Raw genomic sequence first — 144,179 nt, forward strand, 5'->3', positions numbered from 1 at the left:
TGACACGACCTCACCTGACCCTCCGTTAGGGGGTTCTGCTATTGCCTTTACCAACTTGGCCGTGTCCCTCTGGGTGTCTCGTATGATGACTGCTGGGTGGAGTGTTGACATTGTGTTGGTTTCACCTTCTTGCTGGTAATCCTGAGGGGAGTTTAACATGGGGTGCGACTTGCACGGGTTAACATTTGTAATTTTGACACTTTCATTTTTATAAACATTATTACATTTGTTACTTTCATTCTTAATACAGTTACTAAGTGCATTTTTATCGTACACCATCGTGCCATTCTCTGCAGCCATAATCCTCTCCATTGCCATGTCTCTCTTCCCAAGATGAGAGTCAGATATGTAAGTTAAATTTCTTTGCATTTCACTTTCCTGTTGCCACAATTGTAAATAATCATAATGTTTGTTTTGCCTCTTACCGGTCATAACTTGACCTAACCGTTTCCTAAAATTTTGTAACACCTCTGGACAAAAACTGCTTACCCGGGGGAACTTCTCCCCGTCATACACAGTCATTCTTTTCCATTCACTGGAAACTTCTGTGTGTGAACCTCTGCACATTTTATATACCTTGCTGACCTTATGGGCCGGCTTTCTAAATCAACCTGAACCTGGGTTGATCGCCCCCTACCTGAACAACTGGCCCCCATCTTTGCAGGTGCTGCTTTCACTACCTCTGACGTCAAATCAGGGTCTTCGGCAACCCTTACAAAAACCAAGATGTCCGGGGTAAGGCTGCGGTGGGGGTTTTGCTCCGAGGTCCGCCCACTTAACTCCGCCCACGCTGGCCAATACGGCGACCAAAGTCCCCAAAGGTTCCGTACCCAACCTAGGGCCCCTATGAACGTCTACTTGCTCGGGCGTGTGGGAGTATGCTACCCTCCCCAGCAAGTATCAGTTGTTGGAGTGATCCTGAGTGATCAGCAAACCTCCCTTAAAATAAAAAATTACACAAATCACTTGAGAATGTACAAGTAGCGTTCTATGACTCCTATCTGAGTTGAGGACACACTAATGCACACAATCACATGCGGTACAATCGTATCTGCACACAAGCAACTAATCTTATGTGCGGAACGATCAACGGAATCGAAAATTTTGGCTGCGAATTCCTTCAGCAATGAGCTTTGTTGGCCTATATGGGTCTCGCACCATCCCTCTTTGGTTGTGCTCTCTACTTCTAGTCTACTGTACCTGAACCTCCTGGTCCGTGACCTCCTGGTCTGTTATGTACAGCAGACTCTACTGCTCTTTATATGTCGAGACTAACAAGGGACGCCTCCCAAGCCACCCCGCGCTATCACTTTCGCTGGTGTACCTCTTTCTAATTTCCTATGGTTCCCACGTCCGTAAAAAGAGAGAAATCTTATATATACACACTCTTACATTCGAACACTCTTATTTCTGTACAGAATTCCTTTTATTCAGTAATAGTCTAAGCCCAGAGGAATTGCACTAGAGAAGGTTTTTCTTTTAACTTTAACTTTTGGATTTGAGATAGATTTGCGTTATTATCGCGTTACTTCCTTATCGCCTACTAAAACAATACTATTGTGTGGTTTGTATTATGTGGGCGTATCCGTATGCTCCGTTGCGTAGTATACGCTCCGTGTGTCGACCCTTGCGTCGTGTACGCCCAGCCCTTGTAAGGACACGTGTACACAGACCAAGTACGTCCACAGTAACACAACTACACGTTTATCAATGTAAATGATCTTTAACTGTAATCATTCACTGGACACCACCCAAATCTCCCTTGTATTTCTAGGCGAGACTGTGTGCGTGCCTTTACAACTATTCCCTTAAATATTACTTTTTATCTTTTAACTATTAATAACAACAAATCTCTCAGCACGTTATCAATGGTATGTGGCAATCAGGAGAATGAGATACGGACAAATACTACTAAGCAAGAAATACAGGTGTGTGTGCGTATGCAAAACAGAAACTAAACAGTTTTAAAAGACAATATCGTACTATTCCTACCTTCCGGTTCCGGATTCCCTCAGCACTCCTTACCAAGCGAAGCAGACGCTTATCTGGTCAGCACTTCAGTATCCCCGACCTCCAAACGGTTTAACGAGGGATACTACCTTCCCGCCCTTTGCTGACCGATAATGTCTGCTAAAGTTACTTAGTGCAGATATGTGAAGAGCGGAGGAGCCCCCAATTGATAAAGCCTAATATATATCCTATATTAAACACTATAAAAGGTTAAGAGACACAGTACGCAATTGGCGGACGAGGTACCGTAAGGGTACGCCCTTAGCGTAGCGGACGCTGTATCGGGAGCGAGCCGCTCGAGCGACACAAACGCTTGCGAGAATACGCTGTTGGTATCAAGCACACCATAGGCGGCCGATCACCGTAATGTTACGCTAATAGCGTAACGGACGCTTGTGAACAGGAAACGAACACAAGCGGCACGGACGCTCACAGAATGAAACCTTAATAACGATACCTTAACGAATGTACTTATACTGTAAACCTTTGTGCAGTGATAATGTGTAGATGCAATGCAGTGTAACCTTGTTAGTTTAAAAGCTGTATGAGTGACTGAGACGCTCAGAGAACCCTTAGCCATATAATAAACACGCAAATGCCTGTCTAAGGTTCCAACACCTTTAAGGGAGAGAATGAACGTTCAATTGCAAAAGAATACACGATACAATTTATACACTACCATGCTAACATTAATACCTAAACAGAATAACTACACGTAAATATACAATAGTGGCACAACCGTACAAGATAACATATAAGGGGGAAAGAGTGAAATGGCTTACAAAGATGGAGAAACAAAATGGCTGCAGAGAACTTACACACGAGGGGAAACAGTCGCAAGCGCCTTCCTGGATATCCAGCTCCCGATTGTCAGTGATGAGAACCGTTGAGGAGAGTAGAGTGTTGTCTCCCCAAGCCTATTTTAAACAATATTTATGTACTAGCTCAAGACATACTTCAATAGATACTATGTGTCCTCTTTCCATTGGTTAGTTCAAGGAGTTGGGTGATGACTAAGCCTTGTCACTATTTCAAATTCCTGTCTTGTGGGAAGCTATTGTTTGGGGAATACAAAACAAACCCTGTCTCTGGGTTTTGTTTTCTCACTGTCAACTTTCAGTTGAGACAATGACATCTCAGCAATCATTCTTCTGGAGAGAAACCTAGACCCATTCGTAAACAAAGGTGTCAGCCCTCTTCATAGAATCTCAAAGCTTAGTGTAATTAAAGGCTATTGTATTCCGTCTGCGGGAAAGAAACTGACTGGTCTTAGGTGTAATTTATTCGGAATACAATTAATCTTCAATTACTATTCCTGTGCTTAACTATGCATAAGACCATGTGAAGCCCTCCCAACTACCATAAGCCTAACACCTCTACAATACCTCACAGCTGGACACCAAATACTACCCTGAAATCTTTGTCTAAGCTTTCCCAGCATGCAAAGGGGAATCTCTCAGGTCTAAGAGCCATCTTAGACCCACTGATACCTGCTGAACTCAGGGGAATATTAACTTCTAAAATACATTATTTTGATTAAATATGTAGCGACCGAGTCGCATGCTAGACGCGCACAAACTCTACCGTAAATGCACATACCGTGCGCCTGAGCGTGCACGCGACTGCGAATATGCGCACACACGGGAGGGCCTGTGCATGTGCAGCGGGCACACGCATGGGGATAAAACAAGGCAATGTAGGTTTCTATATTTTTCGACTTTGACACTCAGTTAGAGCCAATTTGTTTATCTCATCTCAGACCCGAGTCAGGGCCCGATATATTTTCTTATTAGATGGGTTCATCTTAAGTTAGGTTTCTAAATCTTTAAGGCGGGTTTCGAGTTCTATCTGTTCCTGGGAGGTTCTACGGATATAGGCAGCCACCTGTATTGCCGCTCCCCTAACCACCGCTTTTACACCGGTGCGTAAATACAGACGTGTCAGCCGGAATATTGGTCTCGATATACAGGGAAAGGGCCTGCGCAATAGATCATTTAGCGTCCACATTTGTGAGGAGATCATCTCCAAGACGCCATAGGGTAGGTGAGGTTTTAGTGCGACGGAGGTTCCAATGGATAGAGAGTGCAGAGTGATCGGACCATGATACTGGCAGGATAGAAGCCTTCGAAATCTGTTGAAGGGTCCACTTATCCGATATTGCTAGGTCGATCCTAGAGAAAGAGCCTTGTACCGGGGAGAAGAACGAGTAATCCCTACAGGCCGGATTTTTAGCCCTCCAGACATCGTAGAGGTCATACTCATGTAATATATTCTGGAAGGAGTGGGAGCTATCCCGCAGCGAGCTTGCACTGGGGGTAGGGCGGGTCAAGGATTTATCTACCGTGGTGTCAGGGACCATGTTAAAGTCCCCCAGCAATAATAAAGCACCTGATAAGTGTACCAGAAGGGTTTTAAAGAATTTCCTAAAAAAGGGAATTTGTTTGGTGTTAGGTGCATACAGCGTGGCTATGGTGACTGCCTTGTCCTCCAGTTTACCTGTCAGGATGAGATATCTACCCTCCTGGTCTGCAATTTGATGGTCTAGAGAGAAATCACATGCACTATAAAATAAAATAGCAACCCCAGCTCTTTTTCTTTGGGCCGTTGGACATATAACAGGTGGGGAATTTGTTATCCTTAAAGGAGGGTGGTGAAGTAGACATGAAATGGGTCTCTTGTAAGGCCACTATATGCGCTTTACATCTTGCAAAATGGCGTAGGGCCAGCCGCCGTTTGTTGGGTGAATTCATCCCCTTCACGTTCAAGGAGAGAACATTAACCATTAGGCATTACAATTGACAATGCAAAAATCAACCTACTCACATAAACTGTACAACGGAACATACGTGAGAACTTGTGTACCAAAACTTTGAAGGGCAGGAAAGACAGGAAGGGGGGGAGAAATAGTAAAGGAGGAAAACATAGTGAGCACCGTCAGGGTGCCAAACATGGTTGCCTAAGTAAGCAACACATAGGGTCATGGTGTGGTGTGGGGAGATACCCTCCCTCACTCCTATAACAATCAGCATATAACAGCAACATCAAGGAGACATAAAATAAGTGCAAGTTCCCGGTCAATGCTAGAGGTTATCGTAGATAGTGTTAGAAGAAGCAAGGATATTAGAAGAAGAATAAAGGTATACATGGGGCAGTAAGGTCACGGAAAAGATAATACAATGTGAACAACCATAGCTAAACAAATACCTCACTTATACATGAAAAAATACCTTGCTCAATGACTATCCGGAGCATTGACCGAAAAAAGAGTAACGGCCTATACTAATGCAAAGATAAATAAGAAAATCAAGTCCAGCTGTGACATACAACCTAGTTGTAGCAAGTGTTCTTCATAGTTAGTTGCCGGCAATTGACCACTCTTGAGCCAACTTGAGGGTTGTAGGTGCCTTCTCGGTGGTATCCTCCTGTTTCCAAGAATCCAACAGTTTCAGTCCAGCCTCTGGCGTGGTTATCGCATGCGTAACGCCGTTCCGTCTAACAAGTAATTTGGTCGGAAACCCCCAACGGTAAAGAATATCAGCTCTCCGTAGTGCTGCCGTCACCAGATAAAATGAGCGTCGCATAGCCAGAGTATACTTTTAGATCTCCCAAAGTTGTGGCCGGCAGGTCTGGTCGCATAGCTGCCCGCAGGATTTGTTCCTTGACATGGAAATAGTGCATCCTCAGCAATGTGTCTCTCGGAGCGTCCATTTTTAGCCTTCGGGAGGCGATAGATACGATCAATGAGGAAATCATCAATGGAATTGGTAGGAAGGAGATTCATGAAGAGGTCTGTCGCAAATTGTTTGAGGTCAGAGTTGGAGACTGTTTCTGGGATGCCGCAAAGTTTTACGTTGTTACGGCGTGACCTGTCCTCGAGGTCACAAGTCTTCCGTCTCAGGTCCGCGACCTCAGCTTGTAGCTCTTCAAGTTGAGTAATCACCTCATTGTGGGACCTCACCACCTCCTCACATTTATTCTCGAGATGATCTGTACGTTGGCCTATGGCATTGAGCGCCGTCTTAACTTCCATCGTAATATCATCCTTGAAAGAAGCCAGGAGTTGCTGCATAGAGCCGAGTGTGAGGGGTGCATCGTCATCCAGTTGAGAGAGTTTTGTTTGGCTTACACGGGGAGTCATAGACCCAATGACGGGGAGTGCTTTGAGAGGGAATCCGATATCGTAAGGCCTTTCAGGCCTTGGGATGCGGGGGAGTGTTTGAAAAAAGCGACCGGGCGGTCCGGGGTCTGGTCTTTCTGACGTTTAGGTGGCATTATACCTGAAAGTATACCTCACCGCAGTAGCCGTTGACAAGAGGAATCGGAAACAGGAGGATAAATAAACTTATGTCAGCTTGATAACTTCTAGGAGCGGTATCACAACATCAGGAGTGAGGGAGAATTCAAGACATCACGTGGATGGTTACATCGTTTTGGCCCGGAAAGAGGAGGGTCTCCCTGTTGCCTCCAGCAATCGAGTGCAGTGAGGGAGAGATAATCAGATGAAGATGAGGGGTGAAGCCAAGCGCCTAGGGTGTCCAAATAGCGCTGCCTAATGTACCCCCTTTAAATCAGCATAACAGTCACCAAGGAGCGGAGGGACAGAGGGGATGCCTCATATGAAGAGGTTAATCAATTGAGGAGCTGGGCAGGGTTGGATAAACTGGCCTGTGGAGCAGCAAGATCGCCTCAGAAAGCAGCAGCCCCTTGTACTGGCGGTTTGCCAGGTAGTAAAATGGCGCTGCCAGGCTCCGGCCCCAGGCCTCAGTTGTAGTGGTGCTGTGTTCTCCCCAGCAACGTTGGTGGTAGTGGTGTTCAGCAGCGGAGAGCGGGAGACCGACGCCGGAGGCAAGAAGCAGCGTCCGCCACAGTCAGGTCGGGAGGCGCAGCCGCACACTCTCTCTCCCGTTTCGCCGGACTTCTCAGCGGGCGCCGCGGCTAGCAGCAGGGGAAGCCGCACCAGTCGGGTAGACACGTAACAGGTGAGGGGGCTGCAGGGGAGGTAAAAGAAGGGCCATCGCTGTCCGCCGTCCCTATCGAGGCCCCGCCGCGTCACTTCCGGTCCGGGCAGTGTCCAGCGCGAGTCCCCGGCTCCCTCCAGGCAGGAAGGCCGCAACCCGCATGTGCACAGGGGGCACCCGCTGGCTCCGCGACCCACCTCACCCAGTACAGGTGGACTCAGTGAGCAAGTGGTGATTTTCAAGAGGCGGGAAAAAGGGCAGAGAGGGCTAGAGGCAGAGGCAGAACTCTGGGAGGCAACGGAGTCATCTGCCGCCGGGCTCCTGCTCTGAAGGGGGGCACCTCTCCTCCCATTCTGTGACACCATTGAATTAAGTTAATTGATAGCTGTCGCTGTCTTTTCAGTGGCCGACTTCCTCACTGGTCCCTGCACCTTACAAATCACACCCTCTTTATTATACTGAATATACACATTTTACAAGTATCACACCCAGGATTAGAAACCACACCCTATTACACTGAAAGCAGACACCTTACTGATGAAGCTGTTTGCTCCTGTATCGGAAATAGGAGAATTTTAACTATATGAAATTACTTCTCTGACAATTACACGTAACTTCATATAGTTAGAATTCTCATGCTTCCTCTACAGGAGCAAATAGCTCCATCAGTAAAGTGTCTGCTGCAGTGTAACAGGTCATGGGTTCTAATCCTGGGTATGACTGCTAAGATATGTGTGATTTAAAATAAAAGACAACTAAATGTATAAATACAGTATATACATTTTTTTCAGAACACTCCATACACACACACGCGCACACACACATATATTTATCTTAATATAGGAAATAGGGGGGCACCAATATTTATCTTGCCTCCGGGCAACTGTGACGAACTTACGCCACAAGCTAGAGGACCGATTTGTTGCAGGAGCCCGGGCCCAACACGACTATCTCCCTCCACAGCTAGGCCAGCCCCCCCTTGATTTGTATACTTTTGAATGGGAAAACATCTGGATGCGATTTGAAGTGCGAGATAAAAACGACAGGTGAAAATGTGCGATTTTCTCTGGGGAAAATGCGAATTATAGTGCAATTTGCATCCTATTACATTTGCGAATTACTCAAAACAGGCGATTTCTGACGTTTTTTGAGTCAAAGTCTCAAAAGTCTAAAAATCTCATCCTATTACATGTCACCCAAAATGTAAAGTAAAGCACTGTAGCGAGAACAGTGATATTCACAAACCAACAGTGATCAGTGAAAAGCACACAGTAAACCAAGATGTACACCCAAAACAGTAGTTATGAGAGGAACACACGTCATGGTACATTGAACATATTATAAAAAGGAGGACTGCCGGACTCAAGTATGGCTAGATTATACCATGATGTTAAAGAAACTGCTGCTCGTAGAGAATTTTTTAGGGGCGGGGACAGGGATACAACATGAGGCAGATAAATATTAAAACATTTGTCAGCATGCTTCTCTTTGTTAAGGGTCATCTCAAGCCAATCCATGAAAATAAATATATACATGTTAATTTAATAAAATCAATTAAATAAAAGAAAAATCTCAACAGTCAATGGGGGATATACAATTGTTTGAAAAGTCAGATCAGTGTCTATTAGATAGGAAAAAAACAAACACCGATCTGCCTTTTTAAACAATTGAATAACCCCCAAATTGTTAATATATGTAAGTTCTTAAAATGTGGGAAAATCCATTCTATTTAATATCAACATGTGCAGTTTCTGTGCGCAAAATTACATAGTAACCGGCTGGCTGTTTATATTGACACTCCACCCCATTTAATTAATTAAACACACGATCATTATGTCAATAACCAAGCCGTAACCAGGCAACAGTACAACTGATGACATCAGCTGCAGCAATCCTGGTGAATAGTTCCAAGAATCTCTCAGCGATGCTCTGGTTTAGCTGCATCACCAATGTTATGCAAAGACAATGAACAGCATGGAGCTGACAATTAGACTCTTGTGATCTCAGCAGTCTGAGGGTGTGTACTCATATTGTTGTGGATCATCAATAACGTCATGTTCCTTTAATCCACTTTCTTGCACTGTTAGGTATTTATAGCATTTCATGTGTTATTATGTTACGTAGTATCCTTAGAAAGTGATTCAGTGTCATGAATCTATTTTTTGCCTATACTTTTTATTGTTGTTTCTTTGTAGCTATGCAACCATTTACTGCACTAGCAAAAGGATAGAAAACAGCAACATACTGTATATGGGAGTGACAGAGGAATGGAAATATAGTGTTCCCTTTATACTCCGCCACCCTAAGGGTGGAGCAAAATGAACATTGTATTTTCCTGATAAAATGTAAAGTAATGTAGAAAAAGAAACAAAGTCACATTGAGCAGTTTCTAAATCCCTCCAATTGCTGCTTGCAGTATTTATGACTCTGAGTGAGGCACATAGTGGCATTCATTTGTGCTGAAGTGCCTAACGTTACCTTTAGGATTACTGTAGACCAGGAGTGGGGGACCTACGGCCCTCCAGCTGTTGTTGAACTACATATCCCAACATGCCCTGCAACAGTTCTAGCATGGACAAATAGCAAAACTGTAGCAGGGCATGCTGGAATTTGTAATTCAACAAGAGCTGGAGTGCCAAAGGTTCCCCATCCCTGCTGTAGACTCAGAACTGAGGAATGCTGCGAGAGTGTAAACTGGCACACCAACACATAAACAGATTGAAACGGGTGGTCTTCAGTATGCCGACTGACGGGATCCCAGTGCACAGTATACCGGCGCCAGGATCCCGACAGCCGGCATACCGACACTATTCTCCCTCGTGGGGGTCCACGACCCCCCTGGAGAGAGAATAAAATAGCGTGGCACGCGTAGCGCGCCAACGTGCCCGTAGCGCGGCGAGTGCAGCGAGCCCGCAAGGGGCTCATTTGCACTCGCCACACTGTTGGTAAGCCGGCGGTCGGCCTCCCAGCGCCGGTATGCTGGTCGCCGGGAGCCCGACCGCCGGCATACCATAGTGAATCCATTGAAACACCTAATTTGTTATATATTTACTGCTAGATCTAGAAAGATTGTTATAACAAGTCACCACAAGGGTTCGATAGCGATGTAGACAGGAAATAAAATATACCCAGTTACATAAGTACAGACTGATAGAAACAAGTTCACAACTTTATATATATATATATATATATATATATATATATATATATGTAGTAGAGAAAATAAGCGCTTCTGAGTGTAACAACGGATTATAAAAGGAATAGCCAGGTGGGTGTAATTATAACCAAGAACACTTATCTGGTTTTAAAAGAACTTCCAACAAGTGTTCATCGTTTTTGGATTAACATGTAAAGAGAAAAACACAACAGAACATAGTGTGTACCGTTCTCACAATCAAATAATGTCATTTGCAATGGAGGGCAATAAATTAGGGAACATCCTTATTCCCAATTGAACATATTTAATAGCCTAGACATTTAAAAAATAATACCAATTTAATATACAAAGACACACAATGGCTAGACAACACACGTACAAGATCAAACGTTTTTAAAAGGCTTATCTGTCCATCTAAAAAGGGACACAGCAGCAGACAGTCCCAATGGATATAAAATAGCCAGAGAACATGCGTACAGGAAATTAAAAGTTCAAACGCTTATCTGTCCATTTGAGGAGTTCAGCAGCAAAACAGTCCCAACGCGTTTCGTCCGTCAGAGTCTGGACTTCTTCAAAGGGATCAAGATTAAATTGGTATTATTTTTTAATTGTCTAGGCTATTAAATATGTTCAATTGGGAATAAGCATGTTCCCTAATTTATTGCCCTCCATTGCAAATGACATTATTTGATTGTGAGAACGGTACACACTATGTTCTGTTGTGTTTTTCTCTTTACATGTTAATCCAAAAACGATGAACACTCGTTGGAAGTTCTTTTAAAACCAGATAAGTGTTCTTGGTTATAATTACACCCACCTGGCTATTCCCTTTATAATCCGTTGTTACACTCAGAAGCGCTTATTTTCTCTACTACCTATTTTTGTCTATGTGTATACCATACACAAATTTTGTATTATGAGCTGCTACTATGAAAGGGGTTAAAGAGTGTTTTTCAATATTATCTTATCACTGCACATCTGTACTAAAGCGCCTAGGTCTCTGCTACTCTCTCTCTCTCTCTCTCTCTCTCTCTCTATATATATATATATATATATATATATATATACATAATTATGTAAAGGAAACAATAGTGAGACCTTGCTCACATGAGCTGACAGTCCAGAGGGGATATACGTGGAACAAGGCCATAGGGAGAGGTGAGGCAGTCACACGGCCCCTACGAGCCTAGAGGGAAAAATGGCATATCCTATAAATACTGTAGAGGTGGAAGTGGCAGGATTGGGACGGTACCTGAATGTAGGGGAAGAAGAAAAGGGCAGACATCAGACTTGAGGAACAGAGGGAAGGGAGATGTTATCAACAGAGACAAGCAAGAGGTACACGGGGGAGAAAGATGATGAATTCAGTTTGAGGTTCAAAAAGCACTATGCCAAACATGAGGAGAGGTCTGACAGACTGGAGGGAACACGAAAAAGAAGAGAAATGGAGCGATTAGTGGAAGAAAAGTAAATTTGGGTACCATCAGCTTAGAGGTGGTATTGGAGGCCAAGGGAAATAGTAAGAAGTGCAGAGAAGAGTAGGGGGCCAATGACAGAACCTAGAGTAACTTTAACTGTTCCACTTCCAGGAGCATTCCCGGAGATAAGCTGGAGGTGGCCAATCTGGTGTGGGGGGGTTTCGGGGGGTGAGATGGACAAATCACATCATCATCCCCTTTTCACCAGAAAGTAGGTGGGATTTGGGAGGAGTTGCCACTTTTCCAGGTGTCCGAGGGACTCAGCGAATATTTGTGAGTTTCCCAGATGGTCTGGAAGTTTATATAAGTATACTATGATGTCACAGTCATGCATCACATCTCACACCTGCTGCGGTGAGAAGCAAGAAGATATGGGTTGCAGAGTCGACAGGTGAGTAGAAGCCCCACTTTTGAAGAACGGGGTTGGGGAGAACCAATGGGCGCTCCCAGGGGCGGATTGGCCATAGGGCTCACCAGGAAGATTCCTGGTAGGCCGACGTGTCTGTGGGGCCTGTTTTAAGCTTTGTCATGTGGCCCCACCCCCCACATAACAGACAGCTCACCATTCCTACAGACAGCCCCCCCATTCCCACATACTATTCCTCCACTGGCCTTCCCAAAGAAAGCACCGTCCCAGGGTACAAGAGATTTTTTAGAGAAGAGACAGACAAGGACATTCAGATAAAAACAGTCATATTTATTTCTCCAAGTAAAGGACACACTAAGAGCTGCAGTGGGCAATGGCAAATTTTCCAATGAGGCACGTGAAGCACCAATAGTAAGCTTCTGTTATTTTATAAACTGTGCTAGATAGATGATAGCAAGGAACTGGTTGCTATGGGATGCACACTAATATACTAAGGGCATGTTTTTGGAATAGTGACTGAGGTAGAGCTGGATGCGGGAATATATACACACCAGGAGTTATGGGTGCAGGATCGCTGGTGCAACCAAACACAATAACGAGGATGATGATCAGCAGCACCAGCTAGTCGGTTCTGATTGGCTGATTATGCTTTGCCTCCTCCCACTTACAGTATTTAAACCATCAGCATGGCTGCTATATCATATAAACGATTGACCATTTATTCACATTACCAAGCCATTTTGGCTGCTGCAGTAAAGGTTTCCATTTGAAGCGTAAAGGAAAAAAATATGTTTTATGTAATTATTATTTGTGTTTGTATTTATGTTTTTGTATAACATGAAACTCACATTTATTAATAAAGTGTCAAGATGCTTTTCTCTACTGTATATATGACACTTCATTACATTATTATATTGTGTACAAATAGGGTACTGCGACCTTCACATTTACTCCTTGTGCCACAAAGCTTTCTGTACGCTATCAAAGAGCGCAAGTACTGTATACTTATTACTCCTGACCGAACCTAGTGCAAATGCTAGTGATGTACTTCTGGACACATCACACCTTATATTCACACCTATTGAGCGGTCACGATAGCAGAAGAATTGGGCAAATATATTTCAGGATAATATAGTGGGATTGGTCAAGTCTTGAAGGGGTTAAACATGTATCTGCGTAAAACTATTATAGGTTTTGCTTTCTGCCATGTCATTTATTTGAGTTGGAAATACCTCTGTACATCTGGCAGGGATTCAAGAACATGAGTCATGAGTTTCTGCAGTGTGAGAAGACCTGGAGCAACATGAGAGATGACATATCATAGTGCTCACACAGCATGCTGTAGCATTACTGTCACAATAACTATGTGTGAGAAATACAGTATGTAAAACCCCCTCTTGGTATTCAGGTAACTGTGCTACTGTTTACGTTAGCTGTATCAGCCTAGAGAGACGTTTCCATCACCTGTGGGTATGGACCACGTCTTACTGACAAATGTACTTACCAGTTCTACAGGGTGGACTGCACACATCATACAGAAGTAATCTTCCGCTTTTGTGTCTACTTTGCAGTCATCCTGCAGATGTTAGATAATAGTAAGAAAGATCAGATATCGCAGGAGGTAGAATTGTCTGTGCTGCAGGGAAGTGAGTTATGTATTATTCCAGTAATGTTCTGTTACACAATTCAGTCACATTCAGTTTCACATTTGCTATATAGCACATTAGGTATACTGTAGATTTGATGTAACAAACCGTTCTTTACTGTTTTTGCTAATTCTAACTGTTCCGTTTTACATTATAAAAACTACCTGAGTGGTCACACGTCTCCAGGCCCCCTCTGCCTCTCTCTGCAGGTTCTTCCCTGTACCTCTGAGTGACAGGACAAGTTCCTTGTAGCATTACTATAACACTTAGGATAGTGGTGGGCTACATGACATCTACCAAAGACCTCACTAGGGTTAGGCACTAGGGGAGTTAGCCCTAGCTGCCACCCCCGAGGGTTAGCGCTAGCTTCCACCCTCGTAGGGGTGAGGTAAAAATACTTACCCCTCCGACGTCGTGATCTTCAATGTCTGGATGCCAGCGTCGGTCATGTGACCGCCGGCATCCCGACGACTGGTATCTATTACCAAACCCACCAAACCTAAGAGAGAGATAACTCATTTATCTAGCATAGTCTATAAAATGACAGGTAGCTGGTTGCTATGGGTAATTTCCACTTTATCTCTCTCTAAGGTTTGATACATCTCCCCAACCGTGAGAACAGCAACTCCAGGAGGTCAGACAAAACCTATTAGTTACCCGTGCTAATGCTGCGTCCACCATGTGGGATTAGAAGGGGATCAAATTAAGCAAATTCCGGATGGCCACATGTGGACAACAGGCTACCGACTGACCACCAGTGACTTAAGATATCTGGAAAGTCACCTGAAATGTGAAATACATTTTAGGTTCCATCGATTTCAGTATTTATCAGGGTGGGTTAGGATACCTTCTGCAGAGCCATCCGAATGTGCAGTAGGTATTACAGTCATTGAAATTTGATGCCGACGCAGAGAGTGAAAAAATACTGATGATATATAGGATAATGTATTCCCAGCTGTAAAGTATAAGGATATAAGAAGTTTCTGGATGCAGAAATACAGCTTTCAGTGCTAGAAATCCTTTATAGTAAGAGGAACAGTGTTATTATATAGAGATGTTTATACACATTTTGGCAATAATATGGGTGGGGGAGGGGGCACTAGGGGGCCTAGGGGGTAATTCAGACTGCAGCGGCAGGGAGCTACTTGTCAGGTACAAAAGCATCGCCACCGTGCAATGCTTTTGCACCAGTGCTGGGGTAGGCAGAGCCAGACATGCGGGGCGGACTAGCCCCGTGCTGGGCGACCCCCCGCATGTCAGAGTAAATGATCGTAGATGTGCTAAATTTAGCACATCTACGATCAGATCTGAATTAGGCCCCTATTACAGGGGCCCAGTAGCTTGTAATAACAGTATCCCAGAGTCATTAATTAGTACATCACAGAGTAATGTAAGTTAGAATTAAAGTTATTTATTTGCAGAGTTCTATATTTTGGTTCTAAGCATGTGATGCTAGCTGCTGTCTCATTAAATGATGAGGGCAATTTGCATGCACGCAAGCGTTGGTGTCAAATCCAGGTGAGTCATAGCAGGTTGGTGAGTAACAGGTGTGTCATCATGTGACTGTCAGGGGAATGGAATCAATGCTGACGCTGATATCATGCTGCAAAGATTTAGGGGTCTATGTACTGAGCTTTGGAGAGAGATAAAGTGGTTAAAGATAAAGTATCAGCCAATCAGCTCCTAACTGTCATGTTACAGGCTGGGTTTGAAAAATGACAGTTAGGAGCTCTCCTGAAACAGCAAAGATCACCTACCGTAATGAAACAAACACCCTTAGCTGTTATACATGCTTCTATTTACTGCAGCACCCTGCTCTAATCTGTGCCTGAAGTGGTTCTGGTATGAATGGTCGACCATGTTAAGGTCGACAGTCATTAGGTCGACCACTATTGGTCGACATTGACATGGTTGACATGGACAAATAGTCAACACATGCAAATGACGGACATGGGACAGGTTGACACATGAAAAGGTCGACACGGATTTTTAAACTGAATTTGGTGTAATTTTTTCTGTAACATGACCAGGTACCTCAATTAGTGTACCGCGTCCCCTTGCATGGCTCGCTTTGCTCGCCATGCTGCAGGTTACTATTCCCGATCATAGTCCACGTGGATGGTAAAGTATGAAAAAGTTAAAAATCTAATTTTTTGTGAAAAAAAAGCCAAGTCGACATTTTCTTGTGTCGACCGGTCATGTGTCGTTCATTTCCATGTGTCGACCATTTAACCATGTCGACCATGTCACTGTCGACCAATAGTGGTCAACCTAGTGACTGTTGACCTAAGTAGGGTCGATCTGCCAAACGGTTATCGCCTGGACTGTGTAGGACAAGCACCTTAGAAGTACTGAATTGCTTTCTAGATGTAGAAACACCCCGTCATGTGTACATGTAGCCAGTGCACAGTGGTAATGCCTGCTAACATTTACAACTGTACATTGGACAAACCTCAAACTAGGGCGGGCCCTCCGGACCGGAGCCCAAGATAATTAACCAGTCCCATAAAAACATCCATATATGGACCAAGTCACTGCACATTGGGAATAGGAGTATTATGTCGTAGATAGAAATGACACAAGGAGAAATTATTGTTTTTTATCTTTATATTTGTTAATTGAATGTACTTTCATTTGTAGGTGTTACTCATTCACTATTACATACTGTACCTACTGCATATATTACAAAGTAATCTTCTAACCCCCAGCTGCTTTAAATACAGACAGGGCCGTCTTAACAGCAGTGTAGGCCCCTGGGCACAGCAATGCACTGGGGACCTAACCCATCCTCCAGCGGTAGGGGTGGGGGGTGCTATCAGTGGCAGCTTTGATGTCCCGTGGGTGGTATGGGGGGTTCTATTTTCCGCTCAGCATGTAGGACCTGGAGCAGTAATTTCTGCTACTGCACAGATGGTGGGAGATGGGGAGGGAGAATACTAAACTCTAAAAGGGGGGGCCACGGTACATGACTTCCAGGGTGGTAGGGGTGTTTAATATGCACGGGAGGGGTGGATAGTGGAGTGGGCTTCATATTCATAATTTTCCAGTGGGAGGGCAACTTGCTTGACTGTAGATATCTCCAATTCCTGGAAATAGATTTCTTAGATTTCAATGGGATAAAAAAACAGAGAGTCCCACCTTTCAGGAGATGCCGGGGACTTGGGGATCAGAGTTCAGGAGCCAGAGCAATCCACCTACGAAAATATAAAATTGCATACCAGGCGTATGGAGCTGGAGCAGGGACCAGCTGCTGGAAGGCTGATATCTCTGGTTCTGGGCATAGTAGAGACAAGCTGCCAGTGTCCCCCGAAAGGAAAAACTGTAAGTCAGACAAAACCCGAGATATCTGGCTGGGAAGAGCAGTTAACAGGTTCAGATGGGAGCCACTGCTTTGAAGTCAGATATCTCCGATTCCCCAGGGCCGAATTTAAAAAATCTGGTATCCTTGGAAAAAGAGGACCCTCAGCTATCAGCCTAGGGCCCTTATACTCCTGGGGCTCTTGGGCAACTGCCCATTGAGCCCATACAAAAAGATGGCCCTGTATTGGGAGGAGTTTGTATTTCTATGATTTTATTCTTTTATTTTACTAAAGTATTTATAAAACTGCCAAAAAACAAACCTTTTTGACATTAAATCTGTATTACAGTACTGCATGTTGTAAATGTGCAATTGAGGGGGCCTTTGCTATGTAATAATTCCATGCATGTCAATTTCCCTCCTGAACCCACCAATGATCTATATACAGTAGGTTCACCAACAGTTTCTTTATAGGAGCACATTTCATGCAGGAGTCGCTGTCTCTAATGAGCATTGTTATAAAGTGTTTATTCTGATACTCATACACCACAATGGGTACCAAAGCCGGATTTAGGCCCCATGGGGCCTTAGCCAAGATAGTCATTTGGGGCCTAATAGATATATATATATATATATATATATATATATATATATATATATATCTATTCTAGTAAAACAGTCCCAGCATATGCAGAGTAACTGCAGCATGCTCCGCCTCTCCCCACATCACTATTATAGCCGGTGCGTCTGCTCTCCTATTGGATGACTGTCCTGCTTCGGTCACCAGTAGAGGGAGCTGCTGTGGAGGGCATCTTTGCTTTATGGTGGTCATTCCGAGTTGTTCGCTCGCAAGCTGCTTTTAGCAGCATTGCACACGCTAAGCCGCCGCCTACTGGGAGTGAATCTTAGCTTAGCAAAATTGCGAACGAAAGATTCTCAAAATTGCGAATTGAAATTTCTTTGCAGTTTCTGAGTAGCTCGGGACTTACTCTGCCACTGCGATCAGTTCAGTCAGTTTCGTTCCTGGTTTGACGTCACAAACACACCCAGCGTTCGCCCAGACACTCCTCCGTTTCTCCAGCCACTCCCGCGTTTTTCCCAGAAACGGTAGCGTTTTTTCACACACTCCCATAAAACGGCCAGTTTCCGCCCAGAAACACCCACTTCCTGTCAATCACATTACGATCACCAGAACGAAGAAAAAACCTTGTAATGCCGTGAGTAAAATACCAAACTTCTTAGCAAATTTACTTGGCGCAGTCGCAGTGCGAACATTGCGCATGCACAATTAGCGGAAAATCGCTGCGATGCGAAGAAAATTACTGAGCGAACAACTCGGAATGACCACCTATGTTCTTTACCTGCCTGATTTGCTTTACTCCTTCTTCTTCACTAACCTCAATACTTTTAATTCCTACCCCCCACCCCACAGCTCATACTTGTTACCCATCTCATTCCCTACACTACTCCCTCTGTAACCATCTGATTTCCTTCACCATTCTCATATAAGTGTCTATATTAATGTAGCAAGGGCCAGTGTACTCGTGCAGTCACTGGCCTTGCTACTAGGTGCCATGTGCCTGATTGCCTGGGATGGGCCGGGATCCGGAATCATCCTGGCGCCGTCCCATGAGGCGAGATCCAGCAATGGCACCAGGCAGCAGTGGGGACCAGGACCAGGCCCCCACTTGCCAAACTGGCTGCAGCATTCGGCAGCGGCCGTAGGGGTGGCAGTGAATCGCCACTGTTGCGCCACGTGTGTAATGTCGGGGGCCCTGCATCTGGCAGGTTTCAGGTCCCACCAATCACAGCACCGCATTTTGAATTTGGCACCAAACATGAGTCAATCACGGCTCACGAGCTGGTGTCCAATCAGGAGTGACAGTGGCGAGCCAATCCCCGGCTCGCCGCGTCATAGCCCTGCCCCCTCGCACTGGCATATATTAGCCAGCGCCGGGCGCAGTAGTTCAGTTAGTCAGCTGCCAAGATTGAGCTCTAAAAAAGAGAAAGAGCTCACTTGCGGGATATAAATGCAGTATAGCAAAAGAGGGTATCAACCCACTATGTTTGAATGTACCTTTGATCCCTATGAGTCGGGGGAGGATGTGTCAAGACAGAGCCCTGACACCCCCCACCCGAGACCATTAATGCACCAAAAATAATAATAATGGACTTACATATAGCCATCCAAGACTTAGCTCTGGGGCGGATCAGTCCCAGATACCAAACGTTAACAAAAAAGTAATCATGTTACAGCTAGTATCAATAGGATAATAACATAATAACAATAGAGCATACAGTAACGTCGCCGAACAGGTCGGCGCCCAGAGACAGGCTCCATGGCGTCAAAAATGGGGTCAAACCATGACACCAGCCACCGGGCCATGTCTCCGAGCTGCCGGCCAGACCGGCGAAACAAAAACGCTGCATTACGCGGAGTATAAAAATCCGCCAACAAAAGCATTGTGTTAGAACAGTAAAAGGGACGTTAATATACTAATACGGTATCTAAAACATGGATTACATGGCATTTGAGCAAAGTTGAGAGCAAAATCAATCATACTAGACGTTGCAAAAACATAGAGTTCAAACATAAACGTAATGAGCGGCAGAACTATGAAGTAGCAACCGGGGACAACTGCAATTTTCGAAGAAGCTTGTCCCCTTCATCAGGAGAGCGGATGGTGTGAACTTTGCCATCAATCTCCACAATGAGGCGAAAAGGAAAACCCCAGCGGTATTTGTACCCATTGTCGCGCAGTGTAGAGGTGACGGCACGTAAATCACGCCGTTTGGCAATGGTCACCGGTGACAAGTCTTGGTAGATCTGAATCCGGGAGTCTTCAAATAAAATTGTGGTTGAATTCCTGCACGCCAGTGTGATACTATTTTTGATCTTAAAGGACAGAAATCGGAGGATGACGTCGCGAGGAGGGTCCGAATCCTTCGGTTTAGGTCTCAGGGCGCGGTGCGCTCTCTCAATCGAGATGGCTGAATCCGTAAGCGACGGGACCAAATGAAGGAACAAGCGTCGGAGGTATGGTTCCAGTTCGGAAGTTGATACAGATTCTGGAATATTTCGGACACGTAAATTGTTCCGTCTTTCGCGATTTTCGCTATCCTCAACCTTATCCTTGAGGATTTCCAGCTCGCTGGATAGGTAGCTCATGTCTTCGCCCACTTGTTTACGGAAGTTCTGTTGGTGGTCTTCCCTTGATTCCAGCACGGTTGTGCGGGAGTCTAGAGCCGCCATATCTGATTTTAATTCCCCGATCGCTGATTGAAGAGCTGTCGTGAAGGAGTTCTTAAGGTCTAAGATCATATTTTGAAGGGATTGAATATCCGCCTTGGTTGAAGGTGCTTCCGTCTGATCCATGATGGGGGTAGGCATTGGTGGGGGTGGAGATGAGGTTTCAGACAGTTTTTCCCGGCGTGAGAAATGTTGCGAGATATCTTGTGAAGCTCCCGTTTTTTTTGCTCTGGTGTTCGCTCTGCTCATAATATCTGATAGGATAAAAACGTCCGTTTAAGGATTGGTGTCGAGAAAGGTTTACTTGGATGTTACGTGTTCAACAATTGGTCCGGGTGAGGGGGGAAGTCAGGCATCCGTAGTGCTACATCATTTACAGGACCTAGGTCCTATTAATCTGTGAAATTAGTGAGAGGGATTCCCAGGAGAGCGTCCCGGTTTAACACACTTCTTTCTCTGGGATTATGGAAAGGTATAGCAGCAGCTGCAGGGTGAAGGATCTGGGATGTTAAATCACTTGAAGTAATTCTGGTAGTACAAGGAGCGTATTTCCATTTAGCTCCAGCGGGGGCAGCACAATTCAAGGAAGAGGGACCAATCCTGCCACCTCCAAGATGGCCACCGTCCGTAGTGTGCAGCGTTTTTCTCCTACCCAGTTACCCAGCTGATTCTCCGTGGGGCCAGACCCTACCTATTCTCTAGGTGTCCTCTGCGGCCTCCGCTAGGTCCCCTCTGTCACCGCCGCGGCCCGCCGGTTAGCTGTTTCAGTGCGGCGCCTGCTTTCCAGCAGACGCCACAACCAAGATGGCCGCCGCCACCGGATCTCCTCAGCGTCGCTCGTCTCCGGCCCTGCAGCTCCCGGGGCTCCCTGGCTCACCTCAGCCCCACTTCCAAGGCTCTCCAGGCAAGGGGCACCCAGCAGGACGGCGGGGTAGGTTCTGTGCAGTATGTTAAGGCGGCCGGAAGTCGATCACTCTCGGGCGGGGGTGGACGAAAATTGAGGTCCCGGCTTCACCTCGTGGGGAGGGCCGCAACCTGCAAGCACAGGGCAGGCCTGTGCTCCGGCTCCGCAGCTCACTCCCAACGTGTCCCTAGATGCAGATGGTAGTGTGGGACAGTATTTAGGGTCTGTAGGCAGCGTGGGGGCAATTTTACAGTAAAATAGAAGCCTGTACCAGCAGGAGCTCTCCAGAGGCACATCCTCTCAGTCAGGCCACAAGCCACGCCCCCCCATCCTCTATAGTTTTACTTCCTCCCTCTTTAGCTACCTAATTCCCTATCTAGTTCCATTTTACCTAACTCTACATCTTCCCCCCTCATTCCCATCACTCTCTACTTTACCTCACTCATTTTCTTCACCTGCCTAGTTCCATTTTTCCCCCTTCTTTAACAGCATCAGTAATTTTAGCATCCCCCATGTACTTGCCTCAATCCCTACTCCCATACGCGCACGCAGGGGGGGTTTCGGAGTACCTGGAGCAGCAGCTCCTCTCAGGGTGGCATTTCCTCTTCCCGTGGGGCTTACAGAGCTGGCCAGGTGACTGTCTCATGAGACTCATGAGTGACTGACTCAGGTGTGTGTCATGTCTGGGGTGGTGGTGGTGGCGGGAAGGGGGTTGCGCAAAGCACAGTGTCTACAAAATATGATGGTGGCTCATATGTACTATCGTGTTTGTCGACTGTATGTGTATATATATATATATATATATATATATAGAGAGAGAGAGAGAGAGAGAGAGATTCAGCGTTGGCTGGCACTCCGTCTGACAAGTCCAGAATCGCCTTGGTGCCTTCCTTACCACTAAAAGTGGAAATTATAACGGAGAAATTGCTGGCGGCACTCTAAGGACTTATACAGCTGGTAGTATAAAGGCACTCGCGCCTATAGTGATCAACGTTTCAGTTTTATTATAAAAACTTTCGTCATGATACAAAACAATGAACTTCACATACCTTTATAGACAATATCACACACAAACCTGACTCGTGGTCCCGGGGCCTCGGCCGGGGTCAATGACGTCACATCCATTGCGACGGGTGCTGAATCCACACCGCGTGCATCTCGGCCGTTGCCTGGACACCTATACACCAAACGTAACAACGATAACTCTGCGTTTTTTCTAGCATTACTCAATCTTACTTTGAAACGTAATTATTTCCTCTTCAATGGTAAATGGTATCGCCAATGGCGGGGCTGCGCTATGGGTTCTTGCGTAGCTCCATCGTTCGCCAACATTTACATGTTCAAAATAGAACAAGAACTGATTTTTTTCAAACAGCTACATATCGGGTGATCTACTTTGGATCACTCGCTATATTGATGACCTGCTGCTGATTTGGACAGGTTCCGAACAGCAGCTGGAGACACAGTTACAGAAGATCAATACCCTTGACTCCACCATCAAATTCACATGGGACATTAGTGATATACAAGTTCATTACTTGGATGTCAATATCTCTTTGGATCAAGGCCACTTACACACATGTCTTTATAAAAAAGCCACTAATAGAAACACTTATCTACATGCACAGAGCCAACACCCTCCTGCATGTATTAGATGCTTGCCCTACTCACAGTTTCTTCGAGTCTGTAGAATTTCAGACACATATGAAAAAACTGTAACTGATATTGACACCATGATTGTACAATTCTTACAACGGGGGTACAATTATACAGATTGCCAAGAAGAAAGCACTAGCCATTCCCAGAGCTCAACTTCTTGCACCAGCAGTCTCCAAGCCAGCACTACACAACAAACAAGTGTTTGTGCAAGAATATCACCCTTTTAGCACTACCATCACCAAAAAAGCCAAAGAACTTTGGCCAGTTGTAGCTCTAAATCCTGACCTTAAATTTGCAAAGAAATCCAAAATTCTTCCTAGTTTTACTAGAAATAGGAACTTAAAGGACTTACTAGTCAAAAATGATAGTTCTGTTTTTTCTCCCACTGGACAGACTCACTTCCTTACCCATAAGCCAGGTTGTTACAAATGTACTGGCTGTACAACCTGCAGCTATATGGAAACTGAAAAGGACTTTTGTCATCCGCATACTGGTGTCCGTATACCTATTAAACATGTTTTGACCTGCAATACCAGATTTGTTATCTATTATATCAGATGCCCCTGTGGTCTGTTTTATGTAGGCAAGACCACCTGCATGTTCAAGGAAAGGATGGCCACACATAGAATGGCCATCAGGCAAGCGCTTGAAGGAGGTAATCAAGACCAACCAGTAGCAAGACATTTTAAGGTCTTCCAGTATAATTTGTCTACTCTGAAATACAAAATAATCGACCATGTCCCGACCAGCATTAGAGGGGGAGATAGAGGCAAGCAACTGTTACGTTTGGAAACACGCTGGATTCACACGTTAAATACAGTGGGGGTCATTCCGAGTTGTTCGCTCGCAAGCTGCTTTTAGCAGCTCTGCACACGCTAAGCCGCCGCCTACTGGAAGTGAATCTTAGCTTATCAAAATTGCGAACAAAAGATTAGCAGAATTGCGAATAGACACTTCTTAGCAGTTTCTGAGTAGCTCCAGACTTACTCGGCATCTGCGATCAGTTCAGTCAGTTTCGTTCCTGGTTTGACGTCACAAACACACCCAGCGTTCGCCCAGACACTCCTCCGTTTCTCCAGCCACTCCCGCGTTTTTCCCAGAAACGGTAGCGTTTTTTCGCACACACCCATAAAACGGCCAGTTTCCGCCCAGAAACACCCACTTCCTGTCAATCACACTCCGATCACCAGAACGAAGAAAAAACCTCGTAATGCCGTGAGTAAAAAACCTAACTGCATAGCAAATTTACTTGGCGCAGTCGCACTGCGGACATTGCGCATTAGCGACTAATCGCTCCGTTGCGAGAAAAAAATAACGAGCGAACAACTCGGAATGACCCCCACTGTCTCCAGCAGGACATAATGAACACATATCGTGGAACTCCTATCTATGATGCTATACACTCTCATTTGTTTATGGAGACACAACTTTACTTTTTGGGTCTGAGTGCAGTACAGATTGGACTGTGGACATAGGACTCAGGTGCTGATTGGCGCTGCACATACCTGAAGACGCCATAAAAAGTCTTACTTGCTTTATTAATTTATGTCTTTCCAGTGTGAGCTGATTGTGTGTATTGCAACTGTATCGTTTGTGGTTACAAATTATCTGATGGTGTTGCACTCTCTCTGTATACTATGTCACCATCATCTTTGGCTTTGTGTTTTATACCATTTAGCCATTTAGCCTAAATGTCTTTTGGAGCGCTCTCTGCATATTCGTAGTAGATATGTTGTGTTATAACCCAGAGCCAGTTGCTATATATGCTAAGGTATTCATTATTTATGATTCATGGCTTTCGTTTTTCATGTAGCTATTACACCGGACTGTTGTAATTTATCTACTCATATATGTTGGATTGTTTTTCGTACATCTTTTGGTGTTAGTGTTAATTGAGGGTAAATGGGTTTTGTTACGTTTGGTGTACAGGTCTCCAGGTAACGGCCGAGGTGCACGCGGTGTGGATTCAGCACCCGTCGCAATGGATGTGACGTCATTGACCCCGGCCGAGGCCCCGGGACCACAAGTCAGCACTGTGGGTGATATTGTCTATAAAGGTATGTGAAGTTCATTGTTTTGTATCCTGATGAAAGTTTTTATAATGAAACTGAAACGTTGATCACTATAGGCGCGCGTGCCTTTATACTACCAGCTGTATAAGTCCTTAGAGTGCCACCAGAATTTTCTCCGTTATATATATGTCTGCAGGAATGCTTTTTGCCATGTCTGTGTACAGTATACAGTATATGTATGTAATAAGGACTCCGGGTGTATGTGCCTGGCACAGTATGGGCTACTCACCCGGGTTCCTGCAGCGGCTCCACCGAGGCTTGAGTTCCATGCGCTGAGCTCCGCGGTTGCTATCAAAGCTGTCAGTCCAGGGATATTTCTGAGAAAGTGGAGCTCCTGGTAAGTGGAAGTAGTACTGGCTGCTGCATACTTAAGGTCCCTCCCAGATAGACTGAGGATGGAACTGGGGGAATGCTGCTCAGCAAGGAAGCCAGTGGCAGCTACAAGAATTATATTTGCCAAATACATTAGCACTCAGGCACACCATGCATAAGACCAACAGCCCTACAGTCCATAGGAGTAGTAGTATAAGTCAGGGATCAGACTTTAAAGTCAAGCTTTCAAATGCCTATTGATAACTCCCTATCAAAAGGGGCTCCTCAAATTAAGAAGAGGTTTAGAAAACAGTGTATGGGAAACAGAGTAAGTGCACAAAGAATAGACAATAGTGCCTATCTCCATGGTTTTGCAAAGTCTGTGACTTTGCCACACATAAACAAAAGTTCCTAGTGTATATGTGTATGGAACCCCCCCCCCCATCATGAATTCCTGCGTTTGCCCCTGACTCCCCTCACCCATCATTTTCACCTTTCATTCATTTTACTCCTACCTTTTGCCTGTCCCTATAGTCTGCCTCCTGCTCTCTGATCACCACACACAACTTTCTCCCCTCCATCAGTGCTAGTTTATTAGAAACTCGCCTTACACACACAGCATTCCTTACTCCAGCACAAGAAAGGATACAGCAGGTCCCTCAGAATGGGAACCTCCACCTGAACAAAGCTGGACTGGTTAAAGTTGAGACTTAGTGATGGGTTCCAGAGCGCATCAATGGTAGAGGATGGAGAGGGCCGGTTCTGGACCAAGTAGATCCCAGGGCAAATAGTCCATTTGGTTCCCCCCTTAAAATAAAAGCTATACTCTTTTTTTGTGTGTACTAAATAAAAATACACCTTAACTATATGGTGGTTTCTCTGCAATGGGGAACCTTTGAAGAAATTGATCTTCCATGGGCAGACAGTGTCTTTAGTCGGTATTCACTATTCATGTAGGAGATCATCTGGTCCAGAAGATGCCTGTTTGTGAGGAATATAACCAATGGCATCCTCATACAACAGAGGTTCAACCAGCCTTGTGCCCTCTGTGTCACCACCTGCCCCGTGTTGCCTCCAGTCTCCTGTGTCTCTAGTCTACTGCCATTCTGTCTTTACAGCCTTTTGCCTCCTGTCACTGCACTCTCTTGCCATCACTCTAGCTTCCTGTCCCCTGTCTTTTTAACCTCCTGACCAATGTGTCTCCCCCGCTTTTTGCCACCTGTCTCTCCTGCCCCCTATAATTCCTGCATTCTGTCCCTATGTCTCCAGTCTCCTGCCTCATGTAAAATCCAGCCTTCTGTCCCCTGTAACTCCAGCATCCTGTCCCCATGTAACTCCAGGCTCTTGCCCCCAATAATTCCAGCCTCTTGTCCCCTGTGAGCCTCCTGTGTCACCTCACCCATCCAACTTACTTTTGTTTCAGTCAGCCCGCATGCTGCTCTTCTTGTTCCTCTTCTCACTCCTCTCTTCTTGTCAGTGGCACAGTGTGTAAGGAAGGTGCATGACAGAGGTCTCACATCCATGGAGAGCAGCTGGGTCCAACTGTGCAGTGGCTGGTACACTGCAAAAATCCACTCTGATGCTCAGTACAGTACAGTGCAGCTGAGGCGGACTGTGGCTGGCTGGGACTGGGATGTGTTGGCAGGCTCTGATACCCAATGCAGGAAGGGTGGTTCATGACGGGTCTTGATGTCCGCAGCACATGCTTCTCTGGGAATGGAGCCTCCACTTTCAACATACTCATCAAATGAACTGATCTGCTAAACTGGGATGGATTTCATGCCAGACAGCACTGCAGTAGGGCTCAGAGGTTGCCTGTGGCGACAGACTCTGCCACCAGATGCCCATAATGTCTTATTACACAAGCTGTGTCCAAGGATCTGCCCTGCACATTTTGATAGAGAGAGAGAGAGAGAGAGAGAGAGATCATTTATCATTGTAGTGCAATTCCTCTGAACAAGAGATTTACTAACATCACTGGAATTCAATTTAATATGCAGTTTTTACTGCCAAAGATTGCAACACTGCGGAGCTGGAGCCTTGTACGTGTAAACTTGGAGCAGCTTGTATTATATGCGATAAGTGAGAGTGGGCAGGAAAAGCACAGGATTGCATATACAGACGCACACAGCTGGGAAAGTCAAACATATTATTTTGGCCTGACTGCACGAATGTACAGCAGTGACGCCAAACCAAAAGGTTTGATTTGGCTTGATATATTTTTTGCAGATATGTATTAATTAGCAAATAGGAGTCTAGGACAATAAGTATTTTTGTACAGTAAAAGTTCTTTGCACATATTTGCATTTCCTAAGGAAGTCTTCTGGGTTTTTTTTTTAAGTCCTCCTGGGGGGGAAATGGGCATTAATGTATTAGTCTCTTGTCTTACAACATACCAGGCAGGGCTGTAGAGACCCAGTGGGGTTCCAGTGAAGCTGTCAACATTCCAAATGTCGACAATCAAAATATCGACTTTACATTTTTAGCATGTCGAGAGAAATGTCAACATTGTGAATGTTAACCGTAACAATATAAACACATGTAATCTGGGTTACGGTGAGGTTCAGGCTACAATTAGGGTTAGGCTGCAATTAAGGCTAGAGTTAGGTTAGACTCAGTGGCGGCTCCTTACCTGTGTGGCCGGGGGTCTGCATCGTGTCTGAGCTGATTCGGCTGCAGCCCCTAGAAGTCAGATAGGAATAGCGCAATACCAGGGGAGTGGCTTTCTATGGAAAGCACTTACTCTGCTTTTGTAGTTCTGACAGTCCCAGGGTATTTTAACTGAGGAGGGGACCCGAGTGCAGCCTCCATTGCAGGCCTCCTCCTCTCCGGCAGCATCTAGACTCTGGCATATTGGATATGAAATTGGCAATATTCCTGCAACACCCTCTTCAAATACGTTTAGGGGTTTTTATGTTGATTGCAGACTGTAATTTACATATAGGGTTATCTTCTGCATGACCCCATGGGACAAATGTGAAACCAATTTATTATATAATCACTTATGTTCTATGCATGGCTCAATACAGGTTTATGTGATCTGTTTGCACTTGAGTATTTCTTGTTTATCAGATCAATGGTTACAATACACTTCAATTGTTACAATCAGTATTCAGGTTTTTGGAAAGGATACATGATTACTGTAGCACTGTAGATTTTGTCATGGATATGTAATAAGCACAGAATTTTTTATCATATTGTGATAGATATAAGGAGTTCTGTTTTTTTTCATCCCTGGAAGTATAACATTATATGTATATATTGTAGGATGAGATAACCAAGGGGATATACCCATTATGCTGAACAATATAGTATTTGCTATGCCGCTTTTCTTCCGCTAAGATATTTGCCTTCATTTAAATATATGCCCAGAACAACGAATTACCTGCCCAAAATAAGACAGATTGATGTTGCCATGTATGGTATAATCACCTCTCATTTTAGAGTGATATAGAGCCAGGTATTCAATCTTTATATTATAGCCTAATATTTTTTCAAAAAGATATTCTCACCACTAGGACGAATATCACGTCCATCACTATGACCTGAAGGGGATCTATCAATTATTAAGTATACCCTATTTTTAATTTTTAGTTGAATATTGAGGAATAAAAGTTACGTTTTAACTATAAAATACATGATAATGAAATACACATAATTCACAAAAGAGTGCTCCAAATATAGGAATTTTCTTTCCTTTGATGTGTTGTGGGCTCTACCTCACACATCAAATAATTTTATATTGGCAGAGTCTACTGTGCATGCGCAGGTCTCCGGGAACATGTCGTCCACACCTTGTTCCCGGGGACATCTCCAGCACGCATGCGCAAATCACTCGGAAATGTCCGCGGTGGCCATTTTCCAAATGATTTGTGTCCACACTGCAGGGCCACCGCAGCGGGACTCCATTGGGGTAAGTATGATATATGGGTGCCGGGTGTGCACACACTGCCCCCCATTATAGAAACGCCTATGCCCATGGGGAGAAAACACCTCTCTTTGAGATTGCTTGTCTGCCTGTGATTAGCAGGGAGATCTTCCAATGGGAAGTCACTGCCACTACTAGGCAGTCCCTGTGGGTGGCAGATTTTATGGGGAGGGACGCAGTTCTGCAACCCCTAGGTAAAATCTGTCACTGGTTAGGCTGCAATTAAGGTTAGGCTGCACGCTGCAGTTAGGGTTAGGCTGCAATTAGGGTTAAGAGTTTTAGGCTAAAACAGTACTGTAGAAGTTCACAATGTCAAAAACTGAAAATGTTGACATTAGTTGTTGATGTTGGAGTGTCACCTGTCAATATTCTGAACATCTAGACATACCATGCCAATGCCCGCAATGAGAGTGGTGAGTCGACACTACACAAGAGGGGACAGTGATTCAACTGCTTTAGTCTGGGGTTTGTTTTTTAAGCAGATGAATTTCTGAATAGAATAAGGAAGTATAAGAATCCTAGGTCCTACTGCTGGCGCCCAAAATGGCTGCCTCGCCTTTTGAATGTTTCTCATCATCTCCATAAAACAGCATAAATTCACCATAACTGACCTAAGAATCATCATAAATATCCAAGGACTTACCTTTAACTTGTACTACTCTACCCAGACATCTCATCAAAACCAACAGATTGCTGAGATACACACTGGATTGAATCCTCTGCATCTCCCCACTGAGAAGTTCTTCAGTTTGGCATCTACTGTACCCTGCACTGGACATCCCAGACAAAGTACTGTGGACTACAGCCTATCTTCTTTGGCTCCATCCAGCCCCTCACTTAGACATCATCCACCTCTGTTCTCTGAGCAACAAATAACTCTGACTTCTTGCATCAATCAACTAATAGCATATTTAGGCTCTGAATTGCTGAAGGCTCACTGTTCATTTCAAATTGCAGGATCCCAGTCATTCCTCAGGACACAAGTTATCACTACCCCCCACAAGAAATCTACTTCAAAGGCCTCTCACACTGAAATTTTTCACACCTACACAATAGAAATTCGATTCTAACACCTCTCCACTAGTCTGCTTTGTCCTGGAATGATTGACTAAATCAGCAACAGAAAAAGCAAAGTTATATTATTTATCACTTGTTTCAAATACTGTATACCCATTGGATTAAAGAGCAGCAATAGGTTATAGCAATAACTCTGTTTATGAACCCATTATAATTTTTGGATCACATACCGAATTGGGGGAAGAAAAAAAAATACAGCTTTCGCTCCCTCTCTTATCATCATATGCAGCTCATACTTATAGTAATCTGTCATTGATGACCCAATGTATACGTATTCCTCCAGCTTCATTCTTTCACACCGCCCACCACATACTGCAGTTCCTATTACACCAACACAGGCTTCTATTCTCCAATCCCTTGGCATTTAAAAAAAAACACACAGGTGCATTCGTGGGAAGCGAGCAGGCCAGAAATTTCTTTCTCCCGGTAACCACCTAAGTCCTTTGCCCACCTGCTCACCCCCAACTTGAAAGAACGATCAAATACAAGTGATACCCAAAAGACGGCCCTGTGCTTGGAAGAACAGAACTGTCAATTCTCGCTTTATGACCCCCATACCCAGAGGTCCTGCACCTTAACATAAAGAAAACTGAAGGCCCTCTAGTATGCCCAATCAGGTCAGTCCTTTGTAATGCCAGATCTATAAGAAACAAGACTGCAACAATTGCTGACCTTATTGAATCTGCAGATCTAGCCTATATTGGAGGCTGCGGTCCCAACAAACTACTCTGTCATCCACAACCCAAGACTGGACCGCAGAGGTGGTGGGGTGGCTATCTGCTTCAAAAAAAGAACTTAAACTTAGGGTCCACCCTATTGAAATTACTCGCTCATTCGAGTGCACTGCTGCCTGGAGTTCGACAGGATTAGGTTTCAGATTATTTCTCATTTACCGGCCCCTTGGAGATGAACAGACATTTCTACAAGAAATTACAGATACTGTTGCTGGCCTGGTTCTGGAACATCAAAGATGGCTCATCCTCAGAGATTTCAATGCATGGGTGAATGATGAGCTCTCACGCCTTGGCCAAGACCTCCTGTGTACAATGAATGGTCTGGGCTTCACACAGGTCATTCCTTCTGCCACACATAAAAGTGGTCACACTCTTGATCTTGTCTTTCAGATTGTATTAGAAGTCACTGACCTAAAAATAAACCCAGTCATATGGTCAGACCACCACTCCCTTTGGTTCTCAGTTGCAACCCCTCAAATAAGATCTCTGCCCGTGGAGTTGACCAGGTATCGTCCAAGGAGGGGTATGACTCCCAATGCTCTTGCAGCAAATCTGGATCTCTCTGCTGTACTGTGAAGATCCCTTTTCCCTAGTCCGTTATTATAATAGGGATGTTATGGTTGCAATTGATATTATCGCCCCTGTGCGTATAAGACCTCATAAACCACAACATCGAGCTCCCTGGTTCGACAACAGTATTAGTAAGCTCAAGAAAAGGGGGCGTAGACTGGAAAGACAATGGAGGAAGACTAACCTAGTGGATGACAAAATAAAACTAATAAAGCATAATGAAGAATATCAATAGAAAATCATCCGTAAGAAATCACAGTTCCTGTCAAATGAGATCACGGCAGCAAACAATAGGCCAGCTCAACTTTTCCGCACAGTAGAGATGCTTTGCAAGCCAGCATGCCTGTAGACTGATGAAACTCTCTCCTGGGCAAGATGCAATGAGTTTGCAAACTTCTTTTCAGATAAAATATCCACTAACTGGGCTGGAATCAAAGGAGTGCCAAACTACAAAGCCTGCCAATATAAGCCACCTGCCTTCATGGACCAGCTTTAACCCAGTGGATGTAAAGGACATTGCTGAAATTACTCTAATTTTGCATCCCGTCACCTGTGATCTGGACCCTGCCTCAACCAAGCTTCTAATAGGTTATATGGATATAATTGGTCCTGTCTTTGCAAAAATTGTTCAATGCTCTCTGCAGACAGGCATTTTCCTGGACCCATAAAGGAAGCAATTGTTAGACCTCTTCTGAAAAAGACCAACTACAGACCAGTATCAAACCTTCCTTTTCTAGGAAAGGTTTTAGAGAAAGTGTTTGCAAATCAACTGGAAACCCGACAACCCATGATATTTATGATCCATTCCAAACAGGATTCAGGAGAAGACATACAGGAGTACTGAAACAGCACTGGTGTGTGTGTGTTAAAAGATCTTCTGATGGCAAGAGACAGAGGTGACTGTTCAATATTAATCCTTCTGGATCTCTCTGCAGCATTTGATACCGTGGACCATGGGTTCTGATTGAGCGGCTGCTATATTTTTGTGGACTGGATGGCACAGTAATAAGCTGGTTCAAATAATTTCTCACTGGCAGGTCACAGAGAGTATCGTGTGGAGTATACTCCTCACCATCAGTGCCATTGCCATGTGGTGTCCCACAAGGTTCTATACTATCCCCCATGCTTTTTTGCAGTATACATGCTCCCGCTGGATGAAATAATCAGGCGCCATGTCCTGGTCTGCCACTGCTATGCAGATGATACACAACTGTACTTGTCCTTAGCTCTGGGCACTGATAACACAATAGCAACCCTAAATGGCTGTCTAACTGAGCTCCAGGAGTGCATGAGTGTCAGTTGGCTGCAACTGAACCTGGTTAAAACAGAGGTCCTTATGATAGGACCGCAACATCAAAGGACAAGACTGCAGCATAGCCAACCAACTGGACTTACACTCGGGGATTCAGAATTATAAACCACTGATCGTGTGCAGAATCTTGGCGTTGTCCTGGATGGTGGCTTGACACTTAAACATCAGATATCAGCCACAATCAAATCCTCATTCTTTCACCTGAGGACCATAGCCAGAATCAAGCACTTAATTCCCTCAGATGATCTGCCAAAAGTCATACATGCATTTGTATCATCTTGAATAGACTACTGTAATGCCCTCTACCTTGGTCTCCCATCAAAATAATTGCACCACTTACAGCTGGTGCAAAACACAGCTGCCAGACTGTTAACCAACCAGCCCCACTCTAGCCACGTAACACTCATCATCTACTCCCTTCACTGGCTGTCTGTAAGATGGCAAATCATCTTCAAGATTGGCTTACTGAGTTTCAAAGCACTACATGACCAGGGCCCAAGGTACCTGAAGCAGCTTCTGATCCCATACTGCCCCACTCGATTACTGCGATCTGTAGATGAAGGACTTTTAGCAGTATCTAGAATCTCCCGTAATTCATCTGCGTGTCAAGCTTTTAGTCATGCGGCTCTGACTCTATGGAACTCACTTCCCCGCACAGTGCGAGAGGCTCCAACTATAGAATCCTTCAAAAAGAGACTCAAGACTTTCCTGTTTACTCAAGCATTTCCATAATGTCCCTTTAGTATCTACATGCTTCTGTATTTTATGAAAAGCTGTTCTGTACCTCATTATTTTCTGTACTATATTATGCTATGTATCTGTTAAGCGCCTTGAGTCCTATTGGAGAAAGAGCGCTATATAAATAAAATGATTATTATTTATTATTAGGTGTTTTCCTATTGGTTAGTGTGACAGCCTTGTGCCAGGCTGAATTTAGTAGTTAGAGGGTCTGTCACTCTAGTGAGGGTGGCCTATTGGGCTGCTAGTAAGGGATGGCCCTGTTAGGGTATTTAAGGAGAGGCTGGTCATGTGGAGAGCCTCTTTTTGATTCATTTTGGAGACCCACCCACCTGCCCAATGCTTTGTTTGTCACTGCTTGTTTCTTTCCTTCATTCAGGTGAGGCGCAGCTTGGCGGGAGAGCGCTGCAGTCTCAGTGGCCTATTGTGGCGCAAGATGTCATCGTGGGGCATCTACCCTCCAATTACTTGTCGAGTTTGTCCTGCTCAGTACTGGGGACCTGGACACCCTCAGGCGGTTCAGTCTTGGCCAGGAGGTGTGGTGAGTCCCTGCAATACTAGTGCGTCATTGCAGAGGGGATGTGACAGTCGTCCCCTAGGGCCCGATACAATAATCAAGGCTAGAACTGAGATTGCAGTGTCTCCTGGCCACCTTTACCTCGTAGATCAATCACATTTGGAATAAATAGCTGTGACCTTTAAGCCAAGCCGTTTATGTGTCTGTGTCATTTATTTTAGGGTTAAGTTAATCATTATGTCAAAAGGGTAAAGGTTGTGGTTTGTATACGTTAAGTACCACTTTATAAGAACATTAGGGTCAACGGTCACAAGGCTTTAATGATGTTTAGGACACTGACATATGGAGCTCTTATTGCCATTTTTGTTTTGTTTTAAATATGTTTTCAAGAGCTGCATGGACAGTGTATCAGCACTTACAAGCAAGGAGATTATCTTTGTTGTCTGTCATTGTAGACAGAGGGTTGTATTCAATAGATGTCGGATCCTTTCAGACGGAAAGGATCCGACATCACAGTATTCAATGAGCGGCTAAATCCAACAGGATTTGTGCCTTCCCTACAATGGCAACCCAACTTTTTTTAAAGATGGATTGACAATGGCCCTCATTCCGAGTTGTTCGCTCGCTAGCCGCTTTTCGCAGCAGTGCACACGCTAAGCCGCCGCCCTCTGGGAGTGAATCTTAGCTTAGCAGAATTGCGAACGAAAGATTCGCAAAATTGCGAATAGAAATTTCTTAGCAGTTTCTGAGTAGCTCGACACTTACTCTGCCATTGCGATCAGTTCAGTCAGTTTCGTTCCTGGTTTGACATCACAAACACACCCAGCGTTCGCCCAGCCACTCCCCCGTTTCTCCAGCCACACCCGCGTTTTTCCCAGAAACGGCAGCGTTTTTCCGCACACTCCCAGAAAACGGCCAGTTTCCGCCCAGAAACACCCACTTCCTGTCAATCACACTCCGATCACCAGAACGAAGAAAAATCCTCGTAATGCCATGAGTAAAATACCAAACTTCTTAGCAAATTTACTTGACGCAGCCGCAGTGCGAACATTGCGCATGCGCAGTTAGAAGAAAATCGCACCGATGCGAAGGAAAATAACGAGCGAACAACTCGGAATGAGGGCCATTGTCGGAAAAGGGGATAAAACCTGTCGGATTTTGATGCGTTTCAGACAAAACACGTGGATCTGCCGCTATTCCGCCGATCTACGTGTTTTCCAACAAGTAAGAATTCCCAACTTTTCGGAATAACGGAGGGAGCATTGAATAGATCGGAACACCTTCCCACCTAAAAAAGTCGGAAATTGCCGTCTGTCCGACAAGATGGCAGCTTCCGACTGCAATTGAATACACCCCAGAGTGTCACTTACCTCTGCTGGATACCACCAGTGTTTCTCCTGCTTATTTTTTCACTTCGCCCGTTAGCACAAGGCTGCTAATTATTTAGCAAACAACTTCTGAATTAAATGGAAAAGCAGGGCAGGGATCAATGGTGGTCATTCCGAGTTGATCGCTCGTTATTTTTTTTCCGCAACGGAGCGATTAGTCGCTAATGCGCATGCGCAATGTCCGCAGTGCGACTGCGCCAAGTAAATTTGCTATTAAGTTAGGCACTTTACTCACGGCATTACGAGGTTTTTTCTTCGTTCTGGTGATCGTAGTGTGATTGACAGGATCAGTTCAGTCAGTTCAGTCAGTTTCGTACCTGGTTTGACGTCACAAACACACCCAGCGTTCGCCCAGACACTCCCCCGTTTCTCCAGCCACTCCCGCGTTTTTCCCAGAAACGGCAGCGTTTTTTCGCACACACCCATAAAACGGACAGTTTCCGCCCAGAAACACCCACTTCCTGTCAATCACACTACGATCACCAGAACGAAGAAAAAACCTCGTAATGCCGTGAGTAAAATACCTAACTTAATAGCAAATTTACTTGGCGCAGTCGCACTGCGGACATTGCGCATGCGCATTAGCGACTAATCGCGCCGTTGCGGAAAAAAAAATAACGAGCGATCAACTCGGAATGACCACCATTGATCCCTGCCCTGCTTTTCCATTTAATTCAGAAGTTATTTGCTAAATAATTAGCAGCCTTGTGCTAACGGGCGAAGTGAAAAAATAAGCAGGAGAAACACTGGTGGCATCCAGCAGAGGTAAGTGACACTCTGGGGTGTATTCAATTGCAGTCGGAAGCTGCCATCTTGTCGGACAGACGGCAATTTCCGACTTTTTTAGTTGGGAAGGTGTTCCGATCTATTCAATGCTCCCTCCGTTATTCCGAAAAGTTGGGAATTCTGACTTGTTGGAAAACACGTAGATCGGCGGAATAGCGGCAGATCCACGTGTTTTGTCTGAAACGCATCAAAATCCGACAGGTTTTAGCCCCTTTTCCGACAATGGCCCTCATTCCGAGTTGTTCGCTCGTTATTTTCCTTCGCATCGGTGCGATTTTCCGCTAACTGCGCATGCGCAATGTTCGCACTGCGGCTGCGTCAAGTAAATTTGCTAAGAAGTTTGGTATTTTACTCACGGCATTACGAGGATTTTTCTTCGTTCTGGTGATCGGAGTGTGATTGACAGGAAGTGGGTGTTTCTGGGCGGAAACTGGCCGTTTTATGGGTGTGTGCGAAAAAACGCTGCCGTTTCTGGGAAAAACGCGGGAGTGGCTGGAGAAACGGAGGAGTGTCTGGGCGAACGCTGGGTGTGTTTGTGACGTCAAACCAGGTACGAAACTGACTGAACTGATCGCAGTGGCAGAGTAAGTCTCGAGCTACTCAGAAACCGCTAAGAACTGTCTATTCGCAAATCTGCTAATCTTTCGTTCGCAAATCTACTATGCTAAGATTCACTCCCAGTAGGCGTCGGCTTAGCGTGTGCAAAGCTGCTAAAAGCAGCTTGCGAGCGATCAACTCGGAATGACCACCCATAGCTGTAACAACCTTTCTTTAGTAAGAGTACGGCAACATGATAATCAAGAGCTCTGTACTTTCCCTATAATCCTGAGTCAACATCTAAATGCACATTTCCATTACAAGTACAGTTAGTAATTAATATCGCAAGATTGACCTTTAACGTTTCCTAATCTCTTTACTAATGAGCGCTGATTAGCAAACTATTGCAGCTATAAATAACTTAATGTCATTCTGATAAAAAGGTGTTATATATTTTGTCACTTGAGGTCTGCATTATAAGAACATACAATGCTTCATGTGTTACTTACAATAAAATAAAATACGATGTGTAATTATTTTTTTTATATACTCTGTTTTTATTGGGGGAAAAACGTAAGCGCAACAATTTCGCATACAGCTGAAATAAGCGGTACACCCAAAAGCACAAATTGTAGTCAAAGGAAAAATAATCAATAGTGAGCACTGAGCAGGAAGAACACTGAATAGTACAACAAAATGAACCAACAGGAACAATCACTTAATGAGTTTACTATAAAGAAGAGAGAAGAAGAGAACGTAGAAAGGAAGGAGTAGTAGTGGGGGAAAGTCAGGGCGGAAGGGAACACACGGAATGGGCAACGTAAGCAATTATATGGGTTATATCGCTTGGTTGATGTGGGAATAGACATATAGGGGGGTCATTCCGAGTTGATCGCTAGCTGCCGTTGTTCGCAGCGCAGCGATCAGGCTAAAAATTGCCATTTCTGCGCATGCGTATGCGCCACAATGCGCACGCGCGTCATACGGGTCCAAAGCCCGTTGTGGCTGTGCACAGGTTGTAGCAAAATTTTCAGTCGCACTGACGGTCGCAAGAAGATTGACAGGAAGGGGGCGTTTCTGGGTGCCAACTGACCGTTTTCAGGGAGTGTTTGCAAAAACGCAGGCGTGGCTGGGCGTTCGCTGGGCGGGTGTATGACGTAAAATCCGGACACGAATAGGCTGAAGTGATCGCAAGCGCTGAGTAGGTCCAGAGCTACTCAGAAACTGCACAAACTTTTTTTGCAGAGTTCGGATGCACATGCGTTCGCACTTCTGCTAAGCTAAAGTACACTCCCCAGTGGGCGGCGGCATAGCATTTGCACGGCTGCTAAAACTAGCTAGCGAGCGATCAACTCGGAATGACCCCCGTAGCCTCTATAAGTGTCCGAAGACTTATATGCTAGCCAGGCATAAGGATTGTAACAAAATGTCATTAGTAATTCTAGACCTTTAACATGACCAGATAAATGGTCGGATTAGGAGCTGAATGGAGTGGTACCAAGAATACGGGACATGGATCAGCAAGGCTTGGGGGAGATAAAGCAGTTTGGGAAAGCATGTTTATTTTGACTACATTTATCCCCCCCTAGCCAAGAGAGTTGTTTTAAGTACCAACTATTGTAGTCATTACGTATAGGGAGGAGGAGAGGAGAGAAGTTTATATGGAACAACTGAGATAGGTCTCTAAGCAACTTAACCCTGAGGTTAAATATATGAGTATGAAAAGGGAAATGTGTGCCGGTAAAAGTAGATGGAGAAGCGGAAATATTAAGGGCACTAGATTTCGAAATGTTATTTTAAAATTGGATAGTTTTCAGAAAGTCTTGAGATCACGTATCAAATGTGGGAGAGAGGTAATAGCATGGGAGACAATGGCCAACGAGTCGTTGGCAAAAAAGGCTCATTTGTATTCCTCATCTCCAACTTTGATATGTGATATGTGTGGGTTAGCAGTAATCGCTCTAGCTAGAGCTTCAATACATAGGACAAATATTAACGGAGACAAGGGGCATCCCTGTTTCGTGCCTTTGCTTATGAGGAGGGGTCTGATAGCGCGCAATTTACACGGACTCTAGCCAAAGGTGACTTGTACAATGCCAGAATCCTATTAAGGGCAGGAGGACCCGGTCCATTGTGCTCAAGAACCGACCTCATAAAAGTCCAGCTATGAAATGCTTTTTCAGCATCAGTTGAGAGGAGTATAGTTGGGACCTGACTATGAGAAGCTAAGTGGATCAAGTTCAGGACTTTGGTGGTGTTGTCCCTAGCTACTGTACCTCATACCCGGTCTCCATTTATTAACCATGGGAGCAGATCATTTGCTCTATTTGCCATCAGTTTGGCATACAATTTCCGGTCGACGTTCAGGAGAGATATGGGTCTGTAACTCGAGCACACAGAGGATACACCTGTTTAGGGATAATGATATGTGGGCTTTTAATTACTGTGGGGAGAATTGTGTATCTGCGGAAATAGAATTGAAGGCTTGGAGAAGTAAAGGGGCAAGCCTATCTTTGAAAGTCTTTTAATATGCTATAGTGAAGCCATCAGGGCCAGGTGTCTTACCCGAAGGAGATGATGACATGGCCAGTTCAACTGCTTGCAAGGTAAAGGAGAGTTCCAAGGTATCCCTGTCAGAAAGGGAGAGAACAGGGAAGTATACAGGAGATAAATAATCCAAAATCTGTTTAGATGAAGAGGGATGGCTAAAATTGGTAGAGGAATTATCCAAATTGTATAGTGTGGAATAAATTGATTGAAGCAGGAGGCGATCTCAGGGGTGTGCCCGCATTACCTTTTTTATAGAGTGACTGAAAGAAGATGTTTGCTGTACGTGGAGGGCTTAGGCTAGCAATATACCTGGTTTGTTCCTCATAGATAATACCGGTATTTGCACTTACGAACTGAGTATTTTATGCAACGGAGAGTAGTTTATTTAAGCCAATTCCACGTACAACAACAGAGAGGACTTTTGGAAAGTCTCAAGGAGCTTAATCTGCTGTAACAGGTTTGCTATTTGTGCCGCTTATTGTTTTTTAACGCAGGACCCTAGTTGTACAGTATATGTTTATTTACCCCAGAGAACAGATTTGTGCGCTTCCCAGAGTGTAACCTTATAAATATCAGAGGAATCAGTGGTAGCAATGTAATCAGCAAGAGCTGCATCAATCTCAGCCTTACAATAAGTGTCTTGCAGCAAAAACTCATTGAGATGCCACGCCCATTGACCCGGAGAGGGTTGTGGAATGGACAGGGACATTGAGACAGTTGCATAATTCATGGGCCTTTTAAGAGAGGAGGGGGCCCCCTCCTCTCCACGGTGCCGTAGGCTCTGGCTTTGTGCCGGAGTCTACTGCGCATGCGGAAGTCTCCGAAAACATGGCACCCGCCATGGCTCGGAAACAAATTTCGAACTGCGCATGCACGGTGGCCATTATTGGTGGGATTTTTGCTGCGGCTGCAGTGCACATCGCGGGACTCCAGAAAGGTAAGTATTCAAACAACACTGGTGCACCCGTGATTGAAACGCCAATGGCGTGATTAGACCAGGTGATAGATTCAATTGCCGCATTTACATGTAGGGGAAGGTGCCTATGGCTCAAGAATAGAAAATCTAAACAAGAGTAGATCTTATGAGGATGGGAGTAAAAGGAATAATCGCGCCCTGTAGGATGCAAGCACCTCCAAGAGTCAGCCAGCTGGTGCTCATGGAAAATCCGTCTGACAAAAAATCTGACAATTTATTAAAAGGTATCTGCCTGGGACTAACCTGTGAGCTTTCAGTGATATGTAGTCTCCTAGAAAATAACGTTGCTATGCTTATTCTTCCGTTCAAGGCTATTGCTAAAATAGGTGGCAGGTAGCTGAGAGATGGGGTCTGAGCGTTGTTTTTTTGGGAGAGGGGTTGTATGAGACCAGAATTGGGTGATTTCTATTCAGAGAAGCTGGAGCTCACCCATTGCAAGTCCACTCCACTTAGCTGCCAAGCCATGCCCCCTTGATGTGTAATTATTATTGTCATGTGCAGTGGTGCAAGTAGAAATATTTTCTTAGTGGTACTAAGTGACAAAAAATGGGTGTGGGCATGTGTTGTGAGGGGGCGTGGCCACATGCTGCTAGTGAGAGTGGCTACATGACACTAGCGGCGTGGCCACACGACAGCCCCTTTTTTGGGGGGGAATCTGGAGGCAAGGCTAAAAATATATAGTAATGCCTCCACTATAATAGAAATATATAGTGATATTATTATTATTATTACCAGTTATTTATATAGCGCACACATATTCCGCAGCGCTTTACAGAGACTATTTGGCCATTCATATCTGTCCCTGCCCCAGTGGAGCTTACAATCTAGATTCCCTACCACATGTACACACACACACACACACACACACACACACACACACACACACACACACACACACAGTCACTAGGGTTAATTTTGTTGGGAGCCAATTAACCTACCAGTATATTTTTGGATTGTGGGAGGAAACCGGAGTACGCGGAGGAGAGCCCATGCAAGTACGGGGAGAATATACAAACTCCACACAGTTAGGGCCATGGTAGGAATTGAACCCATGACCTCAGTGCTGTGAGGCAGTAATGCTAACCATTACACCATCCGTACTGCCCGATATCTCCAGTATAATAGAAATATATAGTAATGCCCCCAATTTAATAACAATATATAGTAATGCCTCCATTATAACAGGAAAATACAGCCACTGTCGCACTCCCAGTAACCCTGACAAAGTGTGAGGAGCCGTCATGCTGCCAAGCACCATGGTCTTGTTGCTTTGTGGCACATTATAATTGTGGTTATGGCAAAGTGTGTGGCAGGTGGTACTGCGTACTCGCTGCCAAATTCTTAAGGGTACTCCGTACCCGAGTGTACACGCATACTTGCACCGCTGGTCACGTGCGATAAAATACAATGGTTTGATGACCTGCATATATGAACTTTGTTTCAACTAAATAAATACATTTAAAAAAATTAGAACCTGAAGCTTTAATGAGACTCTTGTGAGACACAAGGAATTCAGTTGCAGACAAAAGGAGTGAATGGCCCTTGCCACAGCGTTTAAATGCCAGCAACAGCACAGCATCTCGCACCCCTTGCCTGCCCGCAAGTGGTGCGAGATGCAGTTTTGTGTGAGAGCAGGCTGCCGTAAAAGTGCCACCTGACACACCTGATGCCAGTAGCCCCCCACTCCACAGTCACCACTCAGGATGACTAACAAAATTGCATGAATCTCTCTGCAATTCTGATATGCATCCCCCAGCGGTACCTATCGGGTGCATATGCAATGCATCTCTGACCCATGCACAGAATTGCAAAAACTGGCGTTTTCGACCAATGTATTTACTCTATCTCTGAATTAGGCCCACAGTGTTGGAGAAGGACTTTGAATGGACTGTCCCGCTGTCCCACCTGAGGGCAGTTGGGAGGCTCCTATAACAGCGCAGCGGGGAATAGATGCTGTGCAAATACGCGTAGCGTCTATTCTCGGGAGACAGGGGGGACTGGGGGCATACCAGCAGCTCACAGAGCGATGGGCATGCTTCCAAAGTGACAAAAACAGGAGTCGTGGCTCATGTTCGCAGCATTCCCTTTAAACCATGCCCCCTTTGTCAATGTCACACCCCTTTTTGGGAGCATGCGGCTCTGCTGTGCAGGGAAGTCCTGGGTTCCTAGTTAATAACATTGGGATGTATAGTATATAGCAGCCAAGTGTATCCAGAGCCATGCCAACTGCGTACCCCCCTAACTGGCTGGGATAAGCAGAGTTTGATAGCTCTTTCCCCTCCTGGCTGTCAGACGCTGGCAGGCAGTACTGCTGTCTGTCTGATCTGTGTGCCCAGGACAGAAGCACTATGAGGGGAGAATGTGCAGAGAAGTTTCTAAATACTATAGTAAGAGTTGTCAAAGGCAGTGACGTGCAGTGAGGTAAATGGCTGGAGTAACACTGCTCAGTATCAGAGCAAGATTTGCACACACATATAAATCTGAGGGTACATGTGGGCATTATATAAAGGTGCAGCAGTATATACTGATGGAAATTTGGTGAGTTTTGATCATAGATATGCGGACAAGGTAGGATGGCAGGCACGGCCTCACCTGTCATGGTCCAGTAACTCCAGAGATTTTACTATAAAAATAATTAGAATAATACAAAGAACATATTTATAATATAACATTTTTATAGTCAAAACTCTGGAGTATGACAAGAGAGGCTCTGCCTCCCCTTCCTCACCCCCCCCCCCCCCCCACCGCACGTTACTGAAGTAGTCTGAGGTGAATGTCCACTTCAATGACCAGTTATGAATTTCTTGAGACAGTTCCAGGGCACTAAATAAATGATCACTTGCTCTGTACTTTCCCCATGCACCAGTAGTTACTGCCCCAGTGCATATTTCCATGACTTTGCTATACTTCTTTCCTAATCTCCAGTACTGAGCACTGATTAGCAAAATCAATAGCGGATGTTAGCCATAACCTATGTTACTCTGATATCAGGGGTTCTGTATCCATGTAATACATGTTATGTAAATACTGTGAGCCTGATGCAGCGCTACAGGAAAGTCCGTTGTGAGGGCAGCATGCTCCGCAGCTGATTGTATGCACCTACAGAGGATTCCGAGTCATACACACATCAGTCACATCTTCCCTTCTGCCTGAGTGGGCATAGCTAGGGTGCGACGGGGTGTTTGCCAGGAATGTGAGGGCCGAATGGCGGGCAATGCTTAGCTGTGAGTACATATGTATCATCCCCGGCTTTGGCAGGGTATGTGGTTTAGAGAGGTATCTCAGGTGTTGGGGGGCTGTGTGACTGAGCTTTCCCCTTTAACTGTTGTTTCCCGTATCTTGTCTTACAGTACCATGCTCAGAGAGGTAGGAGAGACTGATATGAATCAAAAGTTGGTCGGCAGTTCCAACAGGAAGTATTTTTATAAATCTGCAATGAACTCTGGATTTAGGATGATTGGTTGATTTAGGAAGGTTGTTTAGGTGACAAATGAAAAAATTAAGACTATTATACAAGAAAACAGGATTATGCAATTTTTTCTATAGTTACACCACAAAAAGTCACCCTATTTGCAAAAGACAAGTTATTAGACTCAAGATGAGAAGCAATTCAAATCACAAAGTTCACAAGTTAACATAAAATAACTGGAATCAGGAAAATTAAATCAGACACTGTGCATTCTATTCTATAATGTGATCACAAGAAGAATAAAGACAATGGGGGTAATTCCAAGTTGATCGCAGCAGGACATTTTTTAGCAGTTGGGCAAAACCATGTGCACTGCAGGGGGGCAGATATAACACGTGCAGAGAGAGATAGATTTGGGTGTGGTGAGTTCAATCTGCAATCTAAATTGCAGTGTAAAAATAAAGCAGCCAGTATTTACCCTGCACAGAAACAAAATAACCCACCCAAATCTAACTATCTCTGCAGATGTTATATCTGCCCCCCCTGCAGTGCACATGGTTTTGCCCAACTGCTAAAAAAATTCCTGCTGCGATCAACTTGGAATTACCCCCAATATGTTTCAGTAATCCTAACTATTGACTTCTAAGTTTCCCTAGCCAAGGCAACAAGGATCTTCATCGGCAATTATCGTTGGAGCTCTTGTTACAACTTGCTGTAACACGGTGTGTCAATGGGAGGAAATGGCCACATAGTTACTGAGGGGGAATACTGGGGTCAATGAGGGGGAATCCTGGGGTCAAAAAATGGCACTTGTTCACAGTTCTTTATTTCAAAGACGATACAATTAATGAAGGAATAGATATGTCTTTTACCAATGGCAGTTACAGTATATCACCATAAGTGACTTTGGGTATGGAACAAACTCAGTCTCTTTCAGTTGCAGGGCTGGATCAACACTTGTATAATTAGCTCAGCCCTTCAGCAGTGACTATCTATCTGCGTAGCACAAACTCAGTCCTTTAGCACAGTTATATTGCTTTACTGCCGAGACTCTGTGTGTAAGAGGCTGCATATATATACATTATGGTAAGAACTTACCTTTGATAACAGTCAGGGGCATCTCTAGAGAGGAGGGGACCCATGTGCAGACTCTGTGTGTGGGCCCCCTCCTCTCCCATAGCTGTTGCGCCGCTGTTAGCACTCTGAGCGTTGTAGACTCTGGCACAGTGCCAGAGTCTACAGATCATGCGCAGCACTCCGAAAAATGGCCACAGCGCCATTTTTTCTGAGTCCTGCGCATGTGCTGTAGACACTGGCACTGTTCCAGGGTCTCTAGTGGTCAGTGCATTAGAAGCGGCGCAACGGCTACAGGAGAGGAGGGGGCCCACACACAGTCAGGGATGGACGCCGGAAAGGTGAGTATAGGAGAAATGGGTGCAGTATGTGCTGTGTGGGCCCCCCCAGGACTCAGGGGCCCGTGTGCACCGCACACACTGCACCCATTATAGAAACACCAATGATAACAGTATTTCTCCTAAGTCCACAGGTTCCACAGGATACATTAGGATATCGTGGAGCAACAGCGGATCTGTACCAAACAGTCAAAGCTTTTTTTGCCTCCTAGCATGCAGCGGTCTGTCTATATATCCACGCCTCCTGGCTCAGGCAAATCAGTTGTTTTCCAAAGCGCAAAGCAGGAGCATTATGTAGAGCCCTAGTTAGGCGAGAAGAACACACATGCAAGCCCTTCTGTACAAGAGGGAAGAGGTTAGTGAGTGAAAGGATCCTCAAATCAGGTGCGTCAGGTTGGGATCCCTGTGGAACCTGTAGACTTAGGAGAAATACTATTATCAATGGTGAGTTCTTACCATAACATAAATTTCTCCTGTAGGTTCCACAGGATACATTGGGATGTCCCATTGCAATTTAGCCGTGGGGACGCTCCTGATTGGACAGGAGAATCCTTGGCCCAAATTCAGCGTCCTGAGAGGCAAATGTATCCATGGCAAAAATGTCTAATGATTGTGTTAATGGAATATCATGTGGCCGCCTTACATATCTGTTCTGCTGAAGCACCATGTTGTGCTGCCCATGATGGACCTATCTTACGAGTAGAGTGAGCAGAGACATTATCTGGAACAGAGAGTTCAGCTTGAGAATATGCCTCCGAAATCATCATCCGAAGCCACTTCGCCAGTGTCTGCTTATCAGCAGGCTATCCTCTCTTATGAAATCCGTAGAGAATAAAGAGAGAATCTGTCTTTCTGATAGCACTAGTACGATCTACGTAGATCCTTAAGGCATGGACTACGTCCAACGATGCATCTCCCGCAGAAAGGTCCGGCCCTTGGAAAGCCGGGACTACAATTTCTTCATTAAGGTGGACATTAGACACCACCTTAGGAAGATAGGCAGATTTAGATCTGAGAACTGCTCTATCTGGATAAAAAATTAAGAAATGGAGGACGACATAACAAAGCCCCTAAATCTGAAACTCTTCTAGCTGACGCCATGGCCAGCAGAAAGTGAACTTTAGCTGTTAACCATTTAAGAGCCACTCTTTTAAGTGGTTAAAATTGGGCAATTTGAAGGGCCTTTAGAACTAAACTTAAGTCCCAAGGCATTTCCATTCCCTGAAAAAAAAAAGTGCGCAAATCCTATAGTTGGCAATTTTCTTTTGGAACCATACAGTCAGTGCTGACACTTGAACTCTCAAGGAAGCCACCGTTAAACATTTATCCATTCCTGCCTGAAGGAATGCTAGGATTCTGGAAATTCTGAAAGACCTGGGATCATCAAATTTACGAACCTGCACCATTGACTATAGGCTTGCCATATTCGGTGATAAATGTGAGCTGAGGAGGGTTTCCTTGCTCTAAGTATTGTCTGAATAACCTGTCAGAATACTCTTGACTTCAGGACGGAGGTCTTAAGAGCCACGCCGTTAAAGACAGATCTACTGTCTCAATAACGCTAAGAGAGAGATCTGGACGTTGAGGGAGTAGGAATGGAGCATCCATCGACAGCCTCTGCAGATCTGTGTACCAATGTCTTCTGGGCCAAGCCGGAGCTATTAGTATCATGGCACCTTTTCCTTGTTTTACCTTTCTCACCACCCTGGGTAACAGGGCGATGGGAGGAAACACATAGGCCAGATGAAAGTCCCATTTTACTGACAGGGCATCCACAAAGATCGCTTTTGGGTCCTTTGTTTTCGGGCGTTTAAATACAGGTGCCTTGGATTTTAGCACAGGCTCTGCTGATTCTTTTAAGGATAGAATGTCTTTCATTGCAATAATCAACTCAGATATGTCCACTAAGCTGAGACCTTCTTCCTCATCTTCATATGCAGAACCAAAGTGTAATGAGTATTCCTCCTCTGATGAATCCTCATCTGAAACATGTGTAGACTGTGACAGTGGTGGAACTAGCGAGCGGTGGGCCCAGGTGCGACAAAATGCTTTGGGCCCCCCCCCCCACCCCACATCCGCCCCCACACACATCCCATCCAAGTCCACCCCCTCACCCCTGGAGAGGATCTGGTGAGGGGGACCTGCTCAGGGCCAGAGAAATGGATACCTAGCAACAGTGCCGTAACTAGACATTTTAGCACTGTGTGCAAGAAACGGCATCGGAGCCCCACCCATGCATGCTAAACAGGGGCAGTGCGCGCCGTAGGCGCGCGCAAAAATACATAGTGGCGTGGCTTCGTGGGGAAGGGGTGTGGCCACAAAATAATACCAATTCATAAAACGGTACACAGTAGTCTCCATTATTCAAATTACGCCGCACAGTAGCACCACTACACCAGGTAGAGACCCTTTTACACCTTACAGCGGACAGATTCCTCTTTTTACACATTACAGCAGACAGCGTGCACTTTTTACACATAACGGCAGACAGCGTGCCCTTTTTACACATAACGGCAGACAGCGTGCACTTTTTACACATAACGGCAGACAGCGTGCACTTATTACACATAACGGCAGACAGCGTGCCCTTTTTACACATAACGGCAGACCGCGTGCCCTTGTTGCACATAGCGGCAGACAGCGTACACTTTTTACACATAACGGCAGACAGCGTGCCCTTGTTACACATTACGGCAGACAGCATCCCCTTTTTACACATAACGGCAGACAGCGTCCCCTTTTTAGACATTACGGCAGACAGCGTGCCCTTGTTACACATTACGGCAGACAGCGTCCCCATTTTTACACATTACGGCAGGCAGATTCACCATTTTTACACATTGCGGCAGGCAGATTACCCCTTTTTACACATAGCGGCAGGCAGATTACCCCTTTTTACACATAGCGGCAGGCAGTCCCCCATTTTTACACATTGCGGCAGGCTGATTCCCCCTTTTTACACATTACGTCAGGCAGTCCCCCCTTTTTACACATTGCGGCAGGCTGATTCCCCCTTTTTACACATTACGTCAGGCAGTCCCCCCTTTTTACACATTGCGGCAGGCTGATTCCCCCTTTTTACACATTACGTCAGGCAGTCCCCCCTTTTTACACATTGCGGCAGGCTGATTCCCCCTTTTTACACATTACGTCAGGCAGTCCCCCCTTTTTACACATTGCGGCAGGCTGATTCCCCTTTTTACACATAGCGGCAGGCAGTCCCCCATTTTTACACATAGCGGCAGGCAGGCCCAAGAAATAAAGAAAGAGAAAGAAAGAAAGAAAAAGAGAAAAAGAAAGAAAGAAGAATTATACTTACCCTCTCCGCCGGCTCAGGCTCCTCGGTGCAGCCGCGTCAGACGATTCCCGGGCAGTAGAGGAGGTGGAGGACGGAGGTGAAGAAGGGAGCCGCAGAGCGCTTTGTTACTGGTGGAGGCGCTGCTGCTGCTGCCCCTCTGCTTCCCTATAGGCTGTTGTCGGAAGACAGCCTATAGTGAAGCAGAGGGGCAGCAGCAGCAGCAGCGCCTCCACCAGTAACAAAGCGCTGCTGCGGGTCCCTCCTTCACCTCCCTCCTCCTCCTTTCCCCGTCAGTGCCGCTGCTCCTCTCCTCTCCGGGCGGCTGTGCGCTGCGGGCAGCGGTTACCCGCAGCGCACAGCGGCATGTAATGAGTCAGTTTGACTCATTACATGCTTGGGCCCCTGGACAGAGGCGGGCCCCAGTGCAACGCACTGCTTGCACTGCCGGTAGTTCCGCCTCTGGACTGTGAAGATGTTGTTTCATGTCTATGTGATTTACTTACCACTGGCTTTTCAGTCTGCTATTGCTGAGCAGCTACTGCTTCCACTGCTGGAAATGAAAAACCGCAGGTGGAATGCTGCACATAAGGGTTAATAGTGTGTCCTATCCCTGGTACAGAAGTTGGAATTATCCGCTCAGCTATACTGGATAATGTCTGTGCAAATATAGCCCGTGGGGGATCAACTCGCACCTGCGTCTGCCTTGGATTTTTCAAGAGACCTTGGTGAAAGCTAAAACAATTTGCACACAACCCATCCTAAACCAGATCCTGAGAGGTTAATCCTGCTTTGCATGATAAACATGAAATGAGTGTTGGTGCTTCTGAGTGTATTTTCCTCACCCTTGTCGCTTTTGGTGGGTCATTCCGATCATAGCTGTGCTAAATTTAGCACAGCTACGATCATCTTCCCTGACATGCGGGGGGAAGCCCAGCACATGGCTGGTCCGCCCCGCATGTCAAGCCAGCTCCCCCCCCCCCCCCCCGCACAAATACAAAAGCATCGCACAGCGGTGGTGCTTTTGCATTTGTGGAGTAACTCCCGGCCAGCGCAGCTCTTGTGGCTGGCCGGGAGTTGATCGTCGCTGCCACAGGCTGGTTCACCCCCAAATGGGACGGCCATGCCTGCATTAGCCAGACCGCGCCGCCATCCAGCCCCCTCTCGCACTGCGACCTCCTCTGCGTGTCAATCAGGCAGAGGCGATCGCTACTGAATGACGGCCTTTGGCCATCCGGCATGCGCTGGCACACTGCGGCACCAGCGCAATTCCAACCCATTGCGCTGCGATAAATTGCAAAGAGCGATCGGGTCGGAATGACCCCTTTAGACATGATAAGTAATCTTACACTCTCACAGTGTACTACACAATTTCTGACTGTAATTACTTTAAGATTGTTAAAGTGACATACAATCCGACCCTACCCTGCTTAGCACCAGCATTGAGGATCGGAATAAACAGAGAAAATTGACAGAATTATAGCAAAGTCAGCAATCACACTAGCAGACAGTCACAGGTTATACATTAGTCTAATAAGCAATATGAGCACAGAATCAACTACAGATACATTTCAAGTATGTAGGAGAGTAACATATTACTGCACTACTTTATAAAAGCTTTAACCGTATTCAGACGCATAGCGAAAGAAACCATATATTATCAGACTCATATGCATTATGCACCTATACAACTATTTGTACTCAAAAGGTAGATAGAGACTTAGGGGGTCATTCCGAGTTGATCGCACATAGCAACTTTTTGCTGCTCATGCGATCAACCTGACACTGCCTATGGGGGAGTGTATTAGAGCATAGCAGGGCTGCGAACGCTTGTGCAGCCCTGCTATGCTAAAAAAGTTTAAAGTAAAACAAGACCAGGGCTGCAGTTACTCACCCAATGCGACGGATCCAGCGATGAAGGTCCCGGTCTTGACGTCAGACATCCGCCCTCCAAACGCCTCAAAACGCCTGTGTTGGACTCATCATGCCTGGAAAACGGTAAGTATCTGCCCCGGAACGCCTCCCGCCTGTCCGTCTTCTTGCGATCGCCGCTGCATTCACATTTCTCGCTGGCGGCGTTGTTGCCAGGCATCGACGCTTGTGCGCAATGCGTCCGCCACGTATGCACATTTCCGACCCGTTCGCACCGCAGCAAAGAACCACTGCGTGCGAACGGGTCGGAATGAGCCCCTTAGTGCTGTATAACCTGTACTCTGATACAGGGAGACTTACCCCGATCAATACGTTTGCGAATGCAGACGATATTAGTGTACACTGCCACTCTGTGAACCTATAGTGAACACAGATGCCCAAGTGAACACTGATGCACCAGTCACTCAGCCTCCTATGCTGCGACTGGGTCCCCTTAGTACACAGCGTCTCGGACGGAAGCGGGAAAACAGTTCATGGCAGGAGACTTGGAGGAAACTGGTCATGATCCGGGAGGAAGGGTGACCATGGGAGCATCTAAATCCCCACTGCTGACATCAACCCTAAAGATCGCGGCCTTATACTATCCCTGGTGCCTATGATCCCTAGGGCCTAGCGCTGGTGCACTCTCAGTGGCAGCTGCGTCAGCGATGGTTTGGTAGTCTCCTCCCAAAACAATGCAGCTGTGTCCGTATTCGGAACCGATGCCTTGCCTTTTTCCCATGCTCCGGCCACAACCTGGTAACATCTGCTGTACCTGCTAGTATACCCGACACAGACGCCCGCCGAAACAGCACTGTACTCTTGGGTAAGCGTTGTCGCTACCCGACGCGGAGTTGTTGGAGCGACTCTTTCTAAGGTACGTATAAGACGCTGTTTAGAAAGATCACTCAGAATAAATAGACTATAAAAATAAAATAAAGAAACTTTATGGCTGCTAAAAACCAGCAGCCCTTAGACCATGGTCCGACTCCTGCCGCACCCAATAAAAAACTGATTTGCCTGAGCCAGGAGGCGGAGATATATGGACGGGCCCGCTGCATGCTGGGAGGCCAAAAAAGCTTTGACCGTTTGGTGCAGATCCGCTGTCGCTCCACCATATCCCAATGTATCCTGTAGATACCCTGTGGACCCTGCAGGAGAAAGGAGGAGTAATGGAAGAGTAGCGCAGGAGAGTGTAGGGATGCCAGGTGTAAATGGCTGCACGCTGCCTATCTAAAGCAACATACAGTGCACAACCTAGCCTACAAAGGGTACATGGTACCCTTACCAGTGTCCTGCCGCACCCTGGGGTGCCCCCCCCCCCCCCCCCCCTCCCCAGTTTGGGAACCACTCCCTTATTGTGATTTCTACACCTCAGTTATTATCTAATTGACCACTGTGCACCCACATGTAAGCGAGGAATTAGCTCAGAACACGGATGCACTTGCTGTCACCTTCCTTCCTATTGCTTATGGTGTGTTACTTCATGTTCGCAGCAGAGAAACATCCATGTACGCCTGATTTACACAAACCTGTGATAAAACCACACATCCTGAACATCTGTGACTTATTTCTAATTCACAGCAAATGAGGTAATGCGTGGGGAGTGTATTATGTGCCAAAGCAGTATGCAAGATACAGCGTAGGTATTTCATTTGAATCAAGAATGTGTTTTGCACAAAGGGGGCAATTCAGACCAGATTGCTGCTGTGCGTTTTCGCACAGCGAGCGATCAGGTCCAAACTGCGCGTGCAATGCGGATTGCCACTCAGCGATGGGTTAGTGTGACGGATCCGTTCGCTCGTGCGATCACAATGAGATATACAGGAAGAAGGCCAATGTGGGTGTCAACAGACCGTTTTCAGGGAGTGTCTGGAAAAACGCAGACGTGTCCATGTGTTTACATGGAGGGTTCCTGACGTCCATTCCAGTCCAGGACAGGCTGATGTGATCTCAGCGGCTGAGTAAGTCCTGGGCTGCGCAGAGACTGCACAAAATCTGTTTGTACAGCTCTGCTACACATGCGTTCTCACACTTGCACAGCTAAAATACACTCCCCCTGTAGGCGTCGACTATCTGAATTAGGCCCAACTATTGGTTAGTCTGGCTGCATCCTGCAGATACACCGTAGAGCTGGCCTGCAGGTCCTTAGGAAGCACCAGGATATCAATAGTGACGTGCGGTGAGGTCAGTGGCTGGTGAGGCACTGGCAGCTAAACATCTCCCCCCCATTGAGGGGGGAAACAATGTGTAGTCCCCCCACACATCACTAAAACCAGCACCAGGCAGAACCAGCCAGGGGGGATAATGCCATAGCAGGGGAGACACTCAGTGTGGGGCCCCCCTGCCATGCCATTAAAGTGCCCCCTAAGCCATTCAGCCCAGGGCTGGAATTCTTCGGAAAGTGGGGCCCTCCAAAAAATTTAAATAGGGTCCCCCCTCCCGAGCAACAACCAGCACTGGGCTGATAGGTCAGTGCTATGCCCCGCACCCCTGCTGGCGGTGGGTGCGGGGTTCATTGTATGCTAATATTACAGGTCCCAGCAAGCCTGCCCGAGCATGCTGGCACTTGGAGAACCACCCGGACATAAAGGGCCCGCTGGCACCTGTAGTCCACCTGTAAAGGAAATATAAAAAAAAAACACAACACTGTCTTTAAAAAAAAGTTTTATTACACAGGGTCTTCACCTGGGGGCGGCGGCCTTTAAGCTCTTTTGCGTGTCCGCCACCTTCCCAGGGCTTCCGGCGTCTTCACCTGGGGGGGGGCACCTCCCCAGGGCTTCCGGCATCTTCGCCTGGTGGGCAGCGGCTGCTAAGCTCTTTTGCATAGTCGCCCATCCAGGACTTCCACGGCGTCTTCTTTCTTCAGGAGCTCTTCTCTGCTCCTCCTCCGCCGTCGGATTGACACAGCTGCCTCTCGCTGACTTATATAAGTCAGTGGGAGGGGGTGGGGTGATGACGTGGCGAGATGTAATTGGCTCGTGGCGGCCATCTTGAATTTAAAAAATGATGCTGAGGCGCCATTTTTTAAATTGGAAGCCGCACTCCGCTGCCGAACTCTGCAGTATGGCCCTGACTGCCGCGTCCCGCCGCCGCCACCACCGCATCTTTACCGCATCCCGCCGCCCGCACCTCCGCCGCATCCTGCTGCCGAGCCCACCAAGTGATGACAGCGGATCCAGTGACGGATCCGCTGGCCAATCACTGTGGCCTCACTGACAGGGGCGTGCTTTCACGGGTTGAAAGCACGTCCTTGTATGAAAGCGGCACCTCTAATGGTGCCGCTTTACTATGCAATTTCAATGGGCTTTTCCTGCCCATTGCTAGGTCCCATCCGCGCCCGCTGCCCGCTCCAATACCTATGCCATTCACAACGGGAGGCACCACGATCGGTGCCTCCCAAACACATTTAATTAACACCTTAAAATTATTAGAATACTAAAGGAGATACTTATGACACGGAATATGTGTCATAAGTATCTTCTTTATATTATTTTAATCATTAATGACAGGGGAGGCACTGCCTCCCCTGACTGCACGTCCCTGGATATCAACTACCTGGTCCCAGCGGTAGCCCAGCGAGGGATGAGGCTGGCCTAGGGAGCATTATCCCTTCTATGGCTCTGAATATTTCCTACAGGGTTCATAAATCAAATGCATAGTGATTTAATGAAAAAAAGGAATGGGCTGAAGTATGATAACTTAAATTTAATAGAGCAAAACATAAATGCAGAATCCAGAATGCTCTGTGTATTGCATATTGGTAATAGAACTAGAAATGAACGGGTCGGGTTCTCTGAGATGATCCATCGAGGGAAGTGCACGCCATTGTTTGTGTTAGGAAATGGTGCACTCTGTACCTGTCTCCTTCTGTGTACCAGTCTATGGGTGCATCCCCTAGTTTTAGACCTCTAGTGCCAGGAGTCACTCGGAGGCGGAGTTATATGATGTAGTTCCTGTTCCTCCATCTCAGATAGAGTGAGGAGAGTGTGACACACAGAGACTGAGTGTCACGCCGCCGCCCCATCCGCCTTACTTACCTCTCCAGGCGCGCTGGTCCTCTCTGCGGCCGTCCTCACTGGCGGCTCCCGGCGCTCGGTCCGGCGTCTGGGCGGGTGACGTCATCAGGCACTTCCCACCAACCAGACGGTGGTGGGAAGTATAAATTCAGGCGCCAGGCCCTGCATCAGTGCCTGAGTATCATCAGTTCCCCAGAGTGGTGATCACCAGTCCTCCGTGCCTCCAAGAACCTCCGTGCCTCCAAGCACCTCCAAGCCTCCAAGCACCTCCGAGCCTCCAAGCACCTCCGTGCCTCCAAGCACCTCCGAGCCTCCGAGCACCTCCGCGCCTCAAGCACCTCCGTGCCTCAGTACCTCCGTGCCTCCAAGCACCTCCGTGCCTCCGAGCACCTCCGTGCCTCAAGCACCTCCGTGCCTCCGAGCACCTCTGTGCCTCCAGCACCTCCGTGCTTCCGAGCATCTCCGTGCCTCAAGCACCTCCGTGCCTCCAAGCACCTCCGTGCCTCCAAGCACCTCCGTGCCTCAGCACCTCCGTGCCTCCAAGCACCTCAGTGCCGCCAAGCACTTCTGTATCTCTTAGCACAGTCAGTGCCTTCCGCGTCCTGTACCTCTAATTTACCGTGCGTCCAGCAAACACCGGCTTCCGCACCGTGCATTCCAGCCACGGTTACTACTCTCAATCTTCCTGTTCTCCAGCCACGTTCATTATCGTCTGTCTGCAGAGGATTCATCAGCCCTTTCAAGTTCTTGTTTTTCAGGAGATCTTCAATATCCAACACGTGCCTCCTGCCTGCTGTCCGAATCCTGTATGAGGAAAACCTACATTTGGCCATCTCTGTTGCGGCCCAGTTGCGGTTCCTCTCCCCGATCTTCGGAAGATACCCCGAGTCCACAACAATCCCAAACAGGTCAGTGATACTGAGAGACAGAGTCCTGGTGTACAAGTGTGCAGAGCTGAGACTGGGAGCAGATCTCAGCTACAGAGACTCACAGTGTTCCAGTGCACTGCATCATCTTCTCTACAGTGGGAGTCAGACTGCATGGTCGTGCAGTCCTCCATGCTTCACCACCACAGACATCTCCTGATAAGTACCACTACCTAATGCTCTTACTTGTGTGATATATGGGCTCCTGATTAGTGATATCAGTGTTACATCTGTGCCACCTGTGTTCACTAAATAAACCTGCATTACTGTTTAAGTCATCTAGTGTGTGGACTGACGTCACTGCACCAGATAGCCCAGTACACTCTGCCAACAGTTTGGTCATTATCTTTTCTCATACGTCCTAGAGGATGCTGGGGACTCCAAAAGGACCATGGGTTATAGATGGGATCCGCAGGAGACATGGGCACACTATAAGACTTTGAATGGGTGTGAACTGGCTCCTCCCTCTATGCTCCTCCTCCAGACTCCAGTTAGACTCTGTGCCCAGAGAGACTGGTCACACACTGAGGAGCTCTCCTGAGTTTCTCGGAAAAGACTTTATGTTAGGTTTATTATTTTCAGGGAGACCTGTTGGCTACAGGCTCCCTGCATCATGGGAGTGAGGGGAGAGAAGCAGACCTACTTCTTCTGAGTTCAAGGGCTCTGCTTCTTAGGCTACTGGACACCATTAGCTCCAGAGGGTCTGATCACTTGGTTCGCCTAGCTGCTCGTTCCCGGAGCTGCGCCATCACCCCCCTCACAGAGCCAGAAGAAAGAAGCCGGGTGAGTAAAAGAAGAACAGAAGACTTCAGTGACGGCAGAAGACTTCAGAGTCTCTGAGGTACCGCGCAGCGTTCGCGCTGCGCGCCACTGCTCCCACACACAAGCGGCACTACAAGGGTGCAGGGCGCAGGGGTGGTGCCCTGGGCAGCAATATACCTCATATACATAGCCTGGCAAAGAGGTATACAGTGCATAGGCACTGTATACTGACCCCCGCCAGTATAAAAATTTGAAAAACTAGCAGGACTGAAGCGCGCCGAAAAGGGGGGCTTGGCTTAGCCCTCACAACTCTATACAGCGCCATTTTCTCCTCACAGAGACGCTGGCCCCGCCAAAACACTGTTGAACAGCTAACAGTGTAAAACGAGGGGGGTCACAGTTGTTTAATGCAATATAGGTTCAAAAATGAAGCACTATATATATATATATAATGAGCGTGTGGTAAATGAGTTGGTAAAAGTTTCTGTGTTTCCCTGTCAGATACTGGATTCTACCCATTATAGCAATGTCGGTGGGTGTTTAGTACACGTGTGTCGACATGTGTGAGTGCTCTGCCACAAACAGCTATGGGAATCCCTCTGCTGACTCCTGATGGTACTTGATTCATGAGATTAAGTGTCAGCATGTCAGTAGTTGTAAGCTTTTCCAAAGAAAACACTGTATGGGAGACTCAGACGTATGTGGGTGACCCTGGTTTGTGGGTGACTATTATGACTGGGTGTAAAAACCTATACCTGTATGCATTGAGCTGTAGCTCGAGCACAGACGTGGTAGTATTTGTGGGGGCGTGATATTAAAATTATGTATATATTTCCCTCTGACCCCTCGGGGTCGCAAGAATGTTATTTTGCCCGGTTACTACTCCCTGTTGTCGACACGAATACTATGTCTTATGTCGACCATAATGTTTCCCGATTAGATCCACAACATTGGCATTCAGTACATGTTCATACACATTCAGAACACATTAATGTCACTAGGGACCCTATATAGGGACCATATATATATGAGATGTATATATAGATATATGTGTGTATATGTGTATTTAAATGTGTATATTCATATTACAATTTCTAATAAATGCTGAAGTAAAGTTATTCCTTCTCATGTGCTGGTCGCTCTGTTGATAAAGCTCTAGGTCAGCCGTGACAAGATGGTCTCAAATCACCACGAGGAGTCCGAGTATTTATTCTTTTCCCACCGTGGATAGAATAAAGTGAAAGTCAACCACTGGTCTGCACGGGGCCCTGTCACAAAGGATCGTATACAGGAAGCTAAGTGATATTTTAATTATATGCTTTGATGATATTTGCATTACATACGCATGGGGGAGTGCTTGTATTCAGAAATGGTCGGTTACCTTGGCATCTGATATAATTACCCTGGGGACTGGGGAGAGATGGGATATTCCTTAAGTTGGGTCTTATCTAGAACATTGCAGCAGGCTGTCGTGCGACTACAAGAGGTATGGACCTCTTGGGTTCACGGACCACTTCCATGGCCGTCTCGACTAGGAGGGCGTTGTGGATTCACCAAGGGCATGCTAAGGCTGACTCTGAGAAATACTGAAGTATCTTCCCTATGAAGGTGTAACCTGGTTTGGGGATGGCTTTGTTAAGTTGATCTCGACAGATACCACTGGTAAGTCTACCTTCTTGAGCTATGTTCCCTCACAACGGTTGGTGACGCATTTTTTGAAGGATGCAGTCATTTTGACCGGTTGGATACCGTTTTTTCCCCTTCTTTGCAGGTAGAGGAAGGTGAAAAGGTAAGAGGTCTGCAGCCTTTTCAAGTTCGCAGAAGCAGATATCGTCTTCTGTTTCCACCACATCCACCGCATGTCGCTGAGTCTATCTTGCTGGAGCCCACATCGGTGGGAACTCGTCTAATACTCTTCAGTCGGTCCTGGAATGGACTTGGACCAGTGAGTTAAGAATAGAGTCCAAAGGGGGACATACTGGAGTTTCCAGATGATTCCTCTCACTGATTTTTCAAATAGATCTTACCGATTCTCCTCTGAACGGGGAGGTAGTATGCGATGCCACACAAGAGTTGGGTCAGGATCAGGACATTGTCCTGCTGTCTCTGTCACACAAAAAAAAAAAGCAAAAAAGCTGTTATTCAAGCTTTTCGTGCTTCTGATCCCGGACATCTCGGTCAGAACAATTCCAAAAAGATTTCTACTTAAGAAGTTGAACTACAAGATGGAATCTCTCAGGGCAGGGATTTCCAACATGTAAAAGAAGAAAGAGGGTTTAAATGTGGTTTCATCCGCATTAAGCTTACCTGGGTTTGTTATTCAGGATTGTCATTGCCATTTCACCGGAGTGATGGCAGTATGATGGTTTTCCTTCAATAGTAAGAGCCATTATTATTCTGTACTGGGACGCTCTCCTGACTACGGCGAGGTCTAGAAACAAGTGGTACAAATCGTTGTTTCTCTCTGACAGTTCTTCAACACAGTGAATCGCTGTTGATCCCAACGACGCAGATGTCGGAGTTGGGAATAAGATTAGATACTGAACTGTTGAGAGTTTGTTTTTTCCTGTGGAAAGAGATCTGAGGATCCAGAGTCGGATCAGATTTGCAACAGTGTAAACCCATCAATACGTTCCGTTGATGAAGAAGATGGTTGCGGCCTACGAGGCCATTCGGTGAGCAGGTCAGATGCCAGAGTGGTTTTTGCGGGACCAGTTGGACATGTGGTCCGGGTCTCACCTGCACATGCACCGGAAAATAATCCTATTTTCTAGGACCAGGATATCTCTCCTGTGGTGGCTTCACAGTTCTCACCTCCTAGAGGGACGAAGGTTTGGGATCCAGGATTAGATCCTGGTGTCCATGGATACAAGTCTCCGAGGCTGGGGAGCAGTCTTTCCAGGGGAAGAATTTCCAGGGGAAAAGGTCAAGCCGGGAAGCTTGTCTGCAATAAGCATTCTTTAATTAAGAGCTATTTACAACGGAACATCTTCTTCGCGATCTGCCATCTTAATGCTGTCGGATGACTTAACAGCAGTGACGTAAGTAGGCCGCTAGGGCGGAACGAGGAGCAAAGCGGCAATGGCAGAAGCCACAAAAGTTTTCCGCTGGGCGGAAAGGCATGTAAACGCTCTATTAGCATTCTTCGTTCCCGCTGTTGACAACGGAGAAATAGACTTCCTCAGCAGACACGATCTCCATCCAGGAGAGTGGGGTCTTCATCAAGAAGTTTTCACAGAAGTGACAAGTCTTTGGGGAATTCCTCAATTAGACATGATGGCGTCTCGCCTCAACAAGAAACTTCAGGGATATTGTTCCAGGTCAAGGGACACTCAGGCAATAGCAGTGGACGCCCTTGTGACACCGTGGGTGTTTCAGTCGGTCTGTGTGTTCCCTCCACTTTCACTCTTTCCGAAGGTGATAAACATAAGAAGAACAAAGGTTCAGGCGATCCTCATTGTTCCGGTCTGATCAAGGAGGGCTTGGTATCCAGATCTTCAAGACTTACTCATAGAAGATCCCTGACCTCTTCATCTATGAGCGGACCAGTTACAGCTAGGACCGGGCGTGTATCAAGACTTACCGCGGCTGCGTTTGACGGCATGGCAGTTGAACGCCATATCCTAGCCCGAAAGGGCATTTCCGGTGAAGTCATTCCCACATTGCTTCAGGCTAGGAAGAGAGTAACAGCGAAGCTTTACCACCGTATTTGGAGGAAGTATGTGTCTTGGTGTGAATCCAAGAAGGCTCCTACGGAAGAATTTCAGCTGGGTCGTTTTCTCCATTTTTTGCAAGCAGGTGTGGATGCAGGCCTAAAGTTAGGCTCCATTAAAGTGCAGATTTCGGCCTTATCAATTTTCTTTCAAAAAGAATTGGCCACCCTTCCAGAAGTTCAGACTTTCGTGAAAGGGGTGCTGCACATCCAACCTCCATTTGTACCCCCAGTGGCACCATGGGACCTTAACGTGGTGTTGCAGTTTTCTTATGTCACACTGGTTGGAACCTTTACGAAAGGTTGAGTTAAAATTTCTCATTTGGAAAGTGGTCATGCTGTTGGCCTTGGCGTCCGCAAGGCGGGTGTCGGAATTAGCGGCCTTGTCTCACAAGAGCCCTATTTGATCTTCCATGTGGATAGAGCGGAATTGAAAACTCTGCAACAATTTCTGCCGAAAGTGGTTTCTGCGTTTCACATTAAGAATGTCAAATTGATTTCTCACAAATATTTAAAATGCCCGCTCTAATATATATTGTAAATGCCTGCACCTCTTACTACCATATACGATAAAAGTGCGCTGTACATCGCAAAACACTGTATCCCATAAGAGAAAACAATACAACCACACATTATCTGAGTTCCAAAGCTCATTGATGTATATATTTGTTGTTAAAAGGATATGGATTCAATATATATCACAAAGTACAGTATACCTATAGTTTCATGAATACAACTCACACAGTAAATAGTTAGAACATAGTTAAAACACAGTTACATATAGTTACAGTTAAATGCCAGCTATACAATTACCAGATCTTTCTTATATAAGTTTGTCCCTCCATATGCTAACTCTGAGACCCCCAGAAACAGGAACTACCTTCCTGTGTGACTAGTTCCTGGGGGAGGGGTCTCTCTCTCATTCATGATTGAGTCACTATTCTCTTTGTATATGCTGATCAGGTTCAGCCCTGAAGACTGCCAAAGGGCTGGCCTGAGTTCCCTGTTCACTGTATCATTCATTGTTCTAACAAAGTGATTTTAGCTTTATACATTCAATCATGACTATCCGCTGCAATGTCCTACAACTTAATAACAAGTATCAAATTAATCTACACACCAATCTGCTTGTTTTAAAAGTAAACATGACAGGTGTATCTGGTTCCGTTCAAATAATACACATTCATTACATTAATTCATTAGGTGATTTTAAATCACCATGATGTCTGGCGCTTGATATTATTATAATTATGTACTGTATGAAATAAGTGTCGAATCCATCTCTGTGGCATGTCCGTGTAAATGCATGTGTTACCATGCACAGTAGTATGTCTGGAACACATCGCTCCCACACCTAGAGGTGGTGACAGGTTTAATAAACTGTGCTGTAGGGAAATTTACTGGATGTTTAAACTCAATACATTACATCCTGAGGGACTAAACGAGAGTATCGAACTAAATACCATACCTTAGGTGTTCCGTTTTATACTCTCGGGTGATCTCCTCTTGTCTCATTTTATTAGTAATTTAATGTATAAACCTGAGGTTGACCTGTCTTTTTATGACATATTTGTGTTTGATCATTTTTGTTCATATTTTCTAACTTAAGAATATGGAATATAATGAAGTAATAATATAATATTGCTCTAATTCTAATTCAATGAATTTCTTGATATAAAAAAATCAATGTAGGACGGTATTCACCTTACCCAATCTTAAGGGTCTAAACTTAAGAATTTCCTTCAGAGGCTGCACTAAATAAATACATAAATAAATAATTACATTTAATTAATGAATTCCCTTTCACCAATTTTTTCTATTTTTTCAAAAAATTTTTTTTTTCTCCTCTTTCCTTTTGCCTAGTAAGGACCCAAATTGTATTCCGCTCGAATTTGGGTGGTTTTTTGGTTTTTTTTTTTTTTTTTTTTTGGTTTCACTATAAATACGAATAAGATTTCTAGATGTATATGTATATACATATACATAAACCAGTCTAGTCTGTATATCTCCATATTTCCATATACTTTGATTATATCTTCCTGTAAATATGGGCTCTCCATGTTAATTCCCGACTATGTGAATGTACTCCTTCTTGAACGAAGTATAGATATATCTAACCCTATTGGTACTGGCTGTCTCTAATAAGTCTGAATTCGACTAAGGCTTAAATGAATAAACACTAAAGATATATTTATCTGGTTGTATTAAGATAGGTAAACCACACCACAGATGTACACTGATGCCGTTTTTATAAATACATTATGTAACTGCACTGAACAATATAGACTCTTGCGACGGGTTACCATGACAACCCGCGATACATATGTATTACGTCTGTGGAACGCAACGTCTCAACTATTACACATGCGGGACTTCCTCCATGTGAACCGCTATGCCCTTCCGATCACGTGGTCCATTAGCGTCACGTGACCGGAATGTCTCCTAATATGGACATTTTCCGGTCTCTGACATGTTTTGGAGACACCGTACCATTATAGTGATTGGACAATGCTTAATCACGTGATCGGGATTGATCACGTGACTAGGAAATAATTAATTATATAACATCTATTTTCTAATGTTTCTATATTATCTCATGCTCGTTTTTTAACTTAGAGTTCTTGAGAAAGTATACATTCCAGTATGATTGCCTTCTACTTCATATTAAATGTATTTTACTAAATTCAAACATACATAATTTTCTGTGTGTCTGTTCACCTGTCAATTATCGTGGCAGGTGTTTTAATTCACCTCAAATTAGGAGGGTATATAAGTCCTTCAGCACATCTAAGACATATGCTCCTGAGGAAGCTGGCGGTGACATAGACCAGCGAAACGCGTTGAGCCACCACTCTCATCTGACCACGGGCACCACATTGACTTTCACCTGGAATCCTCTGGCAATTTTTGGGACTCTCCTTGAATCCTCAAGAACCTCTGCAAACAGCACTGTTTGACGTCTTTGCTTATTCCCCTGCTGCTATTGGACCTCGATCTGCAATTGAGAACCAAGGGGACCCTTTACTGAGACCAAGGTAATATCCATAACCACTAATTTATGAGGATTTCTTGGAGGACTGAGTTCTAGCCAGATCATCAGTGATTATTGCCCTATCCAAATTGAAGTGGTCACTAACCTATCTGAGAGACTCTCAATTTTCCATTAGGATCTCTCTGCTATATATTTTTAATTCATGTGTTATTTTATAATTCATGTGCTATTTACACACTTCTTAGATTTATTATATTAAATATGTGATTTTTTAATTGATATAATTGTTGACGTTCTTTATTCTGAGATTCAGCCGGCGCCAGTATTTATCTTTCTCTGCCTTAAATCACCATGATGTCTGGCGCTTGATATTATTATAATTATGTACTGTATGAAATAAGTGTCGAATCCATCTCTGTGGCATGTCCGTGTAAATGCGTGTGTTACCATATATTGCTGTGCTCGCTGCGCATATTTGCAAGTATAGCGACTTAAATGTGTGTAGTTTGTATGTTATCTTTATGTAATATTTTTGACTTTGACCACATGAACCAACCTATTGTGGTGCCTGTGGCTACTGAAGCTTTGGCTGATTCGAAATCTCTCGATGTAGTCAGAGCTTTGAATATTTATGTCGCCAGAACGGCTCAGATTGGGGAAGCAGAGGCTCTGTTTATCCGGTATGCTCCCAACAAAATTGGGGCTCCTGCTTCTAAGCAGACTGTTGCACGCTGGATCTGTGATATGATTCGGCAGGCTCATTCTACGGCTGGATTGCCATTACCGAAGTCGGTGAAGGCCCATTCTACCAGGAAGGTGGGCTCTTCTTGGGCGGATGCCCGTGGAGTCTCGGCGGTTCAACTTTGCCGAGCAGCTACTTGGTCGGGTTCAAACACTTTTGCTAAGTTCTACAAGTTTGATACCCTGGCTGATGAGGACCTCATGTTTGCTCAATCAGTGCTGCAGAGTCGTCAGCACTCTCCCGCCCGGTCTGGAGCTTTGGTATAAACCCCAAGGTCCTTTTGGAGTCCCCAGCATCCTCTAGGACGTATGAGAAAATAGGATTTTAATACCTACCGGTAAATCCTTTTCTCTTAGTCCATAGAGGATGCTGGGCGCCCGTCCCAGTGCATACTGTATCTGCAGCTATTGGTGGTTCCACTCATGTGGTGTTTCTTTTCAGTCAAGTCGGTTGCTGACGTTATTCATGCCATGGCATGCAGTATGCTGTTATTGGTCATGTTTACACACAGGTTGTGTTACATTTTCGGTCAGCATATTGCTGTATATTTTTCATGCCGTCGACTGGTGTTCTATTGAATGCCACGTTCTGCGGCATGTTCGTGGTCTGAGCTGGTATGACACTCACCGTGTTTAAACAATAAATTCTTTCCTCTAAATGTCCGTCTCCCTGGGCACAGTTCTCTAACTGGAGTCTGGAAGAGGGGCATAGAGGGAGGAGCCAGTTCACACCCATTCAAAGTCTTATAGTGTGCCCATGTCTCCTGCGGATCCCGTCTATACCCCATGGTCCTTTTGGAGTCCCCAGCATCCTCTACGGACTAAGAGAAAACGATTTACCGGTAGGTATTAAAATCCTATTATAATTGTTTTGATTGCTTAACAAGTTGTTACCTATATGAGGGAGCACAGGGGTAGCTTTAGTATACTACCTGACTGATGTGCTGTTTGGATTGCTGTCCTAAGCTGTGGTCTGGATAATGACCCTACAGGGCCAAAATGTCGACTTTATTGGTGGTAATTACGATCAAAATTAAGTAAAAGAGAAATGCTGTTATACTGGTGAGTGCTCACTTGCTGGATATACTGGGTTTGTGTGTGTGTGTGTGTGTGTGTGTGTGTGTGTGTGTGTGTGTGTGTGTGTGTGTGTGTAGATAGATAGATAGATAGATAGATAGATAGATACACACACACATATATATTTGAGCTATACCCCAGTGTAACATACTATTATTTTTCTGTGACACTGCTGGTCAGAACACAGTGGGGTCAATTCAATTCGGCAACTTATGAATAGCGCCGGGAATTAGCTCCCGACGCTATTCAATTTCAGCTCCAGTTAAGTCGGCGATGTCCCGTTCTCGCCGACTAAACAGGTTGAATTGTCGGGAGAACGGGCATTCTCCGACTTAACTCCCCGGCGCGAGGCTGATTCCCGACAGAATCAGCCCCGCGCCGGCCGCGAGGCAGCACTTTTGTCGGGTTTCTTCTCTCATCCCCCGGGGATGAGAGAAGAATTCCCGACAATTGCGAGTAACTAGCGGCTGAATTGAATAGCGTCGGGAGCTAATTCCCGGCGCTATTCATAAGTTGCCGAATTGAATTGACCCCAGTGTATCATACACGTATTGTGAAACTGATTATGCTAATGATGATGAGGATGTTGCTTGTGTAAATCAGTCACCAGTGGACACAGTTCTTGCCTATGATATGAAAATGCCCATTGTCATGCCGGGGGGGGGGTTTGGGGGGAACCCCACCTCTTATGTGTGGAATTATTTCAAACCAATCCCGACAACAATTGGCAAGCCATCTGGTATTCAGTATACTGGTTGGTGGGATCCCAGCGCACAGTATACCAGCGCCGGATTCCCGACAACTGGCATACCGACACCTTTTCTCCCTCTTGGAGGTCCACGACCCCCCTGGAGGGAGAATAGATAGCGTGGCGCGCGTAGTGCGCCACCATACCCGCAACGTGGCGAGCTCAGCGAGCCAGCAAGGGGCTCATTTGCGCTTGCCCCACTGTCGGCAAGCTGGCGGTTGGGATCCCAGCTCCAGTATGCTCACCAAGCTCTCCGGCTGCTGGCAACTCATACCACACCTATCTGTACCTTTTATTCAGTCCAGCATCACCAAGCTCCCTTCTCTCTGCTAGATCCAAACCTCTGCAAACTTCACAAACAACACCTTCATCATGAACATCCTCAGTCATGATCAGAAGTAGTCCTGCAACCAATTTCATAAGCATGACTGACTCCTCTCCTACTAGGGATTCCTCAGAAGGATCCTTGAGTGTTTTTGCTGCTGCTGCTGCTGTTGCTGTGAACGGATCTTCATCCCAGAAGGGAACCAGGAATACTACTTGTAATAGTTTAACAAAACAATTGACTGTTAAACAATCCTTTTCAAGGGGGAGCAAGTATAACAGCAGTCACCCAGTTGCACAGTGATTTACTGACATCATTACAGCTATGCTGGTATTACAGTGCATCCAGCATCCCCCATTAATGCAATGGGTTTTAGACAGTTAATTGAGGTCCTGTGTCCCCCAGAGCTGGATTAAGGCTTTTTTTTTTTTTTTTTTGGGGGGGGGGGGTATTTAAGACAGGGGGGCCCTAAGATCTAAAATTGCCCAGAAGTACATACTCCCAGTGTCCCTCCTTAATCCAGCTCTGGGTATGGCGACCTCCACTATAGAAATATTGACGCGAAAGATTGACGCGGCACTCTCCAGTCCAGAATCAATCTATCTATCTATCTATCTATCTATCTATCTATCTATCTATCTATCTATCTATCTATCTATCTATCTACATAGGCGTGCGCAGCACATTTTATAAGGGGGTGCACGACTGGAGTGGCGTGCCTAGCACCGCCTACTGGGCGTGCCTAGCGCCGCCTACTGGGCGTGCCTAGCACCATATATTAGCGGTCAGAGAGAAAAAGAGAGAGGCGAGACAGAGGGGGTGGTAGAGACAGCCAGGGTAGAAAGAGAGGGGGTAAAGGTGGCACTGTGTACCTCGTTCTGTCCCTGTACCCCCTAGTACAAGCATCACTGTGTGTGTGTCCCTTCAGTGCAAGAGGCACTGGGTATCTGAGGCAGCGGTAGGCTTCCCTTACAGCACTGGCAGCAGTGGTCCCCCTCTTCTGGTTTCCGTTGGATTGTGACGTTGGCAACAGCATCAGAGAGAAGAAAAGGTGAGAGGAGAAGCTGGATCGCCTCCTCCTGCTAGTACCGCATTGACAGTGCTGCTGCATGCACCTTCAATGCACCACACTGCTGCAGGTCCCTGCTTAAAAAAAATATATATAGAAAAAGTGACACAAACAACATTGGTTGGCAAAGGGCCAGTCTGCCTCCTTCCCCTTCCTGGATCAGACAATGCCTCCAGTCACCGCACACACACATTGTCCCCTCCAGTCACTACTCTGGCCCCCCATACATATATATACACACACACACACACACACACACATATGCCCCTTTCACATTATAGCAAATGGTATGAGCCGAAATTCACATTACAGCACATGGTATGAACCGAAGTTCGCATTATTGCACACGGAATGAGCCGAAATTCACATTATAGCACACGGTATGAGACAAAATTCACATTATAGCACATGGTATGAGACAAAATTCAGGGAGAGTGACAGCATGGACATAGGAAGAGTGACAGAGAGAGGGACAGGGAGAGTGACAGAGGGCAGGGAGAGTGACAACAGGGACATAGGGACAGGAAGAGGGACAGCAAGAGCATAAAGTAGGGACTAGGGTGATAGAAAGGTAGCAGGGTAAAATTACCTATTGAGCAGCGGCGGTGCGGAGGAGGCTGTGGCCTGCAGTGCGGTGGATGAGGAGGCTGTGGTCGGCGCGGGGCAGAGGAGGCTGTGGGCGTCGGAGATGCGGAGGAGGAGGCTGTGGGAGTTGGAGGAGGTGCAGAAAAGACTGTGGGCGGCGGCAGAGGAGGCTGAGGGCGGCGGCGGTGCAGTGGAGGAGGCAGAGGGCGGTGGCGGTGCAACGGAAGAAGAGGCTGTGGTTGGCGGCCTTTGGTGCGGTTCCAATGACCGCCACTATTTCAAATCTGCCTCGGACTGGCAGCCAATCAGAAGCGGCCGCTCCTGATTGGCTGCCGGTTCAAGAGAGCTCTGTGACCAGCGGATGCAGCGGCGGGGATCTTCAGTCAGTGCTCGAAGTGCAGGTATGCCATACCGGTGTATACCAGTCCACTTCGAGCACTGTATATATATATATATATATATATATACAGGTTGAGTATCCCATATCCAAATATTCCGAAATACGGAATATTCCGAAACACGGACTTTCTTGAGTGAGAGTGAGAAAGGGAAACCTTTGTTTTTTGATGGCTCAATGTACACAAACTTTGTTTAATACACAAAGTTATTAAAAAATATTGTATTAAATGACCTCTAGGCTTTGTGTATAAGGTGTATATGAAACATAAATGAATTGTGTGAATGTAGACACACTTTGTTTAATGCACAAAATTATAAAATATATTGTCTAAAATTACCTTCAGGCTGTGTGTATAAGATGTATATGTAACCTAAATGCCTTCTGTGCTTAGATTTAGGTCCCATCACCATGATATCTCATTATGGTATGCATTTATTCCAAAATATGGAAAAATACGATATCCAAAATACCCCTGGTCCCAAGCGTTTTGGATAAGGGATACTCAACCTGTATATATATATATATAGCTGAGCCAAACAATCAGTAGTTTGCTGAGTGCACCTATACATTGTAGTGCACTCAGTGAACTATGGAATGCTTGACTCAGCTAATATCTCTATTTTATATATATATATATATATATATATATATAAACATAAAGTAATAACCCCCTTGTGTTGGCCGGGCTGTAGGAAATGGCAGGGCACACACATGCAGTCACTGGGGAGAGACTGGAAGGGAGGGAGGGAGGGCGCGTGGTGTGAAATCAGCACGTCACATCGCGATGACGGATCATGACAGTGGGTGGGCTGGGCTGTGCGGCCAGCCACCCACAACAACTCTCTGTGACCGGCGGGAGCGCAGTGGGACCAGCGATGCGTAGCAGGTGATCTGCTCATTGCTATCTGTCTGTTGCTGTAGTAGCACTGCTAAAACAGCAGCACACAGACAGCGATGATCGAATAGCAGGCGTGACGTGCGGGGGGTGCCGGACATTAGGGGGTGCCTGTACGCACCAGGCACCCCCCGTGTGCACGTCTATGTCTATCTATAAAATATATATCTATATATAATATAGATATAAAACCACATGACCAAGAAAAACATTAAAATATAGGCAGCCTTACATTTTTGGTTACCACAGCCTCCAGGGCTCCACTAGTCGCTAACAATCCCTCCTCCTTCTTCAGTTCAGCGTGCGGCGCACCAATGACTGAGCTGCAGGCTTGCTGAGCCGGACAGCAATTGGACAGCTGAGCCGTCGCTCAGCTGCCCTGACTACAGCTCTTAGCTCTTGCTGTCCGGCTCAGCAAGCCTGCGGCTCAGTCATTGGCGCACTGCAGGCGGCAATGAAGAAGGAGGAGTAACAGGGCAATGGGGAGCATGTTTGACAGGGCAGCGGGGGAGCATGTTTGACAGGGCAGCAGGGAGCTGGGACTCGTGTGTGCGCAGCACCGCAGATCGGATTGAAGAGATATCTGATCTACGGCAGGTGGCGGGGGGCCCTTTGAGATTGGGGTGCCTGAGGTACTTACCCCCAGGGCCCCCCCCCCTTAATCCGACTCTGGTGTCCCCGCTAACAAATCCCATCTAGAAAAGCAATTCCCAGTCTGTATAGGACATTAAAAAAAAAACTTAACAGTTTCCTCTGAAATGCCTGTGACAGCCCACTGGGTAGGTGTATTGCCTTCAGCAGCACAAACAGCAGCAGCATCTAACACATACCAGCTCATTCAGAGGCAGGCTACTCTGTGTAAGGGATGTAGTTATGTGACCGCCGGTCACATTTCCGATGGCTACATCCCACACCCCTTTAAATCCCGACAGTTGGCATGCCGACTAGCAGGGACTATTCCCAGTCTTGGGTGTCCACGACACCCATAGAGTGTAAATAGAACCTGTGGGGAGCGCAGCAAGCTCGTCCGGTATCCCGTGGTCGGTCTGCTGACCACCGGGATCCCCAGTGCTGGTCACACATACCCAACCCCAGTGTATCACTGGTTTCACTAAGAGGCGTACCGCTGAGAACCTCTTAGAAAAACTCAGGAAAATCATTACAAAATGGCTTACCCCACTTGGACTCTGCTCAGGATTTGTGATCTATACAACAGAAGGGTGGATAGGAGGTTCAGAGGACAATTACATCTTGCAACCCTTTTCTTTGCGCTATTTGGAGCATTGCTGACTATCTTGTGTAGACGACAAACATTTTAATAGTTTATTAAACTGCCACCCTGTCTGCCACTGCAGTGCCATTCTGTTTAAGTGTGCCACGTCGGAATTTTAAGTGCCACAAGTTTGTGCCGCCCACTGCTGTCGCTTAGCTTAGTCATCCAGCTACCTCGATGCAACCTTTTGGCCTAAACTGGATAAAAACAATATTGTAAGCTGTGAGGTGGTCAAATTTGACTGGAAGTGAAACTCTCGGAACAAAAACAGGCCAACATTCTGTGATTTTAGCTGTTTTTTTTTTTTTTTTGTAAAAAAAAAAAAAAAGATCCAAAACCAAAACCCACAAGGGCTGTTTTGGCAAAGCCAAATACAGATCCACAACATGAAGGAAATCCAAATCCAAAACCAAAATGAAAGTGTGTGTGTGTGTGTGTGTGTGTGTGTGTGTGTGTGTGTGTGTGTGTATATATATAATTTTAATACTCTTTATATGGTTCTACAGGCACTTGGGGGTATATTTACTAAGGGGTGAGTTTTTTTAGAAGTGGAGATGTTGCCCATAGCAACCAGGCAGATTGCATTTAACACTTATCTAGCTGCTTCTAGAAGATAATAGCTAGAATCTGATTGGTTGCTATGGGCAACATCTCCACTTCTAAAAACCTTGCAGGGGTCCATTCATTAAGCAGTGAAAAGAGTGGAGAAGTGAGCCTAAGGAGAAGTTGCCCATGGCAACCAATCAGCTGCTCCGTACAATTGTACAGTATGCAAATTATAAATTTTACTTCAATGCTGATTGGTTGTCATGGGCAACTTCTCTACTGGCTCACTTCTCCATCCTTTTCACTGCTTCATGAATAGACCTCTTTAAGTATGCTGAATGCTAAAGTCACATTGAAACAGGGTCTTATTTTACTGTGTAAGTAGAGGAACGCCTTTTACATTTGGAGTGCAGTTATTTTCTGTCTAGAAGCTAAGGATCTCAGCCTCAAAGCCCATACTGGGCAGTATGGATGGTGTAAAGGTTAGCATAACTGCCTCACAGCACTGAGGTCATGGGTTCAATTCCCACCATGGCCCTAACTGTGTGGAGTTTGTATATTCTCCCCGTTCTTGCGTGGGTTTCCTCCGGGTTCTCCGGTTTCCTCCCACAATCCAAAAATATACTGGTAGGTTAATTGGCTCCCAACAAAATTAACCCTAGCATGAATGTGTCTGTGTGTACATGTGATAGGGAATCTAGATTGTAATCTCCACTGGGGGAAGGGACTGATGTGAATGGACAAATATTCTCTGTAAAGCGCTGCGGAATATGTGTGTGCTATATACATAACTGGTACCGTATAAGACGACTTTTTCAGCAATTTTTTTTGTGCTGAAAAAGCCACCTCGGCTTATACTCGAGTCAGTGGCAGTGCAGTGTGACAGGCAGAGCAGTGTGAAGGAGGGACACGGAGCGCACAGCGCGCGCCTCTCCTGTGTCCCTCCTGCATCTCTGGCGGCAGCGGCGGGTCTATTAAAGGAAGTACCCGTTCGTGACCTCTGATCACGAACCGGCACTTCCTTTAATAGACCCGCCGCGGCCGCCGGAGATGCAGGAGGGACACAGGAGAGGCGCGCGCTGTGCGCTCCGTGTCCCTCCTTCAGAAGACAGCGCGGGATCGACGGAGGGGTAAGTAACAGGCACTGGGGGAGCATATTTGGCACTTGGGGAGGGGGCATATGTGGCAACATGAGGGGCATATGTGGCAGCATGAGGGGCATATGTGGCAACATGAGGGGCATATGTGGCAGCATGAGGGGCATATGTGGCAACATGAGGGGCATATGTGGCAGAATGAGGGCATATCTGGCACATCTGGCACTGTGGGGCATAAAAAGTATAAAACGCGTGAAGTACCGGAGTACAGTAAGTACTCCAATGATACACAAATGTCACCTGGGTGGTCAACTTTACCACATAAAAAAACTCCACAACAGCAAGAATCTTCTACAAGAGCTGTGAATGGAGAGTCTCCTCGAGAGCGTCGTCATTTTTTAGACAGGGGAAGGAGAAACAGGACGGAATTAAATCCCAGAGGGAGCAGACACTTCCTACAAAATCGGTACGATCCCCTGACACGCACACCAAAAAGAGGAAGAGATTTCGACCAAGAGGTCGAAGAGGAGGAAAGGGGCAACAAGAATCAAAGGTTCCGTTAAAACCAGTTGGTATTTTTAATCTTTCCTGTTACTCTAACAAACACTGAGGAAAAAATCCTTTCGAAAGGGATGAATTTTGCACCCACCACACGCCCCAATTTTTTTGAGCTCTTCATTGAACTCAATCGTTTTGTTAGAGGATTATGTAGGAAAAGATTTTTTGTGACGGCAGATAAACAAAGTATACGTCCAAATAACTTTGAAGTTGTATTAGATCAAGATGACACTTCTGGACTTAATATGCTTAATGAACTCTTACTTGAAAATGTTTCTCATGACGATCTAGAACAGCAGACTAAAATACCTTTGTTTGATGCTAATAGAAGCACTTTCAAGAAAAAATCACAATTTTTTCCCATCCAACACAAAACTAGTGCCATAGATACTTTTTACCATACCACCTTAGAAGAATTTCGCAACCTATGCGATCAGAAAATACATCCCTGTCTATTTAATTTGAAGCCTGATGAAAGAAAAACTCTTAAAAAACTGTCTGACAATCGGGCACTCACGATTAAACCTGCAGATAAGGGAGGAGGAGTGGTAGTACAAAATACTGAAGACTATATTAGAGAGGCCAGAAGACAGCTCACTGACACCACTTTTTATAGAACGTTAGGACAGGATCCAACCCTTGATTATCAAAAGCAATTAAAAAACATGCTTACAATAGCTTGTGCCAACGATATAATCACCCGTGATGAATTCGAGTTCCTCTACCCCCTCCACCCAATCACCCCGATTTATTATCACCTCCCTAAAGTACACAAAACACTGCACGAACCGCCAGGTCGCCCTATTATTTCAGGGATCGACGGTCTTACATCAAATTTGTCTTATTATGTTGATCACTTTTTACAACCACGCGCTACCTCTCTGAGATCCCATATTAGAGACACTACTGAGTTTATTAAACTGGTAGAAGGTCTGGAATGGAGCTCTGATTTTATGTTCGTCACATGTGACGTCCAAGCTCTTTATACTAACATCCCACATGCTAAAGGGATAGACTGCGTGGCAAAAAGCCTGTGTGAAGATATGGGTATCTCAGAGGGGAAACGCCAATTTATTCTTTCTGCAATTGCTTTTATTTTGTCCCACAATTATTTTTTATTTGATCACTGTCACTATCTCCAGGTCCTCGGCACGGCGATGGGGACCAGGTTCGCACCAAGTTTTGCTAATATTTACATGGGCGACTTTGAAAACACCCACATTTGGGGAGGCGCCCACAGTGCGAACCTGGTCCTCTATGGTCGCTATATCGACGACCTGTTTTTTGTTTGGAAGGGGGATTCTGCTTCAGTTACTGAATTCGTTAGGGGTTTAAATAACAACACTTATGGTTTAACCCTCACGTGCACTCACCATCCCTCACAGATTAATTTTTTAGATGTAACGGTGGAGGTGGTAGAGGACATCGTCACAGTATCACCTTTTAAAAAATCAGTAGATGTATGCAATTACATTCCTTACTCTAGTAACCATAATAAAAACTGGCTTAAGAATGTACCAAAAAGCCAGGTACATAGAATCAGGAGAAACTGTACTTTTGATAAAAAATTTCATGAACAGGTTAATGAATTGGTGGATACATTCAAGGGTTGTGATTACCCACAGGCGGTGTTAGATGAGGCCTTGGTTTATGCCTCCAAACTTGTGAGAAAAGAAACGCTTGCCATACATAATGAGAACTGTACCAATATACAGGAATCCGGCCATCAAAGCGATGAAAGTATGGAGGTTACAAATAAAAATAAAAATAAAAATAAAGACAAAAACGAAATAATGAAGATGAACAAAGACAAATATAGTTTGGTATTTAAGTCCAAATTTAACACAGCAGCCAGTAAGATTAAGGGTATAATCAATAAAAATTATAGATTATTATTTACCGATTCGGTCCTTAAGGAACACCTAGATGAAACACCCACGATTGTCTTCAAGAAAGCTAAAAATCTGCGTAACATTCTAGCTCCTAGTTTTTTTAAAGGACAGCCAGATCGATCCTTAAAAAATGCACAAAGAACACTCATTGGACCAGAGGTTACAGGCTTTTTTCGTTGCAATCACAAGCGGTGTACGACGTGTTTGTTTGCTCTGAACAAAACCAAAAGAGTGTCATCAAGTGTCTCGAGAAAAGAGTACACAATTGATACATTTATCAACTGTAGTACCCAATATGTTATTTATTTACTGATATGTCCCTGTCAACTATATTATGTGGGTCGAACGATACGGTCCCTGAAACTCAGATTTATGGAACACAGAAGGAATATCCTTAATAACATCATGAACCATAGTGTACCCCGACATTTTTCTGAGTTTCATGGAGGCGATCCAACAGGACTCCTGCTGATTGGGCTGGAACATATTCCAGCAACCAGCAGAGGTGGTGATCGCTTTAGAACCTTATGCAGACAGGAGGCAGCATGGATTCTAAAATTACAGACACTAAACCCCCAGGGTTTGAATGAAACAATCGATCTGGAGTTCATTTGAATAATCTGGTTGAATGACTGCACTCCATGTTAGCCTTTTGATATTTGGCTACACATGTGTATTTGCATGTTAATGCGGGTACATATGTGTAGACTGATCCATGAATATTTTACAATCTAAACCATTCTATAGGATTATTTAGATCTGGTTGTATGGTTTTACCATGAAAGGTACCCTTTGCAAAACATGCAGCACATATTGCATCCAGTTATTTAGCTTTTATGGAATGGTTCTGTAGTTATTGGACCATTCCCAAAAGGAGGACATGGAAATCTGTGCCCATGTAGATGTGTGTGGGTGTGCACAGTTTATGCGTGCGCGTGTACATATGCACGTGGACATATATGTATGCATCTGTCTACCTTCAATTAAAAAACTCCTCATAGTTATCTTATAATATTTATAAAAAATATATATTTTTCTTTTTTTGAAAAAACCTTTTATTTTTCAATTTTTTATTTTTTATTTCGTAAATCAGTCCAAATGTCTCTCTTTCTATATTCCTCTCTTTCCCTCTCTTTGCTCCCTGTGGCCCAAAATAATACAACAAGTAGGGCCACTGGGGTGTTTCTACGTTTAAAATATTTTCAATCTGTGCTGGTGCTAGCACAGATTTTAAATATAAATATAAGTAAAGAATATACGAAAGAAAATCAATTCTTTCCATTAAAGTCATGTAAATTAATATCATGACAATTTTAGAAAACATATCCATCATAATGCATATATGGAAAAATTTGAAATTAACATGACATTTTTAGATAGCACAAGCAATTTTTTAAAATAAGAATAGTATTCCCAGTCTCATATATTATAATCTATTTGGATTTATTATTATTCAATTTTTTATGTACTAAATGTGATGTATGCTGTGATAATATGTATTAGATCAAGTTACTCAAATGATACCAATATGGTGATGTCTTTTTTTAAATATACTCACCTGTCTTATAATGTCAGGAGTTCACTATACTATATACTAATTAAAGACACAAGAGACGGCTGAATTTAATTGCTGAAAAATAGCTGCACCTGGGGAACAGGTATAAGAATAAGACCACTCCTATCCCCAGGTATACCTGCCTTTCGAAAAAGACGCCCTGCTGGCGTTGAAACGCGTTAAGGACACAGGCTTTCTCCCTGCAAGGATCCACACTGTTATCAGCTGCTGCTTCAACTTTTAATCCGTGCAAAGGAGCCCGTTTATTCAGCACTGCCATCGGGAGCACTTGCATTGCAGCTTCAGTCCCCGTGGCCACAGCCGACAACACAATCTGGGGAAGTGTAAACAGCGGGTGCCGCTCCTTCTCAGCCCGGCGCAGACCGGCAAACTCCAGACTACCAGCATAACAGCCTCCTGTCTGCAAGTGCGGAGGTACCGGAGGTAGCGTGAACCATCTGGAACGGCTCGTTGGGGCTCCCTGCACGGCGCAGCATCAATTGTACCCGCTGAGGCTCTGGTGTGTGTCTCTGACGGATAGTGAGACGACACCAGGGAGCAAGGATATCACAGGCTCCTGCCCAGCGGAGGTAACTCTTTTATTCACCTTTAAATCAGTCATCCACTGCAATGGATTTGTGACGTATGCAGTACCTTCGGGCATACTAAGCCGTGAGTGACTCATGTTTAGATATCATATTTATTAGTAACATACATTTTTTCATCAAAATTTTGTGTGTATTAAGTGAATTCAATACGGTTGAACATCTCCCAGGTGCAGTCACTTATTAAGCATGTGCATATAAATTCCCTTATTACAAATGGTTTTCTGAGGAATTGATCATGAAGCTTTAAAACAGTGCACAATTTTATTGCTGTGAAATTTGTCACATTATTATATTCTCCCGGGAGTTTGTTGTAACTTTTACACATTGTATACAAATAAATGTTTTTTTTAATTTATCTGATTGTCAAGCGCCACTTGTTATCTGTTGGTTAGTTTCTGTTTCAAGGGACTGGCAATTCCCTTTATCAGGAGGCTGCTGACAATCAAAGTGCAGTGCTTCTCACCTAAGCGCTTAGTTTTTTTCCTTTTCTATATGTGGCAGCATGAGGAGCATATCTGGCAGCATGAGGGCATATCTGGCAGCATGAGGGCATATCTGGCACATCTGGCACTGTGGGGCATATTTGGCATATCTGGCACATCTGGCACTGTGGGGCATATTTGGCAGCATGAGGGCATATCTGGCACATCAGGCACTGTGGGGCATATCTGGCAGTATGAGGGCATATCTGGCACTGAGGGCTGTGTACGGCTAGAGCTGCATTTCCCACCCTAGGCTTATACTCGAGTCAATAAGTTTTCCCAGGTTTTTGTGGTAGAATTAGGTGCCTCGGCTTATATTCGGGTCGACTTATACTCGAGTATATACGGTAATAATAAACTGGTAATAAAGTCATCATTGTCAGTTGCCAAGGGAATAAAATAAATTAAATGACTGCAGGTGGGTAAAACAAAACTGAAATGTGAAAAATAGCAACTAACCACAAGTAACTTGAACAAAACCAGTATATTTGGGTCTACATATTATCCTGACTTCCAATTACTGGGCTTTATTTACTAAGTGGCGGCTTTTGTAAGGTTGGAGGTGAAAGCTGAATATGGCACTTGCAGTCAGCGTAAAGCGCGTCAGGCTCTACAATGACTGTGAGTGCCATTTTCAATTTTCATCTCCAGCCCGCCGGGGAGTGACAAATGACGGGAATCTATTTGCTTTTTAGAAGCTATAGATAATAAGTTGGAAATAAAACCCTATTATTAATTATTTCTAAGAATTACAGTAAAAAAACTTGGGAGCCTGATTGTGATTAGGAGGCTGTGCCGATAGGCATGCAGGTTTCCGATATATTAAGTACTGCGCACTTGTCCAGATTGTTACTGCATGGAGATACAGAACAAATTTGGATGCATGGGGGTAAATTTACTAAGATGGGAGTTCTATCTAAGATGGGATGTTGCCCATAGCAACCAATCAGATTTCAGGTATTATCTTCTAGAAGGTGCTAGATAAATGAGAAGTAGAATCTGATTGGCTGCTATGGGCAACATGCCATCTTAAATAGAACTCCCATCTTAGTAAATTTACCCCATGGAGTGTGGCTTTTACTGGCCTTCCTGGGAGATCTGGGAGATAACAGCGGGAAGACTGGTAGACGTGGTCGTGTCGCTAAAGGTGCAGCTGCTCCCACAGAGCGCCCACATGTCTCAGTGAAACTTCACCTGCTATAGGACTATTGCGGATGTTGATGGTGCGTCGACGGTGAGTCTAAAGATGCACAGAAATTGATTTGTACCGCAACAAGTTGCTGCAAGTTCATGTTGCACTATTCACAAAATTGCCCACTGCGTTAGTATAAATACGCAGTCTCAGCTGCTGCAATAGATACGGCCTCTTGTGCGTACGGCTCAAAATCAGGCCCTGGTTCTCATCTTATTAAAAAGGTCAGTGAACCCTAATAGCCGTTTTGCGCTGCTGTTGTTTTGTTCAGTATTTACTGTTTCTAACATAAATGTTGTCCCCAGATTTGTGGGCTATCTGTTCATCAGCGACCCTGAGGTTAATCTCGTGCGCGCTCCGCTATGTGTGTAATGTGCTTTTTGACACTGGGGACTGTCCCGAAAAGACCGAAGTGAGTCACTGCAACTGATGCTGACAGTCCTTTATCCTGTTGTACAATGATCTGTGCAGAAGATTCAGTTATCAGCATATTTTCTGGTTTAGATTCTACGATTAATAATTTTGTTTGCACGGGGAATTACATTATCATCTGTGTTTAAATTACACAGGGGCAAACGTATGCAACAATGCGATTTTAAAAAGCTACATAATTCAAGAAGACGATTAAGGCTTTTTTGAAGAGTAAGGTTACAAGAGAAAGGTATTAAAAAATAGTGCATATGCTATATATTTAGGCATACCTATGACCCACCGAAGGGATAAATGCAGCTACTGTAAATTAAATAAAATGCTGTTGTCGTGTTCATAACACGGAGTGGAATGCAACATTCAGCCTTATCAGAGATCTCTGTTGCGAATTTAACATAATACTAAACTAAGCTCTTAGTACACAATAGATAATAAGAAACACTCCCAAAGCCTGATACTGGTAACTCAATAAAATTAAATTAGCCAAAAAGCTTAGAAAGCGAAATATGTATGATATCCTTTCAACTTGCACTCACATCACTGCTCATCCTTACTAAAGGGTCTATGTACTAAGTGTCGACCTATTCACTGTTGATCGATCACCCACCACTCAAGTAGAGTGATAGTCTAAGCCTGTCAGCTATCACTGTGCTTCAAGTTCCTCGATGGGCCGGGCTCTTATCGGAGCTGTGTCCCGGCAAGAGAACCAAATATTGGCCCAGATTTATCAAGCCTTGGAGAGTGATAAACAGCACAGTGATAAATTACCAATCAGCTCCTAACTGTCATCACACACGGCCGCTGCCACCCAAATAATGTCCGCCCTGCGCCTGTGGCAGGGGGGCGTCCACTAATCAGCAATTAGCTATTGATTTGCGATCACATAGCTGCCGCTCATTAGCATACTGAGCTGCCCCCCCAGCATATGATCGCAGCCAGTTGCAGTTTTACTAAAATAGCAAAACTGTAACTGAAGCTGAATAAGGTCCTATATGCAATATTGCAGCATATGCTGTCCCCATATGTATGGGATGTTAAGTTGTGCAATTTATCAAGCTCTGATAATCAAAAAGGACTTCATTTAATTTAATGTAGACTGTAAGAATGTAAGTTATCTGTATGGGAAGGTTACATCTGACCAATCATGACTTTTACCTTTAAGTGCAGTCAATGGGGGGGAATTCAATTGTTTGAAAAGTCGGTTGGGTGTCTGTTTTTTCCTGTCTATTAGATAGGGAAAAAACAGACACCCAACTGACTTTTCAAACAACTGAATTCCCCCCCAATGTATATAAACAAACAAGTGGAGAGAGCTTCCTTTTTCCTATCTGGTATTATTAATCTTTATTACTGTACCCTGTGTTGTTTCCAGTAAATCTTCTCTGAGTACTGGACATGCTATCTTCCCATGCACCTGCCTATCCTGAACTGACTCCTGTGGTGTAACTGAACCACGGCATATGTTTCTGCTTCCTGATGCGGCACATGTCCCTCAGACATGTACTGTATAACAAGGTCCCTCATAACAGAGTGGATTGCATCCTATGTGTGTACAGTGTATACAGTTGCGAAAGTAAGGACTTCCCAATTCTCTGACAGCTAATATACATGGCTTGGGAAGCTACGGTGTGTTGCCACATTTGGCATGTTAATTGTTTAATACATTCAGTATTCATCAGACACTGGAAGGAAGTAAGTCTGGGAAAGTAATAACATTATACTGTGCCTACTGTAAATCACCCTATAGATATTATGCATATACTGTATATTCCCCAAATTGCTTAAACCACAACAGCTAGGCAGCTACGCCGGAACACGCACACAGCAGTAACTAGAAGACTTTTCTCTCACTGGGAATCTCCTGTAGTGTTGATGTTTACGGGAGGCTTACTGTAGGCTTACAGTAATTTGTCCGTAATTATCCAGAGAATATTCCGATAAAAGATATTAAAAAAATAACGCTCCCCTTCGTCCCTTCTGGAATCCTTCTATATAACTAATTTATCTTCTTTATTAACACTTTTTGTATAACATGTTTAATGTTAAGACCTGGAGACCAGGGTCACAATACTTTTCCAGTTTTCCGCATATACACGTCTGGCTAGGACTGTAGTTTCAAGGACTATATTAATATTGTGGTGTGGATAACATCGCACTCTGTGAGGTTTAAAAAGTGGCAAATTTTATATGGAACCGAAGAAACCACAATATCAGATACAGTTTATCAGTGCTGGTGGAGCGGTATGCCGTAATCTGTGTGTGCATTTTTGCACAGACAGACTTATACAGTATGATCTTTTAAAAGATCATAAGTATTCTATGCTGAGCCGTAGTCTCAGTTTCCAGACTTTTGCACGGTGAGAGTAACAATTGTACATTGCTTGTACCTTATAGAGGCAGGAATCCGATACCTGAGAACTGACGCTATCAATTTATAATGGCGAACTTCTCATTAAGAGACGCCCAAAATGTCAGATGCAGAATGGGGGATCTAAGCAACATCTTTCCAGATACTACTAGAGAACAAGAAATCGACCCTAAATGGGAGGAAGATCTTCTTAAACTAGAACAGTCACTGCAGATGCAGATACGTACCAAATGGGATCTAACCAGTTTGGAAAACTACATGAAAAATAAGATCTCACCTAGAGGTCTAAGACCAAGGGTGTTTCCGGCATTTAACCTGATTTCTGACAACCTGAAGGTTGAATAAGGAATGGGAGAATTGTTTGTTGACATGTTCCCAAGAACTGATGAGCATTCTGGCCAAGCATGATAATCTGGTCTTGGAGGAATGTGATAAGGAAATAGAAAGGCTTAGTAAAATCTTGGAACCTTGGGAGAAAGACACCCAATTTCAGAAACTGCTTGAAAGACAAGAGAAAGAGCTGGAAGCTTATGAAGACACTATCATTGAAAGGAAAAGGACCAAATTCATGCATGATAAAAGGGATTTTCTTAGTAATAAAATCTTTAAATGGATTAAAAAAATGACTGACACCAATTCCAGACCCAGGTATCAGGAGGGCTACACATCATCAGAGAGAGAGTCCTCGGGAGGGGAAGATACGTATGAGCCACATATCTTGGATTCAAGGAGACAATTTTAACCCTGAACAGGACCCTTTTTTAGGGGAAAAGCAGGGGGCAAGAAGCCGCCCTGCAAGAGGATGACGAGGAGGGGGCAAAGAGGAGACTACGATCCCAGGAGATGGGAAACCCCGGTGATGTACAGGTACCCGAGGAGAAAAACGAGCAACAGCAAATACTAGACGAAGAGTCCTCGTTAAAAATTATCAATCTCTCAGGGCACATCTTGACATCAGAACAAGATGCAGTTCTGAGAAAAGGTTGCATTCAAATCTATCTTTCCTCTCCAGACCTCTCCCCTACTCTCCTCACTCGTATCTCCAACTGTCTCTCTGCTATCTCTTCCTGGATGTCCCAGTGCTTTCTTAAACTTAACATGTCTAAGACCGAGCTGATCATCTTCCCTCCCTCCCGCATAACCTCACCTCCTACAATCTCATTATCTATTGATGGCACTACTATCTCCTCTACCCCCCAAGTGTGCTGTATTGGAGTAATCCTTGACTTCTCCCTCTCCTTCAAACCACACATTCAGCACCTCTCACAAACCTGCCGTTTTCATCTAAAAAATATTTCCAGGATCAGACCCTTTCTGACCCAGGATGCTACTAAGACTCTTATCCACTCACTGGTCATCTCCAGACTGGACTACTGTGATCTCCTCCTGACTGGCATTCCTGACAAATACCTCTGTCCACTCCAATCTATCCTCAATGCTGCTGCCCGGCTCATTTTCCTCACCAAACGCACTACGTCCACCTCTCCTCTCTTACTAGACCTTCACTGGCTCCCCTTCCCTTTCAGAATCCATTTCAAGCTTCTCACACTTGCTTACAAAGCCCTCACCCACTCATCTCCCATCTACATCTCTGATCTTATCTCACTTTACACTCCCACCCGTCCTCTTCGCTCTGCTAATGCTCGCCGACTCTCCTGCCTACGGATTACTTCCTCCCACTCCTACCTCCAAGATTTTTCACGTGCTTCACCACTTCTCTGGAATACCCTACCTCTCCCCCTCACTCTCCACCTCTCTACAAAACTTCAAACGGGCTCTCAAGACCCACTTCTTCACCAAACCCAGCCAAATCTCATCCTAAGCCTCTGTTCCACGCTCTCTATGTACCCCATCTGTCTCACCCCTGTCTGTCTACCCCTCCCCTTTAGAATGTAAGCTCTCACGAGCAGGGCCCTCTTCCCTCATGTGCTTGCCCTTTTCTTACTTTAATAATCTTCAGCTGCACCAAATCCAGCAGTCTTCTGCCACCTGATACTTATTCCAGTGTCATCTGCTGATGTAACTATGTTTATTTACCCTGTACTTGTCCTATATTGTCGTCAACTGTAAGTTGCTGTTTTCCTGTTTGATTATTTGTTTATGTACTCTGTAATTGGGCACTGCGGAACCCTTGTGGCGCCATATAAATAAAGGATAATAATAATAATAATAATAATAATAATAATAATTTAAGGGGAAAGGGAAAAGGGATATTGTTGCACAGGAAACTAAATTTAAATTAATTCTACTTTTATTTCAGACATTGGGGTAAATTTACTAAGATGGCAGTTCTATTTAAGATGGGATGTTGCCCATAGCAACCAATCAAATTCTACTTCTCATTTATCTAGCACCTTCTAGAAGATAATAACTGGAATCTGACTGGTTGCTATGGGCAACATCCCATCTTAAATAGAACTCCCATCTTAGTAAATTTACCTCATTCTATTTTTGTCAGAGACCCCTAATGTTGATTTTAATATTATATAAATACACGAGCAGGGGGTGCTACCACAGATCATATCATTACTGGAAGAGGAAGAGAGAGAGAGAGAGAGAGAGACAGAGAGAGAGAGAGAGAGAGAGAGAGAGAGAGAGAGAGAGAGAGAATCTGTTTCCGGTGCACACATGTTTAAAAAAGAACTTTTATTGTAACCTTAAAATTGTCAGGAAGTGTCTACTATTTCATCCGAGTTTTCTCGGATGAACTGATGCAAAATATTAAAAACTAATATAAAGTGGTATAAGAATTGACAAGACTATGTGTAATAGAGAGAGGACAAATATTAATAATAAAGAAATAAATTGTTAAAAAAAACTCACAGCTGGGCGTCTTTTTTGTATCTATTACTAATATATACTGTCTCATGTAAGTGACTGATTTGTGATAATCTACTATTCCGACAGTACTACACTTGTATCTTCTTTAATATGATACAAATGGTGACTTCTGGGTTTCCTTAGAATATTGGTAAGTGTAGCTCAAATGTTACTCTTTGGCTCTCCCAGACTATTAGGTTAATATGTTACAATGTTATTCTATTGGCTCATCTAAAGGATTCTGGCTCACTGCCCAGATTATTAGATATATTAAATACTCAGAGATAGCTAGTGATCTTCATCCAGAGAATATATACATCAGATGCCTAATGTATTCATATAGTGAATGAGAGTTAAGATCAGCGGATTATCCATCAATAGAGTGAGCTGAAGGTATCCGCACACGCTTATGGCTCACTTATATTAATATCAACAAACAATAAATAATAACTATAGGGTACATGCATGCATCATCGGTACACAGTAGAGTTATTGCACATAATTGTCATTCTCAGTAAGGGAAAGTGACAATTAGCGGGATATACACTAATTGAGCAGGCTCACGGCAGTAATATATACTCAGCGTTTATCATCTATTCATACTGATATGTGTTAACTAGGAATATATAATATGTGCATATAAAGGCAAATAGATACATGCATGCTGAACGCTGAATTCTCTCCAGCTATCTATATGAATAGCTATATATATTCACATAAATAAATAAACATCCACCACGGACTATATGTGTATATTGCCCCCCCCCCCCTTTATTTTTCCACTGGGGCATTATATCGTAGGCATCACTCTCTCTATATAAATATATCCCCCTATAGATACAGTATACAGTCGACCCATTCAGAGAGTGGGAAATTAATTAATATATTTTATATATTTTATATATTACGCCCTCTGACGCTACTTTTCCTGCTGCTCTCTCTGCTGGGGGGCCTCGCATTCACACACACACCCCGACCTGGGGGCCGCCATGGGGGGGGTGTTGGGGTCCTTTTACCTTCTAGTTACTCCTACCAACTCATACCACCAGAACCATCCCTTACATTCTCTACATTTGAGGTCCATACTATACGCCTCTTCCAACCAGTCCATCTTAGAGTAGCTGTCATTAACCGCCCCCCTGGCATTGCTTCCAAATTCATCGACAACTTTGCTTCCTGGCTTCCTCACTTCCTCTCTTCTGACATTCCCACCATTATCCTAGGCGATTTCAACATCCCTATTGACAACCCCACACAATCCCCGGCCTCTAAACTCCTTAACTTCACCTCTTCACTTGGTCTCTCCCAGTGGACCTCCTCACCCTCCCATGTGAATGGGAGCTCACTGGATCTGGTCTTCACTCACCGCTGTGATATTTCTGATTTTTCAAATTCCCCATTTCCCCTCTCTGACCACCACCTGCTCTCCTTTAACCTATCTATCTCTGCTTCCCCATCTCTCCCTCCTAAGGCTACCATCACTAAGCGTAACATTGAGGCTATTGACGCCTCATCCCTATCCTCCCTGTTTGACTCACTTCTCTCTCCTCTTCTCTCTCTCACATGCCCTGAACAAGCCACAACCCTATACAATGCATCTCTTACTTCTGCCCTTGACTCTGTTGCTCCACCAACCACTATTCACCCTCGCAAATTAACACCTCAACCCTGGCACACCAAATGCACCAGATATCTGCAAAAATGCTCACGTACTGCTGAGCGACACTGGAGGAAATCACGATCTTACGCAGACTTCCTCCATTTAAAACTTATGCTCTCATCCTTCAGTGCTGCCCTTTCTCTTGCTAAACAGTCATACTTCAAGAACCTCATCTCCTCCCAGTCTTCCAACCCCCGGCACCTCTTTGCCACTCTCAACTCACTTCTCTGCCCACCTCCACCTCGTCTCCCTTCCTCACTCTCTGCTCTTGACTTTGCCACTTACTTCACATCCAAAATTGACTCCATACGTAAGGACATCACATCACACCAGACCATCAGTAGCCAGCTTTCCCCCATCCCTTACCACCCCTCCCCATCCCTCCCACCTACTCTGACCTCTTTCTCCCATGCAACTGGAGAGGAAGTCATGGCCCTCATTCGTTCCTGTCCCCTTACCACCTCCCCACTTGACCCTATCCCCTCCCGCCTCCTCCGCTACCTCTCTCCTTCTGCTAATTCCCACCTTTCCCACCTTCTCAATCTCTCCCTCTCATCAGGCACTGTCCCCTCTGCCTTCAAGCATGCACTCATCTCTCCTATTCTTAAAAAACCTACCCTTGATCCAAACACTCTCTCTAACTACCGACCCATCTCTCTCCTCCCTTTTGCCTCCAAACTCCTTGAGCGTATTGTCTACAACCGCCTTACTGCCTTTCTTTCCTCACACTCACTACTTGACCCATTCCAGTCTGGCTTCCGTCCTCTCCACTCCACTGAAACTGCCCTTACAAAAGTATGCAATGACCTCCATGCTGCTAAATCTAATGGACACTACTCTATACTTATTCTACTTGATCTCTCTGCTACTTTTGACACTGTGGACCATCCTCTCCTACTGCAAATCCTTCACTCCATTGGTCTGCGCGACACTGCCCTCTCTTGGCTGTCTTCCTACCTCTCTGACCGTTCATTCTCTGTCTCTTCTCATGACTCCACCTCCCCCTCACTTCCACTAACTGTAGGTGTACCCCAAGGTTCTGTCCTTGGTCCTCTCCTCTTCTCTCTCTATACGTCCTCATTAGGTAAGCTCATTAGTTCTTTTGGTTTCCAATATCATCTCTATGCTGCTGTTGCAGCAGCGTGACCACACATACTCAGAAGCCTGGATGTAGGCTGGGTGCAGTATCGGACTGGGGCAAGTAGGGCCCACTGGGGGAATGCAGTGGTAGGGGCCCATGTTTAGGGGTGTGGCCAGTCTGCAGAGGGGGTGGGGTCTGCCACCTCATTGGTTTGACTAACCATTAGGGAGTGCAATGTCTGGGCCCCTTCATAAATATATACAGTAAATTCAGCTGCTGCATGCATGATAATGTACTAGACTAATAACAGATTAATAACGGCAATGCACTGTAGAAAATAAACCATAGTCCAGTATAAGGTGACATATGTATAAAGGATAATTCAAGTGCACAATCTGGAATATGATCCTTAGAGCAGGAGGTGGGCCCAGTGGTTTCCCCTGTACCCCTGTGGGCCAGTCCAAGCCTGGCTGGATGTAGGGTGGAACAAGCAATTCCAGGTGACAGTCAGGGCTGGATCTAGGGGGGGGGCGAAGGGGGTGACCGCCCCCCCTAACACAGTCATAGCCACGCCCACTTTTGAGCAGAAGAGAGCTCTCCTGGGAGAGCCTGAGGCAGAATGATGTGCTGCAGATTATACCACAGCAGCACAGAGGAGCCAGGAGAGCAAGGGTTACAGAGCATTTGCCCCTCACTTGCTGGTGTGTGAGTACTAGGTCTAATAAATACAATTACCCCATAGCACAGTCACATGTACACAGAACAATCACAAAGCTCTATCTCAGTCTCACTCAAAAAGTTCAGTCAGAATTGAGAGAGGAGGAGTTAGGATTGCAGATGGGAGGAGTTGGGACTGTGGAGGGAGGAGTCAAGATTAAACAGTAAACCGCCCCCCCCCTAAAGAAAAGTCTAGATCCGTCCCTGGTGCCAGTTTAGGACCCTGTTGGTAGCAGCTAGTTACCCACCCACTACACAATGGGAGGAGTCAGTAACATGTGGTTTCTGATGATGAAATGTAATCCCTGGGATTGGTGATAAAAAGCCACTCAGGCTCCTCAGGGGTAACTAATCACCCTCTATTCTATCAGTGACAGTAATCTGTGGTGGCCTGGCGGAGCGAGGTCACACGGTCACACCGCTTAGAACATGTAATTACACAGAGTAATGGTTGTGATGATCAGTGTAATATTGAGTCCCCAATGAAGAGAAATTAACAGGAAATTACAAATGACAAAAGCAAGTACAGCAAATAAGGAAGATGTGTGAAACAGTGTAAACTGAATACTTCAATAAATAACCAAAATGTAAGTAGAAAACTTTAACAGATCACAATAATATATCATTGTGGAACTACTCACAAGAAACCTACTTCACTGTGAGCAAATGGGTAGTAAAAATGTAAGCTACAATAACCAGTTGATTCGCTTGTATAGTGCTGGAAACTGATAACAGTTACTAGGAATTAGGGGCCTAATTGAGACCCGATCGCAGCAGCAAAATTGTTCTCTAATGGGAAAAACCATGTGCACTGCAGGGGAAGGGGGGGGGGGGGTCAGATGTAACGTGCAGAGAGAGTTAGATTTGGGTGGAGTGTGTTGTAACTGAACTCTAAATTGCAGTGTAGAAATAAAGCAGCCAGGATTTACCCTGCACAGAAACAATATAATCCAAACAAAACTAACTCTCTTTGCACGTTATATCTGTCCCTCCCCCCCCCAGCCCCCCTGCAGTGCACATGGTTTTGCCCATTAGAGAACAATCTTGCTGCTGCGATCAGGTCTGAATTAGGCCCCTAGTGCCTAGTAAGTGAAGTAGGCCCATGATGTGCAAAAGTTTTCAACTCACATGAGAATAAAGACAAAACATAAAACATGAAAACATGCTAGATGCTTGTGGTAAAATACCAGTTTATGCTAGTAATATGAAGCAATTGAAAGAGATTATGAATGGAACATCAAGGTTCATTTCATTACAGCCAGGAAGGGGTGTCCATTTCCTATGTCCTCATAGTTAACTTTACATTTAGAGTAGTCCCGTTCAAGTGAATACTCCCAGTGAGCTTTTGGGTGGGGAGGCAAAAATCTGTACATAGGGCCTAATTCAGACCTGATCATAGCAGCAAATTTGTTAGCAGATGGGCAAAACCATGTACATTGGGGGGGGGGGGGGGGGGGGGGGCAGTTGGGGAAGATATAACATGTGCAGGGAGAGTTAGATTTAGGTGGGGCATGTTAAAACGGAAATCTAAATTGCAGTGTAAAAATGAGGCAGCCAGTATTTACCCTGCACAGAAACAAATTAACCTACCCAAATCTAACTCTCTCTGCACATGTTATATCTGCGCCCCCCCCTCCTCACCTGCAGTGCACATGGTTTTGCCCATCTGCTAACAAATTTGCTGCAACAATCAGGTCTGAATTAGGCTCATAATGCTGTATGACATGACAGAACCCTTCAGGGTACAAAGAAGAAAAATGGCATTTGCCCTGCAATTGTTTCCACAGGTTTGTACAAGATTAGGAAACAAATTGAAATCCATGATCAGATATCACATGGTAAAATAGCCAATGTAGAGGGATGGATTTTTTAATAAATAGCTTTGCAAGGAGAAATGCTATTGGTAATTCCTTGAGGGGAATGAATTGAGACATTTTAGAAAAATAGTCTTCCACCATTCGGATGACTATGAAATTCTGAAAGGAAGAACGATTGTGTATTAAGTGCATATGAATATGTGTCCACACCTTTTTGTAATGTATAGTGAATGAAGAGGACCTTAATAATATTGGCAAGAATATTGGAAAGGTTGAGGCAAGGCCCGGTTCATACGATTTTGTATGGGCCACAAATATTGTCTAGTAATGCTTTCCGGAGTATCTGTAATGCCCAAATGACCTTCACACCATGAATCAGGCAGGTTCTTCATGAAAAGGCTCCACTGGGTGTTCTCAGCCCAAACAATAGATAGACTGAGAGATAACCTATCTAACAGAAAGCCTCCATGCCAAAAAAGACTGTAGCTGCTGCAGCAGCAGAGATTGGAGAAGCAGAGCCCAACGTCATCCCTAGCTGCACCATGAACCATTGACCAGGATGTGGATGTCCATGTCTGTTTGTGCACAGCCCCCAGGCCCAGTAGCAGGTCCCAGAGGCCCACGCCTCAGTCAACAGGGCCAAAGTACTAGAAACCGAGGCCCCAAGGCCTTAGCCCCAGGTCCAGGAGTCCCAGGCTCAGACTTTGGGGGCCCAGTGTCTCAGCCTCAGCCCCTGGGCCTTAAGAGTGCCATAATCGACTCTAGTGTGTAAATTGGTCACTCTATATTGCATGATTGTTTTGTATGTAAAGTGTTATTGCATTCTTTACTGTTTCTCATATTGACTGATGCTTTCTGATTGTCTTGTGTATTGGTAGATGCTTAATCTTAGTGTAGTACGTTTAGGTATTCTGGTGTATCATGCCTAGTCTATCGGTTATATCCACAGCATAAATGATGGTTTGTGCATGCAGTGGAGTACTAGGTGGGTGGCATGCTACACCAGATTGAAGAGTGTTAAGAAGTAACACCTGTAGAAGCACAGTTCACCCTACAGGTGAATCATGACATGACCCTGCAGCTGGAGAAAGCCGCTGGCCCTTGGTGAGTGTAATGGGCCCTACACACTTGGTGACATACACGGGCGATATGAACGATATCGCTCATAAGTGAACGATATATCGTTTATGTCGTTTAGTGTGTAGGCACCAACGATGAACCATGCGCGTCCCTGCCGTCGTTCATTGTTGGTTTTCCCTCATTAAACATAGCAAGCTAATTTGGACATTGTCATTAATCATTGAAAACAAACATTGTTCAATTCGGAAACATCGCCAAGGGTGTAGGGCCCTTAAGAGTTTCCTGGGGAATGGAATTCTGCCTAACCCTACACGTATCTAGACAGCACTGCATCGCAGGGAGGCTCCCCACATCTTTTGGTTAGTATTATAATTCCCCCCTGTCTGTCTGACACGGTAAGAGTGGGCAGCGAAGGTAAGTTATCAGCTTTCTTTCCTCCTCTCTCTACTCTTACAGGTGTGTTATGGTTGTTCTAATGATGACTTAATTAATGCTTCTAACTAGGACTGGAGCTGCCTGGGACAGAGGTATGGAGCCTATGGATTCTGCTACCCTCTCTCAGCTACTAGTGTAATAGGGCTGGTAATGTACAACAGAATAGTCAGACTGCCCAGGAATTAGGTCATGGTACTGCGGTGGATCAGACAGTGGGAAGCCAAGGAGAATAGTCAGGAGTAGCTATGGCATAGGCGGTCACATGATACTAACCAACCAACCCCTTCTCTACTGAGCAACAGAAGTTGTGGAATTAGAAGGTAATGAGAGGAGTGCGAGGGAGGTCATCTGATTACACAGAATGAGGGCTGTGATACTTTATGTGTAATATTGAGTCCTCAATGAAGGAAATTACAAATTACAAATGCAGGTGAAATAAGGAAGTTACAGTATGTGAAAGAATATAAACTGAAAATGTCAATATATAACTGAAATATAGGTTTAAAACTGCAAAATGCCAAAAATCATCTTGTAGAGACAACATTGTGGAACTACTATTGGGGGTCATTCCGAGATGATCGTATCTGTGCTAAATTTAGCACAGCTACGATCATTCACACTGACATGCGGGGGGATGCCCAGCACAGAGCTATCCCGCCCCGCATCAGTGCCGCGTCCCCCCCGCAGAAGTGCAAAGGCATCGCACAGCGGCGATGCCATTGCACTTCAAGAGTAGCTCCCGACCAGCACAGCTTTAGCGTGCTGGCCGGGAGCTACTCATCGTTCCCCAGCCCGCAGCAGCTGCGTGTGATGTCACGTAGCCGCTGCGGCCCGCCCGCCGTTCGATCCGGCCACGTGCCCAATGTCAATCAGGCAGAGGCGATCGTAGCGGCCCGACGGCCTTTGCCCGGAGCATGCGCAGTTCTGACTCGATTGCATCGCTGCGATAAACTGCAGCGTGCGATCGGGTCAGAATGACCCCCATTATTGGGCCTAATTCTAAGTTGATTGCAGCAGCAAATTTGTTAGCAGGTGGGCAAAACCATGTGCACTGCAGGGGGGGGGGGGGGGCAGATGTAACATGTGTAGAGAGCAGAGGCGTATCTAGGGTAGGGCGAGCGGTGCCTTGGCAGGCCCAGGAGAGGGGGGCGCCGCCGGCGGCCAGGGCATTATGCCCCACTCGCCCCCGTCAACCCTAAATGTGAGGGGAGAAGAGCGCAGCGTCTCTCACTCCCCTCACCGCCGCTGCCAGCACTAGCAGCGCTGCTGTGTCCGGTCTCCGGCGGTAGCCAATCAGAGCTTGCGGACCGGCTCCTGATTGGCTGCCGGTCCGCGAGCTCTGATTGGCTAGCGAACCGGCGCCAGATACAGCCGCCGGAGACGGGACGGGAGACCTGGACGGAGCGGTGAGGAGAGAGGCGCTGCGCTCTCCTCCCCTCACATAAGCGGCAGGTAAGTGAACGGGGGGGGGGGCACGGGCACAGGCACAGTGGGGCATGTATCTGGCACTGAGTGGGGCCTGGCACTGAGCGGGGCCTGGCACTGTGGGGCATGTATCTGGCACTGTGGGGCATGTATCTGGCACAGTGGGGCAATGTAACTGGCACTGTGGGGCATGTATCTGGCACAGTGGGGCAATGTAACTGGCACTGTGGGGCATGTATCTGACACAGTGGGGCAATGTAACTGGCACTGTGGGGCATGTATCTGACACAGTGGGGCAATGTAACTGGCACTGTGGGGCAATGTATCCGGCACTGTGGGGCATTGTATCTGGCACTGTGGGGCAATGTAACTGGCACTGTGGGGCATGTATCTGGCACTGTGGGGCATGTATCTGGCACTGTGGGGCATGTATCTGGCACAGTGGGGCAATGTAACTGGCACTGTGGGGCATGTATCTGGCACTGTGGGGCATGCAGAGGCGGATTGGCCATAGGGCTTACAGGGAAGATTCCCGGTGGGCCGACGCCGTGGGGCCTGTTTTGTTTGAGGACATGTGGTCCTATTTATAGACATAATGAATAAGATGCGAAACAATTTGCATATATGAAAATTACTTTGCCACTTAGCCTGTGATTGCAGATGATCTAGTGTATGCTCTGTCTGCCTGCTTGGCTGACATATAAGATTGAGTGAATAGTGATTGGGATACGGTTGGTGTAATAAGCAAGAAAATATATATTTCTAAAGAATTATATAGTTTCCTAAATTCTGAAGGTGAATCATATAATGTGCTCATAATATTTAATTTTATTTAATTTTAACTTCCACCTTGATGCTGGACATCCCCACTATCTGGAAAGTCTTGGGGGGAGGGTGTTGCTGCCATGGCCCACGGCTAGACCTTACACCTCTGGCGCTGCCCATGTGGGGCCACTAGTACAAATTTTTCCAGGGCCGCTTTTTGTTCCCAATCCGCCCCTGGGGGCATGTATCTGGCACTGTGGGGCAATGTAACTGGCACTGTGGGGCATGTATCTGGCGCAGTGGGGCAATGTAACTGGCACTGTGGGGCATGTATCCGGTACTGTGGGGCATGTATACGGCACTGTGGGGCATTGTAACTGGCACTGTGGGGCATTGTATCTGGCACTGTGGGCCATTTTCAGTGGCCACACCCCTTCTGGAGCGTGGCCACACCCCTTCTGGAGTGTGGCCACGCCCATTTTTCGGTGCGCCCATTTTTTTTTTGTGGGGGGGCGCCATTTTACATCTTGCCCTGGGCTCCAAAAACCCTAGTTATGCCTCTGGTAGAGAGAGTTAGATTTTGGTGTGGTGTGTTCAAACTGAAATCTAAATTGCAGTGTAAAAATAAAGCAGTCAGTATTTGCCCAGCACAGAAACAAAGTAACCCACCCAAATCTAACTCTCTCTGCACATGTTATATCTGCCCCACCTGCAGTGCACATGGGCCCTCATTCCGAGTTGTTCGCTCGCTAGCTGCTTTTAGCAGCATTGCATACGCTAAGCCGCCGCCCTCTGGGAGTATATCTTAGCATAGCAGAATTGCGAACGAAAGATTAGCAGAATTGCGAATAGAAATTTCATAGCAGTTTCTGAGTAGCTCGAGACTTACTCCTACACTGCGATCAGTTCAGTCAGTTTCGTTCCTGGTTTGACGTCACAAACACACCCAGCGTTCGCCCAGACACTCCCCCATTTCTCCAGCCACTCCCGCGTTTTTCCAGAAACGTCAGCGTTTTTCCGCACACTCCCATAAAACGGCTAGTTTCCGCCCAGAAACACCCACTTCCTGTCAATCACACTCCGATCACCAGAACGATGAAAAATCCTTGTTATGCCGTGAGTAAAATACCTAACTTTTGTGTTAAATAACTAAGCGCATGCGCTCTGCGAACATTGCGCATGCGCAGTAAGCGACTAATCGTAATATAGCGAAAATCGGCAACGAGCGAACAACTCGGAATGACCCCCATGGTTTTGCCCAACTGCTAACAAATTTGCTGCTGTGATCAACTCTGAATTACCCCCAATGTCCAAAAGGTGTTGTAAACTACAATATCCAATCCAATGAGATTCTCACTGCCATTTGCCTCGTACCGTGTTGGGAAATGACAGCAGGCACTTGGCTAGGAACTGGAAGGGTTACAGCGTTTTTCATACACTTAGATGTGCCAAAGTTTTCAACCCACGTGGGTCAAGAAAATATGATAAAAGCTTCTCCTGAAAAATCAGTTTGTGTTAAGATTATGGAGCAATTGAAAAAGATTATGTAGAGAACATCATATCTCTTCATTACATACAGGAAGCGATGCCCTTATCTTATAACCTCACAGGCACCTCTGCATTTACTGCGACCCCCATTTAAGTGAATGCACCCTATCTTTTTTGGGTGGGGAGGCAGAAGGGTGTACATAACTAAGAAGGACTTGATGGATCTTCTCTGTCTGTCCCTTGGACTGTGGAGGGTACACAGAATATAGATGACATTTCACACCCACTTGTTTCTGTTATGTCCTATTGGTTAATAATTGGCACCAGCAGAATTGTGACTTTAGACCACCAGTGAGCCTTAACCAAGCTTGCAGGTTTAATGAGGAACTGAGGTAATAAGTACAGCCTTGGTAGAACCATGTAGTAGTGACAGCGGTAACAGGTACTCACACCTATGAGGAGCTAGGTGCTGCACATCCATGCAGCACTGCAACACTCAACACAGTGGGTTGCGCAGGTTGGGACATGCGCAATAACATACCTGGCAGCCATCTTGGTATAGGTTCCTGGCCGGCTTCAATAGAGGATATAGGAGACAGAGCAGGAGTGAATCCTCTCCAACAGTTTCCGAGATTAGGAAACAAATTGCCGTCTTCCGATTAGATATCATGTGTTCTGTGTAGGGGGGCGAGTTCTTATATAAAGAAATGCTGCTGGTAGTCCCCTGAGACATTTTGGAGCAACAGTCCACCAATATCCAAGTGACAATGTAATTCTGAAAGGGTGACCGACCAGTGACAAAGGCCATGGGAACATTGGTCCACACGCCTTAATATTGGGTAATGGAAGATTAGGAGTTTAGGCAATAAAACTGCTAAAAGCTCATACAGCAGAAACAATTGCTTAAAAATATGCACAAAACCATAACATATGCCTAAGGTTAATGTAATCACCAATAGTGAACGATGAGGGGGGAGGAGTAACTGCTGTTCAGCCAAATTGGTGATTTAACCAATTTGTCTGAACGACTGTTTTTGTCCGTTTTCCAGTGTTTGGGAGCAAAATGGTTGATGTAATTTCCTCCCATACATTACCATATTTTCATTCCAGCCAGCCAGATTGGACACATGGTCTGCCAGATAATTGTATACTATATGCCCAGCTTTAGAATTTCCAGAGAGCAGAGAAGGAATATACAGCAAGCCAATATAGGGGTTGCAGTTAATTTAGCGGCTGTCAGGATCCCGGCAGTCACGAGGCCGATGCAGAATCCTGACAGCTAGCAAAATAACGCCGGTCAGAATCCCGACCAAACTCCCGAGTTCCCACTCAGGTCCGCGCCACCACCTAAGGGGGAATTTAACAGTGTGGTGAGGAAGCTCGCCACTGGGCCCGAAGCGTGGCGAGAGCAGCGAGCCCGCAAAGGGACTCCGGCTGTCAGGATTCCGGCAACGGTCTCCTGATCTCTGGGATCCTGACCGCCGGTATTACATACCGGACCCCATTATAGCACATTCTGAGGTGGAATTTCAAGCCTGAACCTTTTCCCATGCTCTGGGGTAAATTTACTAAAATGGGAGTTCTATGTAAGATGGGATGTTGCCCATAGCAACCAATCAGGTTCTATTTCTCATTTATCTAGCACCTTCCAGAAGATAATACCTGGAATCTGATTGGTTTCTATGGGGAACATCCCATTTTAAATAGAACTCCCATCTTAGTAAATTTACCCCTCTGAGCTTTCTGCTTGTCCTCTTATTCAGAGAAGTCTAGCATGGGTGAGGTGGACAATGAGACATCAGCATGGTCTGCACAAACTTTCAGGTGCAAATCACAGATAAACCTGATGGTCCCCAGGAATAGCGAACCGCGTGCGATGGGCTGTTTGCGCATGCTTCGTTGATACCGATTGGTGATTGCATAATCACTCAGGCATGTTATTATCATTTTTTTCTACACACCAGATGAGGAGGTTATTTCTGTTGTATTACAGAGGTTTTTGCAGTTTTATTGCCTAATAGCAAATAATAGGGAATATATTTCTTGCATGTAAAATACATTGTTAAAATATAGGTGCAAGTGGGACATACAGTACAGTAAGCATGTGTGACATATGCTGGCATATACCAGGCACATATGTTACCGTTGACGGTCAGCATCTAAACATAGGGGGTAATTCAGATCTGATCGCTAGGCAGCAATTTTTGCAGCCCTGCGATCAGATAGTCGCCGCCTACAGGGGAGTGTATTTTTGCTGTGCAAGTGTGCAAACACGTGTAGCAGAGCTGCACAAACTGCTTTTGTGCAGTCTCTGCACAGCCCAGGACTTACTCAGCCTCTGCAATCACATCAGGCTGTTCGGGACCAGATTTGACGTCAGACACCTCCCTTCAAGTGCTTGGTCCCGCCTGCATTTTTCCAGACACTCCTTGAAAACGGTCAGTTGCCACCCACAAACATCCTCTTCCTGTCAATCTCCTTGCGAATGCCCGTGCAAATGGATCCTTCGCACAAACCTGTCACTGACCGGCGATCCACCCTGCAGCCATCCGTCACGCATGCGCATTGCGGTGCAAATACATGCGCAGTTCGGATCTGATCGCCCGCTGGGCGAAAATGCACAGCAACGATCATATCTGAATTACCCCCATAGTTACGTTTTGCATTTAGCCGCAATTGCAAAATCCGACGCTTTTTGCATATAAGATTAGTACCGATTTACATTTTAGCATCGCTTTAAGTTATATTTTGCAAACACACCCTAAAATCTCTTTAAAGGCCAACAAATTACAACAGCAAGGATCCATGGATCCCACTGCTATGCCATGTGTGCTACCGACACAGGTAGATATGAAGTACACAGCACAGAGGTAAACGTGAATTCCTACTCTCACCAGTTATTTACTAAAGCTTGTCTTTCCTTTGTGAGTACTGTCTATAAGTGCTGATGTGTATGAGATTAATGTTGCACACACCAAGCATAAAATATTAGTCAGTTTAATATTAGTCTAGTTACCTGTACCTCTGACGTTGGGCCTAATAATTCAGACCTGATCGCTGCTGTGCATTTTTGCAGAGGTATGCGATCAGATAGCCGCTGCCCATAGAGAGTGAAAACCCGCCCCGTGCAAGTGTGGGAATGCATGTGTACGCCGTGCAAAAATTCCGCCAGACAGCGGACAGCTGCAAATCCGTTCATAACTCACTCACCATCAAACTATTTTTCCAGTCTGTGGGTAGCCCAGGACTCACTCCTACAGTGCAATACAAACAGGCTGATGGGGCCCAGAGCTGACGTCACACACCCGCCCTGAAAACGCTTGGGAACGCCTGCGTTTTTCCTGACACTCCCAGAAAATGGGCAGTTACCACCCACAAACATCCGCTTCCTGTCAATTCCCTTGCGAACGCCTAGCAATCGAAATTTTGGCACCATTCTGTCGCTGTTTGCACAATCATTTGATAATCGGCCGCTGTGCGATTTCGCACAACAGCAATCAGATCTGAATCGGGCTCGTTGCTCGGTAGTGTCGGCAGTGCTACGAATGTAACATGGAATGAAACAGTGCAGAATGTAAGGGAACATGTCGCTTGTACAGACATTACAAATATACATACTCCCTCATTACTAATTTGATCACTGCCATAGACTCACAGTTTCATAATGTTCTAGGTAACTATGTGATCCTTTCCAAGGAAATCTATTACACAAAGTAGAGAAACTACTCTTGTCCTGTCATGTTCTTGCAATTGTAACACTGAAGATTTTATTTGTACTTAAAATGAAACTCTGCACTTGTTTTTTTAAACAATTACCCACAAATGATTGATATTAAGATGATTGCAAAATGTACTTTTATTTTTCGAGCTGCCTAATGTCCATGTAAATATACAGTATATGTATAAATATATATGGTATAGCAGAGGCAGAGGCGTTTCTAGAGAGGAGGGGACCTGTGTGCAGACTCCATGTGTGGGCCCCCTCCTCTCCTGCAGCCTTCACCGCCAAAACTGAGACTCTGGCAAAGTGCCAGACAGAGGTGCAAGTAGAAAAAATGTCTTACGGGTACTGTGTGCCAAATAATGGGTGCGGCCAAATGCCAAATGGGGCGTGACCAATGAAAATGGGGGCGTGACACACATATGGGAGGAGGGGCAGATATACATATGACCCCAATAGTGCCAGATACACGTTGCCCCACAGTGCCAGATATACATTGCCCCACAGTGCCAGATATACATTGCCCCACAGTGCCAGATACACATTGCCTCACAGTGTCAGATACACAAATGCCCCCAGAGTGCCAGATATAAATTGCCTCACAGTGCCAGATATACATTGCCCCACAGTGCCAGATACACATTTCCCCACAGTGCCAGATACACATTGCCTCACTGTGCCAGATACACATTGACTCACAGTGCCAGATACACAAATGCCCCAGAGTGCCAGATATACATTGCCCCATAGTGCCAGATACACATTGCCTCACAGTGCCAGATATACATTGCCTCACAGTGCCAGATACACAAATGCCCCCACTGTGTCAGATATATATTGCCCCCCAGTGCCAGATACAGAAATGCCCCCACAGTGCCAGATATGCTCCTAGTGCCAGATACACATGTCCCCCCACTGCCAGATATGCCCCCAGTGCCAGATACACTTGTCCCCCCAGTGCCAGATATGCCCCCAGTGCCAGATACACTTGTCCCCCCAGTGCCAGATATGCCCCCAGTGCCAGATACACTTGTCCCCCCAGTGCCAGATATGCCCCCAGTGCCAGATACACTTGTCCCCCCAGGGCCAGATATGCCCCCAGTGCCAGGTATACATGCCCCCCTTCGCCTGCAGCTCACAGCTGCTGCTGTCGTGTGTGTGTGTGTGTGTGTGTGTGTGTGTGTGTGTGAGGGGAGGAGAGTGCAGCCTGCGCCTCTCCTGCCCCTCAGTCTCCGGCGGGTGCGAGTGTCTTAGTTCAATTCAGCGCCGATCCGTGAGTCAAACGCAGTTCCGCCTCCTCCGGCTCACCTCACCCGATGTGTTCCGGCGCCGCAGGGAGATGTCGGGCGCCCGCTGAGATTGTGTTACCAGCGGGCGACCAACTCTCCCTGCACAGCGGAAGCCGACATCAGGAGCTCACTACTGTCAGTGCGCGCTATGGGAGAGACGTCATGACGTCTCTCTCATAGTGCTGGGGAGCCGGACGCCAGGAGGATCACAGCGGTTGGATGCGGGAGCGGCCTTGGTAAGTATGGTGTTTTTTTTTAAACATGTGTGACTACTACTGGGGACATAACTACAGGGGGGCTAAACTACAAGGGGGCAAACTACAGGGGGGCATTGCTACTGGGGGATAGACTACAAGGGGGCTAAACTACTGGGGGCAGTTCTACTTGGGGCAAACTAGATGGTGCTAAACTACAGGGGCTAACTACAAGGGGGCAAGCTACTGGGGGCATTACTACTTGAGGCAAACTACATGGGGCATAACTACAGGGGCGCATTACTACTGGGGGCATAACTACAGGGGCATTACTACTGGGGGCATAACTGCAGGGGCTAAACTAGTGGGGGGCATTACTACTGTGGGCAAACTGCATGGGGCTAAACTACAGGGGCTAAACGACTGGGGGCATTACTACAGGTGACATTACTACTGGGGGCAATACTACACAGGGGCATTACCATTAAGGGCATTACTAATTGGGGCACTACTAATGAGGGCATTGTAAAGGGGGCACTTCATAAGGGGCATCACTCCTGGGGACATAAGGGGCACTACTACTGGGGGCATTGCATAAGGGGCACCACTACTATGAGCTCTATATAAGGGGCACTACCACTGTGGGCACTACCAGTACAGTGGATATTGCATAAGGAGCACTACTACTGTGGGCATTGTAAAAGGGGTGCTACTGCTGTCGGCATTATGTGTATTAGGGGTGCTACTACTGTGGGCATTATTACTATTGTGTGACCACGCCCCTTTCTTTTTCAAACCACACCCCCTTCCTGGGGCGCGTGCCTACAGCATGCGCAATACCTTTATTGCATGGGCGCCGGGGGGAAGGGGGGGAGTTCCTCCACCTCTCTAGGACCACTTTAAGCACTGCACAGGACTAAAAAAAAAATGGCAGCCGCAGCATTTTTTCGGAGTCCTGCGCATGCACTGTAGCTCTGGCCCTGTGCCAGAGTCTCTAGCGCTCAGTGCGCTAGCAGCGGTGGTGACACCTACAGGAGAGTAGGAGGCCCACACACAGTCACCGATGGACACCAGAAAGGTGAGTATAGGAGAAATGGGTGCAGTGTGTGTGGTGCGGGCCCCCTCTGGACCAAGGGGCCCGTGTGCACTGCACACACTGCACCCTTTATAGATATGCCACTGAGCAGAGGTACAGTATGTCAGGCTTGCAGAAACAGACTAGACTTTGCTTGCTCATCAAGGGCTTCTAGTAAGAGGACATTCAGATGCAGTTGTTAAAGAACTTTCATGTGCAAAGTACCGATGTTTGGTACTGTGCGCATTCGCAGGACGTGTGCAGGACCCAGCATCAGACTGTCAGTGATTGACAGTCTGATTTTGTTTCGGGGGCGGAGAAGGGGAGCGCCAATGTGCTTTGTTTGTAAAACCGGAGGTGTGTCTCCGCCGTTTAGGTAGAGGGAAGAGGCCAGGGATCTTCGTCCTTTGACAGAGATTTTCTAGTCTCTGCGATGGGCGGTTTGCGGGTCACCATGGGTGCCGCAAGTCAGCCGATGGTGGGTGCTTTGATCCAATGCTGTGTCCTTGGATACAGGTCGGTTCACTTCTGCAGCAGGAGGCGTCTGCTTGCAATAGAAGCCTCCTATTGGTGATTACGTCATTACTTAGGCATATGTTATAGTTTGTGCATATTTTTAAGGAATGCTTTAATTTTTTTCTACACACAAGATGGGGACTTGTTTCTGCTGTACAAGGTTTTGACAGTTTTATTGCCTAAAATGGAATACGTTTGTTGCAAGTAAAAGAAATTGTTAAAAACATAGGTTAAAGTGGGAATATGTGACGTATGCTGGCATGAACCAGACACATATTATAGTTGCGGATCAGCTTGCATCTTAACATACATGTTGCATATAGTGGGGGATTTAATTGCTGAATCATCTGGACAATAGCCACGCTGTATGGCAGCACGATAGCACACAAAATCTGGGGTTCGGCCGGCTGGGTGAAGGGTGAGAGATGGGGTGCCATTGCTGGCGTTTAAATGCTGCGGCAGTGGCAATTCACACCCTTCACTGGTAACTGAATTCCACAGTGTGTTTTTTTTTATTAAAACAAATTGTACCTGCGATTTGGGGAACAAGTGTGGCCAACCCTGATTTAGCCACTTTATCTTATGAACTTGATAAGGGCATGTTAATAAAGTAATAGTCCACAGTGTCCTGCACTGCCCATTGGCCGTTCCTGTAAGTTGTACGACAATGGAACAGAGAGAGCAAATGACTGCGGCCTGCGGACGGTTTAAAATGTTAGCAGCAGTGCCACTGTCAGGCTAGACAACGGCTGACCCCTCATACACACACTGACACACATGACATATCACAAATCAATTAACACCCTATGAAACCACTCACTCAAAAACCCATCAAACCCCCACCTTGAAAATCCATTTATCTCCATTCTATCATCATTTCACCCTCCTAGCATCAAATAACATTCTCATCCACTCTATCAGCGCCCATAAAGATATTCCCTCACAGTAACATGTAAATTATTAAGATGAACAATTGAATTGATCTATCTTTCTAACAGATATTGGGGGTCATTCAGACCTGATTGCTCACTACCTGTTTTTTTGCAGTCCTGCGTTCACATAGTCGCTGCCCACAGGGGAGTGTATTTTAGCTGTGCAAGTGTGCGATCGCATGTGCAGCCGGGCGGTACAAAAAAGATTTTGTGCAGTTTCTGAGAAGCCAAGAACTTACTCAGCCGCTGCGATCACTTCAGCCTGTCCGGGACCGAAATTGACATCAGACACTCGCCCTGCAAACGCTTGGGAACGCCTGTGTTTTTCCAACCACTCCCAGAAAACGGTCAGCTGACACCCACAAACGCCTTCTTCCTGATCACTTTGCGATCGCCCGTGCGTATGGATTCTTCGCACAAACCCATCGCAGAGCAACAATCCGCTTTGCACCTATGTGAGGAGCCTGCGCAATGCGGTGCATATGCATGCACAGTTCTGACCTGATCGCAGCGCTGCAAAAAACGCTAGCGAGCGATCAGGTCTGAATTAACCCCATTGTACCAAGTGGTAGTTAATCTTCATTTAATAATGTATATAAATACATTTTTATGGTAAAATAAACAATAAAACTGGGGTTGAGCATAACCAGAAACACTGATGAAAATAGGCATAGGATTGGTAGGGGTGTATCTACCCATTGGCCAGGATGGCACTCGCCAGGGGCGCCAATCGAGGAGAGGTGCCGCCCGGCAGTGCCACCCATGGCCAGGAGGTAGTCTCACGTTGTAGAGGCAGAACCAGTCCTCCCTTCCCCGTGCAGGTTCTCACCCGCAGTGAAGCCCGGCTACAACTACAGCAGCCAGTGTTATTTGCGTTGGTGTCCGGCGGCTCTGCATAGCACTACAATAAAGAAACTGCATAAACTACAGCTCCCAGCAGCCCTTGCGGCTGTGATCTCCGGCAGCAAGGGCTGCCGGGAGCTGTAGTTTATGAAGAGTTTCTTTATTGTAGTGCTGTGCGGAGCCGCCGGACACCAGGGCAAATAACACTGGCTGCCGCTACTGCATGCTGTAGTTATTGCCGGGTGTCACTGCGGGTGAGGAACTGCATGGGGGGTGGGGGAGACTGGTGCTGCCTCTGCAGTGTGAGTTTTATACACACACACACACACACACACACACACACACATATATATTTATGTGTATATATATATATATATATATATATACATACACATATATTATATGGGTGTAGTATGGTATGCCAGCGGTCGGGCTCCCGGCGACCAGCATACCGGCGCCGGGAGCCCGACCGCCGGCATACTGACAGTGTGGCGAGCGCAAATGAGCCCCTTGCGGGCTCGCTACGCTCGCTACAGGTGCCACGCTATTTTATTCTCCCTCCAGGGGGGTCGTGGACCCCCACGAGGGAGAATAAGCGTCGGTATGCCGGCTGTCGGTATGCCGGCTGTCGGGATCCCGGCGCCGGTATATTGTGCGCCGGGATCCCGACAGCCGGCATACTGAAGACCACCCATATTATATATATATATATATATATATATACTGCATAGTTCTTGTGGCGGATACAGCTCTCACGGGTCTTGCTGACATTAGATCATCACAGGCATCTCCTGGCTGTCAACATTTAATTTCTTTACATTAATTTCGTCAGGAGATGCCTGTGATGATCTGATGTGAGTGCCGCATCCACCACATGAACTGTATATGATTTATTGATGGCATCCGGGCATAGTACTGCAAAGTGGATTGTGAGTGCCAGCTGCATGTTTATGATTATATACAGAGAAGGACATCAGGAGGCGGCCCTAACCCTCCCTGGTGGTGTATAAACCGAACCCCGCTCTCCATAGCCTAAACCCCCGCATTCTAACCCTCCCTGGTGGTGTATAAACCGAACCCCGCTCTCCATAGCCTAAACCCCCGCATTCTAACCCTCCCTGGTGGTGTATAAACCGAACCCGCCCTCCATAGCCTAACCCCCCGCATTCTAACCCTCCCTGGTGGTGTATAAACCGAACCCCGCTCTCCATAGCCTAAACCCCCGCATTCTAACCCTCCCTGGTGGTGTATAAACCGAACCCCGCTCTCCATAGCCTAACCCCCCGCATTCTAACCCTCCCTGGTGGTGTATAAACCTGTCAAAGTCAGAAAAATGTCCCAATGCACGTTGCCATATTTGCACCGCACACTGGTCCGCGCTGCGCGTGCGTACGCTCTCCCGTGGAGGCGCATACCCGCAATAGCGTGCACTCGCAGGCGCGGTATGCGTATTTACGGTAGAGTTTATGTAGTCGTAGCGTGCGACTCATTCGTTACAAATGTTCACAATTAATGTAGTTTATAGATCATGGTCCCTTTGATAGATTCTGAAAGTTTGGTTAAAATACAATGTCCCAGAGCTGAGGAATCCCTCTTTATATCGTACGAAGGGTCTAACAGGAATCATACAGCAGTGTTTGGTACCCATCGGAAGAGTATTTAATTAGCAATATTCCGGTGTTGGTTTGGAGCGTATTAATCGCTCGTGCGAATAGTTATGGACATAAGAAGTTTATGTCCATTTCTATTATTTACACATACTCAGGTATGCGGCGGGAAACCCAGTTTCCCACCCACCTGAGCTGTTGGAAATCGTCACAGCCCACCTGTATGAATCACCCTATGACCTTTTGTTATGATGCAGGGCCGAATTCCTTCGGCCAATGGACAATGGGATTGTAGGACCATGAGATTGCATTGTGTGTGGGGCATAAATAGGCAGGCCGACCACATCCAGCTCTCACTCTCTCATCAACGGTTATCTGCTGATAGCCGGGAGCTGGATATCGAGGCGCAGGCGATCATACCCTTTGTGCGTAAGTTTCTCTCCGTTATCATTGTCTTTCTGTGAGCCAATTTCTCTCAATCTCTCTCTCTCTCTCTCTCTCTCTCTCTGTTCTGTTCTCTCATATCTCCCCTAGACTAGGCTAGTATTGTATCGTATTAGATAGTATTGTATTGTATTGCATTTAGGTCAGTGTAGTATTGTCTTTTTGTATTTATTGTTTAGTTCTGTGGTTAGGAAGTCTTTGTTATATTGTAGTGTATCATTTGTACTGTTATCCCCTTTTTACAAGTATATTAGATATAATACAGTTAATAGGCTTTGGAACCTAAACCAGTATCTGTGTATTTTCTATAGTGTTAAGTGTTCACTTGAGCGTCGGTGACGCTCAAGCAGCTTTGTAGTTAGTCAGGTTACACAAGGTTGCACTTACACCCTGTACTCACATTAAGGTATTCTTTGTATTTCTTTGGTTTAAGGTTTAAACATTAAGGTATAGCGTTGTGAGCGTCTGCGCCGCTGGTGATCTCCTCGTGGTCTCGAGCGTCCGCTACGCCATAGCGAATCATTACTCTAGTCATAGCCAATAACGTGTCCTGTGATCACTGGGCCGTGAGCGAACGTGACGCTTGAGCGTCTCGCCTACGGCTGAGCGATCGTTACGCAACTAGCGTACCATTACGGTACTTCTTAAGCAAACAGCGTACAGTGTTCTTAGCTTCATAAAGGGTTGTTATACGACAAAGGAATTTAGCATTGTCAATTGGGGACTCGTCCTATCCTTCTCATATCTGCACTAGGTAGATCAGCAGACATTATCCCTCCAGCAAAGGGTGGGAGGTTGTCTCACAGTGCTGACGGGATAAGCGTCTGCTTCGCTTAGATAAAGAGTGCTGAAGGAATCCGGGAACCGGAAGTAAGAACAAAACGCTTGTGTCTTTTAAAACTGTTTATTTCTCTTCTGTCTTGCGTATACACGCACGCATACATATATCTGCATTTTCTGTTTCAATTTCGTATATCACTATTCCTGTTTGCCAATTTTTATAGTTGATAGAAAGTGCTAAAAAGAGATTTGCTGTTATTTCATAATAAAGGTAATAGTTAAAGTATAGAACAACACACGATTTGTCTAAGAGACAAGGCAGTCAGTGTGGATTGCGGTAGATGATCAGGGATCATTTACATTGATAAAAGTATATATTGTGTTACGGTGGATCTTTGCATTGCGTACACGTGTCGCTAACAAAGACTAGCGTACGCAATCCAAAAGGCAGACGCACGCAGCGTACATTACGCAACGTAGCGTCCGGTTACGCTCACGTAGCTCAAGTCACGAAAAAGTTGAATTAGCGCAAAGCGATAATTAGCGCAAGGCGATAAGTAACGCACAGCGGTAGATAACGCGAAGCGGTAAATAACGCAAATCTATTTTTGGAAAAAATCTGAAATTTAGTTTAACAGATCCTGCTCCTAATTGGTAACACTTTTGGCCTAAAGACAATTTCTGCGCAGAAATAGATATAGAAACAAAGTGTACATGTGTTGAGTGAGTGTGGTTTTGTATACAAAAGTTTATATAACTTTAAGGTGGAACCAAAAGGAAAGCCGGGTACTCGTCAAGGGACATACGTGTAAGTGACATATACGGTGGCTAGGGAGGCATCCCTGGTTAAATAATATTTGAGCATTAGAGTATAGCGGACCATAAGGTAACAAGACCAGGAGGTCATAAGGTAACAAGACCAGGAGGTCATAAGGTAACAGACCAGGAGGTCATAAGGTAACAGGTAAAATAGACAAAGAGGTCCGCTATAAAAGTCCAGTGGCACAACGCCTGGGGTGTTGGTGCAGAACCCATATAGGCCACAAGCTCTTGCTGAAGGAATCGCGGCCGGAAACATCGATTCCATTGATCTTTCTGTACATGACAAGTAGTGCTCGTGTACTGAACGATTGGACCGCACGTAATTGTGTGCAGTAGTTAGTAATCTGACCTAATACCATTAGAGTAAAGTGGTCACAAACGCTATTTGTACATTCTGACGTGATTTGTGTAATTTTTTATTTTTGGAAGGGAAGTTCGCTGGTCACTCAGGAACTATCCAACAACCGATACTTGCTGGGGAACGCGCCCCAGTAAATAAAGGTTCACAGGGGCCCTAGGTTGGGTACAGCAGCTCTGGTTACAGTGATTGCAGTACTGGCCAACGTGGGCGAGAAGTAAGTGGGGTACTTGATAAACCACCACCGCCGGCCTGCCCAAGGACATCTTGGTTTGTTTGTAAGGGTTCGCTGAAAACCTTGAGATAAAGATCCAAGGAGGAATAAGCAACGCCTGCAGATTATGGGGGCCATTTGTTCAGGTAGGGGGCGATCAACCTCGGTTCGGGTTGATTCAGAGAACCGACCAGTTGGGTCGGCACGATATGTAATGTGTGAAAAATACGGTAGTCACACAGAGGTTTTATGTGATGAATGGGAGAGAATGACTGTACAAGACAGGGACAAATTCCCAAGAATAGGTAGCTTCAGTCCAGACGTGTTACAAAATTTAAGGAGGAGGATATGTCTCGTAAAATCAACAAAGAGACGAATTCAACATCATGATTGTTTACAGTTATGGCACCAGGAAGGTGAGATACAGAGAGGTTTGGCTCTGGCGGCAGGATCTGGGGCAGTCAGGAAGTTGATTGCCACAGCTCCTCCTCCACCATACATTGCAGGAGAGAAGTTGATTGCGGAGAGAAACGCACTGGGTTGTAAAACACAAACTCTTAGTAACCCTGTAAATGTTAATGATGTTAACCAAATAACTCATGCAAGTATTAACCCGTGCAAGATGTACCCTGTTTTGAACCTTCCTCAGGAGTGTGATCAAGAAGACGATTCAGCAACAATTTCAGCTCTCTCTCTTGCAGCCACCATAGCAGAAACCACAGTAGGCACAGCGACACCCACGAGATTAGTGAAAGCCCCTAGCGGAGGGATAGGTGAGGTCGTGTCAACGGGTAAGTACGGCACCATGCACTACACTGAAACAATTGTACCACAACAAGCAGTAGAATCTACACAGGAAGAGGCTGTTAGAATTGCTCCTGTAAGGGTAATAGCAGTTCCCAATGGAAAAACAGATGTGTCTGGAGCCACTCCCATAAGGAACATTGCCATGTACACTCCATTTTCCCGAATGGAATTAAGAACAATAGTGTCCGAATTTCCTGACCCCAGGAAGGATTTAGTTGCTAGCCAAAAATACATCAGGGATCTAGGTAACACTGTAGAACCCAACAACAAGGATTGGCAGATACTGCTAAGAGCTTGTTTACCTTCCAATGTTGACGCAACTCAATTTTTAGCTGATTGTGCATTGGATAAAGATGTACCGCTTACAGACGTGTACAACAAGGATAATGTAAAAAGGATAAATTTACAGCTAAAAGAGTATTTCCCAGCCGTTGTTAAATGGAATAAAATATTTTCCATTAAGCAAAAGGAGTCCGAAACGGCAATAGAATATTTTCACCGGGCACTATTAGAAATGGCAAAGTACACGGGTATAGAAGACATAAAGACCAACCCAAACCATCGGGAAGTAGCAGTATCTGTACTGATGGATGGTTTAAAGGAAACATTAAAGACTAGGGTTCAGACCACGCAACCATGCTGGCGAGGTCTGTCAGTGTCCGGCTTGAGAGAGGCTGCTATTGATCACGACAGAAACATCACTAGGCACAGAGAGTCGCAAAGTGATAAGTTGATGTCCGTAAGTATACAGGCGCTGACCACAAGGCAGCCTGCGTATGTACCACCGAATCCTGTGGGTAAGGCAAGTGTAATAACATGTTTTTCTTGTAACAGACCGGGACACTATGCACGAGAATGTAGAACAAAGAATGTACAAAGATCTTTTCAACCCCCTAGACAACAACACAACACACGACATTGGGAGCAGGGTCCACAGAGGCGGAGTTTTGAGCCACATACAGGGGAAACAAAAAGATATCCCCCGAACAGAGATTGGCATGCCTCTGGTAGTTCCCAGCTAACTCCCCCACAAGTAGTTGCTGCCAATGGGATTCAGGGAGGTCAGCATACCCAATAGGGGTATGGCCATACCTGTAATCTACAGCCAGTTAAGTTGATTGCCAGTCTTGGAAGCGAACCAGAGATTGCAATCAATGTGGCTGGTAAAACTTTAAACTTTCTTGTAGACACAGGGGCGGCCAAGTCAGTGATAAATTCGACAGTGGGCATGAGAACCACTGGTAGGACAATTCCAGCCATGGGAGTAACAGGAGTAGTCCAGCACTACCCTGTTAGCAAACCAGCCGAGATTACAATAGGGCCTTTGCATACCAAGCATTCCTTTTTGCTGGCTGCATCTGCACCAACTAATCTCCTGGGAAGAGACTTACTATGTAAAATGGGTTGCGTCATTTATTGTACTCCTGAAGGTGTATTCTTGGACATTCCTGAGAATCACGCTCAGGAAGTACGAGACATGCTAGACTCCCCATCAAAATTAATGTCACATTCCATTATGACAAATAGGAATCCATCCCAAGTAGAAGAGATGATATCTCAGATACCAGAGTCACTTTGGACAAAAGATGGACAGGACACTGGATTAATGGCAAACGTAGCTCCAGTAGTTGTACAAGTAAAAGATGGTAGGATAGCTCCAAAAATCCCACAGTATCCTCTGAAGCCAGAGGTGGAGTTAGGAGTTTTCCCAGTAATAGAGTGCTTGCTACAACAGGGCATTCTAGTAAGAACGTCCAGCACAGCAAATAGTCCCATCTTCCCTGTTAAAAAGAGTGGGGGGAGGGGTTACAGGCTAGTGCAGGATCTAAGGGGGATTAACAAAATAGTTGAGAGTCAGTTCCCCGTAGTGCCTAATCCAGCTGTCATCCTAATGCAAATTCCTCCCACTGCCAAATTTTTCACTGTTATTGACCTCTGCTCCGCTTTCTTTTCGGTACCTCTGCACCCTGACAGCCAATATTTGTTTGCATTCACATACAGAGGAGTCCAATACACGTGGACTCGGTTACCCCAAGGTTTCATAGACAGTCCAAGTATATTTTCTCAGGCTTTGCATGATTGTTTACAGTCTTTCCAACCGGAGAGTGGATCAGTGTTGATACAGTACGTGGATGATCTACTACTGTGTTCTGATTCATTGGAAGCTTCCCTGAAGGATACGAAACAGCTCTTGTTTCATCTTTCAGACACAGGTCACAAGGTTTCCAAAGACAAGTTGCAATTATGCCAAGCTAAGGTAAAATATTTGGGACACTGTCTAACACAAGGACTGAGACACCTGACCGCTGATAGAATCCAAGCCATTAGAGACATGACACTGCCACAAACCCAACAACAGATCAGGACGTTTCTAGGAATGTGTGGGTATTGCCGTAATTGGATCCCAGGGTTTTCCATATTGGCGCTACCTTTGCAGGAAATGGTCTCTTCAAACAAACCTGATCGGATTTCGCATACAGACGAATCTGAAACAGCATTTGAGAGACTCAAACAGTGCCTAACGCAGGCACCAGCACTAGGTATGCCAGACTATGGGAAACCCTTTGAACTATACGGAACAGAAAGTGCTGGGTGCGCAGCAGGTGTACTAACACAAAAACACGGTGACGCCAGCAGGCCAGTCGCATACTACAGCGCCCAGCTAGACACGGTAGCGCGATCCCTCCCCACATGCTTGCGTAGCGTTGCGGCGATAGCATTGCTAGTGACGAAAAGCGAAGATGTCGTGCTAGGCCACAACCTCACAATCCATACACTGCATGCGGTATCTGCCTTATTGAATTCTGCCCAAACCAGACACGTCTCATCAGCAAGGTTTACGAGATGGGAATTGGCATTAATGGCCCCAGTAAACATCACCATAAGGAGATGCAGCGCATTAAATCCTGCAACATTTCTCCCAGGTGTGCCTGGTCAGACACAAAGGGTGGAAGGTGAGAGTGATGGGGAAGGAGGATTTAATGCAAAGGAAGATACACATGATTGTATGGAATATTTGACCCAAAATTTTACCGCAAGGCCTGACATCAGTGACAATCCACTGGAAGATGCAGAACTCACGTTCTACACGGACGGTAGTTGTCACAGACAGTCAGACTCGGGAGACTTGTGTACTGGATACGCAGTCGTAGATGACCAAGACACCATAGAAGCGGAACCGCTAGGCCCACCTCACTCAGCCCAGGTTGCTGAACTGGTCGCCCTAACCAGAGCATGTGAATTGGCTAAGGGTAAGTCAGCCAATATCTACACCGATTCTAGATACGCGTTCGGGGTAGTCCATGATTTCGGAGCGCTATGGCGGCTCAGAAATTTCATGACGGCGGCTGGTACACCGATAGCGCATGCAGCTCATATAAAAAGGCTTCTAACAGCGATACAGGAACCCGACAGAGTGGCTGTTATCAAATGTAAAGCACATACATATAGCCAAGACCCAGTATCCCTTGGTAACAGCCGAGCAGACGAAGCCGCAAAGCTTGCAGCTGCTACCCCCATACAGACAGACACCACACAACTGATGGTATTTAATACCATCAACACACAGAAGTTGTGTGAGATGCAGAATTTGTGTTCCACACAGGAAAGAGCAGTCTGGAAGGCAAAGGGATATGGCCAGGAGTCCTCAGGGCTCTGGACGGATGGACATGGTAAACCGGTGGCCCCCAGGGCATACCTTCCATGTCTGGCTGAAGCAGCTCACGGGCTGACTCATCTAGGCAAGGAGGGGATGTGCAAATTGGTAAGAGCATACTGGTGCGCCCCAGGATTCTCCTCTCATGCGAGTAAAAGAGCAATGTCATGCCTTACCTGTCTGAGAAAGAATGTTGGAAAAGCAATACCTACAGAACCATCCCATATCCCACCTGCCGGCGGCCCTTTCCAGGTAATACAAATTGACTTCATTCAATTACCCCCATGTCGAAATTTGAAATATGTACTTGTTTGTATAGATGTTTTCTCGAATTGGGTCGAAGCTTTTCCAGCAGCTACAAATACCGCTATGTTTACGGCTAAGAAAATTGTGCAGGAATTTGTATGTAGATATGGTATCCCTAGAATCATTGAAAGTGATAGGGGTACCCATTTTACAGGTGATGTCTTTCAAGGAATGTGTAAGTTGATGGGAATTGATAGTAAGCTGCACACTCCGTACCGTCCACAGGCGAGTGCGAAGGTCGAAAGAGTGAACAGCACTATTAAAAATAAATTGAGTAAAGTAATGGCAGAGACAGGATTAACATGGCCAGAAGCTTTACCCATTGTTTTGTATAGCATCAGAACCACTCCCAGGTCCCCTCTTAATCTGTCTCCTTTTGAAATCTTGTTTGGTCGACAACCGCATGTCATGATTAACCCTCAGGATGATTTGAAATGTAACAATGAAGTAACTGTAAAGTACTTGATTAACATGAGTAAGCAGTTGAGGAGTCAAAATGATAATCTGAAGTTGGTGATTCCTGATTTACCAGGTAGTAATTGTCATGACATTGAACCTGGGAATTATGTAATGATACGAAATTTTCTACGCTCAGGTTGTCTTATTGATAGATGGGAAGGACCATACCAGGTCTTATTGACTAGCACCACAGCATTGAAGGTTGCTGAGAGAGAGACTTGGGTCCATTCATCCCACTGCAAAAAGGTTGCTGATCCAGAGAAGTCCCGTGATAAGGAACAGACGGTAGAGGTTGTATCACTGGAGTGTCTGTTCCAGGAGGACTGAGGCGGCACCTGAGCCTTGAAGACCGAAAGCAGTTGTCGACTCCCTTCTCCCTTTTATTGTTTTTCTCCACTTCCCAGCCCCTCTCCCTTAAAATTTCTTTTTCCCCCTTCTCATTCTTCTCTATTTTCTCCTCAAAGATGGACTTGCCCCAAGAGACTGTGATCCGGATTTTGATGTTAACCATGATGTTGACCAGAGCAGTCTGTTCCGGCGAGAGTACCATAGAGGTCGAAAGAGGTTCTGGAATGGGTTCCGATTATGATGATGGAGGCGTAGTTTTCCAAGATCAACCAAACCAACAAGCAAAGGCGAGTATCAGAAAACGATCCGATAGAAGAAATTGTGATGGATTGTTAGCTGAAGAAAATTGTATCTGTAGGCTCTGTGATAATCTGGTTGAAGATGGATGCATAAAGAAATGCCAATCTAGTTTTAATATCCATATGGACCGGCATCCATTGAGTGACTATCACTCTCTAGTGGGTAACGTGTTAAACCAAACAGATTGTTGGGTATGCTCTCAAGTACCTCAGGGTCACAGCAAATCAGGGCTAGTACCATTTCCTTTAACGTTAGGGGAGGTACTTGAGCTAAGTGGTGGGAGACCGGTGGACCGGAGGTTTAACATCTCCAGCCCTTCTAGTTTGAAGCTCCACCAATACCATGTGGATAGGTCCCTCTTATGTTTTAACATCTCCAATCCCAGAAAACCGGGAAATTGGGAAGTGTCATGGAGCAACCTTACCATGACCTTTTCACACAGAGCAGATAGAATGCCTACAGATACAGAGCTCGTACGCCATATAGCCAGTAGAGGAAAATCTTTTCGGTATCGATATACCTTAGGAAATAGGATTACTAGAGTTGGAGAGGTATCACCAGGATACTGTGCACATATCGTACAAACTGATACGTGCATTAAGCAGATGGAAGAATTAGGGTCAGGAGACTTCACCTGGAAGGTTTGTAACATGGTCATGTCCTTCTCCGTCCCTTATGTTCTCCCCGATGACGCATATTTCATATGCGGGAGAAAGGCGTACAAGTGGCTTGCCCCAAACTCTGAAGGATTGTGTTATATTGGAAAAGTATTGCCTGAAGTGATGACTGTTACACATGACAAAATGAAGGACATACACCGTGGTGCCCAAGCTCCTTATACTCACACTCATTACGAGCACCGAGTTAAAAGACAACTGTCAGAAAGGTTAGAGCATCCGGCCTCTGATCTTATCCATGAATCCACCGGGATTCAGGTTCTGGTAGCGTTAGATTTCACTCGTACCGCTCGAGGTGTGATGAATTATAGATACATTTCCGCACTCGCCAATTTGTTAGATAATATCACTGAAATGTATGATGACACGTTTAGATACACTGGAAGAGAACTTCAAGCTTATAAAACAGAACTAGTTCAGCATAGGATGGTTCTTAATTATCTTACAGCAGTAACAGGCGGATATTGTGTTACATTGGCAACACAGTACGGCATAAAGTGTTGCACGTATATCACAAATAGCACCGAGGACCCGGTAGAGGTCATAAACCAAAAGATGGACGATATTCTGCAATTAAAGTGGGAATTTCGCCGAAAACACAATCTCACCCTTGCTGCTGTAGGTAATGAGCTGACTAGTTGGGTGTCATGGTTGAACCCGCGAAATTGGTTCTCCGGTTTGGGAGACTGGGCTCAAGGAGTCATAATGGATGTTGGAAAGTTTCTACTATGTATCTTGGGTGTCGTTATATCGATTGGATTGATATTTAGATGCGGGCAGGCTTTAATGAGGTGCAAACAAAGTACAAAAGTGATGAGCTTGAGGAGTGAGGAAACCGTAATTAACCTGGATTTGATTTATGACCCAATGATAGAAACCAGGATGTGATGAAAATGCGATTATACGGTCCGTTTCTTTCACCTGTTTTTCTGCTTTTCTCCAAGATACAAAGACCCCCTTGGACGAGGAAGCTGACGAGACGAGATGTATACAGACAACGGATTGACCAAAGAAGAAGATTTGACAACTTTAAATATGGACACTTGATGAACTTTGCCATGGATCCCCAGTTTCCCTAGTATTTTTAAACTCACGCTAGCCCAACATTTTTTTTGTAAATCTGATGGCTCAGACAAAGCTATTTGCTCATGCCCAAGGAGCAATACAGCGCAAAGAAGACGACTCTCAACAGATACCGAACACAACTTCGACGACAGATGTACATTTCCCTGACATAGAATATCATTGCATTTTTCGTAAGTGTTCTTTATCTTCATCTCTACAACCCTCAGGTAATGACACACATAGACGATAGGGAATACAGGCACAGATATTAGCAACCACATACCTCCCCCATTCATGTATCATCAACTAAAATGTGCATCCCCATTTTGTTACAACCACAGCCGAAATGAGCTCGGTAGAGTTTGACAGCCCATCCACAGACCTGTACCACAGGATAAGAAGGAATTCAAATGTATACTTCGCAATACCTCGAAGCTTGATTTACAACACGTACGGCACGATGATACATGACCCCCCAAACATGGATTCATACACACATGCTTCTGCTATCTCACTAGGTCATACCCTCTTCACACCTTCTCCTCTCTCCTCCCCTACCCAACCATGGAAATCAATTAACCCCTGACTTACATTTTTCTCCTTAAATGTTTTGTGGCAGTTATTATTGACTGCCAAAGGGTGGACTGTCAAAGTCAGAAAAATGTCCCAATGCACGTTGCCATATTTGCACCGCACACTGGTCCGCGCTGCGCGTGCGTACGCTCTCCCGTGGAGGCGCATACCCGCAATAGCGTGCACTCGCAGGCGCGGTATGCGTATTTACGGTAGAGTTTATGTAGTCGTAGCGTGCGACTCATTCGTTACAAATGTTCACAATTAATGTAGTTTATAGATCATGGTCCCTTTGATAGATTCTGAAAGTTTGGTTAAAATACAATGTCCCAGAGCTGAGGAATCCCTCTTTATATCGTACGAAGGGTCTAACAGGAATCATACAGCAGTGTTTGGTACCCATCGGAAGAGTATTTAATTAGCAATATTCCGGTGTTGGTTTGGAGCGTATTAATCGCTCGTGCGAATAGTTATGGACATAAGAAGTTTATGTCCATTTCTATTATTTACACATACTCAGGTATGCGGCGGGAAACCCAGTTTCCCACCCACCTGAGCTGTTGGAAATCATCACAGCCCACCTGTATGAATCACCCTATGACCTTTTGTTATGATGCAGGGCCGAATTCCTTCGGCCAATGGACAATGGGATTGTAGGACCATGAGATTGCATTGTGTGTGGGGCATAAATAGGCAGGCCGACCACATCCAGCTCTCACTCTCTCATCAACGGTTATCTGCTGATAGCCGGGAGCTGGATATCGAGGCGCAGGCGATCATACCCTTTGTGCGTAAGTTTCTCTCCGTTATCATTGTCTTTCTGTGAGCCAATTTCTCTCATCTCTCTCTCTCTCTCTCTCTCTCTCTCTCTGTTCTGTTCTCTCATATCTCCCCTAGACTAGGCTAGTATTGTATCGTATTAGATAGTATTGTATTGTATTGCATTTAGGTCAGTGTAGTATTGTCTTTTTGTATTTATTGTTTAGTTCTGTGGTTAGGAAGTCTTTGTTATATTGTAGTGTATCATTTGTACTGTTATCCCCTTTTTACAAGTATATTAGATATAATACAGTTAATAGGCTTTGGAACCTAAACCAGTATCTGTGTATTTTCTATAGTGTTAAGTGTTCACTTGAGCGTCGGTGACGCTCAAGCAGCTTTGTAGTTAGTCAGGTTACACAAGGTTGCACTTACACCCTGTACTCACATTAAGGTATTCTTTGTATTTCTTTGGTTTAAGGTTTAAACATTAAGGTATAGCGTTGTGAGCGTCTGCGCCGCTGGTGATCTCCTCGTGGTCTCGAGCGTCCGCTACGCCATAGCGAATCATTACTCTAGTCATAGCCAATAACGTGTCCTGTGATCACTGGGCCGTGAGCGAACGTGACGCTTGAGCGTCTCGCCTACGGCTGAGCGATCGTTACGCAACTAGCGTACCATTACGGTACTTCTTAAGCAAACAGCGTACAGTGTTCTTAGCTTCATAAAGGGTTGTTATACGACAAAGGAATTTAGCATTGTCAAACCGAACCCGCCCTCCATAGCCTAACCCCCCGCATTCTAACCCTCCCTGGTGGTGTATAAACCGAACCCCGCTCTCAATAGCCTAAACCCCCGCATTCTAACCCTCCCTGGTGGTGTATAAACCGAACCCCGCTCTCCATAGCCTAAACCCCCGCATTCTAACCCTCCCTGGTGGTGTATAAACCGAACCCCGCTCTCCATAGCCTAAACCCCCCGCATTCTAACCCTCCCTGGTGGTGTATAAACCGAACCCCGCTCTCCATAGCCTAAACCCCCGCATTCTAACCCTCCCTGGTGGTGTATAAACCGAACCCCGCTCTCCATAGCCTAAACCCCCCGCATTCTAACCCTCCCTGGTGGTGTATAAACCGAACCCCGCTCTCTATAGCCTAAACCCCCGCATTCTAACCCTCCCTGGTGGTGTATAAACCGAACCCCGCTCTCCATAGCCTAACCCCCCCGCATTCTAACCCTCCCTGGTGGTGTATAAACCGAACCCCGCTCTCCATAGCCTAAACCCCCGCATTCTAACCCTCCCTGGTGGTGTATAAACCAAACCCCGCTCTCCATAGCCTAACCCCCCGCATTCTAACCCTCCCTGGTGGTGTATAAACCGAACCCCGCTCTCCATAGCCTATCCCCCCGCATTCTAACCCTCCCTGGTGGTGTATAAACCGAACCCCGCTCTCAATAGCCTAAACCCCCGCATTCTAACCCTCCCTGGTGGTGTATAAACCGAACCCCGCTCTCCATAGCCTAAACCCCCGCATTCTAACCCTCCCTGGTGGTGTATAAACCGAACCCCGCTCTCCATAGCCTAAACCCCCCGCATTCTAACCCTCCCTGGTGGTGTATAAACCGAACCCCGCTCTCCATAGCCTAAACCCCCGCATTCTAACCCTCCCTGGTGGTGTATAAACCGAACCCCGCTCTCCATAGCCTAAACCCCCCGCATTCTAACCCTCCCTGGTGGTGTATAAACCGAACCCCGCTCTCTATAGCCTAAACCCCCACATTCTAACCCTCCCTGGTGGTGTATAAACCGAACCCCGCTCTCCATAGCCTAACCCCCCCGCATTCTAACCCTCCCTGGTGGTGTATAAACCGAACCCCGCTCTCCATAGCCTAAACCCCCGCATTCTAACCCTCCCTGGTGGTGTATAAACCGAATCCCGCTCTCCATAGCCTAAACCCCCGCATTCTAACCCTCCCTGGTGGTGTATAAACCGAACCCCGCTCTCTATAGCCTAAACCCCCCGCATTCTAACCCTCCCTGGTGGTGTATAAACCGAACCCCGCTCTCCATAGCCTAAACCCCCCGCATTCTAACCCTCCCTGGTGGTGTATAAACCGAACCCCTCTCTCCATAGCCTAAACCCCCGCATTCCAACCCTACCTGGTGGTGTATAAACCAAACCCCGCTCTCTATAGCCTAAACCCCCGCATTCTAACCCTCCCTGGTGGTGTATAAACCGAACCCCGCTCTCCATAGCCTAAACCCCCGCATTCTAACCCTCCCTGGTGGTGTATAAACCGAACTTCTCTCTCCATAGCCTAAACCCCCGCATTCTAACCCTCCCTTGTGGTGTATAAACTGAACCCCTCTCTCCATAGCCTAAACCCCCGCATTCTAACCCTCCCTGGTGGTGTCTAACCCTAACTTCCCCGCAACCTCACCCTAACAACCCCCGCCCAGCAGCCTACTCTATCCTCCCCAGTGGTGCCTAAACCTACCCCCTCCCAATAACCCCTCGCCCCCGTGGCCTAACCCTAGGAGTCCCCAGTGTACTTATGGTCGTGGATGTCTGCAGTAGGGATTCCGGCCTCAGCATTACTGTGTGGTGTATTGTGAGTAAGGGATACTACTGTGTTGTGTAATTTTAATTTGGGGCACTGTTGTGTGGCCATGCCCTTTATTTGGCATACGCGCCTTCCCCATTTCAAATATGGGGGGGTGGGGGGGGGGTGCCGGTCCCTTACTTTGCCAGGGGTACTCGGACCCCTAGGTACACCCCTGTCTTTGTATAGCTACAGTCACTGGTACAGATGTTGTAAAACGAGTTACCAAACGTGACAAAAAGAGGCTCCTGGCCAAGCGCTATATTTATTTATTATTTATTATCAGTTTCTTATATAGCGCAGTAATCCTTGGCCTCCCCCCCCCCTTGAATATTTTTGTTCCTGTGCCCCTGAATGTCACAGTCTGTTCGAATTAAAATGTTAAAGTAGCCCCAATGTTAAGTGTAAAGCCCAATGTGTTTTGCAGTTAAGTTTAGTGCTGCTTTAAATTTTAGTATCTCTTTAAATTATATTTTGCAAACATCCCATAAAAAAAATATTTGTTAATGCCAAAAGGCCAACAAATGACAACGATTGATGGATCCAAATGCTACGCCATGTTTGCTACTGACACAGGATGGAAATGTAATATGCAGCAGAGGTAAATGTGATTTCCTATTCTTACCCGCTGTTTAATAGCCTTGTCTTTCCTTTGTGAATATGGGCCCTCATTCCGAGTTGTTCGCTCGCTGCTAATTTTAACAGAATTGCTAATAGGCTAAAATCTGGCAGTTCTGCGCATGCGTATGCATCTCAGGGCGCACGCGCTAAGCAAATTTACACAAAACTATGCTATTTTACTCACAGGCGAACAAAGCTTTTCAATCGCTCTGCTGATTGACAGAAAGTGGGAGTTTATGGGCGGAAACTGGCCGTTTTCAGGGAGTGTGCTAAAAAAACGCAGGCGTGCCAGGTAAAAACGCAGGAGTGTCTGGAGAAACGGAGGAGTGGCTGTTCGGACGCTGGACGTGTTTGTGACGTCAAACCAGGAGCTAAACGGACTGAGGTGATCGCAATCTAGGAGTAGGTCTGGAGCTACTCAGAAACTGCAAGGAAATTGCTTTCGTTAGCAATTCTGCTAATATTAGCAGAATTGCTAATCTTTCGTTAGCAATTGCTAATCTTTCGTTAGCAATTCTGCTATGCTAAAATACACTCCCAGAGGGCGGTGGCTTTGCGTATGCATTTCTGCTAAAAGTAGCTAGCAAGCGAACAACTCGGAATGAGGGCCATGGGCTGTAAAAGTGCTGATGTGTGCTTTAAGGTAAAGGTATTTCCGATGTTGCTTGGTAGTGTCAGTAATGCTACTAATGTAACCCTGAATGAAACACTGCAGAATGTAAGGAAACGGGGATGTGGGGGGGGGGGGACATTACAAAATATGCAACATAAATATATAGGCAAATGTGTCTGCATTGCCTGGAGGATGAAATACTCCCTCATTAATGTATACAATGGAGGATGAAATACTCCCTCATTAATGTATACAATGGAGGATGAAATACTCCCTCATTAATGTATACAATGGAGGATGAAATACTCTCTCATTAATGTATACAATGGAGGATGAAATACTCCCTCATTAATGTATACAATGGAGGATGAAATACTCCCTCATTAATGTAAACAATGGAGGATGAGATACTCCCTCATTAATGTGTACACAGGAATGTGTTCACTGCCAAAGACTCGCAGTTTCATAAAGTTCCATATAACTGTGTGATCCTTTCCAAGTAAATCTATTATGCAATGTGTGGAATAATACTGTTGTCCTGAGGCTGTCATGTGCCGGCAAATGTAACACTAAAGTTTTTAATGTTTGTATTTAAAATGAAACTCTGCTCCTTTTATCAAACAATTACCCACATTCAGGGGCAAACGCAGCATTGAGCCAGGGGGGATTCCATGTGTATGTATGAGTGCATGTGTGTATATATAAATATATCACACACATTCCACACATACACAAACACACATACATACATTTTATGCATAGCACCAGGGGCTGAGAGCACAGTGAGGACGGAGGAAGCTGCTGTGCCTGTGTGTGTGCAGCCAGCAGCTTCCCCCGAATATTCTGTAAGCAGAGAGCTACATACAAGGCCGGATTAAGGGGGTAATTCCGAGTTGATCGCTAGCTGCTTTCGTTCGCAGCGCAGCGATCAGGCAAAAAAACGGCAGTTCTGCGCATGCGCGTCGTACTCTTACAACGAACGATGTAGTTTCACACAAGGTCTTGCGAAGCTTTTCAGTCGCTCTGCTGACCGCAGAGTGATTGACAGGAAGTGGGTGTTTCTGGGTGTCAACTGAACGTTTTCAGGGAGTGAGTGTAAAAACGCAGGCGTGCCAGATAAAAATGCAGGCACGGCTGGGGAAACGTAGGCGTGGCTGGCCGAACGCAAGGCGTGTTCGTGACGTCAAAACAGGAACTGAATAGTCTGAAGTGATCGCAAGCTAGGAGTAGGTCTGGAGCTACTCCGAAACTGCACAAAATTATTTTGTAGCCGCTCTGCGATCCTTTCGTTCGCACTACTGCTAAGCTCAAATACACTCCCAGAGGGCGGCGGCTTAGCATTTACACGGCTGCTAAAAGCAGCTAGCGAGCGAACAACTCGGAATGAGGGACTAAGCCTTGGGGGGTGCCCAGGGCACTTTAGACAGGGGGCCCTGATGGAAGGGGAGGGGGGGGGTATATTGGTTTGTGCATACCTCCCAACATAACCCATTCCAATAGGGACAAAATGCTCTCTACATGGACTTCCCTCTTAATAGATGATTGTAGTCACCTGTGTTGAACTATTTAATTGATAAGAACACAGGTGATTGCAATCATAAATTAAGAGGGAAGTCCAGGTAGACAGCATTTTGTCCCTCCTGGAATGGGTCATGGTGTAAGGTATGGATTGTGTATATTAAATTTAGCCCAATGGTGTATATTTGATTTATACTATTAGTTTAATAATGCCTGGAGGCTGTGTATAACGCCACCTAATTGAAAGACAACTATTTTATAAAATGTTCTTGTAGTGGAGCAAAGACAACTTAAACGTCCTTAAAATAAACATAGAAAAATAAAATCTATAATTTATCTTGTCACATGCTAAAAAACAAGATTTATGGTAAGAATTTACCGTTGTTAAATCTCTTTCTGCGAGGTACACTGGGCTCCACAAGGACTAACATCGGGGTGTAGGGTAGTGATGAGCGGGTTCGGTTCCTCGAGATCCGAACCCCACCGAACCTCACCCATTTTACACGGTTCCGAGACAGCCTCGGATCCTCCCGCCTTGCTCGGTTAACCCGAGCGCGCCCGAACGTCATCATCCCACTGTCGGATTCTCGTGAGATTCGTATTCTATATATGGAGCCGCGCGTCGCCGCCATTTTCACTCGTGCATTGGAGATGATAGCGAGAGGACGTGCAGCGTTCTCTCAGTTTCTGTGTTCAGTGTGCTGCAAATATCTGCTCAGTGTGCTGCAAATATCTGTGCTCAGTGTGCTGCAAATATCTCTGCTCAGTGTGCTTGCAAATATCTGTGCTCAGTGTGCTGAAAATATCTACGTTCTCTGCCTGAAAAACGCTCCATATCTGTGCTGCATTGTAGCATATAGTAGGAAGACAATGCAGAATTTTGCTGACCACCAGTATTATATAGCAGTACGGTACAGTAGTCCACTGCTCTACCTACCTCTGTGTCGTCAAGTATACTATCCATCCATACCTGTGCTGCATTTTAGTTGTGAGCAGTATATATAGTAGGAGGACAGTGCAGAATTTTGCTGACCACCAGTATATAATATATAGCAGTACGGTACAGTAGTCCACTGCTCTACCTACCTCTGTGTCGTCAAGTATACTATCCATCCATACCTGTGCTGCATTTTAGTTGTGCGCAGTATATATAGTAGGAGGACAGTGCAGAATTTTGCTGACCACCAGTATATATATAGCAGTACGGTACAGTAGTCCACTGCTCTACCTACCTCTGTGTCGTCAAGTATACTATCCATCCATACCTGTGCTGCATTTTAGTTGTGCGCAGTATATATAGTAGGAGGACAGTGCAGAATTTTGCTGACCACCAATATATAATATATAGCAGTACGGTACAGTAGTCCACTGCTCTACCTACCTCTGTGTCGTCAAGTATACTATCCATCCATACCTGTGCTGCATTTTAGTTGTGCGCAGTATATATAGTAGGAGGACAGTGCAGAATTTTGCTGACCACCAGTATATAATATATAGCAGTACGGTACAGTAGTCCACTGCTCTACCTACCTCTGTGTCGTCAAGTATACTATCCATCCATACCTGTGCTGCATTTTAGTTGTGCACAGTATATAGTAGGAGGACAGTGCAGAATTTTGCTGACCACCAGTATATAATATATAGCAGTACGGTAGAGTAGTCCACTGCTCTACCTCTGTGTCGTCAAGTATACTACAAAAGTTAAGTAAAATGACCCAAAAATCAAAATTAAAAGCATCTGATGAGAAGCGTAAACTTGCCAATATGCCATTTACGACACGGAGTGGCAAGGAACGGCTGAGGCCCTGGCCTATGTTCATGGCTAGTGGTTCAGATTCACATGAGGATGGAAGCACTCATCCTCTCGCTAAAAAACTGCATTGCCACTCCTAGATGGGCCAGGTGTTTGTGTCGGCCACTTGGGTCGCTTAGCTTAGTCATACAGCTACCTCATTGCGCCTCTTTTTTTCTTTGCATCGTGTGCTGTTTGGGGACTATTTTTTAAATCTGCCATCCTGTCTGACACTGCAGTGCCACTCCTAGATGGGCCAGGTGTTTGTGTCCGCCACTTGCGTCGCTTAGCTTAGTCACACAGCTACCTCATTGCACCTCTTTTTTTCTTTGCATCATGTGCTGTTTGGGGACTATTTTTTAAATCTGCCATCCTGTCTGACACTGCAGTGCCACTCCTAGATGGGCCAGGTGTTTGTGTCGGCCACTTGGGTCGCTTAGCTTAGTCACACAGCTACCTCATTGCACCTCTTTTTTCTTTGCATCGTGTGCTGTTTGGGGACTATTTTTTAAATCTGCCATCCTGTCTGACACTGCAGTGCCACTCCTAGATGGGCCAGGTGTTTGTGTCGGCCACTTGGGTCGCTTAGCTTAGTCACACAGCTACCTCATTGCACCTCTTTTTTTCTTTGCATCATGTGCTGTTTGGGGACTATTTTTTAAATCTGCCATCCTGTCTGACACTGTAGTGCCACTCTTAGATGGGCCAGGTGTTTGTGTCGGCCACTTGGGTCGCTTAGCTTAGTCACACAGCTACCTCATTGCACCTCTTTTTTTCTTTGCATTATGTGCTGTTTGGGGACTATCTTTTAAATCTGCCATCCTGTCTGACACTGCAGTGCCACTCCTAGATGGGCCAGGTGTTTGTGTCGGCCACTTGGGTCGCTTAGCTTAGCCATCCAGCGACCTTGGTGCACCTCTTTTTTTCTTTGCATCATGTGCTGTTTGGGGACTATTTTATAAATCTGCCATCCTGTCTGACACTGCAGTGCAACTCCTAGATGGGCCAGGTGTTTGTGTCGCCCACTTGCGTTGCTTAGCTTAGTCACACAGCTACCTCATTGCACCTCTTTTTTTCTTTGCATGGGGTGCTGTTTGGGGACTATTTTTTAAATCTGCCATCCTGTCTGACACTGCAGTGCCACTCCTAGATGGGCCAGGTGTTTGTGTCGGACACTTGGGTCGCTTAGCTTAGCCATCCAGCGACCTCGGAGCAAATTTTAGGACTAAAAATAATATTGTGAGGTGTGAGGTGTTCAGAATAGACTGGAAATGAGTGGAAATTATGGTTATTTAGGTTAATAATACTATGGGATCAAAATGACCCCCAAATTCTATGATTTAAGCTGTTTTTGAGGGTTTTTTGTAAAAAAAACACCCGAATCCGACAAAAAACTTTCAGGGAGGTTTTGCCAAAACGTGTCCGAATCCAAAACACGGCCGCGGAACTGAATCCAAAACCAAAACACAAAACCCGAAAAATTTCCGGTGCACATCACTAGTGTAGAGTAGGATCTTGATCCGATGCACCAACAGGCTCAAAGCTTTTGACTGTTCCCAAGATGCACAGCGCCGCCTCCTCTATAACCCTGCCTCCATGCCAGTGAGCTCAGTTTCGTTAACCAGCCCAATGCAGTAGCAGGTACCAGAGACGACAACCGCTCGTAGCCCATAACACCACACACTCACCGCAGTAGAGGGTGGCAGCGGCTATGCCAATACCAACCCAAAGAAGCTAAGTGCGTCAGGGTGAGCTCCTTGTGGAGCCCAGTGTACCTCGCAGAAAGAGATTTAACAACGGTAAGTTCTTACCATAAATCTTGTTTTCTGCTGCGGGGTACACTAGGCTCTACAAGGATTAACATTGGGGATGTCCTAAAGCAGTTCCTTATCGGAGGGGATGCACTGTAGCGGGCACAAGAACCCGGCGTCCAAAGGAGGCATCCTGGGAAGCGGCGGTATCAAAGGCATAGAACCTAATGAACGTGTTCCTTGAGGACCACGTAGCCGCCTTGCACAATTGTTCAAGGGTCACACCACGGTGGCCCGCCCAAGAAGGTCCAACCGACCGAGTAGAATGGACTTTGATGGTAGCAGGAACCGGACGACCAGCCTGTACATAAGCATGTGCAATCACGATTCTAATCCATCTGGCCAAAGTCTGCTTGAAAGCAGGCCAGCCACGTTTGTGAAAGCCAAACAACACAAAAAGAGAATCGGATTTCCTAATGGAGGAAGTGCTCTTTACATAGATACGAAGAGCCCGTACCACATCCAAAGACCGCTCTTTGGAAGACAACTCAGGAGAATTAAAGGCCGGAACCACATTCACATGGTTAAGGTGGAAGGAAGACACCACCTTGGGTAAATAACCTGGCCGTGTTCTAAGAACAGCCCGGTCACGGTGAAAAATAAAATAGGGAGACTTACAGGATAAGGCACCCAAGTCCGAGACCCTTCTAGCTGAAGCAATAGCCAGCAAGAATAACACCTTAAATGAAAGCCACTTAAGGTCAGCAGAGTTAAGAGGCTTAAACGGAGACTCTTACAAGACCTCCAAAACCACCGACAGATCCCAGGGGGCCACAGGTGGCACATAAGGAGGTTGAATCCGCAACACACCCTGAGTGAATGTATGAACATCAGGCAGGGCAGCAATCTTTCTCTGAAACCAAACCGACAAGGAAGAGATATGAACCTTGAGGGAAGCCAGACGCAGGCCCAAGTCTAGGCCTTGTTGTAGAAAAGCCAATAGTTAGGCCGTACTAAACCTGAAAACGTCATGATTGTGAGACGCACACCAAGTAAAGTAAGCATTCCAGACCCTATGGTATATCCGAGCAGAAGCCGGCTTACGGGCCTTCAACATAGTTTGAACAACCGCCTCAGAAAAACCCTTGGCCCTCAGGACGCAAGCTTCAAGAGCCATGCCGTCAAAGCCAGACGGGCCAAATCCTGGTAAACACAAGGGCCCTGAACGAGGTCTGGTCGTCATGGAAGTAGAAGGGGACGATCCAACGAGAGGCCCTATAGATCGGAGAACCAGTGCCGTCTGGGCCACGCTGGAGCGACTAGAAGTAGGTTTCCTCCTTCTTGCTTGAACTTCCGTATTACTCTGGGCAGGAGTGACACCGGAGGGAACACATACGGCAGCCAAAAGTTCCATGGGATTGACAGAGCATCCACAAATGCTGCTTGAGGATCCCTTGTCCTTGCTCCGAAGACCGGAACCCTATGATTGTGTTAAGACGCCAGCAGGTCCACATCTGGGAGACCCCACTTGTCCACGAGAAGTTGAAACACCTCTGGATGTAGGCTCCATTCTCCGGCGTGCATGTCCCGACGACTGAGATAGCCCGCCTCCCAGTTCAGAACGCCCGGAATGAATACTGCTGATATGGCCAGCAGATGGCATTCTGCCCACTGAAAAATCCTTGATACTTCCCTCATTGCCATGCGGCTTCGAGTGCCTCCCTGATGATTGATATACGCCACCGTGGTGGCGTTGTCCGATTGTACTTGAACAGGTCTGTTCTGTATAAGATGCTGGGCCATTGTCAATGCATTGAACACTGCCCGCAGTTCCAGAATGTTTATCAGTGTCACAACTGAGGGTCTAGGCTGAAAGGAGGAAGCCTCAGTTGTAGGGGCTGGGATAAACTTAAACCGGGAAGGTTTAATCAGACCCCTGGACATGTAAGTGTTTGTAAAGAAGGATCACCCGAAGGTGTGACCATGACAACCAGGGTTTAAAAGTCAATAAAAGTTTTATTAACAAACTCCGTATCTTGCACAGCAGTAAAATAAAGAATAAGCAGTGATAAAATGGTACAGTTCCTGGATCACTAAGACCTTGGCTGAAGCCACAGAGCACTGGTAGGATATGGATTAGATGTTAAAGTCCCATAGATGGATTGTCCTTACCAGGCCTGTCCGTAGTAGTGAGGATAACCGAGGAACACGTCAACAGATGTAATTCTTGGAGCTGGATCACTGTAGCTGAAAGGACTGCTGTGAATACTGGATAGAACCAGCCAGATGGTGAAAGCACGGAGTGGATGCTGGATGGAACCAGCCAGGTGATGAGATGAAGCTAGGGAGCGTGGATACTGGAAAGGTGACAGGTGGTTACCGATGGTTTGTGGATACTGCTGATATGGTGGTATCCGCTGGAACAACACCGGCACTTTAAGGAAGCTGGATACTGCTGGAAGCTGATCGCTGGAAGCAGATGGTTTGTAGCTGGAAGCTGGAGTAGTCACGGAGGACTGCAGAGTCAGGCTGCACCGCAAGATGGAAAGCAGGTGCGGGTCTCTTAGTGGCTGCTGGTAACAGGAGCTGGAAACCTGGAGAAACAATCACAGGAGAGAGAGAGACTGGAACAAGGTTTGACAACCAAAGCACTGACCTCTTCCTGGACCAGGCACAGAATACTTATACCTGCAGCAAGGCAGGCATTGGCTGGGCAATTATGCAGATTCCAGGAGCAGCGGATTGGTGGAAACTGAGGCATGCGATTGAAACCAACATGGCTGCGCCCATGTTAGCACTTGGAGGGAAAGCTAGTTTGAGAAACCATGTGGAGATTCAGCAGTAATGGCGGCGCAGACCGCGGAGGGCAGGATACGCCACACCGGCAACCTGCACACTGGAACCACATGGATGACAGCGGGGATCGCGGCAGACATGAAAACGCCACACTGACAATCAGCAATCCGGAATCACAGGAGCGGCGGCGGAGGCCGCAGAGGCTGGAGACGCCAACCGTGATGCCATTATCACAGCGTCTCAGAGTGACAGGAGGGAGACGTAGAACATGGACATCAGTAACACAGGTGAGATCCGGCCCTGGAACGCTGAGCCAGCCTCAGGAGACATCTAAATGGCAAATAATGGCGTCTAGATACCCGGATCGTGACAATCGGGAGTAGCGACTCCTCCTTGGTCCACCGACCCTGAAGGGAGTGTTGTTCCAACACCGCACCCCAACCTCTCAGACTGGCATCCGTCATCAGCAGGACCCAGTTGGAAGTCCAAAAGGGACGACCCCTGCTCAATTGTTGGTCCTGCAGCCACCAGCTCAGTGACAGGCGGACCTCCGGAGATAGGGAGATCATGTGAGATCTGATCCGGTGAGGCAGGCCATCCCACTTGGACAGAATCAACTTCTGCAGAGGGTGAGAATGGAATTGAGCATACTCCACCATGTTGAAAGCCGACACCATGAGACCTAGCACTTGCATCGCCAAATGAATCGACACTTACGGACAGGATAGGAAGCAACGGATCTTGTCCTGAAGTTTCAGGACTTTCTCCCAAGACAAGAACAACCGCTGGTTGTTGGTGTCCAATAACGCTCCCAGGTGTACCATGCTCCGAGCCGGAACCAGGGAGGATTTCTTCTGTTCAGCCTTAGTAAACTCTGAAAAGGCTGCTTAAGGCAGTCACCTGTAAAGTGCCTGCATACTGCATGGCACCAACTTGCAAACTGAGCTCACTGGCATGGAGGTGTGGTTATAGAGAAGGCGGCGCTGTGCATCTTGGGAACAGTCAAAAGCTTTGAGCCTGTTGGTGCCTCGGATCAAGATCCTACTCTACACCCCGATGTTAATCCTTGTGTAGCCCAGTGTACCCGCAGCAGAAATGGCATCCTCTGTACTACTTACACACTGTGACAGGACTCAGGAGGACTCTGTGTGTGTGTGTGTGTGTGTGTGTGTGTGTGTGTGTGTGTGTGTGTGTGTGTGTGTGTGTGTGTGTGTAGACCCTCATTAGATAAGAAGTTACACAGGACTCAGACACCCAGGTGTGGAGAGAGCTGCAGGTGACCCACCCTGTGTCACTTATAACTCTCTCCACTCTCCTATCTCTCCTCTGGTTGGTAAGCTCTGTCAATAGTTCATGAAATCTGATACTCCTGTGTGTTTGCCTGCACTGCATTCTGTACTGCTCACGTTCTGGCTGTCTGGTTCTGCTGCTGCTGCTGCTGCTGCATAAAAATTGAAAGCTAGTGATGTCAGTGTGCTTTGGCTGGGGGGCTCCCTGACAAAGAGGAGCCCGGGGTACAGTATGCCCTGCATTCCCCCCTTAATCTGGCTGTGACTACATAGCTCTCTGTTGCTGCAGCAGCTCTGCGGTCGCGATCACAGCTTTTGCTGAGACGGAGACACAGCTGTCTCCATTCCAAAAGAAAATTTGTCTCATCAGTGGGGGTTTCCAGGCACTCGGAAACCCCCCCTGTGTGCACCACTGACAATTGATTAATATTAAGATGATTATCAGGTTAGTATTATTTTTCCAGCTGCCTAATGCAGAAAGAAACGTGTCTATAGGAGATTCTTCTTCCCTGTCTAATTGTGAGCTAAAGATTGTATCAGTTTGGTTTTAAAGTTAGCAGTGTGGGATTTACTTTATTAACTATGGGGGTAATTCCAAGTTGATCGCAGCAGGATTTTTGTTAGCAATTGGGCAAAACCATGTGCACTGCAGGGGAGGCAGATATAACATGTGCAGAGAGAGTTAGATTTGGGTGGGGTGTGTTCAATCTGCAATCTAATTTGCAGTGTAAAAATAAAGCAGCCAGTATTTACCCTGCACAGAAACAAAATAACCCACCCAAATCTAACTCTTTCTGCACATGTTATATCTGCCTCCCCTGCAGTGCACATGGTTTTGCCCAACTGCTAAAAAAAAATCCTGCTGCGATCAACTTGGAATTACCTCCACTGACTTACGGTTTGCTAACACTGTGTAATTTTCCATCTAACAGCAGCAAAATATTTGATTTACTGTTAACCTGTATGCAATAACCATATATTACATACTTGCAAATTGTACTTATTTCTGCAAATTTCACTGCTCTCTCATTCAGCCACCACTCTTCCTCCTATTCTCCTTTTACTACCACTGTTTACCCCATCCACTCTATGGCCAGGCTGGTAACCAGTGCCGGCGCTAACCGCTCAGCAAAGGGATGCAGTGCAGGGAGGCGCCAAACTGAAGAGGCGCTCAGCCTCTACCTGCTCTGCATCCCTGCTGCTGCCAGCTGCCGCTGCGCCTGTCACACTGGATGACAGGTAGCGGCGCTGGCAGCTTGCAGCGCGGCTCCCTCCCTCCCCCTCCTCCTCCCTAGAGAGTGCGGCCAGTGCCGGGCTGACGCATACGAGAGTTGGTAGCGAGAGTTACGCGTCTGCCAACGGCGTAGCTACAATAGGTTCAGGGAGTGCGGGTGCTACGGGGCCCATGCTGCCTCTGGGGCCCGGCCGGCGGAGGTTTGGTGCACTTTGATGGTGGCTCTCTGCCTCTCTGTGCTAAACTCCACCCGCCGCCGCTGCTGCCGGAAGCTGTGTCACCAGCGGAGGACTACCCTGTTCGCACGAAGCTCCGCCCCCTGTTCGCGTTAAGCTCCGCCCCCTAAGCTGTGACACAAACAGAGGAACCCCGGTCACATAAAACTCTGCCCCACAGCTGTGTTAATCCCCGTCCCTGGTCGCACGAAGCTGTCATTAATGAAGGAGCCCTCCTCCCTTGACCACCTGATGCTCCGCCCCTAGTCACGGTAAGCCCCGCCCACAGTCATTAGAGTCTCTCTCCAGTGGGCTTGCATGTTCTGGTGGAGTGTGCTCAATGTCCTGCTGCAGTGCTTCTGTCACTGGGTTTTAGTTTGGTGGCTGCATGGGTGAGTGGGCTGCAGTAGCCTGTGATTAGTATCATGCTGCAGGTGACTTGTAGTACACTAGTGACATGTCAGGGTGGGTGTCTGTGTTTTGGGAACTGCTATAAGGGTGGGTTTCGTGTTTGTGAGAAAACAAGGTTTGGAGTTTGGGTGCATTTCATTATATGGGGGCACTGCAAGCTGGTTGGGTGTCATTGTATGGGGGGCGGCGCAGGCTTGTTGGGTATCATTGTATAAGGGGGACTGCAAGCTGGGTGGGTGCAGAGCCGTTTATTTTTATGGGCTTTATGGACCCCACCCGTGTTGTGCAGTAGCTGGAACACTGCTAGCGATGCTGTACTGTGAAGTTGTGTTATGCTGAGTGCAGTGTGGGACGACGGAGAAGGGTAAAATACTATGCAGCACTGGCATTACAATCACACCCCCAACTGGGCCATTGGGACTTCTGCAGGAATTTGGTCGGTGCCCCGCACTCCCCTTGGTGGCTTAACACCACCACCCCCACCCCCCCATGCTCCCCAGCTGAGCCGATTCATACTGTAATTGCGGCAGTTGGGATCGGGCATTTGTTACCTTTTTGCATGCCTAGGAGGAACCAGCCAACTTCTGCCAGACAACATCGTGTCTCCCCTTCCTGTTCCTTACTTCCAACCAACCCATAGAGGGAGAAAAGCCTGTGGCAATGGGATTCCGACTTCTGTATTTCAGCGCTAGTCGGGATTCCGGTGTCTGCATTGTGACGTCCGGGATCCCGACTAGTATGGTAACCGCTGCCCCTTTATGGAAGCCTTCAACCTCCGTGTTGTATCAGTCTCCGAGTCACGATCTACAAGTGAGCCAGCACCAGCTTCATTAGGCCATCTCTCCAGGAAATCAGGTCTGACGACATGCCCCATGTAGGTACACAAGGGTTTAATGCGGTAGCAGCTGTACATCTCATTTTTAATAGTTCACAGTAAAGTTAATATGAAAATTATGTTTACTTAAAAAAAAACACATGAATTGGGAGCAACAACTGGCAGCTTTTAGGCAATCATACAATATCTGAGGAATATTTACTCATCCCATGAATAGTCTAACAGTAAACCTACTGTGTCCCCCCCCCCCCCCCCCATTCTTCTTTTCTTTCTCTCACTCATCTTCCCCAATTCCTTTTCTTTATCGCTCTCGTCTCCGCCTCCTCCTCTTTTATCCCCCCATTCTTCTTATTTCTCTCACTCATCTTCCCCAATTCATTCTCTATTCATTGTCTCCCCTTATTGCTCCTATCTCTCTGGGGGTGATTCAATTTTGCATTGTATGAATAGCACCGGGAAGGAGGTCAGGGTCTGTGATCTGTGCTGCTAGGGGTGGGGTGCTCTGCAGGGGGTGGGGTTCTGTATGAGGAGTGCTGGGTGAGGGGTGCTGGATGAGGATTGATGTGGGAGAGGGGTGCTGGGTGTTGCTGGCTGTTGCTGTGATCTGAGCTGCTGGGTGATGGGTGCTGTGCTAGGAGAGGGGTGATGGATCAGCAGCAGAACTAGTGGTGATGCAGCTGGTGCATTGCACCAGCGCCTGCCACAATGCAGGGTCCCGTACCCGGCAGAAGTATAATAACACTAAGCTTGGTGATGGGATTATCTGCTAGGGGCCACCAACAAAAATCTTGCCTAGGGCATCAAATATGTTAGGGTCGACTCTGGCTGGGAGGAGGCGTGGCTGAGCCTGCAGGAACATCCCCAGACAATGGCCATGCATCCGCCCTGTTTCAGTCAGTGAGGAAAGACTGGGTAAGCCTGGGAGAGCAGAGATGCCTGCACTGCACATAAATAAAACAGCAGCCAACGGGACTCTGCAGATGTGCGCCTAGTGGCTCCATCCGCTCTGTCTTCCGGGGGAAGGGGAGGGAGGGCAGTTGAGTCAAAAGTGGTCTGCTGATGGGTGATGGGGGTAGAGAGAGGAATGGGGTGCGGGGATTGAGCTTTAAGTAGTATTGGGGAGAGGATTTGCTCTGAGGGGTTAGGGGGCCCTGTGGGGTTTGTGCTATGGGACCTCCAAAGGTATAGCTACGCCCCTGGCGTCTGTGTTGAGCACCAGACTGCTGAGGGCACTCCATTCATGCAGTGGGACTCAGAGCTGTCTCACAGAGCCGGACTTGAAGCAGACAGAGCCGAGGAGGAGGAGGGCGGAATGGGTAATGCGGCCAGGAAGAAGATGGGAGCTCCGCTGGCGCTGTGCTTCTGCTGGTAGCTATCGAGTGAACAGTTCACAGTAACTGGATTTATAGTCATATACTGTTCGTGTTACAGAGCTATAATATGAAATCAGTTGAAATTACATTGACAATGACAGATAACTTCCTTACAGTAGATTTCTCATCATGTGTATTAAAGCTGTAACAGTCAATGGTTATTTGATACTGACTTATGTTTTGGCACTTCCTGTATATGGGCAATTTGGACACCTCTGCTTTATGCGCAATACAGCCCCAATCCGGTATAGCCAAGACACCTGGTGTATTGGTAATACTCACTAAATCTGTGCAGCTGTACTATAATCCAAGTGTCTCTGGCATGGGTGGTCTTCAGGTTGCCGGCAGTCGGGCTCCTGGTGACCACCATACTGGCGCCAGAATCCCGCCCGCGAATACCGACATCTTTTCTCCCTCTTGGGGGTCCACGACCCCCCTGGAGGGAGAATAGATAGCGTGGCGCGCGTAGCACGCAACCGTGCCCGCAAGGGGCTCATCTGCGCTCCCCAGCTGACGGTATGCCGGCGGTCGGGATTCCGGCGCCGGTATGCTGGTCGCCGGGAGCCCGACCGCCGGCAGTGTAATGTGACTGACGGACACTACTATGCAGTGTAATGTGACTGACGGACACTACTATGCAGTGTAATGTGACTAGCGAACACTACTCTGTGTGGTGTAATGTGACTGACGTACACTACTATGCGGTGTAATGTGACTAACGGAAACTACTGTGCAGTGTAATGTGAATTGGTACTATTCTGTGGCCCCTATATTTTTGGCGCTTCCCCCTGCTCGGGGAAGTGGCATGTGTAAAAGGGTGCTGTACCTGGCGCAAAGTGTAAAAGGGTGCTCTACCTGGAATAATGTGTGACTGGCTCTACCTGGTGCAATATGTAAAAGTAATGTATATAAGTGGTACTACTGTGTGGTGTAATTTTGAATAATGGAGACTACTGTGCGTCAGAATTATTTTACGCCCTTATATTTTATGTAATTTTTTTATGACCCTATATTTATGGATCTTGAGGGGGGAAGGGGCACCAAAATGTCTAGTTACAGCTCTGAGGATGAGATCGGTCACATTTGTATTTGTAGAAAGGCGCAAAATTGATAGTTTGCAGGAGGGCGCCGAACACTCTAGCACCGGCCCTGCTGGTAACACCCATTAATCCTTGTCTTCCTAACCATTTATTCTGTCCCCTGGTACCACCTCTATCCCTCTCTCCCAGTCTCCTACATCTCATCCTCTCTCCTCTCCTCTGTCTACCATCCTCCCCTCTGCCTCCCTTCCCCTCTTCTTCTGTTTCCCCATTGCAATTTACTTCTGACCCTTCACACCATTTCTACCCCACCACTCAACCCTGCTCTCTCCCTCCTCTGCCTGTCACCTCACCTCTCCTCCACCAGTATCATACTGCACTCCCTCCCTGCCTCACTCCTGCAGTCTCCCTTCCTAGCCAAGGCCCCAGCTCCATCATTACACCCTCTTTATCCCTTCCTTCCACATTAATCTTACCTCAACGCTACAGCAACCCTGATAATCTCATTCACATCTCTCCCACAAACTCCTACCCCCTATCCTGTGCGCTCTGGAATGCCAGATCTGTTTGCAACAAACTGGCCCCCACTTATGACCTTTTCATTTCCAACTCCCTGCACCTCCTGGCCATTACAGAAACCTGGATTACTCCCTATGACACCACTTCTCCTGCTGCCCTCTCTGCTGGGGGCCTCACATTCTCACACACACCCTGACCCGGGGGTCGCCATGGGGGTGGTGTTGGGATCCTTTTACCCTCAAGCTACACATACCAACTTATACCTCCAGAACCATCCCTTACATTCTCTACATTTGAGGTCCATGCAATACACCTCTACCAACCTACTAATCTTCGAGTTGCTGTCATTTACCGTCCACCTGGCATTTCCTCCAAATTCCTCGACAACTTTGCTTCCTGGCTACCTCACTTCCTCTCTCCTGACATTCCCTCCATTATTCTAGGTGATTTCAACATCCCCATCGATAACCCCACAAAATCACCTGCCTCTAAACTAGAGATGAGCGGGTTCGGTTCCTCGGAATCCGAACCCGCCCGAACTTCAGGGTTTTTTACACGGGTCCGAGCAGGCTCGGATCCTCCCGCCTTGCTCGGTTAACCCGAGCGCGCCCGAACGTCATCATCACGCTGTCGGATTCTCGCGAGGCTCGGATTCTATCGCGAGACTCGGATTCTATATAAGGAGCCGCGCGTCGCCGCCATTTTCACACGTGCATTGAGAGTCATAGGGAGAGGACGTGGCTGGCGTCCTCTCCGTTTAGAGAAGAGAGAGACACAGTATTTTGGGGAGCATTATTAGGAGGAGTACTACTATACTGTATACTACTATACTACTTGCTGAAGTGATATTTATACTAGATTAGATAATAGATAGTGTGACTGTAAGTGTATTATCTGACTTGTGGGGGAGACACTGACAGTGGGGAGCAGTTAGAGTCTGAGAGCAGGACTCAGGAGTACATATAACGTACAGTGCACACTTTTGCTGCCAGAGTCAGTGCCACACTGCCATTGTTGTGACCACACTGACCACCAGTATAATAATATATTTTGTGATTGTCTGCTTAGGCCTCGGAGTACTAGTTGCAAGTTGCAACGTGACCTGAAGTGACCACCAGTTTAATAATCAATCACCACTAGTTTAATATATATATATATATATATATATATAATTGTATATTATATATATATATATATATAATATTGTATACCACCTACCCGTGGTTTTTTTTTTTTTTCATTCTTCTTTATACATACTACTATAGTAGCTTACTGTAGCAGTCTGCGGTGCTGTGCTGACCTGACAGTGTCCAGCAGGTCCGTCATCAGTCATTACATAATAAATATATATAGTACCTGTCCGGCTGCAGTACTAGTGATATTATATTGATTTCATCTCATTATCAATAATTTATCATCCAGTCTAGACTCTATATTAGCAGCAGACACAGTACGTTAGTCCACGGCTGTAGCTACCTCTGTGTCGGCACTCGGCAGTCCATCCATAATTGTATACCACCTACCCGTGTTTTTTTTTTTTTCTTTCTTCTTTGTACATACTACTATAGAGTATAGTAGCTTACTGTAGCAGTCTGCGGTGCTGCTGAGCTGACAGTGTCCAGCAGGTCCGTCATCAGTCATCATTACCTAATAAATATATTATCTACCTGTCCGGCTGCAGTACTAGTGATATTATATATACATACATATATATATTGATTTCATCTCATTATTAATCATCCAGTCTATATTAGCAGCAGACACAGTACGTTAGTCCACGGCTGTAGCTACCTCTGTGTCGGCACTCGGCAGTCCATCCATAATTGTATACCACCTACCCGTGGTTTTTTTTTCCCTCTTTTCTTTGTACATACTACTATAGTATAGTAGCTTACTGTAGCAGTCTGCGGTGCTGCTGAGCTGACAGTGTCCAGCAGGTCCGTCATCAGTCATCATTACCTAATAAATATATTATCTACCTGTCCGGCTGCAGTACTAGTGATATTATATATACATACATATATATATATATTGATTTCATCTCATTATCAATCATCCAGTCTATATTAGCAGCAGACACAGTACGTTAGTCCACGGCTGTAGCTACCTCTGTGTCGGCACTCGGCAGTCCATCCATAATTGTATACCACCTACCCGTGGTTTTTTCTTTTCTTTCTTCTTTGTACATACTACTATAGTATAGTAGCTTACTGTAGCAGTCTGCGGTGCTGCTGAGCTGACAGTGTCCAGCAGGTCCGTCATCAGTCATCATTACCTAATAAATATATTATCTACCTGTCCGGCTGCAGTACTAGTGATATTATATATACATACATATATATATATTGATTTCATCTCATTATCATCCAGTCTATATTAGCAGCAGACACAGTACGGTAGTCCACGGCTGTAGCTACCTCTGTGTCGGCACTCAGCAGTCCATCCATAATTGTATACCACCTACCCGTGGTTTTTTTTTCTTTCTTTCTTCTTTGTACATACTACTATAGAGTATAGTAGCTTACTGTAGCAGTCTGCGGTGCTGCTGAGCTGACAGTGTCCAGCAGGTCCGTCATCAGTCATCATTACCTAATAAATATATTATCTACCTGTCCGGCTGCAGTACTAGTGATATTATATATACATACATATATATATTGATTTCATCTCATTATCAATCATCCAGTCTATATTAGCAGCAGACACAGTACGTTAGTCCACGGCTGTAGCTACCTCTGTGTCGGCACTCGGCAGTCCATCCATAATTGTATACCACCTACCCGTGGTTTTTTTTTTTTCTTTCTTCTTTGTACATACTACTATAGTATAGTAGCTTACTGTAGCAGTCTGCGGTGCTGCTGAGCTGACAGTGTCCAGCAGGTCCGTCATCAGTCATCATTACCTAATAAATATATTATCTACCTGTCCGGCTGCAGTACTAGTGATATTATATATACATATATATATATATTGATTTCATCTCATTATCAATCATCCAGTCTATATTAGCAGCAGACACAGTACGTTAGTCCACGGCTGTAGCTACCTCTGTGTCGGCACTCGGCAGTCCATCCATAATTGTATACCACCTACCCGTGGTTTTTTTTTTCTTTCTTCTTTGTACATACTACTATAGTATAGTAGCTTACTGTAGCAGTCTGCGGTGCTGCTGAGCTGACAGTGTCCAGCAGGTCCGTCATCAGTCATCATTACCTAATAAATATATTATCTACCTGTCCGGCTGCAGTACTAGTGATATTATATATACATACATATATATATTGATTTCATATCATTATCATCCAGTCTATATTAGCAGCAGACACAGTACGGTAGTCCACGGCTGTAGCTACCTCTGTGTCGGCACTCGGCAGTCCATCCATAATTGTATACCACCTACCCGTGGTTTTTTTTTCTTTCTTCTTTGTACATACTACTATAGTATAGTAGCTTACTGTAGCAGTCTGCGGTGCTGCTGAGCTGACAGTGTCCAGCAGGTCCGTCATCAGTCATCATTACCTAATAAATATATTATCTACCTGTCCGGCTGCAGTACTAGTGATATTATATATACATACATATATATATTGATTTCATATCATTATCATCCAGTCTATATTAGCAGCAGACACAGTACGTTAGTCCACGGCTGTAGCTACCTCTGTGTCGGCACTCGGCAGTCCATCCATAAGTATACTAGTATCCATCCATCTCCATTGTTTACCTGAGGTGCCTTTTAGTTGTGCCTATTAAAATATGGAGAACAAAAATGTTGAGGTTCCAAAATTAGGGAAAGATCAAGATCCACTTTCACCTCGTGCTGAAGCTGCTGCCACTAGTCATGGCCGAGACGATGAAATGCCAGCAACGTCGTCTGCCAAGGCCGATGCCCAATGTCATAGTACAGAGCATGTCAAATCCAAAACACCAAATATCAGTAAAAAAAGGACTCCAAAACCTAAAATAAAATTGTCGGAGGAGAAGCGTAAACTTGCCAATATGCCATTTACCACACGGAGTGGCAAGGAACGGCTGAGGCCCTGGCCTATGTTCATGGCTAGTGGTTCAGCTTCACATGAAGATGGAAGCACTCAGCCTCTCGCTAGAAAAATGAAAAGACTCAAGCTGGCAAAAGCAGTAGCACCGCAAAGAACTGTGCGTTCTTCGAAATCCCAAATCCACAAGGAGAGTCCGACTCCAATTGTGTCGGTTGCGATGCCTGACCTTCCCAACACTGGACGTGAAGAGCATGCGCCTTCCACCATTTGCACGCCCCCTGCAAGTGCTGGAAGGAGCACCCGCAGTCCAGTTCCTGATAGTCAGATTGAAGATGTCAGTGTTGAAGTACACCAGGATGAGGAGGATATGGGTGTTGCTGGCGCTGGGGAGGAAATTGACCAGGAGGATTCTGATGGTGAGGTGGTTTGTTTAAGTCAGGCACCCGGGGAGACACCTGTTGTCCGTGGGAGGAATATGGCCACTGACATGCCTGGTGAAAATACCAAAAAAATCAGCTCTTCGGTGTGGAAGTATTTCAACAGAAATGCGGACAACAGGTGTCAAGCCGTGTGTTGCCTTTGTCAAGCTGTAATAAGTAGGGGTAAGGACGTTAACCACCTCGGAACATCCTCCCTTATACGTCACCTGCAGCGCATTCATAATAAGTCAGTGACAAGTTCAAAAACTTTGGGTGACAGCGGAAGCAGTCCACTGACCAGTAAATCCCTTCCTCTTGTAACCAAGCTCACGCAAACCACCCCACCAACTCCCTCAGTGTCAATTTCCTCCTTCCCCAGGAATGCCAATAGTCCTGCAGGCCATGTCACTGGCAATTCTGACGATTCCTCTCCTGCCTGGGATTCCTCCGATGCATCCTTGCGTGTAACGCCTACTGCTGCTGGCGCTGCTGTTGTTGCTGCTGGGAGTCGATGGTCATCCCAGAGGGGAAGTCGTAAGACCACTTTTACTACTTCCACCAAGCAATTGACTGTCCAACAGTCCTTTGCGAGGAAGATGAAATATCACAGCAGTCATCCTACTGCAAAGCGGATAACTGAGGCCTTGGCATCCTGGGTGGTGAGAAACGTGGTTCCGGTATCCATCATTACTGCAGAGCCAACTAGAGACTTGTTGGAGGTACTGTGTCCCCGGTACCAAATACCATCTAGGTTCCATTTCTCTAGGCAGGCGATACCGAAAATGTACACAGACCTCAGAAAAAGAGTCACCAGTGTCCTAAAAAATGCAGCTGTACCCAATGTCCACTTAACCACGGACATGTGGACAAGTGGAGCAGGGCAGGGTCAGGACTATATGACTGTGACAGCCCACTGGGTAGATGTATGGACTCCCGCCGCAAGAACAGCAGCGGCGGCACCAGTAGCAGCATCTCGCAAACGCCAACTCTTTCCTAGGCAGGCTACGCTTTGTATCACCGCTTTCCAGAATACGCACACAGCTGAAAACCTCTTACGGCAACTGAGGAAGATCATCGCGGAATGGCTTACCCCAATTGGACTCTCCTGTGGATTTGTGGCATCGGACAACGCCAGCAATATTGTGTGTGCATTAAATCTGGGCAAATTCCAGCACGTCCCATGTTTTGCACATACCTTGAATTTGGTGGTGCAGAATTATTTAAAAAACGACAGGGGCGTGCAAGAGATGCTGTCGGTGGCCAGAAGAATTGCGGGACACTTTCGGCGTACAGGCACCACGTACAGAAGACTGGAGCACCACCAAAAACTACTGAACCTGCCCTGCCATCATCTGAAGCAAGAAGTGGTAACGAGGTGGAATTCAACCCTCTATATGCTTCAGAGGTTGGAGGAGCAGCAAAAGGCCATTCAAGCCTATACAATTGAGCATGATATAGGAGGTGGAATGCACCTGTCTCAAGCGCAGTGGAGAATGATTTCAACGTTGTGCAAGGTTCTGATGCCCTTTGAACTTGCCACACGTGAAGTCAGTTCAGACACTGCCAGCCTGAGTCAGGTCATTCCCCTCATCAGGCTTTTGCAGAAGAAGCTGGAGACATTGAAGGAGGAGCTAACACGGAGCGATTCCGCTAGGCATGTGGGACTTGTGGATGGAGCCCTTAATTCGCTTAACAAGGATTCACGGGTGGTCAATCTGTTGAAATCAGAGCACTACATTTTGGCCACCGTGCTCGATCCTAGATTTAAAGCCTACCTTGGATCTCTCTTTCCGGCAGACACAAGTCTGCTGGGGTTGAAAGATCTGCTGTGAGAAAATTGTCAAGTCAAGCGGAACGCGACCTGTCAACATCTCCTCCTTCACATTCTCCCGCAACTGGGGGTGCGAGGAAAAGGCTCAGAATTCCGAGCCCACCCGCTGGCGGTGATGCAGGGCAGTCTGGAGCGACTGCTGATGCTGACATCTGGTCCGGACTGAAGGACCTGACAACGATTACGGACATGTCGTCTACTGTCACTGCATATGATTCTCTCAACATTGAAAGAATGGTGGAGGATTATATGAGTGACCGCATCCAAGTAGGCACGTCACACAGTCCGTACTTATACTGGCAGGAAAAAGAGGCAATTTGGAGGCCCTTGCACAAACTGGCTTTATTCTACCTAAGTTGTCCTCCCACAAGTGTGTACTCCGAAAGAGTGTTTAGTGCCGCCGCTCACCTTGTCAGCAATCGGCGTACGAGGTTACATCCAGAAAATGTGGAGAAGATGATGTTCATTAAAATGAATTATAATCAATTCCTCCGTGGAGACATTGACCAGCAGCAATTGCCTCCACAAAGTACACAGGGAGCTGAGATGGTGGATTCCAGTGGGGACGAATTGATAATCTGTGAGGAGGGGGATGTACACGGTGATATATCGGAGGATGATGATGAGGTGGACATCTTGCCTCTGTAGAGCCAGTTTGTGCAAGGAGAGATTAATTGCTTCTTTTTTGGTGGGGGTCCAAACCAACCCGTCATTTCAGTCACAGTCGTGTGGCAGACCCTGTCACTGAAATGATGGGTTGGTTAAAGTGTGCATGTCCTGTTTATACAACATAAGGGTGGGTGGGAGGGCCCAAGGACAATTCCATCTTGCACCTCTTTTTTCTTTAATTTTTCTTTGCGTCATGTGCTGTTTGTGGAATGTTTTTTGGAAGGGCCATCCTGCGTGACACTGCAGTGCCACTCCTAGATGGGCCCGGTGTTTGTGTCGGCCACTAGGGTCACTTATCTTACTCACACAGCTACCTCATTGCGCCTCTTTTTTTCTTTGCGTCATGTGCTGTTTGGGGAGGGTTTTTTGGAAGGGCCATCCTGCGTGACACTGCAGTGCCACTCCTAGATGGGCCCGGTGTTTGTGTCGGCCACTAGGGTCGCTTATCTTACTCACACAGCTACCTCATTGCGCCTCTTTTTTTCTTTGCGTCATGTGCTGTTTGGGGAGGGTTTTTTGGAAGGGCCATCCTGCGTGACACTGCAGTGCCACTCCTAGATGGGCCCGGTGTTTGTGTCGGCCACTAGGGTCGCTTATCTTACTCACACAGCTACCTCATTGCGCCTCTTTTTTTCTTTGCGTCATGTGCTGTTTGGGGAGGGTTTTTTGGAAGGGCCATCCTGCGTGACACTGCAGTGCCACTCCTAGATGGGCCCGGTGTTTGTGTCGGCCACTAGGGTCGCTTATCTTACTCACACAGCTACCTCATTGCGCCTCTTTTTTTCTTTGCGTCATGTGCTGTTTGGGGAGGGTTTTTTGGAAGGGACATCCTGCGTGACACTGCAGTGCCACTCCTAGATGGGCCCGGTGTTTGTGTCGGCCACTAGGGTCGCTTATCTTACTCACACAGCTACCTCATTGCGCCTCTTTTTTTCTTTGCGTCATGTGCTGTTTGGGGAGGGTTTTTTGGAAGGGACATCCTGCGTGACACTGCAGTGCCACTCCTAGATGGGCCCGGTGTTTGTGTCGGCCACTAGGGTCGCTTATCTTACTCACACAGCTACCTCATTGCGCCTCTTTTTTTCTTTGCGTTATGTGCTGTTTGGGGAGGGTTTTTTGGAAGGGACATCCTGCGTGACACTGCAGTGCCACTCCTAGATGGGCCCGGTGTTTGTGTCGGCCACTAGGGTCGCTTATCTTACTCACACAGCTACCTCATTGCACCTCTTTTTTTCTTTGCGTCATGTGCTGTTTGGGGAGGGTTTTTTGGAAGGGCCATCCTGCGTGACACTGCAGTGCCACTCCTAGATGGGCCCGGTGTTTGTGTCGGCCACTAGGGTCGCTTATCTTACTCACACAGCTACCTCATTGCGCCTCTTTTTTTCTTTGCGTCATGTGCTGTTTGGGGAGGGTTTTTTGGAAGGGCCATCCTGCGTGACACTGCAGTGCCACTCCTAGATGGGCCCGGTGTTTGTGTCGGCCACTAGGGTCGCTTATCTTACTCACACAGCTACCTCATTGCGCCTCTTTTTTTCTTTGCGTCATGTGCTGTTTGGGGAGGGTTTTTTGGAAGGGCCATCCTGCGTGACACTGCAGTGCCACTCCTAGATGGGCCCGGTGTTTGTGTCGGCCACTAGGGTCGCTTATCTTACTCACACAGCTACCTCATTGCGCCTCTTTTTTTCTTTGCGTCATGTGCTGTTTGGGGAGGGTTTTTTGGAAGGGACATCCTGCGTGACACTGCAGTGCCACTCCTAGATGGGCCCGGTGTTTGTGTCGGCCACTAGGGTCGCTTATCTTACTCACACAGCTACCTCATTGCGCCTCTTTTTTTCTTTGCGTCATGTGCTGTTTGGGGAGGGTTTTTTGGAAGGGACATCCTGCGTGACACTGCATATCCACTCCTAGATGGGCCCGGTGTTTGTGTCGGCCACTAGGGTCGCTTAGCTTAGTCATCCAGCGACCTAGGTGCAAATTTTAGGACTAAAAATAATATTGTGAGGTGTGAGGTATTCAGAATAGACTGAAAATGAGTGGAAATTATGGTTTTTGAGGTTAATAATACTTTGGGATCAAAATGACCCCCAAATTCTATGATTTAAGCTGTTTTTTAGTGTTTTTTTAAAAAAACACCCGAATCCAAAACACACCCGAATCCGACAAAAAAAATTCGGTGAGGTTTTGCCAAAATGCGGTCGAACCCAAAACACGGCCGCGGAACCGAACCCAAAACCAAAACACAAAACCCGAAAAATTTCCGGCGCTCATCTCTACTCTAAACTCCTTAACCTCACCTCTTCACTTGGTCTCTCCCAGTGGACCACCTCACCCTCGCATGTGAATGGGAGCTCACTGGATCTGGTTTTCACTCACCGCTGTGATATTTCTGATTTCTCCAATTCCCCTTTTCCCCTCTCTGACCACCACCTGCTCTCTTTGAACTTATCTATCTCTGCTTCCCCATCTCTCCCTCCTAAGGCTACCATCACTAAGCGTAACATTGAGGCTATTGACGCCTCATCCCTATCCTCCCTGTTTGACTCACTTCTCTCTCCTCTTCTCTCTCTCACATGCCCTGAACAAGCCACAACCCTATACAATGCATCTCTTACTTCTGCCCTTGACTCTGTAGCTCCGCCAACCACTAGTCACCCTCGCAGATCAACACCTCAACCCTGGCACACCAAATGCACCAGATATCTTCAAAAATGCTCACGTACTGCTGAGCGACAGTGGAGGAAATCACGCTCTAAAGCAGATTTCCTCCATTTCAAATTTATGCTCTCATCTTTCAGTACTGCCCTTTCCCTCGCTAAACAATTATACTTCAAAATCCTCATTTCTACTCAGTCTTCCAACCCCCCACGCCTCTTTGCCACTGTTAACTCCCTCCTCTGCCCACCACCACCTCCTCTCGCTTCCCCATTGTCTGCGCTTGACTTTGCCACTTATTTCACATCCAAGATTGACTCCATACGTCAGGACATCACGTCCCACCAGACCAGCAACCAGCCACCACCTTTCCCTTGCCACCCCTCCTCTTCCCTCTTACCAACTCTTACATCTTTCTCCCATGTATCTAGTGAGGAAGTCATGGCCCTCATCCGTTCCCCCCCA

Source organism: Pseudophryne corroboree, chromosome 1 (assembly GCF_028390025.1).
Source record: "Pseudophryne corroboree isolate aPseCor3 chromosome 1, aPseCor3.hap2, whole genome shotgun sequence".
In the NCBI taxonomy this organism is placed as follows: domain Eukaryota; kingdom Metazoa; phylum Chordata; class Amphibia; order Anura; family Myobatrachidae; genus Pseudophryne; species Pseudophryne corroboree.